General features: G+C 51.1%; 4 protein-coding genes and 1 non-coding gene across 9 annotated transcripts; 3 read left to right on the top strand and 2 right to left on the bottom strand.

Moving 5' to 3' along the window:
• The first annotated feature begins 23,167 nt into the window (after nt 1-23,167).
• EEF2 (eukaryotic translation elongation factor 2) lies at nt 23,168-32,055 on the top strand. Its single transcript, XM_069590975.1, has 15 exons — nt 23,168-23,284; nt 24,309-24,523; nt 25,375-25,556; nt 25,648-25,859; nt 26,318-26,496; nt 26,606-26,711; nt 27,218-27,331; nt 27,437-27,575; nt 27,692-27,887; nt 28,500-28,758; nt 29,116-29,223; nt 29,967-30,320; nt 30,465-30,647; nt 30,735-30,867; nt 31,342-32,055. The coding sequence occupies exons 1-15, from the start codon at nt 23,282-23,284 to the stop codon at nt 31,533-31,535; spliced, it is 2,577 nt and encodes an 858-aa protein (XP_069447076.1). The 5' UTR covers nt 23,168-23,281; the 3' UTR covers nt 31,536-32,055.
• Nucleotides 26,178-26,242, top strand: LOC138441917 (small nucleolar RNA SNORD37). The gene has a single exon (XR_011257485.1). It is a non-coding gene; the product is annotated as a small nucleolar RNA SNORD37 (small nucleolar RNA).
• Nucleotides 32,056-35,400: 3,345 nt separating the features above from the next.
• DAPK3 (death associated protein kinase 3) lies at nt 35,401-49,349 on the top strand. Of its 4 annotated transcripts, none has more exons than XM_069589443.1 (9): nt 35,401-35,611; nt 36,631-36,785; nt 42,713-43,073; nt 43,339-43,468; nt 43,702-43,750; nt 44,396-44,422; nt 45,518-45,670; nt 46,388-46,433; nt 46,904-49,349. In XM_069589443.1, the coding sequence occupies exons 2-9, from the start codon at nt 36,724-36,726 to the stop codon at nt 47,438-47,440; spliced, it is 1,365 nt and encodes a 454-aa protein (XP_069445544.1). In that variant the 5' UTR covers nt 35,401-35,611; nt 36,631-36,723; the 3' UTR covers nt 47,441-49,349. The 4 variants fall into 4 exon arrangements, with proteins under 4 accessions (XP_069445544.1, XP_069445545.1, XP_069445546.1 ...); XM_069589444.1 differs by having other exon boundaries at nt 35,540-35,693; XM_069589445.1 differs by having other exon boundaries at nt 35,571-36,109.
• Nucleotides 49,350-60,003: 10,654 nt separating this feature from the next.
• Nucleotides 60,004-65,017, bottom strand: NMRK2 (nicotinamide riboside kinase 2). Of its 2 annotated transcripts, none has more exons than XM_069589447.1 (7): nt 64,300-65,017; nt 62,437-62,527; nt 61,880-61,928; nt 61,636-61,792; nt 61,056-61,127; nt 60,588-60,694; nt 60,004-60,322 (listed from the first exon to the last, which is right to left on the bottom strand). In XM_069589447.1, exons 1-7 carry the CDS (start codon nt 64,323-64,325, stop codon nt 60,237-60,239), a joined length of 588 nt encoding a protein of 195 aa, XP_069445548.1. In that variant the 5' UTR covers nt 64,326-65,017; the 3' UTR covers nt 60,004-60,236. The 2 variants fall into 2 exon arrangements, with proteins under 2 accessions (XP_069445548.1, XP_069445549.1); XM_069589448.1 differs by having other exon boundaries at nt 60,588-60,691; nt 64,300-64,504.
• Nucleotides 65,018-77,916: 12,899 nt separating this feature from the next.
• Nucleotides 77,917-110,248, bottom strand: ATCAY (ATCAY kinesin light chain interacting caytaxin). Its single transcript, XM_069590314.1, has 11 exons — nt 110,172-110,248; nt 95,585-95,643; nt 90,981-91,202; nt 89,276-89,461; nt 88,774-88,876; nt 86,909-87,040; nt 85,945-86,031; nt 84,002-84,100; nt 83,276-83,311; nt 79,622-79,693; nt 77,917-78,025 (listed from the first exon to the last, which is right to left on the bottom strand). The coding sequence occupies exons 1-11, from the start codon at nt 110,246-110,248 to the stop codon at nt 77,917-77,919; spliced, it is 1,182 nt and encodes a 393-aa protein (XP_069446415.1).
• Between the last annotated feature and the right edge of the window lie 3,427 nt (nt 110,249-113,675).

A 113,675-nucleotide genomic window follows, 5' to 3' on the forward strand; every position in this document is an offset into this window, starting at 1 on the left:
CACAGTCCAACTCTCACATCCATACATGACCACTGGAAAAACCATAGCCTTGACTAGACGGACCTTTGTTGGCAAAGTAATGTCTCTGCTTTTTAATATGCTATAAGAGGTTATACAACTTTGTATAAGTGACTTCCCTCGCCTCACCAGAACTCTAACTCAACAGGGTTTTGTTTTACTTTTCTTACAGTTACTTTCTTTTTTTTTTTAAGGGTGTGAGAACTTCCCTAGGGGTCCAGTAGATAAGACTTTGCCTTCCAATGCAGGGGGATGAGTTTGATCCTTGGTAGGGGCGGGGAGGAAACAAAACATAGAAAGAATGTTGTAACAAGTTCAGTAAAAACTTCAAAAATGATCCATATCAAATAAATTTTAAATAAATAAAGCCATTAAAAAAAGAAAAGGTGCAAAACTGGCACCCTTGACCCTTAGGCACCCTTCATCTAGCTTCTCCCAATGATAATATCTTACATAACCAACCACAGTGTGTTGTCAAAACCGGGAAATTGATGTTGATACCACACAGTCAATCCAAGTACAAATACTTGGATTTCACCAAGTTTTTTATGCACTTTCCCTTTGATGGTAAGTTCCCTGATAGCTCAGTCAGTAGAGAATCTGCCTGCAATGGAGAACACCTGGGTTCAATCCCTGGGTTGGGAAGATTCCCTGGAGAAGGAAATGGCAACCCACTCTGGTATTCTTGCCTGGAGAATCCCATGGACAGAGTAGCCTGGCAGGCAACAGTCCATGGGGTCCAAGAGTTGGACATGATTTAGCAACTAAACCACCACCACCTTTTGTGGTGGTAATGTATAGTTTTAAGAACTTTGATAACATGATAAGATTCTTGCAGCCATCAAGAACAGTTGAAGATCTGATAATGGTATTATGGCTATGTTGGCTCAGACAGTAAAGCGTCTGTTTACAATGTGGGAGACCCAGGTTCAATCCCTGGGTTGGGAAGATCCCCTGGAGAAGGAAATGGCAATCCACTCCAGGACTATTGCCTGGAAAATCCCATGGACAAGAGGAGCCTGGTAGACTACAGTCCGTGGGGTCGCAAAGAGTCGGACAAGACTGAGCAACTTCACTTCACTTTGAAAAGAGTATTTAGTCAGATGAATGGATAGAGAAGATTTGGTTTATATATACAATGGAATACTACTCAGTCATAACAAAGAATGAAATAATGCCATTTACAATAACATGGATAGACCTAGCGATTACCTAGCGATTACTTCATACTAAATGAAGTCAGAAAGAGAAAGGCAAATATCGTATGGTATCATTTATATGTGGAATCTAAAGTATGATACAAATAAACTTATTTATAAAACAGAAAAAGACTCACAGACATAGAAAGGAAACATGATTACCAAACGGGTAAGGTGGGGGCAGGGGGTGACAAATTAGGAGCTTGGGATTAATAGATACACACCATTATATACAAAACAGATAAACACAAAGTTCTACTGTATCTTTCAGGGAATGATACTCAATATCCTGTAACAAACCATAACGGAAAAGAATCTGAAAAAGAATATACATATGTATATATATGTAACTGAATCACTTTGCTGCACACCAGAAATTAACACATTGTAAATCAACAATACCTAAATACAAAATAATAAAATACAAGAGGAGAAAGAATACATGAGGGCATATATACAGGAGAAACGCTACAGGATTTGCCTTAGACTAAGGAGGGAATTGCCTGGCAGTCCAATGGTTAGAACTCCAAGCTTTCACTGCCAAGGGCCTGGGTTCAGTCCCTGTTTAGGGAACTTAGATTGCAAAAAAAAAAAAAAAAAAGAACAAACTAGTGAGAAGGGCCGGAAAAGGCAATAGCACCCCACTCCAGTATCTTGCCTGGAAAATCCCATGGATGGAGGGGCCTGGTAGGCTGCAGTCCATGGGGTCACTAAGAGTCAAACACGACTGATCGACTTCACTTTCACTTTTCACTTTCACGCATTGGAGAAGGAAATGGCAACCCACTCCAGTGTTCTTGCCTGGAGAATCCCAGGGATGGTGGAGCCTGGTGGGCTGCCGTCTGTTGGGTCGCACAGAGTTGGACACGATTGAAGCGACTTAGCAGCAGCAGCAGCAGCAGTGAGAAGGGCATGGGGCTAGATCAGTGAAACTAAGTGGACTGTGAGCTGCTGATTGTTAACACCAGGGGTTTGGAATCATGAGGCAGTCATGATATTCAGTAACTAAGGAAGAAGCACAAGCTGGAATCAAGATTGCCGGGAGAAATACCAATAACCTCAGATATGCAGATGACACCACCCTTATGGCAGAAAGTGAAGAGGAACTAAGAAGCCTCTTGATGAATGTGAAAGTGGAGAGTGAAAAAGTTGGCTTAAAGCTCAACATTCAGAAAACTAAGATCATGGCAACTGGTCCCATCACTTCATGGGAAATAGATGGAGAAACAGTGGAAACAATGTCAGACTTTATTTTGGGGGGCTCCAAAATCACTACAGATGGTGACTGCAGCCATGAAATTAAAAGACGCTTACTCCTTGGAAGAAAAGTTATGACCAACCTAGATAGCATATTGAAGAGCAGAGACATTACTTTGCCAACAAAGGTCCGTCTAGTCAAGGCTATGGTTTTTCCTGTGGTCATGCATGGATGTCAGAGTTGGACTGTGAAGAAAGCTGAGCGCCGAAGAATTGATGCTTTTGAACTGTGGTGTTGGAGAAGACTCTTGAGAGTCCCTTGGAATGCAAGGCGATCCAACCAGTCCATTCTAAAGGAGATCAGCCCAGGGTGTTCTTTGGAAGGAATGATGCTAAAGCTGAAACTCCAGTACTTTGGCCACCTCATGCGAAGAGTTGACTCATTGGAAAAGACCCTGATGCTGGGAGGGATTGGGGGCAGGAGGAAAAGGGGACGACCGAGGATGAGATGGCTGGATGGCATCACTGACTCGATGGACGTGAGTTTGAGTGAACTCTGGGAGTTCACTCACGCGGAATGGCATGCTGCGATTCATGGGGTCGCAAAGAGTCGGACACGACTGAGCGACTGAACTGAACTGAACCGAAGGCTGCTGATTCTCCCAAGACTGCCACATCAAGCTTTCTGTGTGTGATCAACATTCTGGTTGATCCCTGTTTTTGATAATGAAACCCAGACTCAGACATGGGAAGCAACCCGCCCAGACATTGCCAGAGCCAAAGTCTTAATCCAGGCCTGACCCTCTCCAGAGACCAGAGTGCGGTTGTAAACTGCATCAGACTCTTCCATTCGACATTCAGTAATTCAAGTATCGAATACCTACTATATGCCAGACACTGCTTTTTATTTCTTTATTTATTTGGCTGCACCGGGTCTTAGTTGCAGCATGTGGGACCAGGGATCGAACCTGGGCTCTCTGCATTGGGAGCACATAGTCTTAGCCAATGGACCACCAGGGAAGTCCCTGCCAGACCTATTTTGAAGAAGAGGCGGGCAGACATTTTCTGCAAAGTCCAAGATAATAAATATTTTCAAATTTGCAGGCTGCACACGGCCTCTGTAGCAATGACTCTACTCAATGGACATGGCTGTGTGCCAGTAAAATTTTATTTCTAAACATTGAATTTGAGTTATATATAATTTTTACATATTATGAAATAGTATTCTTTGCCTCAAACATTGAGAAGAGAAAAACATTTTTAGCTCAAGGGCTGTACAGAGGAAGTTGTCAGGCTAAATTTGGCCCTTCCTTCCTCCTTCCCTTTCCTTTTTCCTTCCATCTTGCTTTAAAAAAAAATTAATTGTAATAAAATACACATAACATAAAACTTATCATTTTATGGGATCTAATTAAAATTAAAAGCTTCTGCACAACAAAGGAAAATATAAGCAAGGTGAAAAGACAGCCTTCTGAATGGGAGAAAATAATAGCAAATGAAGCAACTGACAAACAACTAATCTCAAAAATATACAAGCAACTTCTGCAGCTGAATTCCAGAAAAATAAACGACCCAATCAAAAAATGGGCCAAAGAACTAAATAGACATTTCTCCAAAGAAGACATACGGATGGCTAACAAACACATGAAAAGATGCTCAACATCACTCATTATTAGAGAAATGCAAATCAAAACCACAATGAGGTACCACTTCACACCAGTCAGAATGGCTGCGATCCAAAAGTCTGCAAGCAATAAATGCTGGAGAGGGTGTGGAGAAAAGGGAACCCTCCTACACTGTTGGTGGGAATGCAAACTAGTACAGCCACTATGGAGAACAGTGTGGAGATTCCTTAAAAAATTGCAAATAGAACTACCTTATGACCCAGCAATCCCACTGCTGGGCATACACACCGAGGAAACCAGAATTGAAAGAGACACATGTACCCCAATGTTCATCGCAGCACTGTTTATAATAGCCAGGACATGGAAACAACCTAGATGTCCATCAGCAGATGAATGGATAAGAAAGCTGTGGTACATATACACAATGGAGTATTACTCAGCCGTTAAAAAGAATTCATTTGAATCAGTTCTGATGAGATGGATGAAACTGGAGCCGATTATACAGAGTGAAGTAAGCCAGAAAGAAAAACACCAATACAGTATACTAACACATATATATGGAATTTAGGAAGATGGCAATGACGACCCTGTATGCAAGACAGGAAAAAAGACACAGATGTGTATAACGGACTTTTGGACTCAGAGGGAGAGGGAGAGGGTGGGATGATTTGGGAGAATGGGAATTCTAACATGTATACTATCATGTAAGAATTGAATCGCCAGTCCATGTCTGACGTAGGGTGCAGCATGCTTGGGGCTGGTGCATGGGGATGACCCAGAGAGATGTTGTGGGGAGGGAGGTGGGAGGGGGGGTCATGTTTGGGAACGCATGTAAGAATTAAAGATTTTAAAATTTAAAAAAACAAAAAACAAAAAACAAAACTTATCATTTTAACCATTTCTAAGTGCACAGCTCAGTGGCATTAAGCACATCATATTGTTGAGCAACCATCCCCACCATCATCTCCAGAACTTTCTCAACCCCCCAAACTGAAACTCTGTCCCCATGAAACACTGACTGCCCATCTGGTCCCCCAATCCCTGGCCCCACCATCTACTTCCTGTCTCTGTGAATCTGACTCCTCTAGGAATTTTAGGTGAGTGGAATCACATAGTATGTCTTTTTGTGTCTGGCTTGTATCACTGAGCATCACGTTCTCAGGTTCATCCACGTTGCAGCAGGTGTCAGAGTCTCCTTCCTAGTTAAGGCTCAGTGATAATCCATTGTGTGGATGGACAATTTGTTTATCCATTCATCTGTCGATGGACACCTGGGTTGTTTTCATCTTTTGGCTATTGTGAACTGTGCTGCTCTGAACATGATGGTACAAATAGCTCTTTGAAACCGCCTTCAAATCTTTTGGGTAAACACCCAGAAGTAGAATTGCTGGATCATATGGTAGTTTCTTTTTGCCTTTTTATGCAGTTCATGGGGTTCTCACAGCAAATATACTGGGGTGGTTTGCCATTCCCTCCTCCAGTGGATCACGTTTTTTCAGGAACCCTCACTATGGCCTGTCCGTCTTGGGTGGGGCTGCACAACATGGCTCATAGCTTCACTGAGTTACCGAGGCCCAGTCACCACAACAAGGCTGTGGTCCGTGAAGGGGACAAGGCATCACCAAGTCAATAGACACGAACTTGGGCAAACTCCGGGAGATGGTGAGGAACAGGCGTGCTACAGTCTATGGGGCTGCAAAGAGTCGGACACGACTTGGCAATTGAACAACAACAACAACAACAACAAATGGTAGTTCTATTTTTAATTTCTTGAGGAATCTCCATACATTTTCCATTTCCATTAACAGTGCACAAGGTTTCCAGTTTCTCTACATCACTTGTTACTTTGTTTTCTTTATTAGTTTTTAATACTAACCATCCTAATAGGTATGCAGTGGTATCTTACTGGGGTTTAATTTTAATTCCCTAAGGGTTAGTAATTAGAATTCTCAGTTTTTCTGTGCTTATTGACCATTTGTATATCTTCTTGGGAAAAAAAATGTTTATTCAAGTCTTTCAACCATTTTTAAAATCCAGGTTGTTTTAGAGGACTTCCCTGATGATCCAGTAGTTAAGAATCTGCCTTCCATTGACCTGGGTTCAATCCCTAGTTGGGGAATTAAGATCCCACATGCCACAGAGCAACTATGCCCATGCCAAAAACAAAATAATAAACTTTTTTTTTTTTTTTAAGAAAAGAGCACACATACTGCCACTAAGACCCCATACAGCCACATCAGTTCAGTTCAGTCGCGTCCGACTCTTTGTGACCTCATGAATCGCAGCACGCCAGGCCTCCCTGTCCATCACCAACTCCCGGAGTTGACTCAGACTCACGTCCATCGAGTCAGTGATGCCATCCAGCCATCTCATCCTCGGTCGTCCCCTTCTCCTCCTGCCCCCAATCCCTCCCAGCATCAGAGTCTTTTCCAATGAGTCAACTCTTCACATGAGGTGGCCAAAGTACTGGAGTTTCAGCTTTAGCATCATTCCTTCCAAAGAAATCCCAGGGCTGATCTTCAGAATGGATTGGTTGGATCTCCTTGCAGTCCAAGGGACCCTCAAGAGTCTTCTCCAACACCACAGTTCAAAAGCATCAATTCTTTGGCGCTCAGCCTTCTTCACAGTCCAACTCTCACATCCATACATGACCACTGGAAAAACCATAGCCTTGACTAGACGGACCTTAGTCGGCAAAGTAACGTCTCTGCTTTTGAATATGCTATCTAGGTTGGTCATAACTTTCCTTCCAACGAGTAAGCGTCTTTTAATTTCATGGCTGCAGTCACCATCTGCAGTGATTTTGGAGCCCCCAAAAATAAAGTCTGACACTGTTTCCACTGTTTCCCCATCTATTTCCCATGAAGTGATGGGACCGGATGCCATGGTCTTCATTTTCTGAATGTTGAGCTTTAAGCCAACTTTTTCACTCTCCTCTTTTACTTTCATCAATAGGCTTCTTAGTTCCTCTTCACTTTCTGCCATAAGGGTGGTGTCATCTGCATATCTGAGGTTATTGGTATTTCTCCCGGCAATCTTGATTCCAGCTTGTGTTTCTTCCAGTCCAGCATTTCTCATGATGTGCTCTGCATAAACCATACAGTATTGTAAAGTAAAATAAAAGACAAAAATAAAATAAAATAAACAGGGTGACAGTATATAGCCACATAAATAAATTTTAAAAATCTCCACAAATTAAGTAAAAATCAGGGGTTTTTTTGGTGTGCTGTTGAGCCTTAAGAGTTCCTTCTATATTCTGAACATTAATCCCTCATCATGATTTGCTACTATTTTCTCCTATTCCCTATGTTGCCTGACTTAATATTATTAAGATGTCAGTGCTACCCAAACCAATCTACAGATTTGCTTCAGTTCCTGTTAAAATGCCAACAAGTTTTTCAGAAATAGAGAAAGCCCTTCTAAAATTCATATGGAATCTCAGGACTTCCCTGGAGGTTCAGTGGTTAGAACTCCATTCTTCCACTGCAGGGGGCATGGGTTCAAGCCCTGGTCAGGGAACTAAGATCCAGAAAGCAGTGAATGACTAAAAAGGGGAAAAAAAAAATTTGTCCTTGGCTGCTAAACAGATACGAAGCCCCAGTCCCCTCTTCCCCCAAACCCATTGCTTCCCAAGTTGATCTTTGTGATCACTTTACCTGGGGTCTTTCTACTTGATAATTCTTATTTTTTTTTTTTAGTGAAGAGGAAGAGAAGCTGAGAAATTTTAAAAGAGCCAGTGTGGAAAATAGCTGGGTTGACTGCCTTTCCACAAAAGGAGATCAATTAACCTTTGACCCACCAGTTCCACTTTCCAGGGAAATCCCCATAATCTGCTCTTGGTAATACTACCAGCTGATACTTACTGTCAAAGCCTTGTTTTAAGAACTTAACATGTGTTACCACTTCTTCCTCAAACCAACCCCATGAAATAAGTACCATCATTGAATCCATTTTACAGGTGAGAAAACTGAGGTCTTAAGCAGTTACATGACTTGCCAAGGTCACCTAGGAAAACAAGGATATTAAAATTTCACTTGTACATTCAGACCTAGAAAAGAGCTAAAGTCATAGCTCTAGTCTGAAAGCTCATTTCCTGGCAGAATTCCATTTTATTTGGTCAGATCAATCTTGTGCTTTCATTGTTCAGTCATTCGGTCGTGTCTGACTCTGTGACCCCATGGACTGTAGCACGCTAGGCTTACCTGTCCTTCACTATCTCCCTGAGCTTGCTCAAACTCATGTCCATCGAGTCGGTGGTGATGCCATCCCACCATCTCATCCTCTGTCACCTCCTTCTCCTTCTGCCTTCAACTTTTTCCAGCATCAGGGTCTTTTCCAATGAGTCAGCTCTTCACATCAGGTGGCCAAAATCTAGTCAGGCCTTCAACTGATTGGATGAGACTCGCCCATACTAGGGAGGAGAATCTACTTTCCTTAATAATCCACTAACTTAAATACCAAAATCATAGAGAGAGAAATGGCGACGCACTCCAGTATTCTTGCCTGGGAAATCCCATGGACAGAGGAGCCTGGTGGGCTTTATAATCCATGGGGTTGCAAAGAGTCAGACACAACTTCAACAACAACAACAAACACACGATCAGGCAGATTGTGATTTGGGAAAATACCTCTTGATGGAAATATGGCATAAAATGGAGAGTGAAGTGACCTAGCGATATGGAATGTATAGTTTTATAAGAAACTAAAATTTGTGTAGAGTCATAGTTGCAAATATTCAAATAATAAAGTCTGTCAGTAAAGGAGAAAAAAAAAAATCATCTGAAAACACCTTCAGAGAAACAGAGTAATGTTTGACCGAATATCTAGGCACCTTGGCTCAGACAAGTTGTTGCCATTCAGTCACTCTTTCCCAGCATCAGTCTTTTCTAATGAGCCAGCTCTTCGCATCAGGTGGACAAAATATTGCAGCTCAGCCAAGTAGACATATAAAATTAACCGGTGGGATTTCCCTGGTGGTCCAAGGGAAACTAAGATCCCGCATGCTATGAGCCTGTGGCTAAAAAAAAGGCCAAACAAATAAAAATAAGATAATAATTAACTAGCACTCAGGGTAAGATAAGATGGTGGCTGTGGAAAAATGGCTGGTGGGTAATAATAGTGGAAACCTGAAGCCAAGGAGAGACTAGTGCAGGCACATAATGATAGGGCTGTGGACCAGGGTAGGGCCAGGGGGAGTGGGGTGAAACGGTCAGAGTCAAGGGGTTTGTATTAGATGTACAGTTTAATGAGTTTTAATGCACTATGTTTTCATTTAAAAATATGGTTGGATGGCATCACCGACTCAGTGGACACAAGTTTGAGCAAACTCCAGGAGATAGTGAAGGACAGGGAAGCCTGGCGTGCTGCATGCAGTCCGCGGGGTCTCAAATAGTCGGACATGAGTGAACAACAACATCACCCCAAGAGGAAGCTCTGTCCCCATCAGCCGTCATTCCCGTCCCCAGCCCCTGAAAACCACTAACCTACTTTCTGTCTCTGTGGATTTGCCTGTCCTGGACATTTCATATAAATGGAATCACACCGGTGTGGCCTTTTCTGTCTGCCTTCTCTCCCTGAGTGTCATGTACTCAGGGTTCATCCACATTGCAGCACGTGTCAGTGCTTCACTCCTTTTTATGGCTGAATAATACTCCACTGTATGAATGGACCATTTATCCATTTCTTTTTTTTTTTCATTTATCCATTTCTTTGCCGGCACCATCTCTCCTGCCCCAGCACAGTCCCCAAGGCCAGGCCCCACCACGTGGTCTCCCCTCCCAGCAGAAGCCACTAGAGGGCACTGGTGAGTGCCTGCGTCAGGTCCTGCCCCTCCTCTGACCGTGATGCTCCAGGGCTCCCACCTCCCTCAGGGCAAAACCTCAAGTCTTCCCTGTAAGTCACAAGGTGCTGTCCAACCCCCACCCCAAACCCACCCTCACCTACTTTCTCTCTCCTCTTCACTCACTTTGCTTCAGTCACCTCCCCTCCTAGCTGTTCCTTCAACACACAGCATGGTGCTGCCCCAGGGCCCTTGCAGTCACACCTGGATTGCCCCTCCTGCAGACATCCACATTGCCCCCTCCCTGATCTTCTTCAGGGCTCTGCCCTGGTATCTTTTTACACATTCAGTTCAGTTCAGTTATGTCCAACTCTTTGCCCGCGGCCCCCCCCACCCCCCACCACCATGGACTGCAACACGCCAGGCCTCCCTGTCCATCACCAACTCCCAGAGTTTACTCAAATTCACGTCCAACCATCTCCTCTGTTGTTCCCTTCTCCTCCCACCAATCTTTCCCAGCATCAGGGTCTTTCCCAATGAGTCAGTTCTTTGCATTAGGGGGCCAAAGTATTGGGGTTTCAGCTTCAACATCAGTCTTTCCAATGAATATTCAGGACTGATTTTCCTTTAGGATGACTGGTTGGATCTCCTTGAAGTCCAAGGGACTCTCAAGAGTCTTCTCAACACGACAGTTCAAAAGCATCAATTCTTCAGCGCTCAGCTTTATAGTCCAACTCTCACATCCACATATGACCACTGGAAATACCATAGCCTTAACTAGACAGACCTTTGTTGGCAAAATAACGTCTCTGCTTTTTAATATGCTGTCTAGGTTGGTCATAACTTTTCTTCCAAGGAGTAAGCGTCTTTTAATTTCATGGCTGTAGTCACCATCTGTAGTGATTTTGGAGCCCCCAAAAATAAAGTCTGACACTGTTTCCACCGTTTCCCCATCTATTTGCTGAAGTGATGGGACCAGATGCCATGATCTTCGTTTTCTGAATGTTGAGCTTTAAGCCAAATTTTCAGTCTCCTCTTTCACTTTCATCAAGAGGCGATTTAGTTCTTCTTCACTTTCTGCCATAAGGGTGGTGTCATCTGCATATCTGAGGTTATTGATATTTCTCCCGGCAATCTTGATTCCAGCTTGTGCTTCATCCAGCCCAGTGTTTCTCATGATGTACTCTGCATATAAGTTAAACAAGCAGGGTGACAATATACAGCCTTAAAGTGAAGTGAAGTCACTCAGTCATGTCCAACTCCTTGCAACCCTGTGGATTGTAGCCTACCAGGCTGCTCTGTCCATGGGATTCTTCAGGCAAGAATACTGGAGCGGGTTGCCATTTCTTTCTCCAGGGGATCTTCCCAACCCAGGGATCGAACCCGGGTCTCCAGCATTGCAGGTAGACCTTTTACCCTCTGAGCCACCAGGGAAGCCCTTGACGTACTCCTTTTCCTATTTGGAACCAGTCTGTTGTTCCATGTCCAGTTCTAACTGTTGCTTCCTGACCTGCATACAGATTACTCAAGATGCAGGTCAGGTATTTGCTACCATCTGCCCCCAGAACTTCAACAATGTTCCCTAATCCTATTTTACTTCCCTCTACAGCACTTCTCACTATTTGGCATATCACATAGGAAAAGGGGGTGACAGAGGATGAGATGATTGGATGACATCAGCGACTCAATGGACATGAGTTTGAACAAACTCCAGGAGACAATGAAGGACAGGGAAGCCTGGCGTGTTTCTGTCCATGGGGTCACAAAGAGTCGGACACAACTTAGTGACTGAACAACAACAGTATTTATTTACTGACCTCCCTGCCATCCCTCACTAAAGTATAAACCCCACTTAGACAAGGATGCTTGTTCTTTATCCCCAGCACCTCACTCAATGCCTGGAAGGCAGGAGGTGCTCACTAAGTGTGTGTGTTGGGTGAATGAATACTATCTGCATTCTAAAAATTTAGACTGTGTTTATTGTTTAAATATATTGGGACTTTCCTGGTGGTCCAGTGGTTAAGATTCCGTGCACCCAATACAGGGGAACTGGGTTTGATCCCTGGTCAGGACAGCAAGGAGATCAAAACAGTCAGTCCTAAAGGAAATCAACCCTGAATATTCGTTGGAAGGACTGATGCTGAAGCTGAAGCTCCAGTACTTTGGGCACCTGATGTGAAGAGCCAACTCACTGGAAAAGACCCTGATGCTGGGAAAGCTTAAGGGCAGGAGAAGGGGGTGGCTGAGGATGAGATGGTTAGATAGCATCACCAATATTCAGTAGATATGAATTCGAGCAAGCACCGGGAGATAGTGGAGGACAGAGGAGCCTGCGTCCACGGGGTCGCAAAGAATCAGACACGGCTTAGGGACTGAAGAACAACAGGGAGCAAGATCCCACATGCCTCAACTAAAACCCAGTGCAGCCAAATAAATATTTAAAAAATCAACCAAATAGATAAATATTTAAAAAATCAAATATACAGTTTTTCTCAATCTCGACGCTGTGGACACTGGGGCAAGATCATTGTCTGTGGGGCCATCCTGGGCCTTGTGGGGTGTGGCGCAGCCTCTCTAGCCCCGCCTACTTGATGCCAAGAGCCCCGCCAGTTGTGACAGCTACAAATATCCCCCAGACATGGCCTAGTATCCCCTGGGGGGAAATCGCTCCAGGGTTTGATCCTGTGGTGTAGGGCAAGAATTGTTCCTATTGTCGTTCAGTTGCTAAATCGCGTCAGACTTGACTCTTTGCAACCCCATGGACTGCAGCATGCCAGGCTCCTCTGTCCCCCACTATCTTCCAGAGTTTGTTCAGATTCATGTCCACTGAGTCGGTGATGCCATCCAACCATCTCATCCTCTGCCTCCCCCTTCTCCTTTTGTTTTCAATCTTTCCCAGCATCAGGGGCTTTTCCAGTGAGCTGGCTCTTGGAAGGCCAAGAGGGTGATGATTACACATACCATCTTACAAATGAGGCTTACATCAGACATGGGAAGTATCAGGGTTCTGCTCACTGGGGTCTTCTCTCAGATGCTCCCTTACACCCTGGGGTAACCACACATCCCAAGGGTCTGGGATAAGTCTGGTTTACAACCTTCCTGTAAACCAGGTGTTATCATTTTTATCCTGGCGTAAATAAATGAGTATCCCTTTTGCTTTCAAAACCATCCTGGTTTGCACTTCGGTGAACGGATATATCCACTCAAACTGCAATCAGGCACCACGCATGACTCAGCAATCCCACTCCCAGGGGTGTACAGCAGAAACGCTGTCGGGACACGTGCTAGAATGTTCCATAACTGAGTTAGTCATAACCACCCCAAGCTGGAAATGACCCAAATTCCCAACAACAGTGAAACGGATAAGGAAATTATGCTGGGGTCTCAGAAAGAGAACAGAGCAGTGAGGTTAGGCAAAGTCCAGCCTTCCAAAACGTGGACAAAGTTTCATATGAATTTCAAGTGCAAGAAGCCAGATTCCAAAGAGGCCATGCTGCATGATTCAACATGTATGAAATTCAAAAATTTCCCCCCTCTCCAGATCTGACAGCATCTTAAAAAGCAGAGACACCACTTTGCTGACAAAGGTCTATACAGACAAAGCTATGGTTTTTCCAGTAGTCATGTATGGATGTGAGAATTGGACCATAAAGAGTTTGACCGCCAAAGAATTAATGCTTTCGAACTGCAGTGCTGGAGAAGACTTGAGAGTCCCTTGGATAGCAAGGAGATCAAACCAGTCAATCCTAAAGGAAATCAACCCTGAATACTCACTGGAAGGACTGATGCTGAAGCTGAAACTCAAATACTTTGGCCACCTGATGCGATACATTTCCATATCATTAGATCACTTCACCCTCCATTTTATGCCACATTTCCATCAAAGGTATTTTCCCAAATCACAGTCTGCCTGATCGTGTGTTTGTTGTTATTGTTGAAGTTGTGTCTGATTCTTTGAGACCCCATGGATGGTAACCCGCCAGGCTCCTCTGTCCATGGGATTTCCCAGGCAAGAATACTGGAGTGGGTTGCCGTTTCCCTCTCCGTGATTTTGGTATTTAAGTTAGTGTATTATTAAAGAAAGCAGATTCCCCTCCCTAATATGGGTGGGCCTCATCCAGTTAGTTGAAGGCTAGACTTTGGCCACCTGATGGGAAGAACTCATTGGCAAAGACCCTGATTCTGGGAAAGGTTGATGGCAGGAGGAGAAGGGGGTGACAGAGGATGAGATGGTTGGATGGCATCATCGACACAATGAACAAGAGTTTGAGCAAACTCTGGGAGATAGTGAAGGACAGAGAAGCCTGTCCATGGCATCACAAAGAGAAGGACACAAGTTAGCAACTCAACAACAATCCCAGACCTGTGTGACTGGAGGACATGATGGTGGGAATCTTTGGACAGCAGTGACTGGAAGAGACACAAGGGAATTTCTGCAGTTTCTGAGGGCTGATCATTGTGTTCTTGATTTTCATATTGGGTTACTAGTGTGTGTGTTACTTTGTGAAAGGCTTTGGATTTCATATATTTGATTCATGCCATTTCTGTATATTGGTTAAACTTCAGTGACAACTTCAGACAGAAAACAAATTTATGGGGACTTCTCTGGTGGTTCAGTGGCTAAGGCTCTGTGCTCCCAATGCAGAGGGCCTGGTCAGGGAACTGGATCCCACATGAAGCAACGAAGGATCCCTCATGCCAGTGCAGCCAAATAAATAAATAAAAAGAAAGCACACTTACACTTATGAAAGGGGGAGGGAAGGGATAAATTAGGAGTTTGGCGTTAACAGATCCACCTTAGTATGTACAAAATAGATGAACAACAAGGGCCTACTGTAGAGCACAGGGAACTATATTCAGTATTTTTAATAACCTGTAGTGGAAAATAATCTTTAAAAGACACACATATATACAATATACATACACACATATATAATACTTATATATATTATGTATAGGGCTTCCCTAGGAGCTCAGCGGTCAAGGATTCACCTGCCAGTTCAGGAGACGAGAGTTCAGTCCCTGGGTCTGAAAGATCCTCTGGAGAAGGAAATGGCAACCCACTCCAGTATTCTGGCCTGGGAATTCCAATGGACAGAGGAGCCTGGCGGGCTACAGTCCATGTGTGTTAGTGAGTTGTATCTGACTCTTTGTGACCCCATGGACTATAGCCCACCAGAGTCCTCTGTCCATTGGAATTCCCAGGCAAGAATACTGGAATGGGTTGTCATTTCCGTCTCCAGGGGATCTTCTTGATCCAGGGATTGATCCCAGGTCTCCCCCATTGCAGGCAGACTCATTAGCAGCTGAGCCACCAGAGAAGACAGTCCATGGGGGTTGCAAAAGAGTCGGTCACAACTTAGAGGCTAAACAACAACAACATAGTATACATATTTTATAAAAAATATATATATGCACATAAATATGCATAACATGCTAACACAACATTGTCAATCAACTATACTTCAATTTAAAAATTCAGTCACAACTTGGCAAATGTAAAGTGTTCTTATTTAGATGATAAATGATAGGGACATCCTTATCCTGTGGGGGCAGGAGAAGTTCTCACACTATGGTCTCGGGGCCATATTCCCCTCAATGCCTGTGTTTGTATACCCCATAAGCTGAGAATGGTTTTTACATTTTTAAATGATTAAGGAGGGGAATCAAAAGAAGAATCATAGTTCATGTGAAAATGATATGAAATTAAAATTTTAGAGCCCATAAATGAAGTTTTATTGGACCACAGCTATGCCTATTTGAGTCACCTGATGATCGCTGATGGTCGGACACGACTGGGCGACTTCACTTTCACTTTTCACTTTCATGCATTGGAGAGGGAAATGGCAACCCAGTCCAGTGTTCTTGCCTGGAGAATCGCAGGGACGGGGGGAGCCTGGTGGGCTGCCATCTCTGGGGTCGCACAGAGTTGGACACGACTGAAGTGACTTAGCAGCAGCACCTGATGATGCTTATGTACAGAGTTGAGTGGCTGTGACCAAAAAGCTGTGTGGCTGGAAAGGCCAGAAAGTTTTCTATTTGGTCCTTTTAGAAAAAGTTAGCCAACTTTTGTCTCAGAGTCATTCTTTGACGGGTCCTTCTAAAGCAGAACCCTTTGCTCTGTTCCCTCTCCCTAGAATGCCCTCTATAGTATTTTTCTTTTATTTTCTTTTTAAAGTCTTATTTTTGTTCACTCTGTTTTTTAAGGGTTTTTTTTTTGTTTGTTTGTTTTTTTGTTTTGGCCACTCTGGGAAGCATGCAGGATCTTAGTCCCCGCCCCCATCAAACCTTGCCACCCTTCCCCTTCCCTCCCCCTCCCCTCCCTCGGAGTCCTAACCCCTGGATCACCAGAGTCCTACCCTCTCCACTTTAGTTCAGTAGAGTTTTCTCATCTTTCAGGAATCACCTCCTCCAGGCAGCCCTCTGAGATTCCTCCAGGCTAGATCACCACCCCTCTGTTCGATCCCCAATTCTCATTCTCTCTCCTTCCTGGCACAATTTGAAAGTTTCCATTTGTGCAAATATCTGATTGACTATTTCCTTCTCCAGAGGGTCAGCTCCCCAGAGGGCAGGGACTTTCCCCCGCCCCCCGCCAACCGCAGGTTCCCAGGGCTTCCCTGGTGGCTCAGTTGGTAAGGAATCCGCCCACAATGTGTGAGGCCTGGGTTCAGATCCCTGGATTGGGAAGATCCCCTGGAGAAGGTAAAGGTCACCCACTCCAGTATTCTGGCCTAGAGAATTCCATGGACTATACAGTCCGTGGGGTCGCAAAGAGTGGGACACTACTGAGCGACTTTCACTTTACTTCACTTCACAGGCTCCCAGGAAAACAGTTGCTTAGACCCAACAGCGGCGAGCCTGGAGGGATGTCAGCGATCCCCTGCAAAAAGGTTGAGCCTGGCTTGGGTGTTTTTGCAGGCAGGGAAGGGCGGGGAGGGTGGAAAGTCCCGAAGCCCGGAGGTCCCAGGGGGCAGTTTAGGAACAAAGAAATGCAAAACAGTTCGAGCAGGTCTCTAATTGAGTCCCTAAGGGCTCACTGGAACCCTCACGGAAGGTGGAGTCAACAGACCCACCTTCGCTTACCCTCTAGGAGTCTCAGTTTTAACCTCTGTAAACTGGATCTGAACAGAACCTCTGCAAGGGGCCAAGCTCCTCCCTGAAACCTAGACATAGTTCAGTGATCTTAGGTACCAGCGCTGGCCCGCCCATTCCCACCATGCAGCCTGCCAGACCTCCCTACACTCAGCTGTCCAATCATTCAGAGAAGTGATACTCCCCTTCCTAAAGCTGTTCCAGAAAATTCCATGCAACAGAATATCCCTGCTGCGTGTAGCTGGACTACCTAACCCTGAGCTGTTTGCAGTAATCCTGGGCCCTGAGACAAAAGGAGAAATCGACAATAACTGGTCCTATCTTTAAAAAATCGGATGCTGGGACTTCTCTGGTGGTGCAATGGGTAAGACTACATACTCCGAATGCAGGGTGGTCAGGGAATTAGATCCCACATGCCCCAACTAAGAGTGTGTGCGTGCAACTAAAGAACCCTCATACCACAACTAAAAAGATCCTACATACCACAACAAAGATTAAAGATCCTATGTGTGGCAACTCAGACCTGGTGTAGTCAAATAAATAAATATTAAAAAAAAAAAGAAGTTGGGTGCTTTCCTCGTCGTCATGGACTGTTTTTGTATTTATTTGAATTTTAAAAAGTGATATTAAAATATAATCATCAGAGGGCTTCCCTGATGGTCCTGTGATTAAGACTCTATGCTTCTAATGCAGGGGACACAGGTTCAATCCTTGGTTGGGGAACTGAGATCCCACACGCTGCACAGCAGGGCCAAAAAAACTTTTTTTAATGTAATCATCAGGGGCATTTCCTGGTGGCCCAGTAGTAAAGAATCCGCCTGCCAATGCAGGAGACGTCCATTCGATCCCTGGGTCAGGAAGCTACCCTGGAGGAGGAAATGGCTACCCACTCCAGTATTCTTGTCTAGAGAATCTCACAGATAGGGGAACCTGGTGGGCTACAGTCCATGATGTCGCAATGAGTCTGACACGACTTAGAGACTAAACAACAATAACGTCATCAGGGAGATTCCCTGGCGGGCCAGTTGGTTAAGACTCTGTACTTCTAATGTGGGGGAACATGGGTTCAGTCCCTGGTTGGGGGACAATAAGACCCCCACATGCAACATGGTGCAGTCAAAAAATAATAATAATGACCATTGGGACTGAGTATTTTGGAGCACCCAACCCGCCGTTTAAATTTTGTGCCTCAAAATATAAGAGAGTTCCTCGCTCTGTTCAATACAACATGTAGTAAGTGTTAATAAATGCTCCTAGAAGGAATGGTTGCAATATATAAAATCTAGTGTTTATTCCACAATGAGGGCTGTTTTTCACTTTGCCAGGGCAGTCACAACAAAATGCCACAGACTAGGTGGCTCACACAGCAGAAATTTATAGTCTCACAGTTGTGGAGGTCAGAAGGCGCAGATTGAGGTATGTTGGCAAGGTTGGTTTCTGCCGAGGCCTCTGTCTTTAGCTAGCAGATGGCTGCCTTCTCTCTGTGTCTTCAGTTTCCCTCTGGGAAATCGGATCTCAGCATCCGATTTTTTAAAGATAGGATCAGTTATCGTCAATTTCTCCTTTTGTCTCAGGGTCCAGGATTACTGCAAACAGCTCAGGGTTAGGTAGTCCAGCTACACACAGCAGGGATATTCTGTTGCATGTGAGATTGAGTTTCCACAATCACCAGTGTGACTGGTGTCACATTAAGTTAGGACCTAAAGACCTCATTTTAACTTAATTGGCTCTTCCAAACTCTGTCTCCAAATAAACTCACATTCTGAAGTCCTGGGGTGTTAAGTCTTTAATATATGAGTTGAGGAGCAGGCACAGTTTAGCCCATAAGAGGAGCAAACTCTTCAATGGGGCTTAATGAGCTAGGTGCTTTTTAAATTTTATTTATTTATTTGGCTGTGTCCCATCTTAGTTGTTGGGGCTTCCCTGGTGATGCAGAGGTTAAAGCGTGTAGCGTGTGGGATCTTTAGTTGTGGCATGCAAAATCTAGTTCCCTGACCACGGGTGGAACCCATGTCCCTGCATCGGGAGCACAGAGTCTTAGCCATTGGACCACCAGGGAAGTCCCTAGGTGCTTTATTTACATTAACTTCTTTAAGTTTCACAAGATCCCCATAATTCAACAGGTTCTGTTATTATTCAACATTTTACCTGAAGAATTTGAGGCTCAGAGAAGTTATGTAACTTGCCCAAGGTCACACAGACAGTGAGGGCTGAATCTAAATTCACAGTATCTGTCTTAATGTCAGCCAAATCTGAAATCCATCTAGGAAGTAGTAGTGGGGCAGAGTTGGTTCCTGACTAAACCATTCCTTTTTTATTGTGGCAAAATAGACATGACGTAAAACTGGCCTTTTAAATGGTTTTTGAGTGTGCAGTTTAGCGTGTTCGGTACATTCACATTGTAGTGCAGCCACCCGCATCATCCATCTCCATGACTTTTCAATTTTTCCAAACTGAAACTCTGTCCCCTTCAAACACTGACTCCCATTCCCCTTCCCTCAGCTCCTGGCACCCACTACTTTGCTTGTCTTTTTCATTTGACTCTTTTAAGGAGTACAGGTACAATTAAGGCTTCACAGGTAGCACAGTGGTAAAGAATCTGCCTGGTAAGCAAGCAGATAAGGGTTTGAACCCTGGGTGGGGAAGATCCCTAGAGAAGGAAATGGCTACTCACTCCAGTATTCTTGCCTGGAAAATCTCATACCCAGAGGAGCCTGGCGGGCTACAGTTCATGGGGTCATGGACATGACTTAGTGACTAAACAATGATAATAGGTAGAATTATACAATATTTGTCCTTTTGCTTCCAGCTTATTTCACTGAACATAATGTCGTCTTCAGAGAAGGCAATGTCATCCCACTCCAGTACTCTTGCCTGGAAAATCCCATGGATGGAGGAGCCTGGTGGGCTACAGTCCATGGGGTAGCTAAGAGTTAGACACGACTGATCGACTTCACTTTCACTTTTCACATTCACGCACTGGAGAAGGAAATGGCGGCTCACTCCACTGTTCCGGCCTGGAGAATCCCAGGGACAGGGGAGCGTCTATGGGGTCGCACAGAGTCGGACACGACTGAAGCGACTTAGCAGCAGCAGCAATGTCGTCTTATCCACGTTGTAGCCCGGGTCAGAATTTCCTTCCTTTTTAAGGTTGAGTAATACTCCAATAGCACCCCACTCCAGTACTCTTGCCTGGAAAATCCCGTGGATGGAGGAGCCTTGTAGGCTGCAGTCCATGGGATCGCGAAGAGTCAGACACGACCGAGCGACCTCACTTTCATATTTCACTTTCATGCATTGGAGAAGGAAATGGCAACCCACTCCAGTGTTCTTGCCTGGAGAATCCCAGGGACCGGGGAGCCTGGTGGGCTACCGTCTGTGGGGTCGCACAGAGTCGGACTGAAGCGACTTAGCAGCAGCAGCAACAATATTCCAACCGTACATTTTAAAGTCACTTGGTTCCGCCCTTATTAGCTGTGTGACCTTGGGGAAATTAATTCTCTGAGCCTCAGTTTGCTCCTGCGTAAAACAGCTCACACAAAACCGGGGTGTGGGGAAGACTACATGAATGAATAAATTTAAAAGGTGGCGATAAGCCTTCAACAGCGTCAAAGGCAGATGCAAGGGGGTGCAGTGGCGGCCTTTGGTCAGCAGGGGCCGCTGCCAGGGCCTCCGGGGGTCTTCCTGTCCTCCCTGAGCCGCAGCATGCGCATGCGCAGCAGAGCCTCCCTGCAGAGGTTTACTTTTTTCTCTTGGTTCCTCCCCGCCCTTTACCTCCCCGCGGGTATTTATTACTGCAGACCCGGAGCCTGGCTGTAGCTGCTTTCTCTATGCTGAAGCTCTGCTTCTCCCCCAGGTTTCTGGGTCCGGTGGGGAGTTGTCCTCTGCCAACACCTGGCCCCATCCCTACAGCTTCAGGGTGGAACTCCTCCCCATGGGGGTTAGAGTGTAGAAAGAGAAGTTGCTCAGTCGTATCCGACTCTTTGCAACCCCGTGGATTGTAGCCTACCAGGCTGCTCTGTCCATGGGATTCTCCAGACAAGAATAACTGAAGTGGGTTGCCATTTCCTTCGCTAGGGAATCTTCCTGATCCAGGGGTTGAACCCAGATCTCCCGCACTGCAGGCAGGCTCTTTACCATCTGAGCCACCAGGGAAGCCCTGTATGGGGAGGGGTGTCTTAAATTTCGCCATCCTCCTCTCTTCAGCTTCTTTAATTTAGACTAAGTTACCAGGCAAGCGCATGCACCCTTTGGGGGACGCATTTTCAACAGATGGGTATCCAGCTTCTCATTCTTAATAAATGGTTTATCTTATTATTTTTTTTAATGTTTAAAGTGCACTCAGCATACAACGTGTGCTAGGCTCCGTCTTAGGCACTTGACAGCACTTCCTTGCAAAATAGAACATTTCAGAGAAGAAAAGCAAAGGTTTTCATTAATAGGGTTGAATTTGCTCGCAAGCGAATAGATTGTTTATTGAGAAATTTTATCTTGCTGCTGCTGCTAAGTCGCTTCAGTCGTGTCCGACTCTGTGAGACCCCATAGACGGCAGCCCACCGAGCTCCCCCGTCCCTGGGATTCTCCAGGCAAGAACAGAGCCTAGCGCACGTTGTATGCTGAGTGCACTTTAAACATTAAAAAATTAAGATAAAACACTTATTAAGAATAAGAATTAATAAGAAGACACCTATTTCAACCCATCTGCTGAAAACGCGTCCCCCAAAGGGTGCATGCCCTTGCCTGGTAAAATTAATATAAAACGTTCCTCACACGAACACAGGCGCACGTGTTTGAACACCCGGAATTGAGCTAGGGCATTGACTTTAGCTGCCTGCAGCTCTGCGTCTCGGTCGTTCAATAGATATTTAGGGAGCAGCGCCTTACTGCCTCAGTTTCCCCCTGGGTTAAACGTGGGATAGTGATAGTAATCTTTGATTAAATGAAATCAGGGCTGTGACCGCGCTTTACAAAGCAAAATGCGTAAAGCCCTTTGTAGGGATAGGAGAAGACAGTCTTATTTTAGAGTCTATCCGAACTTGCATAGCTTTTTACAGAGGCACAACTGTTTCTTCTCCTTCCAGCGCAGGGAAATCACTGCAGGCTCCCTTCTTTTGACAGCGTGAATTTAGGGGAAGATTTATTGAAGGGGATTTATTACACTAATGAGAATATGATTACCTGATGCAAGATATACTTATGAGCGCCTACTGTGTACCAGGCATTGAGCTGGGCTCTTTATAAAGAATAAAGAACCTGAATTACATGCCAGTTCTTTCCCTGGAGTAGAAGATCCGATATACAACGGTTTCTTAGGGTCAGATCAGGACACGAATACAAAATAGTGTTCCTGCGCCTCCCCCTGGAGAGAAAATGAAGTAGAAAATGAGATTGCGCATGTGGAAAAGCGCTTAGCTCCCACGCTTGCGACGCAGCAAGCCAGTCCCTAAAATGTGTTCTATAATGGTAACGATAACTAATTAGAAATATCTGAGGAGTATTGAGAACTGTGTCAGACTCGGTGCTAATCCCTCTAAATGTATTTAGTGAATTTTACTCTCCCTCAAACAAAGAAGTAGTATTGATCATCCCGTTGCGCAGATAAAGAAACTGAAGCATAGAAAAACCTGCATATCTAATGTAAGAACACTTAAAGTGATGGAGCTGATAAGGTGTTTTATTTACTGTTTTATCCACAAAACCTATAGCAATGCCTGCCGCAGTAGACGGTGAATTTGTCGTTGTGGGAAAAGTGGGTGATTAATATCTGCTTTTGAAAAGTTTTTTTGTTTTAAGAAATAATTAAAGACGGGTGACTGCAGAACTAGTCCAGAGGTCCAAGTACTCTTCTCCCAGTCCCGGACCTAGTACTGTCAATCATCTTACACCATATCAAACCTTAATCTTAGTACAATCCACAGACCCTGTTCACATCGTAATATCCTTTTCACTGAAGTGCTTGGCACTTTGCAAAATGACATAGTTCCTAACATACGGTTAATAGTCGCAGCTAAAATGCCACTCTGCTTTCTGCATCTAAGTAGTGCATCCTGGAGGCGTGCACCCAGCTCGAGGCAACCACGCCCCCGGCAAAATCCAAGCATGGAATGCAGACCCTTGGTATTAGAGCTGCCCCGCCGCCGCCTAAGGGGTTTACCCGGGCGGGGTGCTGTTGGGGAGGGTGTTCATGCGCTTGCGCGCCGCGTCGCTTCGCTCCGCCCCCGAAGCGCGGTCAGATGACCCGCCCAACCGGCGTCGGCCTATAAAGTCTCGGGTGTTGACGTCAGCGTTCTCTTCCGCCGTCGTCGCCGCCATCCTCGGCGCGACCTAGCTCGCTCGGATCTGCTTGGGAGAATCCACCGCCATCCGCCACCATGGTGAGCAACGCTGTTCAACCGGGGACCTGAAACGGCAGCGAAGCTTCGGCAGGGCTGGCGCTGCCAAGCCTGGGGTCTTGTGGCCTCCCTGACTGGGAGGAGACATGGCGGCGGCGGGGCCGGCGGGGCCGGAGCAGGTGAAGCGGCTGCCGCCATGTCTGCGCGCCGCACTGCTCGCGACCTCCGCTTCCGGGGGCGCCGCCGCCTCGCGGGGTCCGGGGTCCGGCTAAAGCTGGGGCGGAGGCGGGGCGGGGGGTATGATGATGTGGCAGACGCTGTAATGGCGGGCGCCGCAGCGCGAGCCGGGAGAGGGGAGCCGCCTTATGTAACCCGCGGGCCGGGAGTTTCAGTCTGATTTTTTGTCGGGAGCCGTGGGCGTCTTGGAAATGGCTAAAGGAGAGAAGAGTAAGACCTTTAGAAGCGCCCGATCTTCTCCCGCTGTGTAATGTTATTTTGGTCTCTTGTCTTTCTTGAACCTCCCAATTGTGAACACCTGATCCTGGAGCCACGAGGTGGAGGTTCGCGCCTGTTAGGGCTGCGCAACCCCCCCTCCCCCAAACCGGGGGTGGCATATTTACGAATCAAAGGTGGGGTGTTGGCTCTGACCCCCACAACCACAGCGAGGGGTGACCTTGGAGTTCGGAGACCCCTTTTGGTTGGGAAGCCTCGCGGTATACCAGTGGCCGCACAGTGGGACACTTGAGGTTCAGCCAGACCCCATGAGACTCCAGTATCTACTAGTATAAAGGGAATCTGTTGTCACTCATTGGGACTTAGTCCCCAGTTTCCGTTCTGAGTTGTCACTTTGGGTGTGACAGCCAAGATTAGGCTTTTCAGGGACAGGGTGAGTTGGACATCTTTAAAGGGGTGTTAACAAAGGGGGATTTAGGTCGGAGTTGGCAGCACCAGGGACCAGCCTCTTTTGGCTAGGGCCTTGCAGCCTCTATTGATCAAAGTCTCTGTGCCAAGGGTCCTTCCTGGAGTGCTGGCCTGTCATGACCCTCCCCTCCTCCACCCTGCCCAGGTGAACTTCACAGTAGACCAGATCCGGGCCATCATGGACAAGAAGGCCAACATCCGGAACATGTCTGTCATCGCCCACGTGGACCATGGCAAGTCCACTCTGACAGACTCCCTGGTGTGTAAGGCGGGTATCATCGCCTCTGCCCGGGCTGGGGAGACCCGCTTCACTGACACCCGGAAGGACGAGCAGGAGCGTTGCATCACCATCAAGTCAACGTGAGCAAGTCCCCTGGTGTCGTCTCCACAGGGAAAGCGGGGTGCTGCTTGCTCTGAGTCCTTGGTAGTGGGCGGGCTGGATAGACATAGGCCTTTTCTCACAGGGTTTTGGGGAGAGGAGCACTTTGGAGCTGGGCTTCTGAACTGGGAGGGATGATGGAGCTTCATCTAGTGGGATGGGCACCTTTGTCTCCAGGGGAAGAGGCACAGTGACCGGTGGTAGAGTTAAGGAGGTTGGAGGGGAAGGGAGCTGGGGGCTCTTGGCAATATCTGGAGAAGTCTGAGGATGGTATTGGCATCCGGGGTCAATGCCAAAGTCTTGCTCTGCGCACGCCAGCCTCCTGTGAGTTTTCTGATCCCAGATGTCATGGTGAGAACCTCCCTCCACCCCAAAGAAAAAGCAATGATGGCAGTTGTCTTCATTTAGTCGTTTGTCCTTGGTCATTGCTCTGAGACTCACTTCCCTGCAGGGCAGGGAAGGGTGGAAAGGAGCCTTTGGGCTTTCTAGCTCCTATGCAGTAGCTGCTTTTTTACAATAGGTGTGTCAAGCCTGGGACGACCTAGGTGGACTCTGGTGCCAGGGAAGTGGCTGTCCCTGGCAGAGGGTGCAGCAAAGATAAATGTCCCAGATGGCGGTGGCTTTTCTGTTGGGAGTCTTAAGTTCATCTTTAGGGATGAGTAATGCAGGGAGAGGGGACAGGTTGCAGCATCTGCCTGGCTTTTTATTGGATCCCAGCCTCATTTAGGAATGAAGAGTGTCCGTCCTGACTCCCCCTCGGTGGGAACCTGATTGACCACAGGCCAGGCTAAGGTGTGGCTTCCACCTGGCTCACCTGTCCCCATTGTTTCAGGGCCATCTCCCTTTTCTACGAGCTTTCAGAGAACGACTTGAATTTCATCAAGCAGAGCAAGGATGGCTCTGGCTTCCTCATCAACCTCATTGATTCCCCTGGGCACGTTGACTTTTCCTCAGAGGTGACAGCTGCACTCCGTGTCACTGACGGTGCCTTGGTGGTGGTGGACTGTGTGTCTGGTAAGCAGTGGGCACCCCCTAGGACGGCTTGGAACCTGGTGCTGTCCCTTCTCTGGCTGCAAGAGCCGCCTCATCCCCTGCTGTTCTGCAGGTGTGTGTGTGCAGACAGAGACGGTGCTGCGCCAGGCCATTGCTGAGCGCATCAAGCCAGTGCTGATGATGAACAAGATGGACCGGGCCCTGCTTGAGCTGCAACTGGAGCCTGAGGAGCTCTACCAAACCTTCCAGCGTATCGTGGAGAATGTCAACGTCATTATCTCCACCTATGGCGAGGGCGAGAGTGGACCCATGGGCAACATCATGGTAGGACAGCCTGACTGCTGGGTTTAGGGTACTTTTCTCTGTCTTCATAGTAGTCCCTTCACTGCTCCTGTGGGGCAGACTGGAAGGGCTGTGGTCTTGAGCTGCCCCTGGGGAACTGCTTCTGAATCAGTGACTTCCTGGGGATTCTTCGGAGGTGGAAGCTGGGGATCCAAGGAACCTTAGAGTGACAGGAAAGCTGGACTTTTAGGGAGGTGAGGTAGTGGCTCCCCCTGCTTGCTGACAGGTGCATGGGGCAGTCCCTGTGGGATCTTTGCACACACACACACACACCCCACCCCCGCAGGGGTTGGGTACCTTGTACATGATGACTAAAATTTCTTCACTTTGACCTGATGGCTACTGAAGAAATCTAAGGTCTGAGGCATGGAGTGCCTGGGGATTTTGTAGCTGTGGTTTCCGTCCATCTATTCCAGCTAAACTGTCTCCCGTTCTTGCAGATTGACCCCGTTCTTGGTACTGTTGGCTTTGGATCTGGTCTCCATGGTTGGGCCTTTACCCTGAAGCAGTTTGCAGAGATGTATGTGGCCAAGTTTGCTGCCAAGGGCGAGGGACAGCTAGGGCCTGCTGAGCGGGCCAAGAAGGTGGAGGACATGATGAAAAAGCTGTGGGGAGACCGGTAAGTGTTCGAGACACAGCTCAAGTGTCTGTAGGGTCATTCCCACCCAGGTTACCCCCTCCCCCGCCATTGATTTCTGTAACTCTTGGGTTGGGTGTTCTTCGAACAGGTACTTTGATCCAGCCACTGGCAAGTTCAGCAAGTCAGCCAACAGCCCTGATGGCAAGAAGCTGCCACGGACGTTCTGCCAGCTCATCCTGGACCCAATCTTCAAGGTGAGCCAGTGTAAGCTTGGTAGATACCCCTTCCCAGGGCTGTCCTTGGGCTCCCCATATAGTCTGGTACCCAACCTGCAACTGATGGCAAGATGCCACAAGGCAAGGCAGGGTCAGGCTGCATGTCAGCTCCTGAAACAGGGATGAGACAGTATGAGATCAGAAGGCCCCCAGTTCAGCCCTGGCTAGCAGGTCTCCCACATTCTTGGGCTGCATCTTGGGGTCAGTCAGCCTCCTTGACTGGGCAGCAGGCGAGATGTGGCAGAAAGGACTGACTATTGTAAGCCCGTGAGTTTTCAGTGAGAATGTGCCCACTTACACAGGGTGGGTTTTTTTAAGTCTTTTGAGAGATTTCCTTATTTGCTAGATTAAGTCAGGCGTTTGATGGTAAGTAAGCATTTTTGCAGCTTTGGCCCTGCTCCATCCATGCCCTTCAGGCTCTAACACGTAACTGCAGACTTTGAGTATGTTCCCAAACCCACTTTGCCATCTTTTCTGCATGTTAGGTGTTTGATGCAATCATGAACTTCAAGAAAGAGGAGACGGCAAAACTAATTGAAAAACTGGACATCAAGTTGGACAGTGAAGATAAGGACAAGGAGGGCAAACCACTTCTGAAGGTGAGTGGAGAGGCTCTCCCTGGAGTCCCTCTTTCTTGGAGCTGCTTGTGTTGATGTTCGTTCTGGTCTCTTGCTAACATTTCCCCCTCATATCCTCTATTCCAGGCTGTGATGCGCCGCTGGCTGCCTGCTGGGGACGCCCTGCTGCAGATGATCACCATCCACCTGCCTTCCCCTGTGACGGCCCAGAAGTACCGCTGTGAGCTCCTGTATGAGGGTCCCCCAGACGATGAGGCAGCCATGGGTATGTGGGGCCTGCCTGCACCCCGGGGGCCTGATGCTGGACAGAGCCTCAGTTTGGAAAGCTGAGTTGTCATGGAATCACGTTTTCCCTTTTGGGGGTTTCATTTCTCTTCTCAGGCATTAAAAGCTGTGATCCCAAAGGCCCTCTCATGATGTACATTTCCAAAATGGTGCCGACCTCTGACAAGGGTCGGTTCTATGCCTTCGGCCGGGTCTTCTCAGGGCTGGTGTCTACTGGCCTGAAGGTCCGCATCATGGGACCCAACTATACTCCTGGGAAGAAGGAGGACCTGTACCTGAAGCCGATCCAGAGGTGAGGTACTCAGGGAGTTAGAGGGGGCTGAACAGCCTCCTGCTGCTCCTCCATCCAGTGAGGGGGGAAGGGTGGGGTTGTCTGAATGTAAGACCTGCTGGGGGGAGGAATAGTACCCTTCCTCCCAACTAAGGATTCTCAGTGTGACACAGTCCTGAGCTGGGAAGCAGGTAGGAAATTAGAGGGATAGGATAGTTCAGGTGCCTCAGAGCAGGCCCTGATCCCAAAGACCTCAGTTGAGGGTGGTGCCCCCCAGTCAACTGGTGCAGGTGTGGGATTGCCCTGGCTGTACTAGGGTGCAGAGGGTTGCATAGGCACAGCAGCACTTTGCCTGGTCTGGTGATAGAGCCAGAACCATCACTGAGATGTCACTGGGTTACTGGCCCCTGGTGAGCTGGCTCTGTCCCTCTAGACATGAAGACAGGCACAGGCTCAAAGGAGGGGAACTTTGTGCTTCCACTGCAGGAGGCTTGGGTTCAGTCGCTGGTCCAAAAATTAATACATGCAGTGTGGTACTACCAAAAAAACAAGGGAGGCTTGTCTGGTGACTTGGGGATCTGCCACACGAGTGCTAGTGTGTTGACATCTTTTGTGTCGTTCCCCCTTCCCCAGGACAATCCTGATGATGGGCCGTTATGTGGAGCCCATCGAGGATGTGCCTTGTGGCAACATTGTGGGTCTGGTGGGCGTGGACCAGTTCCTGGTGAAGACTGGCACCATCACCACCTTCGAGCATGCCCACAACATGCGGGTGATGAAGTTCAGCGTGAGCCCTGTTGTCAGGGTCGCTGTGGAGGCCAAGAACCCGGCCGACCTGCCCAAGCTGGTGGAAGGTCTGAAGCGGCTGGCCAAGTCGGACCCCATGGTGCAGGTGGGTGCCCCTTGGCCAGAGGTGACATCTACCACAGTGGTTTGTTGACTTGTTGATGTGGTGTGACTGGGCTGACCTGGCAGAACTCCTGCCCATTTAAATGGTGGTTTTCCACCCAGGAATCCAACTTTGATACACTACTTTGATACGTCTCTTCAGACTGGTAGGATCCTGAGGCTCTTTTTAGAAGGTTAACGTTGAAAACTAGTAAAATGGGCCCTGATACCTTCCCCCTCAATCCTGCTTTGGGAGTCCACCTTGTCCAGCTGGAGCTGACTTTCCACTTGCCCCCTGGAATCCCTTGGCTTACTGCTTGGTCTTGGGGTCAGTGTTGGGCTGACGCTTGGCCTTCTGCAGTGCATCATCGAGGAGTCCGGGGAGCACATTATCGCGGGGGCTGGGGAGCTGCACTTGGAGATCTGCCTTAAGGACCTGGAGGAGGATCACGCTTGCATCCCCATCAAGGTGAGGTTGGTGCTGCCACACAGTGACAGCTGGAGGCCTACATGCCCTATACCAAAAGGGCTGTTGGAGAGCATGACCTGGGTGGGCTCTGAGGGTCCTGCTGGTGGGGAGTCACTCGGTTCTCCTTCCTTCAACCCCTTCTTGCCAGATAATATGTGCTGTTGTGGCATCAGCTCTGTAGATGCGCAGGTAGGGTTGGAGTGTGAGGGGTCTGCTAACTTCTGCCAACAAGTTTACAAAAAAAAACTTGGGTAAAGGGCAGACACTGAGGTTCTGTAGGTGGCCCCACCACCCCCAGCTGGTACACCCTGGTTTCCATTTTCTGCTTTTTCATAAAAATGAGCTCAGATCTGTGTCTGCTTGGCCGAGGTTTTGGGTTTCTTTACATGCTATTTTTCCTTGTTAAGCCTTTTTAGTTGCGGCAATTAGAGTTTCCGTTCTTCAGGGAATTGACAGTTTTTTCATGTTTTTTTCTAAATAAGGAAACTACTGAAATGGGATCTTGCACTTGTATGATTGCAATCACTTTTCTATTAATACTGTATATGAGAAGTGTATTTAGCCAGCCCTGTTGGCAGTGGGCATTTAGCGAGTAGCTAGCTGCACACCTGTTTACACGAAGTCAGGTGGAGCCTGCTCTGCTGTCTATTCTCTGCCAGTGTGAAGCGGGTATCATTAGGAAGGTATTGTTCTGGGGTGTCTGCTTTCTGGGGCAGACCTAACCCTGCACGTTCCTCTTCCAGAAATCTGACCCAGTTGTCTCGTACCGGGAGACTGTCAGTGAGGAGTCGAACGTGCTCTGCCTGTCCAAGTCTCCCAACAAGCACAATAGGCTTTACATGAAGGCGCGGCCCTTCCCTGATGGCCTGGCTGAGGACATCGACAAGGGCGAGGTGTCCGCCCGCCAGGAGCTCAAGCAGCGGGCCCGCTACCTGGCTGAGAAGTACGAGTGGGACGTGGCTGAGGCCCGTAAGATCTGGTGCTTCGGCCCTGATGGCACGGGCCCCAACATCCTCACGGACATCACCAAGGGTGTACAGTACCTCAATGAAATCAAGGACAGTGTGGTGGCTGGCTTCCAGTGGGCCACCAAGGAGGTGAGGGGGTGCTCAGGCACAGCACTGCAGGGCCAGTCAGCGGGCGAGGTGGGATTGTGTGTGGTCTTTTGGACAGCTGTGGCCACCCTGTCCCTCGGCTGCTGTGGAGGTGGGTTCTTGACGATGGTCCTCCTTCCTCCATAGGGGGCGCTGTGTGAGGAGAATATGCGGGGCGTACGCTTTGACGTCCATGATGTGACGCTGCACGCTGATGCCATCCACCGTGGGGGTGGCCAGATCATCCCCACAGCTCGGCGCTGCCTGTATGCCAGTGTGCTGACTGCCCAGCCCCGGCTCATGGAGCCCATCTATCTTGTGGAGATCCAGGTAAGGGGGCTGGGCCGGGAACCTCCAGCTGCTGTTTTGGGTTCCGTCCTGCCCAGCAGCTGCTCAGAGCCCTTTTTTGCCCGACAGTGTCCGGAACAAGTGGTTGGTGGCATCTACGGTGTCCTGAACAGAAAGCGGGGCCACGTCTTTGAGGAGACCCAGGTGGCCGGCACTCCCATGTTTGTTGTGAAGGCCTACCTCCCTGTCAATGAGTCCTTTGGTGAGTACCAGTCTGGCGTGGTCCTCAGATGCCCGCTGCCTTCTGGGTGGAGTCCAGCAGACGGAGCCCTGGCCCATCTCTCATCATGAAGGGCGCTCCCTCCTGCAGTTTTTTGCAGCATGCTTGTGAAGGAGGGGATGACCTATTTTTCTCTCATGTGGGTCTCAGGACTGTTGATTTAGTGGAGAGGCCTCAGCCTGTGGATCTAAGCACGGCATAGAGCAGCCATGCTGGAGATCTGGCTCGTCCTCAGAAGGTGCAGATGGAGGCCTGGGGCTTAGGAAGGGCCTGCCCTGCCTCACTCTTTAATCAGTAGCCCTTGAGGGAACCTTTGGGTGAAGTGTAGGGTAATGGGGTTAACGTCTAACACGACTTCTGGGATCCTCTGGTGTGTCTGTGTTTTCTGGTCTCGGCCAGGGGACCATGAGGCACATACCTGGGCTTCCCAGTGAGCACTGTTTGCCCCTTCTGCAGGCTTCACCGCTGACCTGAGGTCCAACACGGGTGGCCAGGCCTTCCCCCAGTGTGTGTTTGACCACTGGCAGATCCTGCCCGGTGACCCCTTTGACAACACCAGCCGCCCCAGTCAGGTGGTGGCGGAGACACGCAAGCGCAAAGGCCTGAAGGAAGGCATCCCAGCCTTGGACAACTTCCTGGACAAGTTGTAGGCGGCCTCTGCTTAGCCTGCCACTGGGTGGGACTTGGCGCGGCCCCTGCGCCCAGGGACAAGTGACCACAGCAACAAGCCCCCACATTCTCCACAACACCTCGAGGCTGTCCAGACCCAGTAATGCTCTGCCTGACAGGTTTCTGGGGCCCACTTCGTGCCATCACTCAACATGAACACTTGATGCTGTTTCTTTCGATATTTATTTCCAGATTTCAGGGGCAACAAGTGCCCTCGGAGCAGCGACTATCTGGCCGGTGGGGATGGGGGAGGGGATGGGACAACCAATACTTTTTTGTTGAGCGGGAAACTTAATGTCAAAAAGTTAAAAATAAACGCATTAAGAGGTTTATTTGGGTAAATGGCCCCTAGTGGATTTTTCTCCAGAAGGGGGCAAGAAACAAGCGGGTAGATGTTCTCTTTGGACAGAAGCTAGAAGGCAGAAAACCCCGCCCACACAGTGTCACTGAGCACCTCCAGCTGTATTAGTGCCATTGGAATAATAAACTCAACATGGTGGAGATTGTGTGTATGTGGTCTTTAATCTGCTCAGGCTCAAATGGGCTCCCTGGGCCAGTGAGTAAGGCCATCGGTGATATTCCAGTACAGGGGTGAGTGTCCAAGTGACAGTCCAGCAGTCCATCTGTCACAAGGCCAGCAGATGTCTGTGCTGTCCACAAGGGCAGCCACTTTGCCCATGTGTCCCCTAAGTGTTACAAATGGGAGACTGTGCCTCAAGAACTGAGTGCTGGGTTGGCAAAATAGCTTGTTTGGATTTTTCTGTAACATGTCAGGGAAATAAACTGAAGAACTTTTTGGCAAACCCAGTATTTACATAATTGACACTGGTGGTGCTGTAGCAGTTCAGGCCTGGAAGATTGCCTGGGTGCTCACTTTGGACCCATCCTCCCTGTGGTGGCTCAGAGGTTAAAGCAAAGTCTGCCTGCAATGGGGGAAACCGGTTCAATCCCTGGGTTGGGAAGATCCTCTGGAGAAGGAAATGGCAACCCACTCACGTATTCTTGCCTGGAGAATCCCATGGACAGAAGCCTGGTAGGCTACAGTCCACAGGGTTGCAAAGACTGAGCAACTTCACTTTAAATTTCCCTTGTGGCTACTTCTATGCAGTTGCTAAGTTGTGTTTGACTCTTGCAACCTCGTAGACTGAAGCCCCCCAGGCCCAGGCAAGAATACTGGAATGGGTAGCCATTTCCTTCTCCAGGGTTTTTTTCTTACACGGATAGAATTCTAGTCTCCTGTGTAGCAGGCAGATTCCTTACCATTGAGCCACCTGGTGTTAAGTGTGAAGAGGGAAGCAGAGTAGAAACCTGGTGAATATTGCCTAGGGCCAGATGACCAAGGTCGTCATCAGTGGTAAGTCCCCATGATGGTATGGCACCACATGGTCTTCCCAAAACTCATCTCTTCAGTTTTAACAGAAAAACATCAAGACAAATCCACACTGAGGAAACAGACCAATCTTCAAAACCCAGTCATCAAAACCCCTGGAAATGAGACTCAAAAAGCACAGAGGAACCTAAAAAGACAAATGTGACGTGATCCTGGGACAAGAAAAGATGGGAGAAAGTCTAGTAAGGACTGGTTAATAATGGACTAGTCCAGTCTATTAAGGACTGTTGGTTGGAAAGTCTAGTAAGGACTGTTGGTTCTTTAATGGGGACAAATGTAGCAGATTAATGAAACAATAGGGAAAAGGGAATGTGAGAGAAAGTGCTGCTTTAGCTGTGAAGTGTGCTTTGGGTTTAGTGGAGGAAGGTGGTCCCAGGCTGGAAGAAGAGCTTTCATGTCAAAGCTTAAGCGAGGATGAGGTGTGAGGCGAAGAAGGCAAGTTGTGAAGTGAAGTGGAATTGCATGAGATTGGGACTATCATGACCAGAGGATGGCCTGTGTCAGATGGTATCTGAAGTGGTTCAGTGTGGGCTTTGGGTTCAGGCCTCTCTGGGAACGAATCTCAGTTAATGCATTTACTGGCTGTGTGACTCTGGGTGGGTTACTTAACCTCTCTGTGTCTGTTTCCCCAAGTATAGAACTAGTAAGATATTTTACTTCATGTTGTTGATTGGTATGCAGTAAAGCTCAACCAATGCTAGTTCTTATGTATCTTGAGCCTAAAAGGAGTCATAAAACAGTCCTCAAGCATTTAATGGCAACACCTATCCTAGTTCGTATCTTTATGTATTTGCAATATGGCTAACAGCTTCCCAGGTTTAGCACTAGTGGTAAAGAACCCACCTGCCAATGCAAAGTGACTTGAGACGAAGGTTTGATCCTTGGGTCGGGAAGGTTCCCTGGAGGAGAAAATGGCAACCCACTCCAGTATTCTTGCCTGGAGTTTCATGGACAGTGCAGACTGGCTAGCTATGCAGAATCGAACACAACTGAAGCAACTTAGCAACCCTGCTTATTTAACTTATATGCAGAATGAAGAAGTGAAGTGAAGTTGCTCAGTCGTGTCCGACTCAGCGATCCCATGGACTGGAGCCTGGAGCCTGGTAGGCTACAGTCCATGGAATCCTCCAGGCAAGAATACTGGAGTGGGTTGCCATTTCCTGCTCCAGGGGATCTTCCCGACCCAGGGATCGAACCCAGGTCTCCTGCATTGCAGGCAGACACTTTACCGTCTAATGCTGGGCTGGAAGAAGCACAAGCTGAATTGAGATTGCCAGGAGAAATATCAATAACCTCAGATGTTCAGATGACACCACCCTTATGACAGAAAGTGAAGAGGAACTAAAGAGCCCCTTGATGAAAGTGAAAGAGGAGAGTGAAAAAGTTGGCTTAAAGCTCAACATTCAGAAAACTAAGATCATGGCATCCGGTCCCATCACTTCATGGGAAATAGATGGGGAAACGGTGGAAACAGTGTCAGACTTTATTTTTGAGGGCTCCAAAATCACTGCAGATGGTGATTGCAGCCATGAAATTAAAAGACGCTTACTCCTTGGAAGGAAAGTTATGACCAACCTAGATAGCATATTAAATAGCAGAGACATTACTTTGCCAGCAAAGGTCTGTCTAGTCAAGGCTATGGTTGCAAGGAGATCCAACTTGATTCAATTCAGGAACGACTGAACTGAACATTTTACAGAGGAGAAAACTGCCTGGGACTGAAGCAGCCCCAGGGTCCGCCTCAGGAGCTGTCATGAGAGAGCTGGGCATCAGTTCAGTTCAGTTCAGTCGCTCAGTCGTGTCCGACTCTTTGGGACCCCATGAATCGCAGCACGCCAGGCCTCCTTGTCCATCACCAACTCCCGGAGTTCACTCAAACTCAGGTCCATCGAGTTGGTGATGCCATCCAGCCATCTCATCCTCTGTCGTCCCCTTCTCCTGCCCCCAATCCCTCCCCGTATCAGAGTCTTTTTCAATGAGTCAACTCTTCGCATGAGGTGGCCAAAGTATTGGAGTTTCCTCTATAGCATCAGTCCTTCCAGTTAACACCCAGGACTGGTCTCCTTTAGAATGGACTGGCTGGATCTCCTTGCAGTTCAAGGGACTCTCAAGAGTCTTCTCCAACACCACAGTTCAAAAGCATCAATTCTTCGGCGCTCAGCTTTCTTCACAGTCCAACTCTCACATCCATACATGACCACAGGAAAAACCATAGCCTTGACTAGACGGACCTGGGCATAGGGTTCGCGTATTTCACGCCCAAGAAAGGCAGGAACAGGGATGCAGGACTTCAGCATCCTACTTCCCAGCTTCAGGACCCCGGTCAGAGGAGAAGGGGCGGGGTGGTCCAGGGACCGGAAGTCGGGAGGTCGACTTCCGTAAATTTGACCGACGTTCTTTACAGCCAATCAGCTGTGGGAGGCGAGCCTGTACCAAAGGTGGGGCCTCATTTTGGTGAGGAGGGCCGGACGCCCGTGGGCTGGGGCCTGAAAGGAGGCGATGGGCGGGGATTCACGAGCGCTGTGTGTGCTGACCAATAGGGGGTGGGATCCACCTCTCGGGGGTGGGCTCTGGCGGGCACGCTGACGACGCAAGGGTTGACGCGTCGCGGCGGCTGAGGCGGTGGGGCCTGAGGACGCGGCGCCCGCCAGCGCGGCTGAGGGACAGGTCCGCGGCGTGGGGTCGAGGGTGCGGAGCGGACTCGGCCCGAGGCTGCCGGTGGAGGGCGTCCTAGGAGACTTAGTAGGGGGTACTTTTGGGGATCCATGGGATGACTGAACAGGAGAAGGATCTGGACCGGGGCCTGTGAGGGGCGTGGCGGCCTCTGGGACGCTGGAGCCGGGACGTTGGGGATTGGGGGGCTCTTGGCTGCGTCTCTGAAGGAAGCCGTAGGGGTCTGCCTTGGAGCTTGTGAGAAGGTTGGGGGCGAAGGATCATGGAGGAGACTCAGATGTGGCCCTTTGCGGGGTTCCGTTGTGGGTGTGGAGCTTGGGGCGGGGGCCTTTGAAACTTGAAAGAGGTGTCTTCGAGGAAGGGGGAGGAGGAAGTTAACTTTGCTAGCACGGCGGAGGTCAGAGGGAGCAAGAATGGGTTAGGGCCTTGGAGGAGCTTGGAAGCCATTGTTCAGTTCCTGGTAAATTCAGGAAGGCGGCGGCAAGAGATGGGGTAAGCCCAGCGCCGCAGAGGGTCTTAGTAACCAGCCGAGGAGGGGAGGGCATGTGGGGGCAGTGGGTAAGGAGGAGGAGGGGTTAAGCTTGCTGAGGGACAGGGAGATGGGAGTGTGTCGTAAATCTGGCAGAGAATCAGGGTGTCCCAGGGTTTGGGGGTGTGAAGAGTGGGAGAACTTATAGGAATTTGGGGGCTATGGATAAGATTGGGAGAAGCCTAGAAGGAAGAGGCAGAAAAAGACTGGGGTGTTGTGTGCAGAACCACAGATCCATGGCTCCTGGGAGTTACGGGGGTGTAAGTGACACAAGCCTGGCTAACACTGACCCCTGGGGCAGTGTGGTATCTAAATGAGATGACACATGAAAGTACCCTGCCCACCAAATGCAAGTGCCTTCTACAGGGAAGGTGGAATTTCAGCATGGTGAATCTGAAACCTATTTGGGAGATGCTGATCGATCCTTTGACCCAGAAGTAATGACTGGCATCTCAGTCCTTTTCTGTTTTTCTGTCTCCTCCAGGGTCGCAGCGAGAGGACTCCGTGAGGTACTATTCCTAGACCACTGACCAGGTTTGTACTGGGGTGGAAGACGCTGGAAGGCAGACCGGCCACCATGTCAACATTCAGGCAGGAGGATGTGGAAGACCACTATGAGATGGGAGAGGAGCTGGGAAGGTGAGCAGTCCCCTCTGATGGGGCCCCGAGGAGGGGGGGCGACCTGACCCACTGTGGGGTCTTCTAGGGTATCTCCTCTCCTCCTGTCCTTTCTCCTGCTCTCCCCAAGCAGGGATGAGTCAGTATCATGCGCTGTGGGATGAGTTTGGGCTTTGGAGGCAGCCATTCTGGACCTGGAATTCTTGTTCCGACATCCCCTGTGCACTTCCTTTGGGAATAAACATGATCGAGTCCAAACAGCACCTAATACAGTGCCTGGCCTATGGCATGAGAGCAGCAGATGTTGGTAAAGGTCTCTCTGTGTCTTTAAACCTCTCTTGTGGGAGGCAGTGGAGCTTCTCAGGCCTCCTGTCCGGGCCCACACCCTGGCCCATTGTTAGCATTCTTGTGGGAAAGAGCAGAGGTTTCCCAATCCAGCCAGGCAGCTGATTTCCTGCCAGGCCGGGCCTGGGAGTGTCCCCTGGGAGCTCTCCCGCCTCAGACCTGCCAGCTACCATCCTTTTTACTCCCGAGCCTCAACCCTTATTTGGTGAGTTTGTTGCTGGCTGGCCTTCCCGGAACTGCCTTGGCCGGCTCCATGATGTCACCAGAAGGGAATGTAAATAACTTAGCCATTCATCAGGCTTTTGCTGAGAGAGCCTGTGGGGCTCATTTGGGATTCTGAAGTCCCTCCTTTAGGAATTTCCTCTGGTAGAGCAGCAGGGAATGCAGGCCATCTCCCCCACCCCCACGGAAAGCTCAGACTCTGTTATTGAAAATGTTAGGGCCTTCTGCTGAGAGTAGCTGGGCAGTAGTCAATAAAACTATCATGTGTGTTCCCTTTAACCCACCGATTTCACTCCTAGGAGTTAATTCTGTGAGTATAGCATATATGTAGACCTAAGATCTAGGGATGGGGAGAGTCACTGTAAGGACTTTATGTGAACAGAAGATGGGGCCTTTTCAGTGACCATCACAGCACCACTGCCTTGTCAACAGAATATTATGCAGCCATTAAAAAGAGCATGGCAACTTGTATAAAGCAAGCCATGTAGGAATTTTATTGAAATTCTCTAGTAACTGTCAACTTTAATAATTTTATTATAATGTGTTTTATTTAACTTGTTAGGTCAAACTGTTAACATTTTGGTTGTCATTCATTATAAAAATTATTATTATTATTTTTAAAATAGTTATTTATTTGGCTGCTCCAGGTCTTAGTTGCAGCACTTGGGGTTTTTTTAGTTGTGGCATGCAAGATCTAGTTCCTGACCAGGGATGGAACCCAGGCCCCCTGGATTGGGAGCATGGAGTCTTGGCCACCGGACCACCAGGGAAGTTCCTATAAAAATTTTCAATGAAATAGTTTACTACGTGTTTTTGATGTGAAGCCTTTGAATTCTGGTGTGTCTTGTATGCTCACAGCACACCTCAGTTTGAATGGGCTGGGCAGCTTCTGTGTGGCCAGTGGCTGTCATCAAGGACAGCACTGCCCTATGTAATGATCCAGAACATTCTTAGAGACACATGAGGTGAAGGATTAATGCCATGGAACACTGTGCAGACTGTGCTGCAACTGTGGAAGTTGTAGATGTTGTTTGGCCATCTGAGTCCTGGGCTGTTTTTTGTTATACTCGCATTCATCTGTGAAAGTCTCTACCAGGCAGGACCATTATCATCCCCATTTTGTGGATGAAGAAACTGAGGCTCAGAATAGGAAACCAGCTTGCCCAAGGCCATGTAGACTGAAAGTGGCCGGGCAGGACTCAGGCCTTGAGACTAAGCCTTCCTGATCGCAAAGCGCAAGTGTGCTGGAGCCAGAAGTGGGCATTTGGCTTCTGCTTTGAGTTAAGCCCAGCCAAGTTTCCTTGTCCTGGGAGTCATGGGCTGAATAAAATGGGAGTGAGTATTTTTGTGTGGATGTGTATGGAGGGTTCTCCCAAGTCAAGTCACCTGGGCAATCTTGGAAGATAAATTAGTCTATGGTTGGTCAGTGTGGACGCCAGCCTGGTTTCTGTGTCACGGAGCATGTCTGCAACCGTTAATTCAGGCTGCTGGAGGCTGGTGTCAGAGGTCAAGGTGCCACAGGCTGGCCCCCTGAGGCTCTCTCATTGGTGTGTGATGCCCCCCTCTCCCTGCATCCTCATGTGGTCTCCCTCTGTGCGAGTCTGTGTCCTGACCTCCTCCTCTTACAAGGACACCAAACCCTGTTGGATTAAGACCCACCCCAGTGACCTCGGGCTCCCTGGTGGCTCAGTGGTAAAGAATCCGCCTGCCAGTGCTGGAGATGCAGGTTTGATCCCTGGGTTGGGACGATTCCCCGGAGGAGGAAATGGCAACCCACTCCAGTATTGCCTGGAGAATCTCATGGACAAGAGGCGCTGGGCTACAGTCCATGGGGTCGCAGAGAGTCAGACACAACTGAGCAACTTAGCACCAGTGACCTCATTTTTACTAAATTACCTCTTCAAAGGCCCTAAATCACAGTAGTCAGATTTTGGGGTCCTAGGGATTAGGATTTTTGGGGACACAATTTAGCACTAATAGTGTCTTGGTTTCCCTTCCCATTAAATTTTTTTTTTTAAAGAGAATATATTATTTATTTGGCTCTGCCAGGTCTTACTTACAGTTGCAGCACGTGGACTCCTTGATCCTCATTGCAGCGTGTGGGATCTAGTTCTTAGACCAGGGGTCCCTGCATTGGCGTGCAGAGTCTTAGCCACTAGACGACCAGGAAAGTTTCACCTCCCTCCTGCCATGAACTCTTTGTTAGTTTTTTGATTCATCTTGGAATAAAACTAGAGGGGAAGAAATCCTTGTATTTGAGAATCAGGTCACACATTCCGGCCTAGAGTGTTCCCAGTAGGCAGCAAACACGTGGCATTTGATGTAATTACTGTCGGAGTGTCATTGTTGGGTGGGAGGTGGACCTGGAAGAATTTGCTTGGTTGATGTAGGCAGAGGGGAGAAGGAAAGACATTTCAGAAATGAGGAGTGTTAGCTAAGATGTTGATGGGGGCTGGAGCAGAACGTACCCAGGGGACCATTGTGGTGGATTTAAGGGATTGGGGGGAGGCCTGATCAGGGACACATGCCATTTCTCGTCTGACTGTGCTCTTGGCTTTTAGACTAGTGTATGAGTTTCCTGTTGCTGCTGTAACAAATTACCACAATTTAGTGGCTGAGAAGAATACCCATGTTTTACGTCAAGGTCTGGGAGTCAGGAGTCTAAAATCAATCTGCTAGGCTGGTCCCTCTGGAGGCTCCTGCCTCTTCCAGCTTCTAGAGGCACCGCATCCCTGGCTCGCGGCCCCTCCCTCCATCCTCACAGGCAGCAGCACAACATCTCCCATCTCTCTCTGCCTCTGACCCTCCTGCCTCCCTCTTACGAGGACCCTGTGATAACACTGGGACCACTGGGGAGTCCAGAGTCGTCCCCATCTCAGGGACCTTAATTCTGTCTTCAGAGGCCCTCTGCCCTGTGAGGTGGCACGCCCATAGGTCCCAGGGGTTCAGACGTGGACCATTATTTAGCTCATCTTGATGGGAGATAGTTTGCACTTCCCACCTGCCTATGTTGACCTTGCCTGCCTGAGTGGGCACAGAGCATGTCTGCAGTAGCCGCCGTGGCGCCTTTGTGCCTTGATGCTCATGTGCACAGCGGCTTTAGTTGCTTGCCAGCTGCATCTGGTACAGAGCGTCCTAGTAAGGTCCACTTACTGGGTCCCTTGGTTTTTCTGAAGACCCGGCTCGCTGGGCAAAGACACCCTCACTCATCTGTTTCTTGTTCTGCCTGTCCTGTCTGTGCTATCACCAACTGAAGAGATCCCCCCTGTCCCCAGGGCCCATCTCTGCCACTCCATCCTCTACCCACGGGGTCCCATTTCTGAGAGTTGTCACAGAGTCACCTTGTCCCCTTTCTCTTGGCCCCTGGTGGGACCTGGTTGAGGTCCCTTGTGTGCCTTCTGTCTTAGACTTAGTCTGCTTTCGCGTGGCCCATAGCCAGTGGGCCACGTCCAGCCCTCGCCTAGTTCAGTATGGTCCACTGATGAACATAGGATGGTTTTTTACTTTTTTAAAGGGTTGTAAAAACACACACAAATTGTGACAGAGACCATATGGCCTGTAAAGCTTAAAATAATTATCCTCTGGCCTTTTTCACTCAACTCGTGAGTGAAAGAAAGTTAACATAGCTAAGTTCCTAGACAGCAAAAGAATTTGGACATTGGACAGCTCCCTGAAGGACAGTAAATAGTTTCCTTCTCTTCGAATAACAGCTGTCTTGAGATATAATTCACACACCATACTGTTTACTCTATTAAACTGTATAACTTAACGATCTTCCATATAGTCAGAGTTTTTCAGCCATCACCATTAAACAATCTCAGAACGTTTTCATCATCCCCAAAGGAGCTCCGTCCCCCTGGTCAGTCACCCTCATCGCCTCCTCAGCCCCTGACAACCAGAAACCTACTCTCTGGCCTGTTCTAGATGTTTCACATCAGTGGATTGTGGATTATACACTGAGTGTCCTTCTGCATCTGTTTCTCTCACTGAGCATCATATTCTCAGGGTCCATCCACATTGTAGCAAGTGTCAGGGCTTCCCCCCTTTTCAGGACTGAATAATGCTCCTGTGTGTGGAGGGACCACATTTTGTGTATGCTGTATCCCCTGATCGGCATTTATCTCTACCTTATGACTGCTGTGAATGATGGTGCTGTGAACATTTGTGTACAAGTTTTTGTAGAGTGGAATTCCTAGGTCTGAAGGTAACTCCATTTTTAAGGTTTTAAGGAACCTCCAGACAGTTTTCACCACAGCTTCCCTGTCTGGCTTTCCCACTAGCCGTGCACCAGGGTTCCAGTTTCTCCATATCCTCCCTCCTCTCTTGTGAAAACTTGTGTGCTTCTTTCACTCTGAAGCTCTTTTGGACTCAGTGGCTTTTTATCTTTTCTTAGATTTTAAACTGTGATGAAATGTGCTGTGAAAAGTTGAATCATGCAGAATCATAGCAAATATTAATAAAAAGAAAAAACCCTCTTCACTGCCCACAGTGCGTTCCAGCCACCTCAAGAATGCACCCCTGGCAGCAGTGCTCCACATGAGCGCAAACTGGTCCTGAACACAGTGGCTGCCCAGAGTGTGCAGCAGCAAAAGAACCAACATGGTTCCATGTTTACCAAAATGAAGCGGGACCCTATCATGGCAAATCAGGTGGAATTTTTTGCAGTCTTGAAAGATGATTCTTGAGGCACTGAGAGGATAGACCCCCATGAAGACCTGCTCAGTGAAGACAGCAGCAGAGGAACACAAGAGTCTTTGTTGCTGCTCAGGCTTTCTTTAGTTGTGGTGAGTTAGGGCCACTCTCTAGTTGTGGTGCATAGGCTTCTCATTGCAGTGGCTTCTTTTGTTAAGGAGCACTGGCTCCGGGGCGCCTGGGCTCAGTAGTTGTGGCACTTGGGCTTAGTTGCCCCATGGCACGTGGGATCTTCCCGAACCAGTAATTGAACCTGTGACCCCTGTATTGACGGGCGGATTCTCAACCCCTGGACCATCAGGGAAATCCTGTACCTTTCTGTTTTACCCAGAATAACCTCATTCCTTGTGTTCCTCTGCTGCTGTCTTCACTGAGCAGGTCTTCATGGGGCTCTGTCCTCTCAGTGCCTCAAGAATCATCTTTCAAGACTGCAAAAAATTCCACCTGATTTGCCATGATAGGGTCCTGCTTCATTTTGGTAAACATGGAACCATGTTGGTTCTTTCGCTGCTGCACACTCTGGGCAGCCACTGTGTTCAGGGCCAGTTTGCGCTCATGTGGAGCACTGCTGCCAGGGGTGCATTCTTGAGGTGGTTGGAACGCAGTGTCCTGGGGAGTGGCCCAGGTCCCCAGAGTCCTGCATCTCTCTCAGCACCTGCTTCCTCCTCCCCTCCCATCTGTCCCTGCAGCGGACAGTTTGCGATTGTGCGGAAGTGCCGGCAGAAGGGTACTGGGAAGGAGTATGCAGCCAAGTTCATCAAGAAGCGCCGCCTGTCGTCCAGCCGCCGGGGAGTGAGCCGAGAGGAGATCGAGCGGGAGGTGAACATCCTGCGGGAGATCCGGCACCCCAACATCATCACACTGCATGACATCTTTGAGAACAGGACAGATGTGGTGCTCATCCTCGAGCTGGTCTCAGGCGGTGAGCTCTTTGACTTCCTGGCCGAGAAGGAGTCACTGACCGAGGACGAGGCTACCCAGTTCCTCAAGCAGATCCTGGACGGTGTCCACTATCTGCACTCCAAGCGCATCGCCCACTTCGACCTCAAGGTAGCCCACTGGGCCCGCAACATAGAGCCGGGGAGGAGCCTGGCCAGCGTGGGTGAGGACAGGGCTGAGAGGGTCCACCTCCTTTCTCCCAGGGTGTCCCTGCTGGGGGCATTGAGGAGATGGATGGCTCTGGGCTGGACCTGTGGAGGGGAGTCAGCCTGCACACACCCCACACACTGGGCTGGGCCAGTGCTGTTCCCTGAGACATGGGGCCAGCAGGCTCAGAGGCCCCTGTCCATCCCCCTGCCTTTCTCCCCACAACCAGCCAGAAAACATCATGCTCCTGGACAAGAATGTGCCCAACCCACGGATCAAGCTCATTGACTTTGGCATCGCCCACAAGATCGAGGCAGGGAATGAGTTCAAGAACATCTTTGGGACCCCGGAGTTTGTGGGTGAGGAACGGGTGGGCCTGGGGGCACTGGAGCATTTCCAGCTGGCTTAGGGGGAGGCAGGCCCCCCAGGCCTCAGGTTTCCCATCATCCCTAGCGCTGGGCACCGAGGACTCAAGGCCTGGGGCGATCACCACCTTGGCTTTCCCTGCCAAGAGCCAGCCATATCTGTGGGCTCTGTTACTCCCCTGGGCCGTGTCCAGGGTGCCCCTGACCCTGTCTCCCTGTCCCTGCAGCTCCTGAAATCGTCAACTATGAGCCCCTGGGTCTGGAGGCAGACATGTGGTGAGTGAGGGTGGTGGGCCCAGGGCCATCCTTGTTGCTTCTCCTCAGGGAACCCTCCCCTTGTGCCCAGGAGCTGCCGGGTCACAGCCACGGGCTGGGGTGCAGCCCCTTTTCCTGGTCTTGGAGCCATGGGTCAGGGACAACACAAACCATCACCTTAGGACAGAGGTTGCTGACCTATCCAGGCCTGTGAGCTAGGAAGGGTTCTCAGGTCTTCGAAGGGTTGTTAAAAACAGACGAATATGTGACGGAGACTGTCTGTAGCCCGAAAAGCCTGAAACACTCACTGTCTCACCCTTTACATTAATGGAAAGAGTTTGCCAGGTCTGCCGTCAGCCACAGAGGCCTCAAGGGGCTCCACATCTGCATGGCCTGTGGCGCCCTTGTGCTCTGTCTACCCTGCCCACACCCCGGCCACTTTGAGTCTGAGCAGGCAGCCATGGCCAGAGGTGCCTCAGTATTTGGTCCTGAGACCCTTGGAACAGAAGGTGGGACTTGGTGGGGGCTGTTCAGACCCTGGAGGGAGAGGGTCCCTGGGGCTGACAGGCCTGCCTCCGACCTGGCTAGACAGTCTGGGACTCTGGGGGTTGGGGTGCTGAGCCTGCGGCTGAGCTGACTCCATCTCTTCTGTGTGTTATCCTCCAGGAGCATTGGCGTCATCACCTACATCCTGTGAGTACCCGCCCTCCCAGGGCTTTGCTGGGTCAGGAGGAGGGTCGGGAGGCTTCTGTGCAGGTGTCACAAGTGGAATGCAGGACCCGCAGTGCGCTGACCTGTTGCAGTGCTCAGGGGCTCTGGATGGATGGACAACTGCGTGAGTGTGTGCAGGAGAGAGTGTGTGCAGGAGAGAGTACGTTCAGGAGAGTTCCAAAGGCAGTGAAGTAACCACGCGAGGCTCTGGGCCGGGACTGTTGTCTCCTCGTCGGGCTGGCAACTCCTCTGTGTGGTGGATTCAATCACAGGCCTTTGGAGATTAGACTCAGCCTCCAGCCCCTCCCCTTCCTGGAGGTTAGAGGCAGGATGAAAGATCCATCCCTGTGACCCCACTGCTCTCCCCAACTGGCAGCCCTTTCCTTAGGGTCTTTCCACAGACACCTCATTGGTACCAACTCAGGTGTGGCTGGAAGGGGCTTGTCATGAGCAAGAAAAGACGCTTCTTTTATCTCTATTCTCTGGAGTTGTTTTAGGAAATGAAACAAAGACCAAATTTTATAGCAGTAGATGCTCCTGCCTTGGGTTTTAGGAAGTTACAAAGGTTTTGTGTGCCTGCAGTTGGGAGTGAAAACCAGCTATACATATCTCTCACCTAAAAAGTCACAGCATCACACGTCCAGATCCGTGCAGGGTGGTGGTGTGGCCTCAGCGCAGCACACTGGAAGGACACCTGACGTCTGTGGTGTCGGCCAGGACCACCAGCACCGCCCCCCAACCCCAGTTAACCATTTTGCCTCTAACTACTAAAGGCTTCAGGGAAGGGGCTTTGAGACCAAGCCTCTGAGACTAAGTCTATGGGGATACTTTGAGGTTCTGCAGAGATTTTGCTGACTCATTTTAGCACCCCTCACTGGCTGGGCAGTGGATTTTCCCTGCCTCTGGTTGGCGGCTGGGCGCGTTTATGCAGGGTGACTAGGGGCCTGGCATCAACCTCCCTCCCCATCTGCCCCCTCCATGGGCACAGCGGAGCTGGGTGGTGGCCTGGGCAGCATCCTGGTTGTGGACTGACCGCACACCTGTCTGGCCCCCCTGAGCCTGGTGTCCGTCTCCTAGGCTGAGTGGCGCATCCCCATTCCTGGGTGAAACCAAGCAGGAGACGTTGACCAACATCTCGGCTGTGAACTACGACTTTGACGAGGAGTACTTCAGCAACACCAGCGAGCTGGCCAAGGACTTCATCCGCCGTCTGCTTGTCAAAGACCCCAAGTAGGAGCACTGGGCCGGGCAGGGTGGGCCAGGCAAGTCCCCCAGAATGGGCGCTGTGGCTGAGGACAAGTAATATATCCATCTGAGATGCCACTCCCGTACCTGGGAGTTGGCCATGGCACCTGTTCTGGGCGGAGATAGCACAGGGAGACCTAGGCTGGCCCTCCTATGAAGCTGCTTCTTACAAAGCTTTTCATTTGTTGCCAGTGTTTAGGATAGGAGGTTTCATATAAAATTCTAAATTACTGTTTGGTTTTTTTCCCTAGAAAGAGCTAAATATGCTGGCAACACAGAGCTTTCATTCACCCAGAGGTGCTCCCATGGGGTAGTCCTCCCCAGGCTCCTCCTCTGGGTGTCTGAGTTATGAGACCCCAACATTAGGTGTCAATGCTGTTAGCGGAAAACATGGAAACCCTGGAGTCCACGTCATCCCCAAGCCCCTTGATGGGCTCCTTATGGCCGGCCAAGCAGAGTGGGAGACCTTAATTGTGCCTGTACTGGCATGGTTGTTTCAGAAACTTGCTGCTGGGCTGGACAGTGACTTCAGGGACCAGGTTTCAGGGTGGTGGCCCAGGGGAGGTGCCCTGAGTCAGCCACAAGTAGGGCTGAGAGCCAGAGCTGCAGCGGGGAGAGCGTGGACCACCCCTTCCTGCTCTCTGTGGGGCGGACAGTGAAGGCGGCACTCATGCAACTAACCAGTTCTGGGGGCTCTTCCAGGAGGAGAATGACCATCGCCCAGAGCCTGGAGCATTCCTGGATCAAGGTGAGGTGGTGGGGCTGCCCCCACATGGGCATGGTAGTTGGGAGCAGCCCCAGCATGGGCGAGGGTCCCCACGGAGTGGGCCTAGATGCTGTGGGCACAGGGTGTATGTCAGTGTAGTGTTGGAGTTGTCTCATTGAACTGTTGGCTAGAGTCCACAGCCCCTCTGCACACAGCAGGGTGGCCTCCCCAGAACTTCTCATAAAGGGATCATCTCCAGGCCAAGGTCAGGCTTGGCAGCCTCAGTCAAGGGTCAGAGTGAATACTTCTGGCTCTGTGGTCTCTGGTGTGACCATGTGGTCTGCCCTCAGGTCTCAGCTCAACCATCAGCGGGAAAGTGCCAGGACCATGTGTACTTAGATGGGCAGGGCCATGGGCTAATATAACGTGGGTGGAGGGCCAGACATGGCCCGGGGGGCTGCCCTGCGGCCCTGGTCCAAGGCGCCCTTTCCTCCCCTCTTCTCCCCCTGCAGGCCATCCGGCGGCGAAATGTACGGCGGGAAGACAGCGGCCGGAAGCCAGAGCGGCGGCGCCTGAAGACGGCACGCCTCAAGGAGTACACCATCAAGTCACACTCGAGCATGCCCCCCAACAACACCTACATCAACTTCGAGCGCTTCTCCAAAGTGCTGGAGGAGGTGGCGGCAGCCGAGGAGGGCCTGCGCGGGCTGGAGCACAGCCGACGCCTGTTCCATGAGGACCTTGAGGCGCTGACGGCCATCTACGAGGAGAAGGAGGCCTGGTACCGTGAGGAGAATGAGAGCCTAGGCCAGGACCTGCGGCGGCTGCGCCAGGAGCTGCACAAGACGGAGGCGCTGCAGCGGCAGGCACAGGAGGAGGCCAAGGGGGCCCTGCTCGGGGCCAGTGGGCTCAAGCGCCGCTTTAGCCGCCTGGAGAACCGCTACGAGGCACTGGCCAAGCAGGTGGCCTCTGAGATGCGGTTCGTGCAGGATCTGGTGCGTGCCATGGAGCAGGAGAAGCTGCAGGAGGGGGAGTGCAGTCTCCGCTAGGGCTGCCCAGGGTGTGGCATCCTCGGCCGTGGCAGGCCCCATCGCCCCGATGTGGCCCCGCAGCGCCCAGGAACTGGAGGCAGGATGTGCTCCATGGGGCCCGGGAATCCACGGCCCAGGGACGGCTTGGCCCGGCTCCACCCCAGAGGAGGGGGCTTGTCTGGGTCTTCTCTGCACCGCCCTAGTGCCCCCAGCCTAGCCCCTCCCTCCCTCGTGTGGCTCCACTCAGGGAGCCTCCAGGGCAGCATCACCTCAGGGCCTCTTGCGAGGGGCGGCACATCCACGAAACTGGCCACGGTGGACACACATGCCTCACACCCGCCCCGGGTTGGGCTGGCAGCCTTCATGTTCAGAGCCTGGCCGGCAGCCCCAGGCTCTCTATTTGGTCCAAGGGTGTGGAATCTCGGTGCGGGGGCATGGCGGCTGTCTGTGAATGTCCTGGGGCTCAGAACTGAGGGAGAGCCTCTGCTTGACACCCTGGCTCCTCCACTCTGAAGAAGAGAAACTGCTCCTCCAGAGTCAGTGGTGGAAGGGCCTCTGATCCAGATCCCCCAGCCCCTTTCAGTGCCCCCAGCCCTCGAGGAGGTGTCAGTCTGGGGGCTGTGTTGCAGGGGGTGGTGGTGCCAGGGCCCAGGGCCCAGGTGCGGTAAAGGAAGTATCTGCAAGGCTGAGTCTCCACTTCTTGCCAAGGCAGGCCTCCCGTGGGGAAGGGGGTGAAGAGCCCTGGAACCTCCCCGTCTCTTCAGCTCCCTGACAACGCTTAGAGCCTTCAGCAGGGTCCCAACCCCGCCTCATCCCTAGCCCCACCCTATCATACTCCCTTCGCCAGTGCTACCCTTGGATCAGCATCTCTCTAGTGGACGCCCTGGAGTAACTGCTAGGGACCCTTGTTACCAGCATCCCCTACCTGGAGAGCCCCATGGTCCCTTACAGCCTGCCCCACCTTCCTGCGTTCCGTGCAGCTGCTGGAGAAGGCGCCCTGTGGTCTCCGTGGCAATGCTGCTTTTTGCCACTAGGTGCTGCCCTGCAGCACGGTCCAGAGAATGTGCCCTAAGAACCAGGCTTCAGCAAAACCTGGGTCCTAGCTGTGGCCATGCTGAGCTCCAGCGGAGTTCCCTGCTGCCGTTGTGTTAATCCAGGGGCCCTTATGCAGCCCCCCGCCCTTAGTCCGAGAGGAGTCCTCGCAGCAGAGGCCAGCCAAGGCCATATGCGGGGAGGAATGGGTGGGCAGGTGGGTGGCACTTCACCTGTGGCCCTGGCAGGGCTCAGGCTACAACACCCTGCAGGGCTGAGGAGGGCATTGGAGCCTGGCTGTGGGGCTGGCAAAAAGGGGCAGGGCGGGCCCACTCTGTGCCCCTCACAAGCACCATTGTGTGACACACACAGCTCTGAGCATGTGCCTGCTGCCAGCCTTAAGGAAATAAAACCCACTTCCCTGGCTCCTGCTCTTCTCTGCTTGGCTGGGATGGGGGTGGCCTGCCTGGCAGTTAGCTGACACCATGGCCTCTGTGGCCTCTTGTATCTTTCCTCTGTTGCTCCCGGCCCTTACAGCCCTGGGGGGTGTTGGAGGCTGCCCCTATCTTGGGGCTCAGCTGGGGATGTCTCTGAAGAGCTAGAGGCGTCCAGGGGACTGTAGTTGCCTTGGAGGGGTTTTCTGTTCCTCTGCTGCTCCTGAGATGCTGCCAGGTCACAGCCCCCTGCCTGCTCTGGGCCTGCCTGGAGGTGTCCTTGCCACTCCTGCCCCCAGTCGCCCAGCCTCTGGGTCTGGAATGTGGCTCTGAAGAGGGTCCCTCTGACTCGCTTCTTCCTTCCCAGCGGCCTGGTCAGCATTCTGTTCCCTCGTTCCTTGCATCTCCCTATTCCCCCTGTTTTAAACCAATTTTAGAAAAATTGAGAAGACTCTGTAAAATTCGTTTTTCGTTTTTTATTTGGGGGTGTTCCTTTTTTTGTGGCCATGAAGTGCAGCATGGGAGATCTTAGTTCCCCAACCAGGGATCAGACCCATGTGTCCTGCAGTGGAAGCACAGGACCCTAACCACTGGATCACCAGGGAATTACCTGTCTTTTTGGTCAACGGCTTCCACTTTCAGAGTCTCAGTAGATTTCAGCCTGTGGCATGGTCGAACCCACTCGGTTTTCTCCAGTCGGTCCGTGATTGTCCTGGTGGTAGCCCTTTGAGACAGGACTCTGAGCAGCACATCCCCCTGTGATTCATTGCAAAATGCAGTCAGCCTGTGGCAGGAAAGGGGCGCCCAGTGTGGGTGACTGTGTGAGCCATTGTCCAAGTGCCACCTGGAAAAGAAATGGGCTTCCATGCAGTGCTGGAGGGCCTCCAGACCCCAAGAGGGGTGAGCCAGAGGCCCCCTGAAGACTCTGGGGCACCAGTGAATAGCATTCAGCTAGCCAGCCTTTACCCAGTTAGGCTGTCAGGGAGATAATGAGAGGCAAAGGAGGGGCCTCACTCTCCCAGTCTTTCTGATTAAGGCTTCCGGGTAGAAACCACAGCCCTCTTTGGACTCACACCTGCCCTTTCAGAATCCAGAGCACTTCTGTGCTGAGGGCAAATTTCCCAGTGTCTTCAGGGTCCTTGCTCTGGGATGACCTCTGCCCCCTGACCCAGGTTGTCTTGAATTGCTTTCTCAATCTGTCAGCTAAGGGCACAGGGAACCACTGTGTGTTCACAAAGCACCTGCCAGTGTCTCTGTCCCCCACAATCATTTACGGATAGTATTGACCCTTGGCGGAGCCTGCAAGCTAACATGCTGTGATTCACCTTGTCTAGCAGACAGGCCCCCAAGGAGCCCCCGCTCCTGCTCCCTACTCCCTTAAGAGCAGGCTGGCCTCCTGGCAGTTTGATGACAGAATGCTGTGGAGGTGCTGGAGGACACATTGGTGGGTAGGCTGCACAGACTGACTTCCAGCTGACTTCATTGCTGGCTTTGACATGGTGAGCTTTGTCCACATGTTGGACAGGCCCATGTGGCAAGTAACAGCCAGCGGGCAGCAAAGCCCACCAACCATGTGAGGGGTCCTAGCTGTGGGTTCTTCCCTAGTCCAGCCTTCGAATAAAGCCCAGCCTGGGCTGGCACCTGGATTGCAGCCTCCTGAGGGACCCTCTGCAGAGGACCCAGGTAGGCCAATCAAGACTCCTGGCCCACAACTGTGAGATGACAACACATGTTGTTTTAAGGCGCTGGGTGTGAGGTAGCAGACTTGCACTGATGAAGGCGCACAGCAACCCCACCTACTGGTTCACTGAGCAGCTCAACTCACTTCCCCTCTTTCAGCACCCAGTCCCTCTGCCATGCCCTCAGCCCCTTTTCTTTCAGGAGTGTGATTGGGGGTGGTGGTGGTGCAAGTTAGTGCTGAGTGCTACAAGGAGCATGGGCCTCCCAGTAGGTCTGCAGAACCAGGGCTCCCTGTGTCTGGCTTTGTCTTCTTGCCTGCTTTTTGAGGAGCTTCCCTGGCGGCTCAGTGGTAAAGAATCTGCCTGCAATGCAGGAGAAGAGACGTGGGTTCGATCCCTGGGTTGAGAAGATCCCCTGGAGGAGGAAATGACAACCCACTCCAGTTTTCTTTCTTGGAGGATCCCATGGACAGAGGAGCATGGTGGACTAGTCCCTAGTATTGAAAAGAGCTGGACACGACTAAGGAGGCTTAGCACACACCCGTGCTGCTGCTTGAGCGGGGCTGGGTGGGGGTGGGTAGGGGATGGGGAGTATGAACCATGGGAGCCATGAGTCCCATCCTCCCAGCTGGTGGCGTCAGGATGGACCTGCCCAGCGGTTGGTTCATATATGTGAAGCTTGTTGCAAGGAAGCCATTGAAAGCCCATGTTTATCTCAGAGCCAAGCTTGTGCAGAGGATGGCTAGTGAGGGAGGCTGGGGTTCTGCTGCTGGCTGCACCCTGAAACTGCAGAGATCCCCCTCACTGCTTACCGTACCATGATGGCAAGAGCTGCTCCCACCAGAGATGCTAGGAGGAGGGGCGGGAACTTCTAGAGTCCCACGGAAACGAATTAAATCAGAGCAACTCAGAGTGCACGAGAACTCAGGCCAGCCGAGCAGTCCCCGGGCAGGTCAAATTCTCCAAGAAGATGTCATGACACCAGCTGCAGAGAGAGATGGTGGCGGGCACAGGGGTCATGATCATGCCTCTAGAGCCACACCAGGAGAGGGTCTGGGAGGGCTCCAGTTTGGGGCGTTAGGCAGAGACCAAGCTTTATTTGATTGAAGTCACGAAAGTCAGAGAAGGTCAATATCGTCACCCCTTAGGTTCCAGTTGATCTGATGGTTTAGCTCTCAGGGGGGGTTTAAATTTCGCCAAACAGCTCAAGAGGGTGCTTCAGGGGATTTTCCTGGTGGTCCAGTGGTTAAGGTCCTGCACTTCCACTGCAAAGGGCACAGGTCCAATCACTGGTCAGAGAACTAAGATCCTGTATGCTGTAAGGTGCCCCCCCCCAAAAAAAAAAGTAAAAATGTGAATGAAAAAGTGCTTTAGGCTAATCTTTCCCATTACTACCAGAACTGAGGTGTCTTTACAACTGATCTTTGCCACTGTTGCTTCTCTTGCCTGATGAACAGTCTTTCATCTCTGCTTTCTTTTGTTTCCTGAGTGAAAGTGTTAGTCACTCAGTCATGTTCGACTCTTTGCTCTTTGCCACCCCGTGGACTGTAACCCACTATATTCCTCTGTCCATGAGATTCTCCAGTCAAGAATACTGGGGTGGGTAGCCTTCCCCTTCTTTAGGGGATCTTCTGGACCCAGGGATCAAACCCAGGTCTCTCCCTTTTCGGGCGGATTCTTTACTGTCTGAGCCACCAGGAAAGCCCTTTGTTTCTTTAAGCTCATTAATTATAGAGACCTTTTCTCGGATGCACACCATGGCCAGGCTTAGATCCAGAAATGACTAAGACCAGAAATGGCCTCTCTCATGTCAAGAAAGCAGAGCCTGGTTCTGTTTCTTCAGCCCCCCTACCCTATCTGCTTCTGTCGGCTCCCTCAGGCTGGGGGGATGCATCACTGGGGCTATTTCCAGCCCTGGGCTGAGCTTTCTCACTGTTCCCTGAATCTGGCCGATGGCTTCCATCTTTCGGGGGAGGGTTGACAGCTGGCCCTATAGAGAAGTTCTCCAAAGGTCAGGAAGCCTCCTGGCACTACCAAAGGCCAGCAGAGAAGGGTCAGGAGGGGCTGGAGCTGGGGGAAGGCAGGGGAGGGGTGGGGGTCTTGGGGCCCTCTTGAGGGGAGATGATTTCAAGGCCACCGCAGGACAAGGACTTGGCACAGGGGGATCCAGCGATGTCCTGTGGTTGCCCGCCCCATCCATGTACCTTCCTGCCTACCTGTTGGGCAGGGAGCTGAGGCAATGTGGACCCTCCAGGGTGGTGGGGTGGGCAGGGTTCAGACCCTGGAATGGACCAGGTGGGGTGTGGACAGAACTGTGGGTTGTGGCTGGGCTGCTCACCTGGAGGATCCTGGGTGCGTGACTTCTTTTTCTCCTTTCTTTTTTATGCCATGTGGCTTGTGGGATCTTAGCTCACCAGCCAGGGATTGAACTTGGGGCCACAGCAATGAGAGTGCAGAGTCCTAACCACTGGACCGCCAAGGAATTCCCAGTGGCCTGTGTTTCAATCCCCTCCTTGTCACTCATTGGAGAGAGCAAGGGCCCCACTGTGGGGTCAAGGGTGGCTAGACACAGGACGTCTGACACAGGCAGAGTAATGGATGGTTCCTTATTAATCATGTGGACTCACAGCTCTGGGAAGAAGGATGCCGCAGGCCCCTGGGGTACTTGGGGCGCACTCGGGCAGGGTGAACCCTGGGCTGTGTGGGGCAGGCTTTAGTGATGAGAGGACTAGGTGGGAGGGTGTTGCTGACTTGCTTGAATAATTCTGAGGGCTGGCGGGGCAGTGACAGCAGCAGCCCATCCGGTCTCTTGGTCCCTTGAGAAGGCTGGCATTGGGCCAGTGGACCTCATCTGGGGTGGCTGGGGCCCTCCCAGTTTTCCTAGCACATGAGATTGGGCCTTTTTTTGGCCACGCAGCATGTGGGGTCTTAGTTTCCTGACCAGGGATGGAACCCTCACTCTCTCTGCATAGAAGCGTGGAGTCTTAACCCCTGAACCACCAGGGAAGTCCCAGATTGGGCCTTAACTGAGGCTGCCCACCAGTATCTGCGTTAACCACGCGCTATTTGCTAAATGAGTCAGCTGGGCCTAGGTTCACGTGGCCCCTGACCTGGCTCTTGGCAGGCAGGGCACCTCTGTGTGCGTCAGCTTTGTCCTTAGAGACAGTGGTGCCCAGAGTGGGGGCAAGGGATGGAGGAAGGGGTGTGTTGGGGCCCAGCACACCCTGGGCACCCCATCACTAAGCTGGTGGGGTTAGATTGGGAGGCTTGGCCCACGTGTCACCAGCCCATGCTTGACCTCTCAGGGGGCAGAGGGCTGTCTGTCTGTGCCACCTGCCCTGGCCCAGTGGCCACACACCCACAGCTGCTGTGCTCCTGACCATACTCGGGCAAGAGGCGGCGGCCACTATTAATAACCGAAACGCCTGCCCAGGGCACAGGGTGGCCTATAAAGCCAGCCCCGCCAGCATCAGGAGGCTCCTTCAGCCCCCGAGACCTTTAGCCCCCCCGTTGTACAGAGAGAAAAAGAAAAGTAAGTACTGAAACCATCCCCCTGTCCCTCTGCCCAGCCCCACTCGGTGGCCGGAAAAGTGAGACACAGAACCACGGTGAAAGACATACCCCACGCACAGGACGCGCAAACACAGGCTCGCCTGGGGCACTCCACCGGCGGGCTGGGAGAGGGTGCCCGGAGGGGTAGGGGAGGAGTGGGGGCTGGGCCTTCTCCTGCTGGACTCTCCTTGTCCTGCGGGGACAGAGCGGGGCCCCTCCCTGGCCAGTTGACCCCAGGATGCCTGCGTCCTGCAGTTATGGCTGAGGTGCTGTCTCCCCTCAGGGAGCCCAGGGCTTCCCCCCTACCCACCCCCACCCTTAACTCCCCAGTGTCCACCTCACCCCCTGCGCGTGTGTGTTAGTCGTTCAGTCGTTTCTGACTCTTTGCAGCCCCATGGACTGTAGCCCGCCAGGCCCCTCTGTCCATGGGATTCTCCAGGCAAGAATATTGGAATAGATAGCCATTCCCTTCTCCAGGGGATCTTCCCAACCCAGGAATCGAACCTGGTCTCCTGCGTTGCAGGCAGATTCTTCATTATTCGAGCCACTAGGGAAGCTGGTGGCTGAACCCCACCCCCTGGGGTTTTGTATTTTTGAGGGTCCCCAGACAAGGAGGACTTACAGGCAGGCTCTGTTTGTATGATGGCAAGTTGCCTCTGCACCCTCCGCCGCTCCCTCCTCTCCCTGGCTTTTCGAAGGCTGAGAGAAGCTTAAACTGGACAGGGTGGCCATGAAGGCATGTCTTGGAGGGAGCCCCAGGCTCCCCACAGAGTGCTCTGGGTGGACTTGGGGGGTGCTCCTGGGCGACCGCGGAGGGCCTGTGGCTGCCTGTCTCTCCCAGTCAGCCTGCTCCTCCCTTAGGCACTGGCTGTCCCCCCATCCCAGGGTGTGTCTCAAGGACTCCCCCTCAGCGTCCTGGCAGACAGGATGCCTGAGGTGGGGGCCACCTTCAGAGGCAACCGCTCTGACCCTGTGGGGACTCAGGTGGGGCGGGCAGAGTTACTGCTGATTAAGAGGGCCGGCTGAGTGCTACTTGATGTGAGTGGCAAGTGCTTGGGGTGGGGGCGTCCTGAAATAGAACAAGGAGGTGGGGGGCAGGGAGCGGGCTCTGCAGCCTCGCCCCCCGCCTCCTGGGCCTCTGCTGCTGACTTCCTCCTCCCAGGGCTGTTAGGACATTCAGGAAGGGTACCCCCAGCAGAGCTCTGGTGGGGTGACCGGCCAGAGGCTTGCCTGGGGACGCTCTGCATGGAAGGTCACCCGCCCATCTATATGTCTGCAGTGGGCTGGGGTGGGATAGGGTATCCCCAGAGGGACTTCCTAGTCAGGGTGGCCTCAGAGGAGCCAGATTCCAGTGAGGGGCCCCCCGGAATCTCTCCCATCCCCCTCAACCCCCAGCAATCCTGAGGATGCACCTTGTCCCCTGTTGGAGGTGAGCTGCCTGGCGCCTGGGGCCCTGTAGGGATCCAAGAAGTGGGGTGGCGGGCAGGCCAGGCCAAGTTCCTGGGGGTGGGGGTGACTTGGCCCAGGAAGGTGTCAGCCACCGGACGAGGGGCACGTGGGTGTGAGTGCGTCACGTGGGCATGTGTCAGGGTCTGTCCCATCCTGGGTGCTTAGCCTGGTCTACACAGCAGAATCCCACTCGGGGCGCCCCAAGTCGGGGAGTAGGGTTTTGAGCCAGTTCTCTGCCTTTAGTCCAGCTTGTCTCCCCTCGGCTCTGCTGGCATTCAGGCCAGTTGGGTCTTGGTTGTGGGGCGTCCTGGGCGCTGGGGGACTTGGAGTAGCCTCCTTGGCCCCACACCCTTGATGCCAGGGGCCTCCAGTGTAACAACCACACATCCCTAGTGTCGTGTCACATTGCCCAGTGTCCCCTGGGCAGGGGGCAGCATCGCCCCCGGTTGAGAAGCCCCAACCTAAGGCTGTTGGCTTTGGGCATTCCAGGAAGGTGGGGTGCTTCTCACTGGGTGCCCCAGGGGTGATTTCAGGGGACACGGGAGCAGGCCTTCTTAGTGTTTTTAGTGATGTGTTTCATTCTAACGCATGTCAGGACATGCAGGCTTCCCCATCCACAGCAAGGTCATAAAGTTTCCTCTTCAAGTGAATTTAGTTAAAACCAATAAAGTAAGCGAGATTTGTAAAGAGAACTAATACATACCGTAGTACTGGTAGGGGAGTCTGCTCCAGCTCCCCGATGCGGGCAGGAGGAGAATGAATGGTCACAGAAGGGACCTCGGAGGGAGGCAGTGGGGGCACCAGGAACTGGGAGGGGCTCCTCCGGGCCTGGGGCTGGGGGCCTGGTGGTGATGGCTCCTGCAGGACTGTGAGTGCAGCCATGTCCCAGGCCCATCTGCCTGGCCTGGAACCCTGTCTCCTGGGGCCAAGGGACTCCACCCCTGGGAGCCTCAGTTTCCTCATCTGGAAAACAAGAATAGGTTATTCTGGTTGCCAGAGCACAGGAGAGCTCTCCCCGACTCCCCAAGCACCAGACAGGTGTCCCACAGGTGGGTGTACCCACCCTATGGCTGGCCAGGCTAGGGGCGGGCCTCGGGCTCCTTGTCATGGAGGGTGGAAAGACCTGCCACAGACCCGGCAGCAGTGGGCTTCCCAAGCCCAGGGGGCACGTTACCTGCCCAGGGGCTCTCTCCAAGATGGGCTGAGGCAGCTGGGTTCCAGGGCTGCCCACTCATGCTCCAGGCTGCCTTGTCTTGGGGCCTCCCATCCTAGGGCCTGGGGACACTGCCTGGCACTGACCCACTTGGTGGACACTGGAGGGGCGTGTTGGGTTAGTCTTGGGGTTCTGTCTGGGGAAGGCACAAGTTAGCCTGGCCTGGAGCCTTCCTGTGATGGGGCTGATCCGCTGGGCCCGTCAGATGGTTGTAGAAGAATTGAGAGATTCTTCCAGGGGTTCAGGTGGGAGGGCCTTCTGGGGCAAGTGTGAGTGGCCTGGCATGCTTCCCTGGCTGGAGAAGGCCCTGGGTGGGCATTTCCAGACTGGAGTTCAAATCTGAACTCTGCTGATCGACCATGGGCAGGTCCCTTCCCTCTCTGAGCCCTAGGGAAGTGGGTCATAGGATAACCCACCCTCTCCAGGTGACTGGCCCCCATCAGGGGGCAAACTCTCAGTTTGCCTGGACCCGGGCTTTCCCAGTGTGGGGAACCCTCAGTGCTGAAACACGGAAAGTTCTGTGCACGCTGGGTGGAGATGGTCCCCCGCTCCGCCTCGACTGTTTTCATAATGACCAGTGACTAGGCAGGGCTCAGGCTGCCCCGGAGCCTCCTCTCCCGTTTCCTGGTCCCATCCTGGGCTATTTTTGGCCTGGTGACCGGTGGATCAGCGTCGCTATGCTCCGTGCCTGTGGCAAAGGGCAGGACTTGGCAGCCCTGCTGAAACTCCCTGCTGGCCCTGCCCCAGCTCCCTCCTGCCCTCCAGGACACAGTGACCGCTCCCTGTGGCCCTCTACCCCAGCCCTCGCATCACTGCAGTGTGTGTAGCCGCTGCAGGAGGTAACTGATTCCAGCTATGCAGACTTGAGGGTCTGCTACAGCCACTCAGCTGGGCCACGTGGCGTGAAAGAAGCCATAGCTGACACACACGTGAATAGGCATGACTGAAGGCCAGTAAAGCTTTATTTATAGGTGCTGAAATTTGAATACCTGTAATATATGTGTCATGAAATTTAATTCTTCTCTTAAATTTTTTTTTCCTACAACCATTTAAAACTGTGAAGCCATTTTCAGCTTGAAGGATGTGCAAAAACCTACAGTGGGCTGGATTGGACCCAGGGGCCATCCTTTGCTGACCCAAGTACTACACACCCAGTAACTCTAACCCATTACACTGAGCACCTGATTTATTAGCAGGACAGTTATGTGCTGTTAGCGAGTTATGAGTATTACTGCATTTTTAAAATCTTATTCAATCGCTAAGTCGTGTCCGACTCTGCAACTCCATGGACTGCAGCATGCCAGGCTTCCCTTCTCCCAGAAGGGAATCCTTCACCATCTCCAGAGTTTGCTCAAACTCATGTCCATTGAGTCAATGATGCCATTTTTAAAAATATTTTTATTCTATTTTTCTTTTTGGTCATGCCAAGCCCTGTGGCATGTGGGTTCCCCAACTAGGGATTAAACCCACTTCACCTGCACTGGAAGTGTGGAGTCCCAACCACTGGACCGTCAGGGAAGTCCGGCATTAATGCATTTTTTTATTAAAGTCACAAATGTCGAAAATTCCACTGAATAAAAGTCACATTGGGAAATTCCCTGATGGTCCATTTGGTAGGACTAGGTACTCTAACTGCAAGGAACCCAAGTTCAATCCTTAGTTGGGAAACTAACATCTCATAAGCAGTGTTGATGTAGCCAAAAAAAAAAAAGTTACTTTGGGTGATTTTTTTTTCTTATCAAAACCTGGTGAATTAAAAAAAAAATACTTATGACATGCAGGATCTTAGTTCCCCAACCAGGAATTGAACCCACACCCCCAGCAGTGGAAGCACAGAGTCTTCACCACTGGACCACCAGGGAAGTCCCTAGAAGACTTTGTTTTTTAATTTGTATTTATGTATATATTTGGCTGTGTTGGGTCTTAGTTGCAGCACGTGGGTTTTATTTCCCTGACCAGGGATCAAACCCAGGCCCCCTGCATTGGGTGCTGAGTCTCAGTCACTGGACCCCCAGGGAAGTCCCCCAACTTCTCCTTGTATGGACACCAGTCATCCTGGATTAAGACCCACCTTCACGACCCAGTCACATTCTGCGGTCCTAAGGGTCAGGGCTTCAACATATGAATGTGAGGGTATACAATTCAGCCCATAATAGTGTCGTTTGTTCTTTGGTTTTGTTGATTTGAAGCAAGCAGACACTTAACAGGTTCAACAAATGTCCCAAGACTTGGTGTCCTGAGCCACGAGGTACACAGTTGGTTGATGGCCAGGCAGGGATGGACACCCAGGCCCTCCCGACCTTCGACCTGTGGGCTCCTTCACCTTTGCTCCACTGCCCCTAGAAAGACTAAAAATATGGTGACCAATCATCTCGGTTCTGAGAGATTTCTGGGGAAACAGGGCTTTCTGTGTTAAAACTAGGAAAGTCCCCAGTACATGGGGATGGCTGGTCACTTTCCTAGTGGCTGCACTGGGCCTGAGCTGAAGCCCCTGCCCCTGCTGGGCTGCCTTCCATCTGCTCAGCACTCTCTTGTTTGTGTCTTGCTCTTTGCTGAGTCATGAGGCTGCAGGGGCAAAAGGCAGTGGTGAGCGCTGTGCCAGGTGATTTCTGTTAGCAGGAAGACTGTTGAGAAGGGGCAGGATCCGAGCAGGAGGCTTCCACCTGGGATACAGAAAGTGAGCAATTTCCCAGGAGCCTAGGACCCCAAATGTGGGGCAGGGCAGGACTTACAGGACCGACCCACTGTGAACCAACCCTTTCTGTGGATCTCCACAGGCCTGTCTGTGAAATGGGTGTACACGATAAACTGAACCACCAGCCTTCTAGGGCTGGCTCAGGGACACGGAGAGTGTGCTTATGAGCCTCCTGGATCATGAGAAGTAGTATCAGCTCCGATCATGGGGGAAGTGCCAGGGTGCAGTGAGGGTGGGGCTCAGCCAAGAGCCAGGGGCACCCTCAGGCCAGGCTGACTTCCCAGACCCTGCTCTGGGCCGTGCCGCGCCACGTGCTGAAAGCTGGCAGGAAATTGCCCTTTTGAGGAAAATAGGCCCAAAGACCCTCAAGCAGCCACCCAGGGCCACACTGCCATGGGTCCACCAGGTGGATACTGCCACTGCCCGGAGCTCTCAGCGTCACCCGTGGAGGTTACCAGTACACTGAGGAGAAGGGCCGGGAGAGGCCCTCTTGGCACCTCAAACACAACAGGCTGGACCCCAACAACTAAAAAACAGGATCAGGTTTAATAAGTAAGCCGCCGTTGAGGTTATGGATGGATGCATTGTGGGCCCCAAGCTGCTGGGCTATGAGCGGGGCGTCCACTCTCATCTGTACAAGACTTCTCCGACGGGAATGATCACGCAGTGCCCGGCTGCAGTGCCACCCGCTGGCCGCGCTGTGGCCGGAGCTGTGTGTGGGTCCCTGCAGTGGGGGCTGGGTGCCTCCTCTTGGGCCTTGCTAGGAGCGGTTCAGGAGTGAGTTCTGAATGTCTTCCAGGACCTGGTGGAAAAGCTCCTCGCGGGACTTCATGCCGTCCAGGTACACTGCAGTCGGAAAGGCCATAGTCAGGGGCCCAGGGGGCTCAGCCAAGGGAGGGCCGGATCCCTGGGGCTGCTGCCAACCAGCTCACAGCAGGGCTGGCAGACTGCTGGGTCAGGAGGAAGCGGACCCACAGAGTTAGGCAGCTGGGACAGGCCAGCATCTGGGCCCCAAAGCAAGAGACTGCTGGCGAGACTCGAGGAAGGCCTTCTAGGTTTCCCACCAAGTCCCGGAGGGGAGGGGCCAGCCTCATCTCACTCAGGGACTTACCCACTTCCACACCGTTGGCCTCCATCTCCCGCTTATACTTCTGGTACGTAGGCCACACGTGGCCGTCGAAGAGGCCAGGAGGATCAGGGACCGCGTAGCTTCGCCTACTGGGGAGGGAGATGGGCAAGGATGAGCAACATGCAGGCCACCTGAGGGTGGTGCCAGTGCAGAGCCTGGGGTGCGGGAACTAGGTCAGGAGCGGGGACCCCATGGGGCCAGGGGCCCCGTGCTGGGGCCTGGGTGCCCCAACTTCCAGCATTTTTCCCAGTGGGCCTGGGAGATGCCCACGGCAGGGCAGTGGTGGGTCATGCTATCCGGACCCCAGGCTGTGGGCCTCTGGAACCCAGCACTGGCCACCCAAGTGCCTGCTGCCGAGCAGTCTGCAGCTTCAGGGTGGCCGTGTGTCTGGCAGGCATTACCCATTTCCTGGTTCCCCCTGGGGATGCAGACAGAGCCCCCCAGGCTCACCTTCTCCTCCACTTACACTCTTCATAGGGGACGGTCAGGAAGTACCTTCGGCTGTACAAGTCCACCAGGGGCCTGGCAGGGGTGGAGGACATGGTCAGCGCCCGTGGGCCAAAGCACACAACCCCAGAGCCTCCAGGCATGTTCCTGGGTGACAAGGGTGGGGTGGGGAGAGGGGTCTGGGCTGATTAAGTTAGGGATGAGTGAGGGGACCAGCAGTGGCCAGTCTCCTGCTATGCCCACTGTGCCCCCCTACTCTGAGGGTGGAGTCATCCCTCTCTCCCAATTCGGGGGCCCAGAGAGGTACAGTGTCTTGCCCAGGGTCACCCAGCAAGGTTGGGGATCCCACCAAGCCTGCTGTCTGAGGAAGCTGAGGTCCTAGACAGAAGACTCAGTTCCCCCAAGAGGTGTGGGTTTTTGCCCCAGACCCTTGGATCAGACTCCGAGGCCTGTCTCCCGCTTCCTGCTGCCCCAGTCCCAAGCCTCCCACACCCCCAGGCCTTGGTGTCCTGTCTGTCGAAATAGAGACTTGGTGACCTGGGAGGGCCTGCATTGCCCGGGGCCTAGATCTGGAGATACTCACTTGTAGCTATAGAGCAGGAAGCCTTCCAGAATGAGGATGTGGGTGTCTGAGGCATCCAGTCGGACACTGACCCCGTGGGCGCGGGCAAACTTCCGGGGGCTGCTCACCCAGGCCTGCACGGTGCTCAGCATGGCCTCCATGTCCAGGGACTCCAGCACTAGGGGGCGGGAGACAGGGCATTAGTGGGGTGGGGGCCGGGGGGTACTGTGGGCAGGGGCGCAGGGCTGCCGCCGTCCATTCTTACCGTCCCACTGTTTGAAGCCGTCCTCCCCAACTGCTATTTGGTCTTGGGGCTGAAACAGAGGAGCCCAAGCCGCGGGCTCAGTGCCCGCCTTCCCACCTCACCCCACCCTGGGGGAACAGCACCCGGAGAGCCCCCGGTGAGGGTCTGGGGGCACCTGCTTGCCCCGTTCCCCTGCAGCTGAGAGTCACAGGCTCTGAGGTCCCAGGCAAGGCACTCAGAACCCCCTCCCCAGCTTCATGACTACTGGGACCAGGAGTGGGGACCAGTTACATCCATAGTGAAGTTGCCCCTCACCCTCCACAAAGCAGCGAGGGTGGGCTCAGAGCCCACTTTGCAGACGGGACAGGGGTGGAGCAGAGGATAAAGGGCACCGCCCAGGCAACACATCCGCTCTGGGACCTGCACCTCCCCTGTCTGCGCCCTGAGAACCTGCCAGGCACATAGCAGGTGCTCAGTAATTGAGAACGCCGTGCCCAGGGCACCCCCAAGGGGTCTGCCTGCCCTGAGGCTCCTTCACGGGGCCATCTCCCTCCCCTGCCCCTGGCCAGGGCAGCCACCTTGAAGAAGTCATCCTGGTGGATCACGCAGCAGTTGGGCAGCGCCTTGAGGAGGTTGTTGGTCAGGGTAGTCTTGCCGCCGTTGGTCATGCTGTAGGCAGAGCATACTTGTGAGGCTGCCTGGGTCCCTTCTGTGGGCCTGTCTGGGTCTGAGGGGCCCCCAGGATCAGACTGAAACCTAAAACACAAGGCTGTAGTGCTAAGAGGGTATTTCTATTCATCTGAAGTCAGGGGATGAGATGGCTGGATGGCATCACTGACTCAACGAACATGGGTTTGAGCAAACTCCGGGAGACAGTGAAGGACAAGGAAGGCTGGCATGCTGCAGTCCATGGGGTCGAAAAGAATCGGACACGACTGAGTGACTGGACAACAGCAACAGCAACGGAAAGTCAGGGGAGGGGTTCTGAGTGGCCAACCTGGGCCGCCCGGCATCCTGCTGCCCACTGCCCACGTGGGCCAGGCATAGGCCTGCCCTCGCCGGTGGAGAGAAACAGAAAAGAGCAGAGGAGGTGGGAACAAGCTGACAAGTTAACACGCAGTCTCAGCTGGGGTCAGGGAAGCACTGCTTTCCGTGTTCGGACTCATTCAGTGTGACCGCAAACCCAGGAGGTGGGGCCGGGAGCTGGTCTTACAGACCAGGAAACTGAGGCCCACGTGTGACCTAGCCTCTGCAGGGCTTTTTTAAAAAGCCAGACTATTAAAGCAAGTGCTAAATGGAAAACTGCAAACCTGGGAAGAGGCAATCACCTTAGGACAAAGGGTGGGAATTCCCTGGTGGTTAAGACTCCGTGCTTTCTCTGCTGAGGGTCTTAGTTCGATCCCTGGGTGGAGAACTAAGATCCCACAAGCCATGTGGTGTAGCAAAAAAATATATATAAAATCCTCAAAAAACAATGGGCAAAGCAGGGTGATCTTGCTCAATCTCATCTGCCCGGGATATCTCTGGTTTTAGTGCCCAAAGTCCCCAATCCTGGGGATCCTTCAGTCCCAGGAAAAGCAGGACGATGGTCACCCTAAGGACTCTAGACTGGGGCCGTCGAAGGACACAGAAGGGTGACTGTCAGGCCTTCCTGGACGTGAGTGTCCCTTTGACCTGGCTGTCCCTGTCCCAGGAATCAGGAGTGGAAAGCTGAGTGTGAAAGGAGGGAGTTGCAGCTTTCAAAAGAGCTGGTGGGAAAGGAGACCTCCATGCCTGAAGGGGAGCAGGTTAGCACATGCCTGATGTTAATCTGAGTTGTTGCTGACAGGCACACGGTGCCCTTAGGGCCGGCTACAGAAATGGGGGCCCTTGTCTCATTCTGTGAAGAATTTCAAGAGGGTAATGGAGCACTAAACCAAAAGCAGGGTGGACCCAGGGCGACCGCCCAGGTTGGAGCTTCAGGCCAGCCCGGCTTCTGCTAAATGCTTCCCAGGCGTAGTCCTAAAAGGCCACAATCCCCAGGAAAGCAAGGTTCCTGCCTGAGGTCAGCAGAAGGAGCTTCTAAAGGCGGGTGCCACACAGCGGAGTGCCACTCTGAGGACCCCACCCCACCTGCCCAGGAGCCTCCTGGGGTTGGTGTCTCCCCATCCCCACCCTCCAGCCCTTCAGAACTGCCTAAGCTTTATAAAGTCTTCTATCCCCAGGGAGTCTTGTCTACTTTGGGTGCCGGGTGGGGAAGGGACTTCCAGTGGGGAATTTCCAAACAGAGGGCAGAACCCCACTCCCAGCACTCCGACCTTGGGCATCGGGTCCCTGCGACACCAGGCTCCAGGCAGCCCTCCATTCATTCCCCTGGCCTCCTGCCCAGGCCGCCGCCTCGGCCCGCACAGGGGCGCGCCCGGCCTGCCTCTCCCTCCTCCGCGCGCTCCCGGGCCGCTCACCCTCCGATGCCCACGATGTACTTCATCTCGGCGCGGAGGGGCGGCGGGGACCGCGGTTGGCAAGATGACTCCTGACTCCCGGGTGCCCGGCTGGGCCCGACCCCGCAGTGCGTCCCGGCTTCATTGAGAAAACCCCGCGCCTTTATAGGCTGGGGCAGCACGGAGGCCGCCCAGAGTGGGGCGGCCCACCGCCTATGGGGAGCGCGGCTGCGCGCTGAAGTGGGCGGGCGGGGTGGGGGTGGCGCGCGGCACCTGTTCCCACTGGATGGAAATAGCTCCACGCTGCCTTTTGCCTAAATTAGTCACGGGTCGGCCAGGCAGGGGCGGCGGGTGGATGTCACCCCGCTCCCTCTCCCCTCCTCCTACTCCTTCCCTCCTCCCCCTCCTGGCCAGGCTGCCCAGGGGACAGATAACCGGCCACACACCTTCCTTCCCTAAAAATATCCAGGCCGGTGTGTCCCCTCGCCTGACCCTGACATTAAGGCCGGCTCTGGTGGCTGAAGAAAGGAGCTCACACCTCCCCCCTGGGCCCGGTCTCCAGCCACAGCAGCCGGCCAGCCCCGGGGGCTCCACACAGCAGGGGACTTCCTTTTCTAAGGGGGTTGCTGCCAAGATGGGCTTAAGGTCCAGAGCGGTGAATCCTAAGATAGCTTTGTTCAGGTGACCCTGGCCACGGGAAAATCTCAGCGTGACACCAGGGCCCGTTCTTTGGGCGGCCACGTGAGGCCTGGCGTCATTGGGTTTAGCCTCTGGCCTCTCAGCAGCTGGGTGGGCTAGGGTTGGGGAGGCATGGCTCTGTGGATCCGCCCACAGAACACGCACACCTTGCTGACCAGCTGGGACCACATCCCAGACCCAAGGAGATCTTTTGCTTTCAGGACCCCCTTTCTCACTCTTGAGAATGACTGAGGATCCCAGGGAGCTTTGGTTTAAATGGATTGCTGTTGGGTCTTCCTTGTGGTCCAGTAGTTAAAACTCTGTCCTTCCAGTGAAGGGGGCGTGAGTTTGCTCCCTAGTCCGGGAGCTAGGATCTCGAAAGCTGCTCAAGGGATGGCCTTAGTAAAAAAATAAATAAATGGATTACTGTCATGGATAATATTTACCACATTATAACTTAAAACTGAGAAAGATTAAAGCCTTTTCAACTTTTAAAATGATAAAACTACATGGTCACATGAATGTAATATACATATATATTTATAATTTTATTGATTTTTGGCTGTGCTGGGTCTTTGTTGCTTTGCTTGGACTTTCTCTAGTTGCAGTGAGCAGCGGGGGCTACTCTTGGTTATGCTGCACAGCCTTCTTATTGCGGTGGCTTCTCTTGTTTCAGAGCATCTGTAGCTGCAGCATGCGGGTTCAGTAGTTGTGGCCTTTGGGCTCTGGAGTGCCTGGACTTCAGTAGTTGTGGTACACAAGCTTAGTTGCTCCAAAACATGTGTAATCTTCCCAGACCAGGGATGAACCTGTGTCCTTTGCACTGGCAGGTGGAATCTTATCCACTGCATCACCAGGGAAGTCCACAAATATGATATTTTTTAATGAAAAATAGTAGTTTTCAAAAAATTCAGGGAGGGGGCTAGATAAAATTGAAAACTTTTTTTGTATTGAATGTCATTATTAAGAAAGTGAAAAGGCAAAGCAGGGGATGGAAGAAAATATTTACAAGTCATATGTATGGTAAAGAGTTATTAGACAGAATATATAGAGAACTCTTACAAGTCAGCAACAAAAAGACAAATGACCCAATTTAAAAATGGGCAAAGACTCTGAACAGACATTTCTTCAAAGAAGATATACTCATGGCCAACAAGCACATGAAAAGATGCTCGGCCTCACTGATTATCAGGGAGATGCAAATGGAAACCACAGTGAGGGAATTCCTGGGTGGTCCAGTGGTCTGGACTCTGTGCTTCACTGCCAAGGGTGTGGGTCAATCACAGGTCAGGGGACTAAGATCCTGCAAGCTGCAACCCCCAAAATGAATAAATAACCCACAGTGAGATACCACTCACACCCTCTAGGATGGCCACGGTCAAAGAGACGGACTGTGTGTATGTCAGTGAGGATGAAGAGAGATGGCAGTCCTGTGTGGGCATGGGAAGCGGGGCAGTCTCTGTGGAAAACAGTTGGCAGTTATTTGGACCCAATTTCACTTCAAAGTGTCAACCCAAGAGAAATGAAAACACATGTCTCCACAGATGCTTGTCCATGAATGTTTATAGCAACATGAGTCATAGGAGCCAAAAGGTGGAAATTACTAAGTGTCTATTAGCAGATGAATGGATATACAACTGATCCATTCTCCCACGGACTATTATTCTGCTATGAGAAGGGGAGAAGCCCTGACACTCGCTACCACATGGACGGACCCTGAGGACATGATGCTCAGTGAGAGGAGCAGACACAGAAGGACACACAGGGCGTGACTCTGCTGACGGGAAACGAGCAGAGCAGGCTGATCCGCAGAGACAGCGTTCGTGGCTACCAGGGCCTGGGAGAGGGCAAATGAGGGGTGATTACTTGTAGGGTGTTTTTCTGCGGTGATGAAAATGTTCTGGAATTAGATAGAGGTGATATTTTCAGAGCATTGTGAATGCACTAAGCGTTACCTAATGGTACACTTTACAATAACGGTTAGTTGCATATTATGTGACTTTTGCTTCAGTTGACAACAGCAAAAAAGCTGAGAACCTTTCCAGCTACAGTCAGAGAGAGATGACACATTGCTACAGCAGGAGGGTCAAAAAGATAACCTGCTGCTATCTGTGAAGATGAGGGAGGAACCATGAGCCACGGATGTGGCGGCTCTAGAAGCCGGAAAAGGCAGGAGTCTGTTCTTCCCTGGAGCCTCCAGAGGGACCAGTCCTGCCCCCATCTTGATCTTAGCTCTATGAGACCTGTGTCAGACTTCTCACCTCCAGAACTGTCAGAGAATAAATTTATATTGTTTAAATAAAAAAATTTTTTTAGGTTAAACAGTGATATTCTCTGTGTGTGTGTTCAGTTGCCAAGTTGTGTCCGACTCTTTGCAACCCCATGAACTTCAGCATGCCAGGCCTCCCCGTCCTTCATTATTTCCTGGAGTTTGCCCAAGTTCATGTCCATTGAGTCGGTGATGGCATCCAACCACCTCATCCTCTGTTGCCCCCTTCTCCCCCTGTCTTCAATCTTTCCCAACATCAGTGTCTTTTCCAATGAGTCAGCTCTTTACATCAGGGGGCCAAAGTATTGGAGCTTCAGCTTCAGCATCAGTCCTTCCAATGAGTATTCAGGGTTGATCTCCTTTAGGATTGACTGGTTTGATCTCCTTGCAGTCCAAGGGACTCTCAAGAGTCTTCTCCAGCACCAGAGTTCAAATGCATCAATTCTTTGGTGTTCTACCTTCTTTACGGTCCAATTCTCACATCTGTACTTGACTACTGGAAAAACCACCACTTTGACTATATGGACCTTTGTCAGCAAAGTGATGTCTTTGCTTTTTAACCCACTGCCTAGATTTGCCATAGTTTTCCTGCCAAGAAGCAATCATCTTCTAATTTCATGACTGCAGTCACCATCCACAGTGATTTTAGAGCCCAAATCACTTTAATGTCTGGTTTAGAAGGATTCTCGCATCTGCTTGTGGTTCAGCTGGCTTCCATAGTTGTTTTGGTCGATGTACAGGAGAAAGGGCTTCCCAGGTGGCGCTAGTGGTAAAGAATCTATCTGCCAATGCAGGAACCATAAGAGACCTGGGTTCCATCCCTGGGTCGGGAAGGTCCCCCGGAGGAGGGCATGGCAACCCACTTCAGTATTCTCGCCTGCAGAATCCCATGGACAGAGGAGCCTGGCAGGCTACAGTCTATCGGGTCAGAAAGAGTCAGACATGACTGAAGTGACTTAGCATGTACTCACAGGAAGAAAAACCGAGCTTTACACACAGATAAAGGAGGATTTTTAGCCTGTTTTAGGTCATTATGGGTAGTTTTCTCTGTCCTATGCCTGAACAGGATGGAAGGAGGTTTATGAAGGTGGACTATTCTTTTTCACTCTCTGCTTGCACTTTGTTTCTTCGCTTGTTTTTGTTAAATGATTTTTAAATGACGATTATATTTATCTTTTTTGGCTGTGCTGGGTTTTTGCTGCTGTGCGGGCTTTTCTCTAATTGTGGCGAGCGGGGGCTACTGCCTAGCTGTGGTGCTGAGGCTTCTCATTGCGATGGTTTCTCTTGTTGGGGAGCACGGGCTCTAGGGCACCCGGGCTCCAGGAGCTGTGGCTCATGGGCTCTAGAGCACAGGCTTAATAACTGTGGTGCCCCCTGCTGCGGAAGTATTGAGTCTTAACCACTGGACCACCAAGGAAAGAAAGTGAAAGTATTGGATGCTCAGTCGTGACCGACTGTGACCCTACGGACAATAGCCCGCCAGGCTCCTCTGTCCATGGGATTTTCCAGGCAAGAGTACTGGAGTGGGTTGCCATTTCCTTCTCTAGGGGATCTTCCCGACCCAGGGATGGAACCTAGGTCTTTTGCATTGGCAGGTGGATTCTTTACTGTCTAAGCCACCAGGGAAGTCACTTTGAATGGATCTTTTTTCCATATATGATTCTGACCTTGAAGACCCCCTGAGGGGGTGTCAGTGACCACCACCCTCAGGCACCCTGGCCTACTCTTTAAGAATCCTTGGTTAAGAATTCTGCGTTTGAATCCTGCATTTGAATCCTGGTTCTGCCACTTGCCACATGGGGGAGCTCAGGCTCCACCTTGGCCTCTCTGTGCCTTACTGTTCCCATCTGTATAAAGGGAGGCTGCTAGCCCCAAGCAAGGGAGGGAGGATGTCTATGGCTTTGGGCTCCGGTCTCCCAGAGTATGAAGGGAGGATGCCCTGCCCACTCCTGACTTGCCCCTCAGCAGCCAAAGTTGCTGCCACAGGGCCTTTGCACATGCCGTTGTCTTTTCTGGGAACCGTCCCTCCCCTTACCCAATCCTCCTCCCTCAGGCTAACTTTGACTAAGCTATCCTGCATCAGCTTGGACCTCCCCTCTTCCAGGAAAACTTTCTGGATCCCCACTGCCTCTCTCCACATCATGAGCTCCCTCCAGGGCAGGCTGGGCCATGCATGTCTTGTTTTCTGATGTATCTGCAGTGCCTACCAAGGTCAGGTCCACTAATGGTAGCGTCCCTTCGTCCCTAAATAGTGGCAGAAGGAATGAATGAAACTGGAAGGGCCAGGAGATCTTTGAACACAGCCAACGGCTTCCTAGGTGGTGCTAGTGATAAAGAAACCCCCTACCAATGTAGAAGACCTATGAGGCTCAGGTTTGACCCCTGGGTGAGGAAGATACCCTGAAAGAGGAAATGGAAAATCGCTCCAGTATTCTTGCCTGGGAAACCCCATGGACAGAGGAGCCTGATGGGCTACAGTTCATGGGGTCACAAAGAGTCGGACAGGACTGAAACAACTTCGCACGCAAGTATGCACGCTGGCTGAAACACAAGGGGATTTCAGTAAGAATCCTGCTAAGTCAGTGTAGCTAGACGACCCCCTTACCCTTCATGTCCCCTCCTGTGATCTTCCATTCACCGACCCCACCTGCTCCTTGGCTGGGAACCTGCCTGCCTGTGCTGTGTCAGGAGTGGAAACTGGCTCTGTGCGCTCTCTGCCCCTCTGCAATGACTCCCGAGTACAATCCGCTGTTATGGCTTGAACTGTCGGGCACCGGTTTTTCTTTAAGCCTGCTTGCTCTGTGTGATGGCTAGAGGGAGCTTTGTAAAAACCCAGATGGGGGCTTTCCTGGTGGCTCAAGGGTTGAGAATCCGCCTGCTAATGCAGGGGACGTGGGTTCGATCCCTGATCCAGGAAGATCCCGCATGTCTCGGAGCAACTAAGCCTGTGGCCCGCCACTACTGAGCCTGTGCTCTAGAGCCTGGGAGCCGAAACTACTGAGCCCACGTGCTGCAACTTCTGAAGCCCGTATGTCCTAGAACCCATGCTCTGCAACAAGAGAAGCCACCACAGTGAGAAACCTGCATGCCACAGCTGGCGAGTACCCCTGCCCTCCGCAAGTGGAGAGATAGCTGGACAGCAGTCAAGACCCAGCACAGCCAAAACTAAATAAATAAAACTGGAAAAGAAAAAAAACAATAACAACCAGATTGGGGGCTGTCTTTCCTGTTTCAACTCTCTTGTGCCAAAGATTCCTCCCATTCTTATTTGCATTTAAAAAAAGCACACTGGAATGTCCCCAATGCAGGGGGTGCAGGTTCAGTCCTTGGTCAGGGAACTAAGATCCCACATGCTGTGCGGTGAGACCAAAAATGAAAAGTAACGCGTCCTCACCCCCAGGCCCTGCCCTCTCTGGCCCCCCATGACCTCCCTCCCCTCCTATTTCACTGGGAGGACCAGCAGTGGCTAAGACACCTGCTGAGAGGGTCAACCAGTGGTGGGGACATAGCGACTGGTCTGGTTAAGAATTGTTTAACGGACTCATCTAGTGGCTTCAGGCAGGACTGACCTGCTTGAAGGTCAGAGGTCAGGAGAGGTCACTGGGAGCAGTGACCCTCCTTTCAAAGGTGGCCACCAGGGACAGAGTGTCAAGTGCCCGAGACAGGGGTCTTGTCCACTGCCCACCCCCCTTTCCTCCCCACTCCAGCCCCTTTGGCTCTCGGGTTCCTCTCGGCAGCGTGGCTGGACCCGTGACCCTGAGCTCCATCAGCTGCCCCACAGGCGGGGGGAATGCCAGCTCCGTGTGTGACCTCTGGCCCAGTTTCAGCGGCAAGAATTTCCCGGGAGCCTCGTTGTAGGGCACGCAGCCCGGACCATGGGTAACAGTGACATTCCCTGGCAGGGCCCTGCTGGGAGGCCTCTGGGTTGCTCACCCTGGCACATGGCTCACCCTGGGCTCCCAATACAGACCTGCCTGTCCCCAAAGAGCCCAAGGTCATTGAAAGTGACCATCCCACGCCATCCTGTGAGATTCCATTCATGGGACACATCCAGAACAGGCCAGTCCGTCCGTAGACACAGAGAGCGGGCTCCTGGTCCTCAGGGGCTGGGGAGTGCCTGCTGACGGGGACAGGGCCTCCAGACCCAGACAATATTCCGGGCATTCTGCACAGCATTGCGAATGTGCTAAACGCCATTAGCGATAGATTTTAAGAATAGCTCATTAGGCCATTCAGCTCTGGCTTTGCAGTAACACCCAGCGGTAGCCAGGCCAGCCTCAGGCCCTCTCTGTCTGCACTCCTTCAGCCAGTCTTCATTTTCCTGCTCCTGTCTCACCCAACTCGGTCCAGCCTACAAGTCTTAGCCCTTGCCAGATACCTCTTGGCCTGCCCAAAGGCTTGGCTAACTGTTTCTTCTCTCTGTGATCTCCAATCAGAGAAAACTCTTCCTCCAGGGAGCCTTCCTGGATTTTCCTCCTGATCCCTAGTGAGGCCCTGGTTCCCTGTGTCAGACTCCCTCACTGGGCTGGGAACGTGAGAGGTGACTGGTCCCTGAGGATCCCCAGTACAGTATGGTGAATATGCTAAATCCCATTATTCAGTGAGTGAATGAATAAATGAGGTTCATAGGAACCCCCTTAAGATACTCAAAGACTCAGAGGGGTGGTAGGAAGGGGTGGGACCGTCACCTCCAGACACGGCACCCCATGATCCCAGCACCAGTTCTGCCGTCTTCAGCTCCCCCTCCTCACCACTCCCATGCCAACTGGCTCCCTCCCAGTAATAATGCCCTTCTCTGTGAAGGGCACCTCGCTGGATGTCACAGAGGTGGGATGGCAGAGACAGGTGGGTTGGCATCTGTTGACTCCTGCCATCAACCTGATGGAGACTTTGTGTGAACACATGCATCCTGGTATCCCTGCCACCAGCAGGTCTACAAATTCTGGGCGTGGACAACAGGACTCCTCCTGTACCTGGCATGGGAGGGCCCACTCTTACCCTTTGGGGGAAGATCCTAAGATCCTAAGCCAGCAGAGGGTGTGAGTCTGCGGTCATGCAATGGGATGGCTGGAGGAACAAAGCACAGGTCACATCTCAGACCCATCCTTGAGTGTCCGTGTGACCCCAGGTGAGCCACGCCCCCTCTCTGTGCCTCAGTCTCCCCATCTGTGATGCCCAGAGGGGGCTTGCAAGCTCCACCCACTTCCCCATGACTTGCTTGGGTTGGGAAGATCCCCTGGAGAAGGAATGGCTACCCACTCCAGTATTCTTCCCTGGAGAATTCCATGGACAGAGGAGCCTGGCGGGCTATAGTCCATGGGGTCATAAAGAGTTGGACAAGACTGGGGGCAGGAAGGGAACTTGAATCACAGAGAGGCAGAGCCAGAAGGAGGCCTCAGGAAGGACCCAGGTGGGCTTCCCATTCTGGTGACAGGAGCCAGAAGCAAGACAGGCCATGACTTAAAGGCCATGACTTAAGGTCACCCAAGTCGCTGTGCCCCATCCTGGCACGTGAAATCTGCTGTCTCTGCACCCTGCCCAAGACCAGAGCCACATCCCATGCACGTGGACAGAAGTCACAAACCTCCATTCTCACCGGTGCTTTATTTCCCATGAAAATCCCCCAAAGCCCGTGGAACTGACGTCTTTACATCACGACAGTAATCATAATGAATTGTTTGTTTTAAAAAACCACAAAGCTGGCTGTCGGAAGCATGGGCATGTGAACTATGACCTTGGGTCGGGGGTGGACTTATGGCGCACCCCATGTGTCACAGAGGAAAACTCAACGTCCCTTCACAAGGAGGGCTTGGTGTCCACTGTTTCAGCCAAAACTGCCCTGTGAATAGAAATCTTCCACAAAGCCCATTTCGGAGGGTACAGCTAACTCCCGCCTGGATATGGTGGCCCCATCTGGGTGGAGCTGCACCTCGGAACCTCATGCACTTGTGGAGAGGTGGCCAGCCTGGAGACTGCCTCCCTGGGGGTCTCTCTCTCTACTCTGGAGGGGTCTGCGTGGCTGGGTTGGGGTCCTTGGTTCCACTTGCCTGTTGTTTGTGGCTGCTGGTGGTCCTGAGGGGTGGCAGGTGGGCCACAGTGAACTGGGAGGCGGGGTGGGGGTCCGTGTTGAAATTTCTTGTTCGGCCAGAATCTTTAGGCCACAGACTCTTTGAGGGCGGGATGGTCTGCCCCTCTCGTCCCTCTGTGGCCTCTGCACACGTGTTTTTGCGCACATGGTCAGCTGTGTTCGACTCTGAGATCCCATGGATTGTAGCCCGCCAGGCTCCTCTGCCCATGGGATTCTCCAGGCAAGAATACTGGAGTGGGTTACCATTTCCTCCTCCAGGGGATCTTCCCAACCCAGGGATCGAACCTGCGTCTCCTGTGTTGGCAGGCAGATTCTCTACCACTGAACCACTTGGGAAGCCCCACTGGCTCTGCAGGCTGTCAGTAACTGTCAGGTTGGGTGGCATGCATCGGTTCCTATCCCCGGCTCCTTTCTCACTGTCACTGAAGCACTGTTTCTAGGAGTTACTGCGTATACTGTACTGTGGATCTGTGGGCCTTGCAGGCCACGTGTCCATCTCATCAGCAGAGCAGAACCAGTCACTTGAACCTGGAGTTCAACCCGGCCCTGCAGATGCCGAGGCACCTTTTATAAAAGGAGGCACTCTGGGCAGGGCTGGAGCGCGAGCAGACCCAGGATGGAGGGGACTTTCGGTAGGGGGGTGGGAGTGGAGAGAAGCAGCCTGCCTTGGGCTCCAGGTAACTCATCAGAGCTGGGAACACAGATCCTGTCCTTTATTTGATGTTCAGGAAATAGAGCAGAAATACAAATTAAAAAATACCACCAGACACCCAAAGGCCCCAGCCTTGCAGGAGCAGTGCTGGGTTCCAGAAGACAGAGGCCCAAGGCCCTGCATTTTCCAAGATGGGAGCCACTGTTGGAACAACTCCTGCCATGCGGAAAGCCTTGTTGTCCCTTTGCCTCAGTGCTGAGTGCCACTGGCTCCCTCCTGTCATCAGGGTAACCCTAGATGTACCCCCTTGATGCCAAGAATCTCCTACTGGGAGATGATTGAGGTAGGGGGTCGATCAAACCTGGAGGACGCCAGCCAAGAAGCCAGCCACAGAGGCCAGACACCGCCCCTGCTTGACTTCTGCCCAGATTTATGGAAACAGAGGGCTTCCCTGGTGACTCAGATGGTAAAGAATCTGCCTGTCATGCAGGAGACCTGGGTTTGATACCTGAGTCGGGAAAATCCCCTGGAGAAGGAAATGGCAACCCACTCCAGTATTCTGGCCTGGAGAATCCCATGGACAGAGAAACCTGGTAGGTTATAGTCCATGGGTCAATGGGGTCGCAAAGAACCGGACACAACTGAACTACTCACACTTTTCATGGAAACAGAAACTCTTAGGGTCATAGGGGACCGCAGGGGACCACTCCGTGCAAGCATGCTCATCCTTTTCTTGTATGCCTCGAGAGACAGGGAACTCACTCCCTCTAGAGCCCACCTGACTGGCCTTTGGAGCACATTAGAAAAGTCTTTTTCTTTTCTCCCTAAGGAAATCTGTCTCCTTTTAATGCAGGTGGCCATAGCATCCAGACCACTGTGATTTATTTTTCCCAGTGACATTTGTAACGCTCAAAAGTCCAGTACCCTGTATATGCTTTCTTATCTGTCAGTATTTCTGTGATGAGCTTATCTTGAAAGCTGGTTTCTCAGCTTCTGCTCCTGGTGGGAACCCAAAGGGGCACATCCCAACTCCATGCTAGGGGGAGGGATTGGGAAAGTGAGGAGGCTCATTCTCTCGGTAGGAGGTATTGGTTGGGATTGCCCTGTGGCACAGCCTCTGCCTTAAAGGGGCTGGAGAATGTTCTAGACTGAGGGAGGGGGTGGATTTGCAACTGTAGGGCAAGGATGATTATCAGTGGCCCTCACTGGTGCCATGGGCTCTGATGTTCCCCAAGGAGGTGGGAGTTATAGGTGGCGAGGGGGCTGGTTTAAAGGAAAAGCCTTGAGTTCCAAGGTCAGGCAGTTCCCCCAGGACACGGTGCTGCTGGGGGTGGTGCTGAACTTCCAGGCCCGATGCCCAGGACTGCAGGGACTGTTCTGGGAGGAAAGGCACGAGGAAGAATCCAGACCCAGCCAGGGAGTCGGTGGGCATCTGTGGCTCCAACCTGGCCCAGGTGACACGCAAGAGAAGGGTCCTGACCAGGAGTCTGTGCAGTGGGATGGGGTCTCTGAGGCCACCAAGACGCGTGGGCCATGCTTGATGCTTCCCGCTCTTCTTGGCCATGAGTTCATGAGTGTGGAAGGGTGGAGAACTGGGTCCTTTTCCAGATGCATTAATACTGCATCATTAAGTGTTTTCAAACAGCTAGAAAGGATGTTGGGTTTCAGAGATGGATGGGGGAGACGGGCACCCCACCAGAGACTGGGACTTGGGATGAGGTGAGGATGAGATCCAGGGCCGCAGGGCATCCAACAGAGGTTTCTTGGCATCTGAGATCTTTCGTGTCCTCCTCTGTGCTCACGTTACTTCAGGACATGCTGGAGAGGGAGAGACATGGTCAAGTTACCATGATTGGATTTACAGAAAGTGGAAAATGTGTGTGGAATTCAAAAGAATGATCTAATCTGGCTTTGGCATGCCCTCGACAGCAAGAGTGGCACCTACCTTGCAAAGTCTGCCACCTGCCACCCACCTTCCAGGTGTGGTTCTGAAGGGCACCTCTCTCTTGGTGCCCCAGCCAATGAGTAGGCCCCAGGGTGAGTGCCCTCAATCAGACTGGGTCAGTTTTCAATTCACCCATCTATTCACCATCCTTCCATTCACTTATCCAACCATCCATCCATCCACACACTCATCCATTTATCCATCTAACCAACCATCCATCCATCATCCATCCACCCACCCATCCATCCACTTATCCAACTCACCATTCACCCCTCCATCCACTTATCCAACCAGCCATCCATCCATCCATCCACACACCCATCCATCCAACTATCCATTTATCCATCCATCCATCCACACACTCATCCATTTATCCATCTATCCATCCACCCAACCATCCATCCATCCACACATTCATCCATTCATCCATCTAACCAATCATCCATCCATCATCCATACATCCATTCACTTGTCCAACCAACCATCCATCTATCTACACACCCCTACACCCATCCAACCATCCATTTATCCATCCAACCATCCATACACACCCATGCATCCATCCAACCATCCATTTATCCATCTAACCATCCATTCATGCAACCATCTATCCATCCATCCATCCACACACCCATTCAACCATCCATCCATTGACTTATCCATCACCCATCCACCCATCTGTCCATCTATCCATTGAGCCCATCTATCTGTTTATCCACCCACCCATATACATGTCCATCTACCTATCCACCCATCTCTCCATCCATCTGTCCATCTACTCACTGCTCCCAACCATTCTTCCTATTATGTATTTAATCATTTTAAAAGTGCTTGTTTTTTATTATCTCTGCCTGAGGTTCCCCGGGGTGGGGGTGTCTAATTCTGCTGTTTGTTGTATCTGACTTTTTTCATGGTGAATGATTTCCTTGTGTGTTCTGTGTCTGCGGACGGGGACTTATTTTCAGAACGCATGGATTGAGATGGTCTTGTCAGAAACGCATTGAGAACTTGCCTCTATTCAGTGTCTCCAGGGCAGTACTGGTTTGAGTCCATTTTTGATGTTTATTTCTCAGCTTGGGGCTTCTTGGGTCACATGGATAGTATTAAGACATGTAGCTGGCCCATGTTACAGATTTGTAGCAGAGAATGTGATCAAGGATTAACCCTGCACATTCCAAAGAAAAGTCTGGCCCTTTCCCAGCCCCTTGGCGGCCACCTCCATGACCTTGGCATGTCCTTCTTGATAAGAGTATCTTTGCTTGCCTGGGTCCTTGGGTCATGCTGGATAATCTATGCTGCCAGTATGACTTAAGACAGGAGCTGTGGACCATGTGATATCCGCTCAACCTCTGAAAGGGCTAGAGATGAAGGTCAGCCATGTGTACAGCCCACCACACATATGACTGACCCCCAGTAAACACGCTGGACACCAGGGCTCCTGGCAAGCAGCACAGGTTGGTGACACTTGCTGTGCACCACCACACTTAGCTGCTGGGAGAATAAAGGGCTGTCCCCACGAGTCCCCTGGGAGACAACAGCTGGGAACTCGCACCTGTCTTTCTTTGCCCAGCCCCATACAGCTCTTCCTATTGCTGATTTTGATCTGTATCCACCCATCCACTGTGATAAACCATAACCGTGAGCAGATCTGCTTTGCTGAGTCCCGTGAGTGCTTCTATGGACCCTGAGGGTGGTCCCCAGGACTTGTGACACACAGGGAGGCTTTTTCTGGCATCTAGAGCCGGGCAGACACACTGAGATAGGTAGTGGGCAGACAGCGCACCCTTCAGCTGAGTTAAATCCCAGGTTTCAGGGGTCCTGGCTATGGATGAATTCTCAGCCAGGGTCCTCAGCCTGGGGCCTCCCATCACTGCAACCCCTGGAGTTGGGCAGGGACCAGCTGCTCACTCAACCCCAGAGGAGGCCCTGTTGTCATGGTAACTATGATCTCTCTGCCTCCCTGGTGCCTCCTCCCTCCACCACCAAGTCACAGGGACTCATCCAGGCTAGGTTCCACTTAGAATGTTTCCAAAAAACGTGCCAAGAACCACCTCTTCCCCCTCCCGCTGGCTTCCCACGCACCTTGTTTCCTGATCTTCTGTGGCCAGAGCAGACCTGTGGGAAAAGGAAGGAATCCTAGCATTAGTTGCCTGTTTGGGGAGACTTGGCATTTGGCTGTGAGCCCTATGAGGGCCAACATGGCTGCATCCTGATCTGGCACAAAGCAAGCGTCAGCATGTGTCTGCTGTGTAACACATGAGCCAGGACAGGTAATCACGAGGACGGCCAAGCCCCTTGGCTGCCACAAAGTGAAACCACCAGTGCTGCCCCAGGCCTACCCGCCTGGAAGGTGGGACCCACCCACCAGGACCTGTACAAAGGCCAGCCAGAACCTCCATCTGAGAGCAGATCCTGGTCTCTCAGGCACATCAGTTGCCCCTGGTCCCCGTGCTTGGCCTTTTGATAGATGCAGGGCAGGAGGAGGAGGAAGGGACAGTCCCAAGATATAGCCACTGCCCTCAAAGAGCCCAAGGACAGGAGAAGAAGGGTACAACAAGCAGCAACTGCAGGAGGCAGATGGCACAGAAAGAGACAGGGAAGGAGGGGCCCATGCCATCTGTCTGCACATCCCAGGGGGAGGCACTAAAGGACTTTTATAACAACAGAGAGTCACTGGATTAAAGACAAATTAGGAGGGGGAGGGGAGTGGAAGGAACTGCTTAGTGGGGTACAGGGTCTCCCTCTTGGCGGAAAGAATGTTTGTGAGAGAGGTGCTGGTTGCCCACAACTGTTGTTGTTCAACTGCTCAGTCATGTCTGACTCTTTGCAGCCCCATGGATTGCAGCACCCTAGGCCTCCCTGTCCTTCACTATCTCCGGGAGTTTGGTCAAACTCATGTCCATTGAGTCGGTGATGCCCTCCAACCATTTCCCCCTCTGTTGCCCTCTTCTTCTCTAGCCTTCAATCTTTCCAAGCATCCAGGTCTTTTTCAATGAGTCGGCTCTTTGAATCAGGTGGCCAAAGTACTGGAGCTTCCGCTTCAGCATCAGTCCTTTCAATGAATATTCAGGGTTGATTGCCTTTAGGATGGGCTGGTTTGATCTCCTTGCAGTCCAAGGGACTCTAAAGAGATGTACTAAATCCATATTAAAATGGTTTGATGGAGTAGGTCTCATGGTGGACCTTTTATTTTGGTTTTTGCTTCACTATGAAGCATAGAGGATCTTAGTTTCCAGACCAGGGATGGAACCTGCGCCCCATGTAGTGGAAGTGAGGAGTCTTAACCACTAGATCACCAGGGAAGTCCCTGCTGCTGCTGCTGCTAAGTCGCTTCAGTCGTGTCTGACTCTGTGCGACCCCATAGACAGCAGCCCCCCAGGCTCCCCCATTCCTGGGATTCTCTAGGCAAGAATACTGGAGTGGGTTGCCATTTCCTTCTCCAATGCATGAAAGTGAAAAGTGAAAGTGAAGTTGCTCAGTCGTGTCCGACTCTTAGAGACCCCATGGACTGCAGCCCACCAGGCTCCTCCATCCATGGGATTTTCCGGGCAAGAGTAGTGGAGTGGGGTGCCATTGCCTTCTCCGAGGGAAGCCCCAAGGTGGTCTTATTTCAGCACCATAGTGACCTCAGATCACCTTCATCTGATGTTCTTTGGGCTTGGCAGCCGCTGGCAGGTGTGAGCTCTTGCCCACAGCCACCTAGATGCTTACCTGTCTTCTGCCAGCCCCGCCTCTGCCTTCTCTTCAGACCTGGGCAGGACGTACTCCGGCTGCGGCCTCACACTGGGAACAGAAAGAGGTGAGCAGGGATGACCAGCTGGCCGAGTGGGCTGAGGGGCTGTTGGCTCCCACTGCCCCTCCATCTGGGCTGCCGTGACCTGACAGCAATCTGGAGAGGGTCTGCCTACCCTGGGAAGTGCCGGGGCCCAGAGGGTGGAGCAAGTGATGGGATGGTCAGGAATTCATCAAGATGAAGGCCATGGGGAGAAAGAAAGAAAACAAAAAAATAGAGAGATTTTTTAAAAAGCAGAACGATAATGAAGAATAAAAGATAACAGCCCCTGAAGGGTAAAAACGAGACTCCAACAGCAAAGAGAGAGAAGAAAAAGAAAAAAAATAATAAATATATATATATATAATAAGAAAAATATAAACAAGAGGGATCAGAATAATAACAAAGATTAGAAAATAATAGAATAAGAAACCACAATCACAGAAAACTAATCAAACTGATTACATGAACTACAGCCTTGTCTAACTCAATGAAACTATGAGCTATGCTGTGCAGGGCCACGCAAGACGGACAGGTCACGGTGGGAAGTTCTGACATAACATGGTCCACTGGAGAAGGAAACGGCAAACCACTTCAGTATGCTTGCCTTGAGAACCCTATGAACAATACGAAAAGGCAAAAAGATATGGCCCTGAAAGATGAACTCCCCAGGTCGGTAGGTGCCCAATATGCTACTGGAGATCAGTGGAGAAATAACTCCAGAAAGAATGAAGAGACAGAGTCAAAGCAAAACAAAAACAAAAAAACACAAAAACCCCAGCTGTGGATGTGACTGGTGATGGAAATAAAGTCTAATGCTGTAAAGAACAGTATTGCATAGGAACCTGGAATGTTAGGTCTGTGAATCAAGGTAAATTGGAAGTGGTCAATCAGGAGATGGCAAGAGTGAACATAGACATTTTAGGAATCAGTGAAGTAAAATGGACTGGAATGGGTAAATTTAACTCAGATATCCATTATATTTACTACTGTGGGCTAAGAATCCCTTAGAAGAAATGAAGTAGCCCTCATAGTCAACAAAAGAGTCCCAAATGCAGTTCTTGGGTGCAGTCTCAAAAATGACAGAATGACCTCTGTTCATTTCTACGGCAAAACTTTCAATATCACAGTGATCCAATTCCATGCCCCAACCAGTAATGCTGAAGAAGCTGAAGTTGAACGGGTCTATGAAGACCTACAAGACCTTCTAGAACTAACACCCAAAAGAGATGTCCTTTTCATTACAGGGGACAGGAATGCAAAAGTAGGAAGTTAAGAGGTACTTGGAGTAACAGGCAAGTTTGGCCTTGGAGTACAAAATGAAGCAGGGCAAAGGCTAACAGTTTTCCCAAGAGAATGCACTGGTCATAGCAAACACCCTCTGCCAACAACACAAGAGATGATGCTACACATGGACATTACCAGATGGTCAATACCGGAATCAGATTGATTATATTCTTTGCAGTCAAAGATGGGGAAGCTCTATACAGTCAGCAAAAACAAAACCTAGAGCTGACTGTGGCTCAGATCATGAACTCCTTATTGCCAAACTCAGACTTAAATTGAAGAAAGTAGGGGAGACCACTAGACCATTCCGGTATGGCCTAAATCAAATCCCTTACAATTATACAGTGGAAGTGACAAATAGGCTCAAGGGATTAGATCTGACAGACAGAGTGCCTGAAGAGCTATGGATGGAGGTTCGTGACATTGTACAGGAGGCAGTGATCAAGACCATCCTCAAGAAAAAGAAATGCAAAAAAAAAAAAAAAAAGAAAAGAAATGCAAACATGCAAAATGGTTGCCTGAGGAGGCCTTACAAATAGCTGAGAAAAGAAGAGAAGCTAAAGGCAAAGGAGAAAAGGAAAGATATACCTATCTGAATGCAGGGTTCCAAAGAATAGCAAGGAGAGATAAGAAAGCCTTCCTCAGCGGTCAATGCAAAGAAATAGAGGAAAACAACAGAATGGAAAAGACTAGAGATCTCTTCAAGAAAATTAGAGATACCAAGGGAATATTTCATGTGAAGATGGGTGCGATAAAGGACAGAAATGGTATGGACCTGACAGAAGCAAAAGATATTAAGAAAAGGTAACAAGAATACATAGAAGAACTATACAAAAAGGATCTTCATGACCCATGGCTTTACTGTGCAGAGGATAAGGCCCAGGCCCCCAGGAGGATCCCCAGGGCCCTGGGCAGGGGAACAGTAGATGGATTCCCCTCTCTTCCACATCCAGAGGGACCCCTGCTCTGTCTTCCCTCTCTCCTGCACCCACAGGACCTACATGGGCAGAGAGTGCCCTTGGAGGTGTCCCTGGAGGACAGAAGGGGTCCCAGAGAGTGGAAGGAGCCCAGAGGGAGGCGGGCCCTGGAGGATGGAGGGGGCCCTGGGAAGGAGGAGGGAAACTGGAGGATAGGGGGGTTCCCAGATGGTGGAGGGCCCTTGGAAGGGAGAAGGAGGGGGCATGCAGAGTATGGGGACCCTGGAGGGTGGAGGGTTTCCTGGATGGTAGAGGGCTTGGCCTGGAGGGAGGAGAGAGCCCTTGAGGGCAAGAGGGGAACCCCGCTGAGCAGAAGGGTCCCCAGAGGGATGAGGGGTCTCCAGAGGTGTAACAGGAGGGAAAGGCAGGGCACAACTTTTGAAAGAATGACATAGCCCAAGGACACAACATAAACAAGAATCAAATAGGTCCAAGAAGAGAGATAAAAGGACTTAGATTAGACCTTGATCCTCGATCTGCAAGCTAAATGACACACCCAGAGGCACCACGGCAGTTCCAAGGCACTGTCAAAAGACCAAGGAGTGGGCAGTTGCCCAATTCCTGGAAATCTCCACCCTTTCCCCTAAAATAGAATAATCCTCCCACTCGTTAGCCTATGAAATTACCCACCCTATAAAAACTAACCACACCACATTTCATGGCCGCGCTTGCCCTCTGCAATGGCCCACACTCTGTCTGTGGAGTGTACTTCTCTCTGCATCTGCATAAATCCATCTCTTACCTATCACTTTGTCTTTCACTAAATTCTGCAGTGAGACTTTAAGAACCCGAGTTTCATCAGGTCCTGAAACAAGGCACTGTGGGTTTTGGCTGGGTTCGAGTTCCAATCTGACATAAATGGTTTCAGAGGGAGGAGGAAACTGGAAAGCAGGGAGTGGAGGGGGACCTGGGGGTGAGCCCCGGGGGGTGGCCGAGGCTGGGAGAGCGGCCTCCTGAAGGGTGGAGGGCTCAACCTGGGGGCCTTAGGAGGCTCCCCGGGCCCGAGCCCCCACTGTCATCAGCATCATTAGAAGGACTCTACCGAGCCCACTATTTTTGCCCAGTGGGTTACACTGGTCCTAATTCCTCATGATAACCCGCAGGATGGCTGTGAATTTTTCACTTGTCTAATGTTATACTGAGACTGAGCAGGGGAGCCTGGATTCCAGCCTGGGTCTGACTCCAATCCTTCTAGAGAAGGCAGGGCTTTGAAACACATGTGTGCGTGACATGGGTCCCAACTGAGTTGAAGCCGCCGGCTTCCCCCAGCCTTGACCCAGCTCAGCGCCAGCCCCAACCCGGCCAGAATACTGGCCGCTCCGCACAGACCTTTCCCTCCTGGCCTTCAGCCGTTCCTCCTCGTACCTGGAAGGCAGAAAAAGGAGAAGGCTTAAGAGGTGGTCTTGGAATCCTCTCCCCTTGGGGAACAGGAAAGCAGTCTCACTGTCACATCTGAACACATGCCAGGCTTCAGAGCAGACAGGATAGCCTGCAGCTACTTTACAAAGCCCCACCTCATCCCACCTCAGGGCAGGGATAGCTGTTTTACTGGCATATTCCAGTGTCTGGTGTTGCTGCAACTCAGCAGACATTTCTAGCATCTGCCCTAAACAAAGCCAGGATAAAGCAATTTATTATTACTGTGGCTTTGTCTACAGATGCTCCCTCCCCGCAACAAAGGGCCAGAGAGTCAATATTTTCGGCTTATCAGACCAGTCTCTGTGGCAACCCCTTGATTCTGTTGTAGCTCGAAAGCAGCCGTGGATGGTTTGTAAATGGACAAGTATAGCTGTGTGCCAATAAAACTTTATTTATAAAGACAAGCCAGGGGCCAGGACTCACTGGCCCCTCTGCCTGCACTAGAGGGGCCAGGTCCGCTGTATTCTGTCATTTCACAGGCGCCTGTTTCACTCTATTTCCCTCTGTCTTGCTCTCCCACTCAGGTCTGGTTCTCTGGCAGCCTGACTGGCAGAGCATGGGAGGTTGGGAGATGAACAGCTCTGGGGATGATGGGGATGGAGGTGGGGCAGTGCTCCCACAGCATAAGACACTCACTGTAGCACGCAGTCTGGGATCTGCACGTGCTCCATGGGGATGAGCTGCTCCAGATCTTCCAAGCTGTGCACATACTGGATCTTGTTGATGAACTTGACGCTGGCGGGAGGAGAAGGAGGGACACGTCTGAAAGCCAGCCCTTGGGGTGGTGACTCAGGGTCAGAGGGAGCGATGGCAGCCAGGGATGCACACGCAGCCCCGTTCCAGGATGCCCAGCACACTCACCCAAACCTCCCTCTCAGCCCATGCCAGACCTCAGCCCCTGCCCCTGGTGCGGGTACAGAGCAGAACCTGGGGTCTCCGCCTGCAAGAAGGGAAGGCTCCTGAGCCATGTGTCTGACACCAGTCCCTGCTGAGCAGAGAGTTGTTCAGTCGCTCAGTCGTGTCTGACTCTTTCAGATCCCGTGAACTGCAGCACACCAGGCCTCTCTGTCCTTCACTATCTCCCTGAGTTTGCTCAAACTCACGTCCATTGAGTCGGTGACACCATACAACCATCTCATCCTCTGTCGCTCTCTTCTCCTCCTGCCTTCAATCTTTCCTAGCATCAGGGTCTTTTCTAGTGAGTCAGCTTTTTGCATCAGGTGGCCAAACTACTGGAGCTTCAGCTTCAGCATCGGTTCTTCCAATGAACATTCAGGGTTGATTTCCTTTAGGATTGACTGGTTTGCTCTCCTTACAGTCCAAGGGATTCTCCAGAGTCTTCTCCAGCACCACAATTTGAAGGCATCAATTCTTCGGCACTCAGCCTTCTTTTTGGTCCAACTCACATCCATATACAACTACTGGAAAAACCATAGCTTTGACTATATGGACTTTTGAGCAGAGAGGGAAAGAAGGAAGAAAGCAGAGAGGGACAAGATGCTATTAATATCAGACTCCAGGCTCCATCTTCCCCAGGAGGTGCTCCTCTGTGTCAGTCTTCCCAAGAACACTTTCATGGCACAATCGTCACTGTCTGGTGGCACCCGTAGTCACTTGGGCATGAGACAGGTGCACGTGGGGACTGCTGATTCATCTTCCATTCTTCCCGGGTGAATGGCTTCTTCCTGTCCAAATCCAGCTCTGGCCACTGGCTACTACTGATGTGACTGGTCACCAGCTTGGGGCTTTGAACTTGTGATTTTTAAAAAAAAAAAAATTACCTTAAATCTAATTTTGGTACAATGCCAAATAAACTCCTTTTCAAGGTCAAATCAGGTTTTCTAACAATGAGTTATGTTCTCTAAGGCTCAGAGAAAGTAACTGTACAATAAGTCATAAAATAATCAAATGGGGACTTCTCTGGTGGTCTAGTGGATAGGACTCGGAGCTTCCACTGCAGGGGGCCTGGGTTCGATCCCTGGTTGAGGAACTAAGATCCCACATGCTGAGAAGCATGGCCGAAAAGTAAAATAATAAAAAATAAAAAGAGGAGCTAAAGAGCCTCTTGGTGAAGGTGAAGGAGGAGACTGAAAAAGCTGGCTTGAAGCCCAACATTTAAAAAAAACTAAGATCATGGCATCTGGTCCCATCGCTTCATAGCAAATAGAAGGCGAAAAAGTGGAAGCAGTGACAGATTTTATTTTCTTGGGCACCAAAATCACTGTGGATGATAACTGCAGCCATAAAATCAAAAGACGCTTGCTCCTTGTAAGGAAAGCTATGACAAAAATCTAGACAGTGTGTTAGAAAACAGAGACGTCACTTTGCCGACAAAGGTCCATATAGTGGCCATATCACACAGTATGAGGGATCTTAGTTCCCCCACCACGGATGGAACCCAAAATCCCCGTGCACTGGAAGCACAGAATCTTAACCACTGGACTGCTGGGGAAGTCCAATTTTAAACTGTGTAAAGCAACAATACAGACTCCCCAAAGAGGAGCTGGAAAATGGTGATTAAAAAAAAAAAAGACACATGGCAACCCAGGTGGGTATCTGGACTCAGATCACGATCTCACCTGATGAAAGGGCGGGAGATGGCCAGAACGGTGCGGATGAACCAGGATGGGTGGACGATGATTAAGGACTTCAGGTTTTTCCGAAGTCTGTGTGGGGAGGCAGAGAAAGCAATATGGGCTCCCTGGGGGGAAAGCCCCGGGGAGGGAGCAGCTAAGGGGTGTCACCCACTCTGTGAGCCCAGGCGGTGCTCTGATGATCTCCATTGACGGGGAGGAGACTGAGTTTTGGTTAAGCTAAGCCCACGCCCCCCCACCCCTGGAAGAGTCTGCAGGTGGCAGAGCCCATGTCTGGCCCCGGCTCCCTCTTAATTTAGATTCTGAGGATCTGACTGTGTGGCCATGTGCGTGCGTGTGTAAGTCACTTCAGTCGTGTCCAACTCTGTGACTCCATGGACTGCAGTCCACTAGGCTCCTCTGTGCATGAAATTCTCCAGGCAAGAATACTGGATGGGGCTGCCATGCCCTCCTCCAGGGGATCTTCCCGACCCGGGGATTGAACCCGCATCTTTTACGTCTCCTGCATTGGCAGGTAGGTTCTTTACCACTAGCGCCACCTGGGAAGCCCTTGCATGGCCACATCACCTTTCCTTCCTAAAAGATTTTCTAGGGCCCCCAGTTCTAAGCGCCTGCTACGGGCGAGTTGAACTGCAGCCCTCTTTGTCTGGGAGCGGGACCACTGCAGGGGTCATTAGCTAAGGTGAGATCATATCCCAGCAGGGCCTGCCGCCTAACCCACAGTCACTGGCGTGTTCTTATAAAAGGGGGCATTTGCACCCAGGCGCGCACAGGGACGGTTCTCCCTCACGGTTCCAGAAGGAACCGACCTTGCGGACAACTTGACCAAGGACTTCTAGCTTCCAGAACTAGGAGACAACTCACGTCTGGTGTTGAAGCCGCCCAGTCTGGCCCTTTCAGAGTGGGAGGGACTTCAGTGCGAGGCGGTCCCTCAGCCCCACGCACTCACCTCCTGTCGATCATCTGGTAGCACTTTTTCAGCCAGCCAATGCCCGGCATCCTCCGCCGGGGCGTGGCGCCGTTCAGGTACACGATCATGTAATCTTCCGCCACGAGGAGCTCCAGGCTGCTGATGACGTACCTAGTCATGGGGCACAGAGGACCAGGGACCCGGCAGGGCTGGTTCAGAGTCAGGAAGCCCGGTTCCCCGGGCCTAAGCCCTCTGTCCCCTCCTTTCTGTTTTTACCTGCGCTGGCTGTGTCACACCTGTTCAGGTGTCGTTGGCTGTCCTGGCATGCTCAGCCGGATAGCGGGGGAGGGGAGCAGAGGACTCCCAAACACCCCCCAAAATCTGGGTCAGTGGGCACAGTGATAGTAGTTGTTACTATCTTACTGAGGAGTTTTGTTTGTTTGTTTTTTTAAAAACTGAGTCCCTTGGACTGCAAGGAGATGAAACCAGTCGATCCTAAAAGGAAATAAACCCTGAACATTCGCTGGAAGGACTGGTGCTGAAGCTGAAGCTCCAGTACTTTGGTTACCTGATGGGAAGAGCCCACTCATTGGAGAAGACCCTGATGCTGGGAAAGACTGAGGGCAGGAGGAGAAGGGGACCACAGAGGATGAGATGGTTGGAGGGCATCACCAACTTGATGGACATGAATTTGAGCAAACTCCAGGAGACAGTGGAGAAGAGGGAAGCCTGACGCCCTGCAGTTCATGGGTCGAAAAGAGTTGGACACAACTTAACAACTAAACAATTTTTTTGAGTGTTTACTGGGTGCCAAGTGATTTATACCCTTGAACTCATCTAATGTCTCCATTAATTCTGGAATGTAAGTTTCAACAGCCCCAGATGCCCTTGGGGGACAGATACCCACAGCCAGTGGTCCACTGCACCTGACTTTAGGGACCTGGGGTCCATCCCAGCCCTGTCTCCCCCTAAGTGATTTCAGAAGAATCCTCTCCTCTTTCGGCCTCCACTTCCCCATCTGTAAATCAGGGAGACTGGGCTCCCTGGCAAGTCAGGCCACTTTCTGATCTGACCTTCCATGGGTACTTCCTCTTCCTCTGGTCCACCCACCCTCACTCCCGTCTCCCGAGGAAGAAGGAAATCTTCATAATAATGAAAATAGGAGTGATAACAATTTGCTGAGCTCTTACTGTCATCTGCCAGGTTTTTTTTTTTTTGCCACACCAGGAGGCATATAGTGAGTTTCAGGATCTTAGTTCTCCAACCAGGAATCAGACCCACAGCCCTGCATTAAGAACCCAAGGATGGTGTGGTCTTAACCACTGGACACCAATGAAGTCCTACCAGGTGCTTTATGCTTAATTATCTGTCTCCATCCTAGCAAAACTGTACCTGTGTGTCCTTGGGCAAGTGACTTAACCTCTCTGTGCCTCAAGCACTGCAGCCACAGAATGGGAGGCAACTGTACCTGCCCCACAGAGTCTTGCTGGGGAGGAACGTGCTCTCACATACACAGCCCTTAGCATTGTGGCTATCGCATAGTGGGCATGCATGCTCAGTCGCTTCAGTCGAGTCTGATTCTGTGGGACCCTGAGGACCGGGGCCTGCCAGGCTGCTCTATCCATGGGATTCTCCAGGCAAGAATACTGGAGTGGGTTGCTATGTCCTCCTCCAGGAGATCTTGCCAACCCAGGGATCGAACCCATGTCTCTTGTGTCTCCTGCATTGGCAGGTGGATTCTTTACCGCTGAGCCACCGGGGAAGCCCACCCTGGTCTGCCCGTGGTCGAGCCCTTCCCTGGTGCCGGGCAGAACCACCCAGTGTGGTCCTTGCTGCCTGTCCTGCCCACCGGCTGGGAACCTCAGAACTGTGGGCAGCTGGGATGGAGCGGCCAGGTCACTTACAGGAAGAGGTTCTCCATGATGTAGTGGTAGTCGGGGGAGCTGCTGTCCGGGAGGAAGCAGGCGGCAAAGACGATAATGGCGTTGAGACCTTCGCCGTAGTACCCTGCGGAGAGGCAGCTGGTGAGCAGCGCTGGGCAGGGCTGGGCAGAGCCCTCTCCCAGCTCTGAGTTGCCCTGTGCTCTGCCCCGTGCACGTGTCTCATAGCTGGCCGGCCCCCTCCCACCCACTGCCCGTACTCAGAGGACACAGCTCTGAGCCCCAGCAGCCTGGCTAGAGAAGCCAGAAAACATCTTCCATGGGGGATGCCAGCCACCCTCATGGGTACCTCTGGTGTGCCCCCACGTGTCTAAGCCTTGCCCCCATGTGAGTTTCATCCCTGCACACCTAGACACTACAGCGGAACATCCCCCTGACTCAGAAGAAGACACCGAGGTTCAGAGAGGACCGCTCCTGGGCCCTCTAGTTGTTGGAGCCAGGAGGGGGCCTCGGGGCATGGTCTCACCTCCGTGGGTCACCACCCTCATGTAGGGCCGGATCATGTGTAGATCGATCCGGTGTTCCTGTTCCCCAATGATCACCGTCCTCCACAGACGCCCGTTGGCTGCGCCGCCGTCCTCCGCCGAGCCGTCCCCAAACAGATCCGCGCTGTCCCCAGGCATGTTCTTGGCAGCGGCCACGGGAGTGTCATCTGGAGCAGGGCAGCAGGGAGGGTGAGAAGGAGGGACGCCTGAATCTGGACATCTCGTCCCAGCCTCCCTCTCTGGGAGGGCTGCCCTGGCCGCCCGTGGCCACAGAGCCTCTTCCTCTCCTCCCCAGGCCAGAGGAAGACCACTCACCTCACCCTTTTTCCGGGTAGAGCCCATTTCTTGCTGGGTGACCTTGCACACATTTCTTTTCCCTCTCTGGGCTTCTCGGGGGTTCTTAACCACTCTTGAAATTATCTGTCTCTTGCCCATCTGTCATCCTGCAATCTCCCCGCCTCAGAAAATAGCCTGGCTGTTTCCCCAGCTGCTCAGGCCCCAAACCCAGCTACCATCTTCGATCTCTTTCCCCTTCATATTTCACATCCACCCAACAAATGCTGTGCCTCTGCTTCCGTCCCCATGGACACCACCATTGATACCTTTTTTAAAAGTACTTATTTGATTGCGCCGTCTTAGTTGCAGCATGCAGGGTCTTTAGTTGCAGCATGCAGAATCTAGTTTCCTGACCAGGGATCGAACCTGGGCCCCTGCATTGGGAGCATGGGGTCTTAGCCACTGGACCACCAGGGAAATTCCCTGTTGCTATCTTTCTGACCTGTGTTCTTGCCTTGGAATATCAGCTCCAGTAATACCCACCCAGTGAGGCCAGTCCCGACAACCCTGCAGAAGAACCCTCCTCACCCTAGGAAGCCTGGTTCAGGGTGTCTTGGGCTGGGCACTGTGGACATTTAGGGCCAGTCACTGCCTGTGGGGGGCATCCTGGGCACTACAGGGTGTGGAGCAGCATCCCTGATCCCACCCCCTCGATGCCAGGATCCCCCAAGTTGTGACAACCACAGATGCCCCCAAATGTGGCCCAGTGTCCCTTGGGAGGGTTGAATTGCCTGAATGAGCCCCCCTGCCCTCTCCCATCACCTATTTCTCCCACAGCACCAGCGACCAGGTGCAGTTACCTTGTGCCCATTTGTTCTGTTACCCAGAGCCCTGCTTTCTGACTGCCCTGAGAGCAGGCAGGCACCGTGTTTTCCCAACGGTCCCTGCCCTCTCTACCCTACCCCTACATGGCAATCAAGACCCGCTCCACGTACACCTGTGGAATCAGGGGGCGGCCCCTCCTTCTGGTCTTGATCACCTTTGATCAAGTGAATCGGGTGAAAGACACATCTCCCAGCAAAGTCCACAAGTCCACGAGAGAATGCATGTGCAGTCCCAGGGCCTGTTTTGGGAGTCTTGGGTTGGAAGCCCCACCCCAGGATTTCCATGGTGAGTCAGTGGTTAAGACTCCATGCTTCCAATGCAGGGGGAACAAGTTCCATCCCTGGTCTGGGAACTAAAATGCTACACAGCGTGGCCAAACCCCCCACCCCACCCAAAACAACAAAAGAAGCCCTGCCCGCTGGGAATGGAGGAGGAGGGGACTCTGGCAAGATGGCCCCAGAAGCTGAGAGGAGCAATGGGGTCCGATTTGGGGGTCGGGTAGGGACGGTGAGCAACCGACCTCACCTTCCCACTCCAGCTCATTGCCGTTCCCCAGGAACTCCAGTGAGTCGGTCTCATCAGGGGTCTCAATGTCATCCACGTTGATGTCCAGGTCATCGGGGGTGTCTAGGAAGTCATCTGACAGCAGGGAGCCCTCACTCTGGTCCAGGGAAATGTTGATCTCAGGGGCCACCAGCGTCTTTCGCTTACGATGAGCCCCATTGAAGTTCAGCGTGTTGGGAGGGGCTGTGGGGGAAAGGGAAAACAGAAAGTCAAAGCAAAACCAAATCAGTCGCTTGTTTTTTCTTCCCCTTCTCCTATTCCAGATCCGACAGAGATCTGTTCTGCCCTGCCGTGGGGAGTGCTCAGAAATCAGACAACATCCTTTCACAACAGCAGTTAATGGAACCATCCAACTTGGAGGACAAGGGCAGACACTTGGACATTGGACAGTCCTGGGTTCAGAGCCTGACCTTGCTACCCACCAGCTCTGTGACCCTGCAGTGCCACCTTGCTCTGATCTTGACTCAGTTTTACCATCTGCAAAATGGGACTCACAGGTGAGTCGAATCAAGGTCAAACAATGACATGGGGATTAGTCCCCAGGCAGCCTGGTCTTCAGATTGAGCTCCAGACCTGCCAGTATCTGCGCCTTTTGTTCCTTCTGGCTAAGGCTGATGGAGAATGTCCGAGTTCTGCTTTTTCCCTTTCTGGGATGTGTGACTCTAACAATTAACTTTTAGTGATCACATAACACAGGCCAGGCCCTAGCCCACATGTTCATGTTCCGACTTCTGTAGACAGATATGTGTGTTCAGTCATGTCTGACTGTTTTCCACCCCATGGACTGTAGCCTGCCAGGCTCCTCTATCCATGGGACTCTCCAGGCAAGAATACTGAAGTGGGTTGCCATGCCCTCCTCCAGGGGATCTTCCTGACCCAGGGATCAAATCTGTGTCTCTTGTGTCTCCTGGATCTCCTGCCTTGGCAGGTGGATTCTTTACTGCTGAGTCAGTTGCAGCCTTGCTACTGCCCCATTGGACAGATGAGTAAACTGAGGCACAGGGAGGCAGGATCTTCCCACGTCACTCTGAAGCCCATGGGGGTGGATATTCCCCATGGTTTGGACCACTTCCTCCTAAAGACGCTTAGCCTGGACTCTGGTCTCCTTATAAAAGGTGGTTTCACCTCCTGGGCTGCCCCCAAGGGGTTAAGGCCATCTAACAGCCCTTGGAGCAGAGCTAACCCCTCAGGCTTATGGGGTTTACAAGGGGAGGAAAGCCATCCCTTCCCCCAAAGGCAGCTCTGGGAAAAGAGGCTGACCTTCCAGAGAGCCCAGAAATTCTCCCTGTTTCAATACATAGCCTTTGAAGACAAAATTAATAAATGGACATGAGTCTGAGCAAACCCCAGGAGATATTGAAGGACAGGGAATCCTGGTGTGCTGCAGTCCATGGAGTCGCAGAGAGTTGGACACGACTGAGCGACTGAGCAACATCAAGGAGAATCTCACCCCTCTCTTATATTGGATGACATTCATAGATCCATAATTAAATGGACCACATTTTTTTTAAAGTATTTATTTTTATTTATGTATTTGATTGTGCTTTGATTGGTCTTACTTGCAGCATGTGGGATCTAGTTCCCTGAGCAGGGATCCAACCCATATCCCCTGCATTAGAAGCTTGGAGTCAGCCACTGAACCACCAGGGAAATCCTTGGACTACCTTTTTTTTCATTTTGAATCTCATATATATATATATATATATATATATTTTTTTTTCACTTTGAAGCTCTCGATCCATAAGCAACAGGTCAGACTGCTTCAAGAGACTGCGGTATAGAAATATGCATTTTGGCAGAAAATTATAAAGACGCAAGGTACAGACCTCCCTTGTGGTCTAGTGGTTAGGAATCTGCCTGCTAATTCAGAAGACACAGGCTCAATCCTTGACCTGGGAAGATCCCACATGCCTCGGATCAACTAAGCCGAAGCACCACAATTACTGAGCCTGCAGCAAGAGAAGCCACCGCAATGAAAAGCCTGCATACTGCAAATAGAGAATAGCCCTCGCTTGCTGCAACTAGAGAAAGCCCTTGCACAGCAGTGAAGGCCTGGCACAGCCAAAAATAAATAAATAAGTAAAATGGAAAAAAACCCATAAGTCATGTTTACCAAGTGTCTGCTATATGTGACGCACTGGCATAATTTCCTGCTCTCACCATGACTTTGTAAGATGGAAAATATTACCCATTTTACAGATGGGGACATTGAGGCAGGGACCTTCCCAGGGATATGACTCCAGTCTTCTCAACTTACCCTGCCTTTTTCATTGGAAGTGTGTTGGGAGCAGTGAATCAGGAGCACTTGATTTAAAATACTGTTTAACCTGGTGGTTCAGTGCTTAAGAATCTGTCTTTCAGTGCAGGGAATTTTGTTTGATTCTGGCTTCCCTGGTGGCTCGGATGGTAAAGAACCCGCCCACAATGCAGGAGACCCGGGTTCAATCCCTGGGTCAGGAAGATCCCCTGGAGAAGGGTATGGAAACCCACCCAGCATTCTTGCCTGGAGAATTCCATGGACAGAGGAGCCTGGTGGGCTGCAGTCCATGGGGTCACAAAGAGTCGGACATGACTAAGTGACTATTTTCATTCATTCATTCTTCCAGGAACTAAGATCTCACATGCCATGGAACAAATAAGCCTGTGCACCACAACTAAGACCCAACCCACTCAAAGAAATAAGTATGTTAAAAAGAATCCTGCTGCTTATGCTGGTGGGATCAGGTTGTGGATCACAGCATGGTGACTGCAAGATTGAAAGTGCAAGGAATCACAGAGGCAGCAATGTCACCATGTGGACCCAGAGGAAAGGGCATTGAACCAAAGAGGATGATTCTTCAGCCTTCAAACCTAACGGAATTTGCCTTTAAAAAAACCTAGTGGAATTTGCCCTGCCAAATTTCAGACTCTCTGGGACTCGTGACCCCTTCATCCTTCCAATTTCTCCCATTTGCAGTGGGAATATCTATTCTGTGTCTGTCTCACCTTTGTACTTTGGAAGCAGAGAGATTGCTTGATTTCATAGGTTCACAGTTGGAGAGGAATTTTGCCCCAGGATGAATCACACCTGAGTTCCCTGCCTCAATGCCCCCACACCTTGAACCCTTCAACTGATTAAATGTGGCCCACCCACACAATGACAGGCAATCTGCTTTATTCAAAGTGCATGAATTTAAAATTAAATCTCATTTAGAAAACACCATCAACGGAAATATCTAGAATCATGTTTGCCCATGTAGCTGGCTTCTATACAGTTAACGTTCACATCCCCCATCTCAAGTTTCTTTTTTAAAAAAGTTAATTATTTGCTCATTTATTTTTGCCTGCACTGGGTCTTGTTGCTGCATGGAGGCTCTCTCTAGTTGCAGTGAGCAGGGGCCACTGTAGTTGCGGGGCGCAGGCTTCTCACTGAGGTGGCTTCTCTTGCTGCTGAGCACGGGCTCTAGAGCGTGGGCTAGGTAGTTGTGGTGCATGGATTTAGTTGTTCCACAGCATGTGGGATCTTCCCGGATCAGGGATTGAACCCACGTCTCCTGCACTGGCAGGTGGATTCTTTACCACTGAGCCACCAGGGAGGTCCCTCAAGTTCCTTAACTTAATCCTACCTGCAAAATTGCTTTTGCCACCTGAGGGAACATTTGTGGTTTCTTAGAATTAGAATCTGGATACCTTTGGGGGCCATCATTGAGGCAGTCACACCTAGGAAGTGAGGTACTGTTACCACACACCCCTCGTTTTACAGAAGTGGGAAGTGGAGGCCCAGAGGGGGAGAAGGGAGTCACTCAAGGTCACCCTGTGGGGATGCGACAACACTGGGCAGAGAATGTATGCTCAGGTGGGAAAAATGGCTGGCACTCTAGGGTGACCAGCCATTCAGATCCATACAGATTGGCCCCAGAGACCTGGGACAGCTTGATCCCTCTAGCTGGCTCATGGGCATAGTATGGTACAGGGGTAGGCAGAGTTGGTACTCGCTGCTGTGTAACCTCAGGGATGTGGCTATCCTTCTCTGGGTAGTCTTTCCTCTCTAGGGTGGGCTCTGTGATGGGCTGCATGGGGGAAATGCGGGCTGCATGGGAGCTCTCAGCAGGACTCTGCCAGGAGATGCCATAGAGGAGAACAAGTGTTTGAAGTAGCCCATCTCGCTGCCCTAGACCCCCTGTTTTCAAAGTCTAGGCCTTTGTGTCCTCAGACCCATGAGCCCTCTTGGGTGCTCAGGGCAGGAGAGCCCTCCTGATTTTATGCCTGGCATTCCCCCGGGCACTTTACATAAATCATCTCATTTAATCCTTCTGTGGAAGGCTCACTACCTGCATTTCGTACATAAGGAATTGGAGGCACAAAGAGGCTGAGCCACCAGTTCAAGAACACACAGAAACACCACACACTGACTCCACACACATCTCTGGGTCACCATCACAGTTGCTTTTCCCTACAGGCCTTGGAGGTGAACAACCCCCTTTTGTGACATTCCATCCAGGAGGCATGGCCTCTGACATTTCTACAGTTACAGTCCTGGGCAGAGCCCAGATCATGTGTCCATTTCTGCACACATGGAAACTTACAGGACGTGTCTTCTGTGGGGCTGCCAAGCAAGTCCATCCCCGTCTCTTCTGGGAGTGGCCTGCAGACCCAGCCGGGAGTGAACACCAGCCACCAGGCACCACAAGTCCAGCAGCAGAAGCGTGGAGTTCAGACAGAATGATAGTAACAGAATTTGTTTAGTTTTGGGAAATCATTGGGAGAAAATACATCTGTTCATGAGCACAGAAAATCACAAACCATCAGCACCAGAGGGCTCTCATCAGATAATCTAACAAATATTAAGCCTTTTTTTTTAATACATTTTTTTCGATGTGGACGATTTGTTGGGCTTTCTTGGTGACTCAAATAGTAAAGAATCAGCCTGCAATGCAGAGACCTAGGTTCTATCCCTGAGTCAGGAAGATCCCCTGGAGGAGGGCATGGAAGCCCACTCCAGTATTCTTCCTGGAGAATCTCATGGATAGAGGAGCCTGGTAGGCTGCAGTCCATGGTGGGCCAAAGAGTCAGACATGACTGAAGCCTCTAACATACACACATATTGAATGTGTTACAATATTGCTCCTTTTTTTTTTTAATGTTTTTATTTTATTTTATTTTTTGCCGCATGTGGGATCTTAGCTCTCCCACTAGGGATGGAACACTTGCCCCCTGCATTGGAAGGTGAACCAGGGAAGTCCCGTAAACCTTTTTTTTGGATAGTAAAAGCTGGGGCCCAGAGAAAAGGAGGGTCTCATCTATATTATATTTGGAATATAAGCAGCATTCTTCATGGGCTGACCCCACAGGGTTTGGTCTCCGATGAGCCAGAAATTGTCCGATAGACATAGCAGACAACTGAGAGCGCTCTCCATGGCCCACGCTGGACAGGCCTGACCAACAAAATATATCATGAAGTATTGGATGGTGATTCAAAGGACAAAATAAAATGTCCACGAGTCCATACAGAAGCAAGCAAGTGATTGAATAAATAAACATGGGGAGAAGAGACAAATTTTTCTTGCACAGGAGAATTTCAAATAATGTATGTAAACACTCTATCCCCAGGAAGATAGGGAGTAACTTCTTCTCTGTAAGCATGAGTCGGGCACAATGACTTCCTTCCAAAGGGGACAGTATGGGAAAAGGGAGGCGTGACTCTACAGTCGAGACACCTGACCAGCATGACCTCAGCCCGGGATGCAGGTCAACACCAAAGAAGAGTCATGCTGAGGACAGGCACCCCAAGATGATGGATGAGACGGCCCCTCACCTGTGTACTCCTCCCCACACCCAGCGCCCCAGGGTCACCATGAGAAAAACACCAGACAAACTCCCACGGAGGGAAGTTCTACAAAATCTCTGACCCCAGTCCTCCTCAAAGCCATCAAGGGCATCAACAACAAGGAAAGTCTGTGATGGACTTCCCTGGAGGTCCAATGGTTAAGACTTCACCTACCAATGCAGGGGGCAAGGGTTCAATCCCTGGTCAGGGGAGCTAAGATCCCACATGCCTCCTGGCCCAGAACTTAAAACAGAAGCAATGTTGTAACAAATTCAATAAAAAATTTAAAAATGGTCTACATCAAAACATCTTTTTCTTCTTTAAAGTCTGAGAAACTGTCATAGCCCAGAGAAACCTAAGGAGACATGATGACTAAATGTTATGTGGGATCTTGGGTGGGATCCTAGGAAAGAAAAAGAATATTAGGAGAAAATTGCTATGGATATCTCAATAAATTGTGGACTTTGGTTAATAATGATGTATCAATACCAGTCTATTAACTGTAACATAGGTATCAGCCTCATCTAAGATGTTAATTACAGGAGGTGTGTGTTTTGGAAGTTTTCTGTAATATTCTTGCAACTTTTCTGTAAATCTAAAGCTACTAAAAAGTAAAATTTTAAAAAGAGAAAGGCAGCCAGCTATGCATCTGTGCCCCTTTAACTGGTGGAGCACGAATTTGCAAAACAAGACCTGCTTTTCCTGGCAATGCCCAGGCTGTTTTTTGGACCACAACTCACTCTGCCTGATTCTGACCCACGTGCTCTGGCTCCTTTGCTCCCCAGGGAAATACTAAGGCGGAAGGGTTTGCAGAGCGCACGGGTCTGTCAGGGGCTCCAGCTGCAGGGCCTGCTGACTCAGGGAGGCACTGCAGCGGTAACTCATCTCTACAACTCAGCAGTGCCAGCTCAGCTAAACGGGGAACTGTTTTGATGGAGAAGGACAGTAGGGCGTTTTTTCTTTTCTTTTCGAATCGTGGTGCAGCAGACTCTTGAGTCCCTTGTCAATCCTAAAGGAAATCAACCCTGAATATTCATTGGAAGGACTGATGCTGAAGCTGAAGCTCCAATACTTCGGCCACCTGACGTGAAGAGCCGGCGCATTGGAAAAGATCCTGATGCTGGGAAAGATTGAGGGCAAGAGGAGGAGGGGGCGACAGAGGAGGAGATGGTTGGATGGCATCACCAACTCGATGGACATAACCTTGAGCAAACTCTGGGAGACGGTGAAGGACAGCCCGGTGTGCTGCAGTCCACGGGGCTGCAAAGAGTCAGACACGACTTAGTGGCTGAACAACAACAAGGACACATTTATTCTATCGCCTCTGTTCTTCGTAGGGCATGAGCTGGCACCCTCTGCAGGATGGAATATAATCATGCTTTTTCCTCCACACCCTTCCCCTACTCTGCCCACCTTTCTCCCATTCACCATCCTTTGAATGTTCTTTGAGTAACCACTATCTTCCAGGAGTATTGGTGGGTCTTGGAGGTAAAGGATGAATTGGGTGACACCCTGCTCTCATGGAGGTCAAAAGTCAAAACTAAGCAGAGGTGCAAAGGAAATGAAGACACACATCTATGCAAAAACTCATACCCGAATGCTTACAGCAGCTTGACACACTGGAGACAACCCAAATGTCTATCAAGTGATGAATGGATAAACAAAACATGGTCCATCCACAGACTGGAATATTATTCAGCTTCGAAAAGGAGAGAAGCGCTGACACTCTGAGAATAAGGGAGGGACCCTGAGAATAAGATGCTCGGTGAGAGAAGCCAGATGCAGAAGGACACACAGGGTGTGATTCCGTTTATATGAGACATTGAAAACAGGCAAATCCACCGACCCAGAGAGTGGGTTTGTGGTTGCCAGGGAAATGGGGAATGGCTGCTGATGGGAATGGTTTCATTTTTGGGGTGATGGAATGTTTTAGAACTAAATAGAGTTGATGGTTGCACAACAGATGAGTTGTCCATTTAAGATGGCTATTTTTATATTATGGAAATCTCACCTCCATTTAAAAGAGCAGAAAACAAGTTTCGGATTAAGTCAGAAGGTTTTAAAGAGGCATCTTTCTTTCAGATCGAGATAAGACAATTCCCATGCCCGTTTCATGTACACATTGCTCTGTACCTCTGGTCTGTAGCTGACACCCATGCTCTGAACATGGGGAGGGCAGCTGGTAATTCATGAATACGTCCAGGGTTCCAGAGGACAGGCAGCACACCACCTACTTGCAAGATTACCCAAAATTGTGCTCCCAAATTGCAGACTGGCAGCTGATGAACCGCTGCTAGTTCTGTCCTGCCCACACAGCATTTCACAACATTTTTAACTCGCTGTCAAATCAGAGATGAGACACAAAAACTCTAGATTTCAGTCTTTTCTTGAATCAGATCTGCCCTCCTTGTATGGTAACCACCTCCAGGAGCTGACTGTCCACCACCCCTGCTCACCTGGATGTTGGAATTTCCTTCTAGTTCCTTTTCTCATTGACTCTGCCTTCCCTGCACCCGTCAGTTTGAGGCTGAAGTCCTGTTGTGCTAGAATCAGCTAGAACCGTCATTTACCCCATGGCAGGACACTCCCTGTGTCGAAATGTTGACATCTTGTTGAAATGCATCATCTTATTTGCTCCTCACAGCATCCCTATGAGGCAGGGAGAAGACTGTTTCACAGAGGAGGAAACCAAGGTTAAACCAGGGAGAGCAGGGAGTGCTGAACCATTCATACCGGCTGAGCTGAGTCCAGTCACTGCCCACTACTGCCCCCTTGTGCCCAGTCTGCACATGTGCGCCAGCCCCTTAGGTCCACAGTACTGCAGCTTTCAAGGCCAAGTGTTGTTCAGTTGCTAAGTTGCATCTGACTCTTTGTGACCCTATGAGCTGCAGCACGCCAGGCTTCCCTATCCTTCACCAACTCCTGGAGTTTGCTCAAACTCATGTCCATTGAGTCGGTGATGCCATCCAACCATCTCACTTTCTGTCGCCTTCTTCTCTTCCTGCCTTCATTCTTTCCCAGCATCAAAGTCTTTCCAATGGGTCAGCTCTTCACATCACAGGGCCAAAGTACTGGGGTTAATTCCCCAAGCATCAGAAAGATCTCAGCTTCTGCATACCTGAAACCCCTTCACAAACTCCAAGTGGATCCAGATGGCTCCATGTAGCACCTGCTTTCTGTCTGTGTTGGGAAACCCACGTGAAAAGTGGGGTTCCCTGACTCCACCAGGTGTACAGTGTGGCTTTATGCTTCTGGCGTGGGTTGCCTTGCATCCCCTCAAAACGTAACTCAGGTCTGAACTCCCAGTACCTAGGAATGTGACCTATTTGGAATAGTTGCAGACATCATTAAGATGAAGTCATACGAGACTCACTGGTGGGCTTATAAGAAGAGGGAGGTTTGGACACACACACAGAGGAGAGGGCCATGGGAAGATGCAGGCAGATGCAAAATCAAAACCACAATGAGGTACCACCTCATACTGGTCCAAATGGCCAGCATCAAAAAGTCTGCAAACAATACATGCTGGAGAAGGTGTGGGGGAAAGGGAACCCTCCTACACTGTTGGTGGGAATGTAAATTGGTGCAGTCACTATGAGAACAGTATGGAAGTTCCTTCAAAAACTAAAAATAGAGTCACCCTATGATCCAGCAATCCCACTCCTGGGCATATATCCAGGGAAAACCAAAATTTGAAAAGATTTATACACCCTTATGTTCATTGCGGCACTATTTACAATGGCTAAGACATGGAAGCAACCTAAATGTCCACGGATGGATGAATGGATAAAGAAGAGGTGGGACCTATAGACCATGGAATATTACAGCCATACAAAAGAACAAAATAATACCATTCACAGCAACAAGGATACACCTTGAGATTGTCATACTGAGTGAAGTAAGTCAGACAGAGAAAGACAAATATCATGATATAACTTATATGTGGAATCTAAAAAAATGGTACAAATGAACTTATCTACAAAACAGAAAGAGTTACAGGTGTAGAAAATAAACTTATGGTTACCAGAGGGTAAGTGGGGGGATAAATAGGAAGATTAAGATGGACATATACATACTTTGTTTTTGTTATTCGGTCACTAAGGCAAGTCTGACTTTTACGACTCCGTGGACTGCAGCACGCCAGGCCTCCCTGTCCCTCACTGTCTCCTGGGATTTGCCCAAACTCATGTCCATTGAACCAGTGATGCTATCCAACCATACACACTACTATACATAAAATAGATAACTAATAAGGACCTACTGTACAGCATAGGGAACTGTACTCAGTACTCTGTAATGACCTATATGGGAACAGAATCTAAAAAAGAATGGATACACATATGTGTGGATAACTGACTCACTTTGCTGTACACCTGAAACTAACAGAATATTGGAAACCAACTAAATGCCAAAAAATTTTTAAAAAACAAAAAAATAAAACACAAGCTTAAAAAAAAAAAGATGGAGGCAAGGAGTGATGCATCTGCAAGCTGGGAAGCGTCAAGGATGGCCAGCCCCGCCCCGAAGCGGGAAGAGGCAGCCAGGACCTTCCCGAGCCCCTGCAGAGGGAGCCTAGCCCGGCTGGCCGACACCTCGACTTTGGAGGTTTAGCCTCCAGAACTGTGAGAGAAATGTCTCTTATTTTAAGCCAGCGCGTGTACTTTGTTAAAGCACTATCCAAATTTCCCTTCTGGGCATTCCTTCTGGACATGACGTCTGTGAACCCTCCAGCCTGACACCTGTGATCTAACCAGGCTCTCTTACATACTGCAGTCCCTACCATGCGAAGGTCCTCTCTGTCCCAGCGCCTTTGCACATCCTGCCCCGCTGACTAGAGGGGCCACTCCCTGCTTTCTTTGCCCAGTGAAATTGCTTAGCCTTTGAGGCTGGGTTAGTGTCCTCCAGAAGACCCTGTCTGAACCTGACCTCCACCTCACCCCTGCATTCTGCCTCTTCCTCTCTTGCTTTGGTGAGTCACAGGCCTGGCCCTGGAAGAAGCAGCCCTCAGCAAAGGTCTGTTGAAATAAAGATTGAATCAGGGCACATTTTGCAAGTGGCGGGGAAAGGCCAAAATCAAGAAATACCTGTCACTCATAATCAGCTGATATTGCAATAATTCTGGCTTCAGAGGTGGCCCCTAGACCTAGTTCTACCCTCAGGTCCTACTCTGTCTTAATGTTACTCATAGTGTGAAAGAAAGGAATTCGGAATAAACTGTGGGCCCCAGGACCTTTGAATATGCCTCCTGCTTCCCAAGTGGCTTCCCAGGTGGCTCAGTGGTGAAAGAGTCTGCCTGCCAATGCAGGAGACACAGGTTTGATCCCTGGGTTGGGAAGATCGCCGGAAAAGGGAATGGCAACCCATTCCAGTATTGTTGCCTGGGAAATCCCATGGACCGAGAAGGCTGGCAGATTACAGTCCGTGGGGTCACAAAGAGTCGGACACGACTGAGCACTGCTTCCCAAACTTCTCCAGGCTTCGATGACCTTCAGATTGGCCACGCTGCTTCAGTCTCCCCTCCAGGGCTTCCCAGCCTCTGCTTCTGCCTGATCCACAGCCACCTCTGGTGCAGGGTAACAGCAAAAACTCATTCTGGGCATTAAGTAGGCTTTTCTGAGGCTCAAAGCTGGACTAGCAGCTCCAGGGCTTATAATAGGACTCTTGCAAACCTAAGTCGAGGGAACTGCGGAGAGGCCTTCAAAAATTCTAGGCAACTTTGGTGGTTTCAGACACTCAGATAAATCTACCCTTCTTTGCACTTTCTGACACCTTTCCCCATTCATCTTGTTCTGGTCTTCCCCAGCACCATCACATCTTGGCTGGATCAGAAAGCCTTGTGGGGAAACTTTCCTGGTGGTCCAGTGGCTAATACCCCACACTCCCAATGCAGGAGGCCTGTGTTCAATCCTTGGTCAGGGAACTAGATCCCACATGCTGCAACTAGGGATCTAGCCACAGCTAAGACCTGGCAAGGTAAAGAAATATTTTTTAAAAAGAAAGCCCGGGGTTGTGAGCAGAATCACAGACCTCCCAGCCCTCGCTCCCCATTCTCCCACCTCACCCCCGGCAGTCACGCTGGCTCAGCGGATGCAGACAGGATGTTCTGGACCTAACTGTGTTCTCCCAATGCCCAGTATGACTGAGTTTGGAGACAGGGTCTTTAGGAGGCAATTGAGATGGAAGGAGGTCAAAAGTGTGTAGTCCTGGAACCTCTCTGGTGGTCCAGTGGTTGGGACTCCACCCTTCCACTGCAGGAAGTGGGGGTTCAATCCCTGGTTGGGGAACTAAGATCCCACATGAGCAGTCAAAAAAAAAATGTGTGGGGCCCTGATTCCTTATGACTGTGGCCTTACAAGAGGAGGGAGAACCATGAGAAGGCTCTCTCTCCACCACTGAGAACAGAGGAAATGCCAGGTCACAAGAAGCCAGGAGGAGAGCCCTCACCAGAAGCCAGCCCTGCTGGTACCATGATCTCAGACACCCAACATCCAGAGCTGTGTGAGAATAAACACCTGCTGTTGAAGCTGCCCCACATGTCGTATTCTGTTGTGACAGCCCAGTGTCGCCGGAGTTCAGGAAAGAGAAACGCTGGAGTGGGTGGGGGACTGTGGATGCTCAGGGCGCCCCATCACTTCCTGCCCTAAACCCACGGCTCCTGCCTGACAGTTTCCAGGACTGCTGAGCTGGACAACATGCAATCACTGCTGTGTGTGCGTTGAACTCGGAGAGGGAGCATGCTTGGCCTGCCCTGTGCAGGGATGGGAGCATGTAGACAGAGACTGAGCATAGCTAGATAGACAGACGATAGACAGACACCGAGAGAGACAGAGAGAGGAGGGAGAGGGAGGACAGTAAAGGGATATCGACAAAATCTCAAGTCAGCAAATCTGGGTAAAAGTTTACAGACATTCCATACACCATTCTTATAATTTTTATTTTCTAAGCTTGGGACTATGTCAGAATAAAAAGTTACAGGGCAGAGGGATAAATCGGGAGATTGGGATTGACATATACATACTGGGTGTGGTCAATCGCTTCAGTCATGTCAGACTCTGTGACCCTATGGACTGTAGCCCACCAGGCTTCTCTGTCCATGGGATTCTTCAGACAAGAATACTGGATTGGGTTTCCATGCCCTCCTCCAAGGGATCTTCCCAACCCAGGGACTGAATCCGTGTCTCCTGCACTGCAGGCAGATTTTTTTTTTTTTTTGCCACTGAGCCACTGGAAAAGCCCATACACACTACCATATATAAAATAAATAACTAATAAGGACCTACTGTATAGCACAGGAAACTCTCTAGAATGCTCTGTAATGACCTATATGAGAATGCTGCTGCTGCTAAGTTCAATCGTGTCTGACTCTGTGCGACCCCATAGACGGCAGCCCACCAAGCTCCCCCGCCCTGGGATTCTCCAGGCAAGAACACTGGAGTGGGTTGCCATTTCCCTCTCCAATGCATGAAAGTGAAAAGTGAAAGTGAAGTCGCTCAGTCATGTCTGACTCTTAGCGACCTTCCAGGCAACAGTACTGGAATGGGGTCGCCATTGCCTTCTCTGTATATGGGAATAGAATTTATAAAAAGAGTGAATATATGTATACATATAACTGACACACTTCGCTGCACAGCAGATACTAACACAACATTGTTAATCAACTATTTGTTGTTGTTCAGTTGCTAAGTCATGTTTGATTCTTTGCGATCCCATGAACTGCTGCATGCCAGGCTTCTCTGTCCCTCACTATCTTCCAGGTGCTTCCAACATAAGCACCTCTGTCTGAGTCAGACAACCCCTGATTCTATTCCTTCCAGCACAGCGATCCCTTCCTGGGGCCAAACTCTTCCAGAGTTTGCTCAAACTCATGTCCATTGAGTCGATGATCCAACCATCTCATCCTCTGTTGGTTGGTATCATTGACTATAATCCAATAAAGGAAAGGAAAAAAAATTACAAACACAATGAAGAGCTCGGATGCTGCAAGACCTAGCACAGCCCACTGAAAAAAAAATTTACAAACAAAACCCACAGGCTGAGACACCTAATCCTGCACCCACCTCCTTAGCTGTGAGATGCTAGCCAAACCCTTCCCTACCTAGGTTCTCAGTTTCCCCATCCAACTTTCCTTCAGTCCCTCAATCTGCTTCCACTGGCCCCAGGGCCTTTGCACATGCTGCTCTCTTTGCTTGGAATGCTTGATTGCTGCCCTCAGCCTCTCTTCCCTGTTCCCCCCTCATCATCCTTCATAGCTCAAGGTCAGCTCCTCCTCTAATCTCCCCAACCCAGTCAGACCCCACCCAGACTTGCTCCAGGTGCCAAGAACCCAGCTTCAATTTTCCATTGGCTGGTGAGGTTATAAGGGACTGCCTGTCTCTGCCCTATTCTTCCAGCACCCCATTAGGGCAGCTCTCCTGTTTGCCAGCTGTGCCCAGCGTCTCACCTACGGCCTGGCACAGTTGGTGCACATTGCTAGGATGAATGGATGGGCAAAGGAGGCAGTGAATGGGTCGTCTCCAGGCAGCCCTCAGCTATAGTCCATGGGAATCTGCAGAAGTGCGGAAAGACACCACAGGAAACAGGCACAGTGTGCATGCCCGGACACACGCGGGGGAAGCTGGGAGAGGCCCCAGGAAGGGATCGCTGTGCTGGAAGGAATAGAATCAGGGGTTGTCTGACTCAGACAGAGGTGCTTATGTTGGGCTGCATCTGGACGCTATATAAGGAGCTTTACTCACTCCTCCCGGAATGAGGACAGCACGCCTCAACGAAGGCATGTCCCCAACCTGGGGCTGCACAGCCAGCCACTATCCTGTGAACACTGAACCACTGAATGGGGGAGAGAAGCCCTCTGCAGCTGGGGAAATTCACTTGAAATTCACACGTGCAGCTGCAGTCAGCCCCACTTTGTCTCAAGGAGGCTTGGGAGAGGAGGGTCTCTTTTATGGGGGGTGGGGGATGGGTAAAAGGCACCAGAGTGAAGGAGATACAAGCTGATAACAATGATGCTGGGACTTCCCTGGGGGTCCAGCGACGAGGACCTCGCCTCCCAGTGCAGGCGCTGAGGGTTCAATCCCTGTGGTTGGGGAGCTAGACTCTCACCAGCCTTATAATAAAAATACCAAAACCAGAAGTAATATTGTAACACATTCCATAAAGACTTTAAAATGGTCCACACCAAAGAAAACTTAAAAAAAAAAAAAAGAAGAATGTTGTGACTTCCCTCATGGTCCAGTGGTTATAACTCTGAGCTTCCACTGCAGGGGGTGCGCGGTTGGGGATCTAAGATCCCGTCTACCTCTGTGGTGCAACCAAAAGATAAATACATAAAAAAGAAGGAAAAGAAAAATGATGCTACAGGCAGCATCAACTTCTCAAACCACTTTGAGCCAGGAATGACTGTCCCTATTCTACAGGTAGGAAAACTGAGGCACAAAGATGCTCAAAGAGCTGTGTGAGGTGGCCGCACAAGCCCATCAGAGAACTGGAATCTGAAACCCCTGGTGTCTGGTTCCACAGCTTGTGCCGTATTGTTTCCGCTGTGTCGCTTGAAATAAAACTAGCGTGAGCAAGGTGGTTTTTTTTTTTTTTTTTAATGTCTAGGAAGGCTTGGAGTTTGCCTCCTGGGGAGGTGGGGTTGAAACAGAAGGTTTTTGAAGTCTAGACCTGGGAATGCTTTGGTCTCAGTGGAGGTCAGAGTTCATGGGACCACAGGGTGAGCGATGCTGAGACTGGTTGGAGATGTTTCTAAACTCCCAGAGTGCTTGGTGCTACAAGGAACCCACTGAGATCACCCCATCTAATTCTGCATTTTCCGTGGGACAAAACAGACCTTTCACAGATGAGGGACAGCTCCTCAAGGTGGCCGGCTCTTGCCCACTCTGGGGCATTTCTAGCTATGGGAGGAGCCCCTGCCAAAACTTTTGTACACACTGCTATATTTAAAATGGAAAACCAACAAGGACTTACTGTATAGCACAGGCAACTCTGCTCAATGTTATGTAGCAGCCTCGATGGGAGGGGAGTTGGGGGAAAAACGGATACGTGAACATGTACGGCTGAGTCTCACTGTTCACCTGAAACTGCCACCACGTTGTTAATCAGCTATACCGCAATACAAAATAAAAAGCTAGAAAAATGATCTTTAATTCACCCAAACTGCCAGGTATCATGAGATCCCTTTCCTTTTAAAATTTTTGGCCAAACTACACAGCATGTGGGATCTTAGTTCCCTAACCAGGGATCAAACCTGCATTCCCTTCACTGGGAGTGCAGAGTCTTAACCACTGGACCACCAGGAAGTCCCATGAAACCCCTTTCTACACATCCAGGCAACAGTGCTCCTTGTATTGAGTTGAAGAGAAAGACTTTCACAGGGGAATGTAGAACAAAGAACATTCTAACAGTGAATGAATAGGAGCTTGACTCCAATGAAGTTGCCATCTCCTTCTCAAACTAAGTCTTCCTGAAGACAATGGTACTGGGCAGACAAGAGATTCTTGGTTACTCTGGTGTGGGGCATCTATTGCTTTAAGAACCACAAGGGCGACTTCCCTAGTGGTCCAGTGGCTAAGACGCTGAGCTCCCAATGCAGGAGGCCTAAGTTTGCTCCCTGGTCAGGGAACTAGATCCCACATGATGCCACTAAGAGTTTGAATGCCACAACTAAAGATCCTGCATGCCTAAACTAAGACCTGGGGCAGCCAAATAAATAAATTAAATAAATATTAAAAAAAAAAAGAAGAAGATGAACCACAAGGATTTGGATGAAAAGGACTAGACTGCCAAGAAGCCCAAGATTCTCAAATGAGGGGGTGATGCCCTTAACATCACGGCTTCTCCTGGGACAGGTTGACAGGAAGCTCTAGACCTCCCCCATCAGCCTGCTCTGCTTTTGAAAGGATGGGCGTGTAAACTATGCACATATGGGGCCATTTGAGTCCAAAGAGCCTAGATTAGACTCAAACCTTTCATGCCTGTCCCTCAGCCCAGTGCTGCCCTCAGCACCCTCACCCACTGAGACCTTCTGGAGCTGGAACTCCTACCCAAGTTCTCCTTTCCAGGGTGAATGTGCCCAGTCTCGTTGACCTTTCTTCCCGATGGTTATGCAACTAACTCTTGGGCATCATTTCCCTGGGATAAACTCCTTGCATTAAAGTGGGAGGGAGGGACTTCTCTGGCAATCCATCGGTTAAGAATGTCCTGCAATGCTGGGGACATGGGTTCGATCCTTGGTCGGGGAACTAAGATCCCACATGCCTTGGGGTAACCAAGTCCACGTGCCACAACTAGAGAGTCTGTGTGCTAAAGCTAAGACTCCATGCAGCCAACTAAATAAATAAATATTTTTTAAAGAGTGGGAGGGAGGGACTTCCCGGTGGTTCAGTGGTTAAGAATCCACATAGCAGTGCAAGGGACATGGTTTCGAACCATGTTTGGGGAACTAATATCCTGCAAGCCGTGCAGCATGGCCAAGAAAAAAAAATGGGGAGGAGATGAGCAGTTGAATCAGGGGGAGCCTGTGCTGATGATATTTCCTCTTACTTAACGCCTTGCTGGAGGAGAAAACAGAGGCCAAGTACCTCAGCCACACACAGCTCCCTTCTCAGGATTTTTCATTCCTACTAATGACCGTCATCCATTCACCCATACCTACTGAGCACCAACTGTATGCCTGTGATCACACCGAAGGCCCCTGCTCTCATGGGATCCATCACGGAGAACAGATTGTAAACAAGTGTATGGAATAGTCAGCATATTAGATTGTATGAGTCTCCTGTGGCTGCTGTAACAAATTGTTCCAAATTTAGTGGCTTCAAACAGCACAGATGTATTCTCTTATGGATCTAGACACCAGAAGTAAGTCTGAAGTCAGTTTCATGGGGCTGGTTTTTCCTGGAGAAACCAGCACTACATCCCTGGCCGGTGGCCTCTTCCTCCCGTGACTCCAAGTTGTTACTGTCATCATCACAGCTCCTACACCTGTAGACAAACCTTCCTTTTTTTTTTTTTTTTTACTGTGCCCTGAGGCATGTAGGATTTTACTTCCCCAACCAGGGATTGAACCTGCACTCCCTTCGCTGGAAGCTTGGGGTCCTAACCTTTGGACAGCCAGGGAAGTCCCCTTCCATCCTCTTATACTAGGGGTCCTCAAACTCTGGGATCTAATGCCTAACGATCTGAGGTGGAGCTGATGCAATCATAATAGAAATAAAGTGTACAATAAATGTCATGCACTTGAATCATCCCAAAACCATTCCCTTGCCCCCACCCCAGGTCTGTGGAAAAACTGTCTTCCATGAAACTTGTCCCTGGTGCCAAACAGGTTTGGGACCACTGTCTTATACAGAATCCTGTGATTACATTAAGGACCTCCCCCTCGACAATCTAGGATTGTCATCTCCCCATTTTGAGATCCTTAACTCACTCATATTTGCAAAGTGCCTTTTGCCACATTAACGAACATTCTCCAGGGAGGGATTAGGACATGGATATTTTGGGAGGGCTGTTATATAGGAAGGAAACAATTTAAGAACTGGGGGAGGTGGGTAATGAAAGGGCTAGGAGGTCCTCTCTAAGAAGGTGGCCAGTGGGCAGAGATCTGAAGGAGGCAGGGGAGGCGGGTGTCTGGGGAAGAGCACTCCTGGCAGAGGGAACAGCCAGTGCAGTCAGAACATCAGAGCCAGCCCAGCACAGAAGGAACAGGAAGGGAGCAGCAGGGGCCGAGGGGCACGAAGGATGGAGAGCAGCGGCAGGAGCGCGTGGAGGCTGAAACCCAGAGCTTCCAAGGAATGAGCATCTGACCCAGCGATTTTAAGCGGGGATATGCCACTGCAGATCAAAACACACTATTACCTGGATTTTTGGGAACCCAGGTAAGAAGATTGTCACAGCCCATGAAAGTGTCAGTCGCTCAGTCATGTCCACCTCTTTGTGACCTCATGGACTGTAGCCTACCAGGCTCCTCAGTCCATGGAATTCTCCAGACAAGAATACTGGAGTGGTTAGCCATTTCCTACTCCAGGGGATCTTCCCGATCCAGGAATGGAACCTGTGTCTCCTATACTGCAGGCAGATTCTTTACCATCTGAGCCACCAGGGAAGCCCAATAGTCCATAAGATGGTTTTCTTCATAGAAGAATGTTTAGAATTCTTACAAGAGTGTGGGAATGGGAGCTATTTTAGCACTTTGGCAGAGGTGGGTGGGGAGAGGTGGGAAATCCATCTTAAGTTAGCAAATACCAATTATGAACTTGGCCGGGTCAACTGGGGTGTCTGTGCCACACCTGGGAGAAGTGTCGGGCCAGGCACTCCCTCCACAGCTGACACGCAGGCCGGGGGAGTTGTACCTGGGCAGAGCTTCGTCCTGCCATTCTTCCTTCACGTCCATGTTCTCCATCCGGAGTGTGGCTTCGGTGGTTCCCATGAGAGCTGGGAAGAGGTGCCGACTTGAAGTAGGGGTGAATCCTGAAAGAGAGCCGTGGATGGAGGGTTTACTAGAGATTCATCCTAATGACAATTCCCCACCCGTGCACAGAACTTCAGAGATCCATCTGCAAAGAGCACTTGTGTCTGTCATCTTACTGAATCACTGCCTGGACCCATGAGGCTTCTCCATGTCACAGGTGAGAAAACAGAGACACAGAAAGCTGAAAATCCACGTGGGTGGGTCAGGAATTGGAACCTAAAGGAGGGGCTGAGCCTCCAGTTATAAACTACCTCCCAGTGAAGCTCTGAAATCCACCCTCCCCATGGCTCACCTGCCCTCCCTTACCTTGGACTTCAACTAGGAAGCCATAAATGCAACTAAAGTCATTTATACTAAAGTGCTAATGACTGATATAATTAAGTTTCCTTGCCAGGGCTGACATTCAGACAGGACCTGGTTAACCCCAACCACCTCTATCTGCTCTGGCCCACTTCCCCTTGCCCCTCTGTCTGCTACTCCCATGCCCCTAAGAAGAAGCAAGTCCTGATAACCTGACCCTAGGACTAAAAAAGACAGTGAGAAAGTGCCTGGGGTTGGAAATCAGGATCATAATTTCTCACTAACCACAAAACGCCAGTTTTGTTTTTAACGTTGTGAGGAGCCAGCTGGGGGCAGGCATGGGGTGGGGTTAGTGCTCTAGATGGTGCCTTAAGTGCTGGGCTGTCTGGGAGTGTGGTCAGAACTGCTGAGTGAGACTGAACTTGGGGCATGAACATGAACATGCCCTGGGGCATGGCAGACTTCCCCTGCCTCACTTTCTGGGTCTATCAATGAAAGACTGGATCCAGAAATAACCTCTAACATCCTTTTTGGAATTACACCCAAGATCTTATGACTCAATGAATAACACAGCTTCTGTGCTTTTAAGCCAGTGGTTCTCAGTTGGGGGTGATGCCGCCTCCCGCCTCACCAGTCGCTTGGTAATGTTTGGAGGCGTGTTTTTAGTTGTCATATGCGGGGTGGGGGGGTGGGGTGGGGGGGAGGCGCTACTGACATCAAGTGGGTGGAGAACAGTGATGCTGCTCAGTGCTTCACAGTGTCCAGGATGGTCCCCCCTTAATAAAAAGTGATCCGGCCCCAAACGTCCATAGAGCTGAGATTAAGTTGTCATCTTCACTTGCCAGCACCTAAGGTCCCGCGTCCAGCCCTCCCCCCTCTCCCATGCCGCAGCTGCCTCTCTAAAGCTGGTGGGTGGCTCTCTATTTGGGTGTGTCTTCCAAAGCCCCTCGCTGGACGGAAACCCCTGCGGATGGTGGGTCTGCCTTTGGGATTGGGGCTCAGAGGGAGGACTCAGAGGGAGCAGGGTGAGGGCCAGGTAGGAGAGAGGGGGTGTCTGAAATGTGACCCTCCCCCATTCAGTGAGAGTTTCTCACTGGATTTTGTCACTGCCCTGGATGTCGTCACTCATTCATGGAGGAGGGACAGTAAGACGCAGTACGGAAGGTGGGGGGCGGGGGGAGAAGAGAGATCTCTTCCTGATGCTATGGGCAACCGCCACCCAGAATCTTACCGCAAGGGAAAGTTCGCGTCAGTAGAATTCATTTTCTTTATGAAGGGAGTGGTCTTTGCGTCTATCTTCCTTCTCCTGAGCTGAGTGTGGCCTCAGCCCCCTGAAAAGGGCCACCCCCCTACCCCACCTACAGCCGAGCCTGGAGCCTCACATGTCTGCCCCACGATCCTCTAAATGCCGGGATGTGGGTGGGTCCCGCTGGGCCCTGGACACTCCCGCCCTCTGGTCCCCACTTCACATTCAAGGACCATCGAATAAGGCGGCAGCGAGCGGAAGCTTAGAAGCGGTCCTTTCTGCCGTGGTGCTGAATTATCAGCCCCGCGCATACAAGTTCAGACACAGGAGGAGGCATCTCTTGTCTGTACCCATCTCCCTTCCTCCCCACCCCATAGGCAAGCCTTTACGTGCACTTCTGTCAAATCCTTTTTCCAAATCCGCTCACGGCGTTATAAATAGGAAACGCACAGAGTTGGGACTTGTACATTTTGGTCTCGCAGGAAGCGTCCCAGAGAGGGGCTGAGGGTTTGAGCCGCCTAATCTCCCGACACAGCCTGGAAATGGTGCAATCCTCTGCCTTCCAGGTGAACGGTGGGCACGCGAGGTGAACCTTGTGGGTGTGTATGTGTGTGTGTGTGTGTGTGTGTGCGCGCGCGGCGGATGGTTTTCTCCGCGTGGGGAAAAAATGGAGGTGTTGCCATTCCAAGAATCGCCAAGTACCCCGGCTCTCAGCTCCCACCCGCCCATCTGCCAGAAGCCAGGTTTGCAGCTCCAGAAACATGGGGGACGATCTTCCTCAACAGGGCGGGGGGAAAGTGGACTCACCTCCGTGCGAGTACCGGCTACCTCCGCGGCCTGTCCCGGGTGAGCGCAAACAAAGACGAGCCCCGGGCGCCTGCAGAGCGCGGTCCCCCGGCCTTCAGAGCATCCGAGGAAGATGCGCTCAGCGCGAACTCTGCATCCAAGGAAGGTCACCCAGAGCAACGCGGCGGGCGCAGACGGGCGCTTTGTGTCCAGGGATGGTGGGGCGGCGGGCAGGGAAGGCTTGCAGTTAGCGGTCGACTCCCCCTTGCTCGGCCGCGGCTGCGTCTTGGGTCATCGTTGTCTCAGCTTGTGCCTCCCGAGGTATTTTCTTCTCGCCAGCTCGTAGCTGGCAGAGGCTCGGCTTCCTTTAAGACAGTCAATTACGCTGCTTTTGTGTGCAGGGTGGGTGGGTGGGGGCAGGGCTGACCAAAAAGCACAGCCCCCTGGCAGAATCGGTGATCTCCATTGGCTGAGAGGGGAGCAGTGCTAAGAGCCTCACTGGGGGCAGAAGCGGAAATGATTCCTGATGGCGCATCACAGATTTAAAAACAAAAACAAGGAACAAATAAATATATAAATAGCAGCGATGGCCTCATTCCTTGGAACATGAGAGAAGGAATAATAACCTCCTGTACCCACTTCGTGGGTCCCTCAGCTGGCCACTTCCTATGATCCATGTACCGAAGACCAGGCTGGGTGCTGGGGAGGCAGAAAGATTCTTAGACACACGCGCTCGGGGCCACCGAGGGAAAGGCGCCCCCTGCAGGTGTGCGTGCGGTAGCCCCGCCCTGAAAGACGATAGAATAGAGTTAAGAGCGCACTCTCTGAAATCAGACCATAATCGGTTTGAATACTGGCTCAGCCACGAGCTGGGGGACTCGACTGGGTAAGTGATCATACTTGTTGGACCTTAGTTTCCTCATTTGCGAAAAAGAAACATTAGGCCTCTGGCGTTTCAGCATTTAATGAGGTGATCCGGGCTGGGTGCTTGGCACATACCACAGCATGAGAAGAGTTCTGCGCGGTTTCCTGCTATTACTGATTTTATATTTA

Source organism: Ovis canadensis, chromosome 5, assembly GCF_042477335.2.
Source record: "Ovis canadensis isolate MfBH-ARS-UI-01 breed Bighorn chromosome 5, ARS-UI_OviCan_v2, whole genome shotgun sequence".
Classification (NCBI taxonomy): Eukaryota; Metazoa; Chordata; class Mammalia; order Artiodactyla; family Bovidae; genus Ovis; species Ovis canadensis.

Excerpts from the sequence above, each read along its gene's own strand:
- EEF2 (XM_069590975.1), top strand. Across the intron at positions 27,332-27,436 it reads AGGGCAAACCACTTCTGAAG|GCTGTGATGCGCCGCTGGCT; the intron begins GTGAGTGGAGAG and ends CCTCTATTCCAG. Across the intron at positions 28,759-29,115 it reads AGTCGGACCCCATGGTGCAG|TGCATCATCGAGGAGTCCGG; the intron begins GTGGGTGCCCCT and ends GGCCTTCTGCAG.
- DAPK3 (XM_069589443.1), top strand. The coding sequence starts at position 36,724 with ATGTCAACATTCAGGCAGGAGGATGTGGAAGACCACTATGAGATGGGA. Across the intron at positions 43,469-43,701 it reads TGGGACCCCGGAGTTTGTGG|CTCCTGAAATCGTCAACTAT; the intron begins GTGAGGAACGGG and ends CTGTCCCTGCAG. Across the intron at positions 46,434-46,903 it reads TGGAGCATTCCTGGATCAAG|GCCATCCGGCGGCGAAATGT; the intron begins GTGAGGTGGTGG and ends CTCCCCCTGCAG.
- NMRK2 (XM_069589447.1), bottom strand. The coding sequence starts at position 64,325 with ATGAAGTACATCGTGGGCATCGGAGG. Across the intron at positions 62,528-64,299 it reads TACATCGTGGGCATCGGAGG|CATGACCAACGGCGGCAAGA; the intron begins GTGAGCGGCCCG and ends CTCTGCCTACAG. Across the intron at positions 61,128-61,635 it reads TTCCTGCTCTATAGCTACAA|GCCCCTGGTGGACTTGTACA; the intron begins GTGAGTATCTCC and ends CACCCCTGCCAG.
- ATCAY (XM_069590314.1), bottom strand. The coding sequence starts at position 110,248 with ATGGGAACCACCGAAGCCACACTCCGGATGGAGAACATGGACGTGAAG. Across the intron at positions 89,462-90,980 it reads CAATGAGCTGGAGTGGGAAG|ATGACACTCCCGTGGCCGCT; the intron begins GTGAGGTCGGTT and ends GCCCTGCTCCAG. Across the intron at positions 86,032-86,908 it reads TACCAGATGATCGACAGGAG|ACTTCGGAAAAACCTGAAGT; the intron begins GTGAGTGCGTGG and ends CTCCCCACACAG.